This window comes from Nelumbo lutea, chromosome 3, assembly GCF_056320005.1.
Source record: "Nelumbo lutea isolate HS-2025 chromosome 3, American lotus-T2T, whole genome shotgun sequence".
Lineage (NCBI taxonomy): Eukaryota > Viridiplantae > Streptophyta > Magnoliopsida > Proteales > Nelumbonaceae > Nelumbo > Nelumbo lutea.
In genome coordinates, this window is record NC_142686.1 from 40,619,755 (window position 1) to 40,747,150 (window position 127,396).

Genomic DNA, 127,396 nt, shown 5'->3' on the forward strand with positions numbered 1-127,396 from the left:
GCTTCTAAAAGTTTGACGCGTCACCTCGGTAAGTTAGACAATCCCGAGCTACCCGGGCCTCAGTCATTGCCGAGGTACCCGATACAACCGAGGTGGCTTGGCCTACCGAGGTGGTATGTGGTGCTGAGATGGCGGTGAATGCTGAGTCGCTGTCTATTTGGCAAGTCATGTCCACATGTATTAGGTTGGGTCAAATCACCCCTCATCAATCTTCTTTCTATGTTTTGTGTTTTTCTTCTCAAACTTGAAACTAATAATGCCATCTAAAAGGCAGTTTGTTGTTTGCATAACAATTTATTGCGACTAAATGAATCCTATTAAGTTAGAAGTAAATGCATTTAAAATGTTATGTCAGATACCATCAGCTCCTATCTTTAACGTTGACTTGTAATAAATAGACTTCCAACCTATAGTATTTTGAAATATCTTCATTATTGGGCAGCAATGGTGATGGCAACAAGAACAAGGGTTTTTACATATTGATTATCTAATATCATAGTTGTCATTGTTTTGTAGTTGGTTATCTAAACACAATTTCAATTAATTTACACAAGGGTTTTTACATACTGGGGGTAGGGCAATGAGGGGAAGAGACTTTCTAGTTTTTGGATAGAGAATGTGGTGTACCCACACAAGTTTATGAATTAAGTTTTGGAGAAGAATTGAGTATTGAAGGATGTAAATTAGTTGTGCTGCATATATGCATGATTATTTTTCATCAGGGAGGTTTATGGAAAGAATCAAAACTTAATTGTGCTGCATATATGCATGATCATTTATTTCCCCCCATCAAATGTAGACTTTTTACAATACCAAGATCTTTTTTGAGTGGTAAAGACAAATTTAAAAAGTATAATTTATTGGTTAAGGTTGAAGGAGATTAAAACATTGTTAACCCCTCTTCAAGGTTCAAGTCACAACTCGTCACAACTCATGAGATGTGGAGTGTCCCCAAGTCGGTTCAATGTGGATTTGGCAAATTTTTTGTCTGACACATCTCTATATGAATCAGCTAAATTAGCAATTTATCTTGGATTTAAGTAATCAAAATAACAAATCTCATGTTATTCAATCACTTCAAAATTTCCCTTGTTTTACTAACCAAAATTATAATGTTGGGCTTGTAGGACAGAAGCACATAATTATGGATACAACTTTCTATCACGTGATGGAATTAGGGAATCAAATGGCCCAGCTCCCCCTTTTCTCACTTCCACACAAGAAACCTTCTCTTCTTTCTTATTCTCGTTCTCATTTTAAAATAACTAATAATTCATAGGAATTATAGTTTGAATACTCCAACATTCTCCTTCAAGTTGTCACTTTGAAAGAAATACTACAACATTGCATTAAGACACCTAATTGATCTTCCAGAGCTCACAAGCAAGGCAATTTAAAGATTCTAGCATAATAATGGCTGCTAATTCATTTATTTTCAGCAAACAATTTTCCTACCATCACAAAACATGTGATAGAGATAAACTAGAATAGATACACCAGATTGTATGATTTGGGCCAAATCATCCAATGATAGGAAGAGAGAAAATTCTCTCTTAGCCAATGTTGGGCACCAGGCCTCCCACCTCCGAAACAAAGTTCTCTCTCAGTCATTCCTCTAGCTAAATATGGGTAAGATAACACACAAAGTGAGCCAACTTCAGACCTTGAAGCATCAAAACTAGTTTTGATCTAATAAAGTTTCTAAGCTAAATGGGAAAAGATTTCCTTAAGAAAATACTATTTTGGTGATCCAAAATTCTAAAGAAATTTCAAAAACCCAAAAATGCTTTTTAACTTTGTGCTTCTTCAGCCTGTAGAGGATCAACATAATACTTTGGTTTAGTTTAGATGCAATTGCCCCTGACTTGACTTGCTTAGAGTATACCTCTTGTGCTTTAATTCTACCTTGTCCTGTAGTAGAAAGCTAATTCAATTTGATATTTGGCAAACTTGAGATTTTATTTCTGGTGCATATGCATGCATTGAAAAACAATGTACGATATTTTCGATAATTAATTGGTTAAATTGTCCCATGACAACCACTTGGACATCAAAAAGGCCATTACATAATCTTAGTCCCAATTATCTAGGGGTCTGAAAAGGGATAGACTTGGTATAGTTTGTAATTGAACCAATGGTACAGTGTGACTGTTGGTTTAGGGAATTTTTTTCTTCATAAAATTGTGCTCATTCACAGGGACTATAACCGTACATTTTTTATCAGCTAGGGAAGTTTTCTTCAATGCATTGAACAAGACTTCTATCAAGCTTTAATTGATTAGTTGGAGGCATTCACAAATATGATAAACACAAGTACAATTAATTGTCTTGTATTTTTTATAGTTTCAATGTCTTACACTTATGAATTCTTTAAATAATAAATGTATTTTCTGTTATTCAGGGGTGTAATATTTTGCAAGTTGTATTAAAAAAAAAGACTCAAATACTTTGGACAAAATTTGCACCAATTGTTTTTAAATGTGGGTTATTTTTTGACATGTATGTACTTATTTATGAGGGGATTAAAGAATTGATGTTTAATGTAAACATCTCAACTTGGTAATGGTTAACATAGATAGATTCAAACAGTTGATCACAATACTATATCCCTTTTTGTAATAATCCTAATTATATTTAAATTTATTAATCTAAAACTTTATAGTTTTGTCTTTAATGTTATTATATTTGTGTTGTACACTAAGATTTCATCATTTGGAACTTTATAGTTTTCTTATGAAACTTAGACACATTTCTTTCAATATTTTTATTCCCATATATTTTTTCTTCATGCATTTCACTATGATTTTTCACAAAAATAAAAAATAAAATTGGACTTAATTGCTCTAATTTTGAGATATTCTACCTTGTTCGAGGCAAGAATGCCATTATAGGAGGTAACGAAAAAATGTAACCATAGTTTTGAATGATAGTTTTCATATATTAATTGTCGTTTCATTTATTACCAAACAATATTACACGTTTGTGATGGTTTTTTCATGATCTTAAATTTGAAAGTAACTCATTAATCCCATCCTGATAAATATTTATAAAGTTGGCACATATGGTCCTTCAAGGAAACGGTATATACACAATAATCAACATTATTATGCCATTATCCTTTAGTTAATTACGTGAAACATACTATTAAAATGAAGATGGTCATATTCACTCAAATGAATTTAGCCAACACCCCAAACCCAGTTTGGTAAAATCTTATCAAATTAGCAGTTAGGGGATGCATTGCCACTATAGGAGGATAAGGGTACCCTCATTTTGGTTTCATTATTGAAATTTTCAAATTTGATGTATATAACATAATGGTAATGAAAATTATATCATTACTTTTCCATACTGGTCTTTGATAACTAACTTTTAACTTGGTAATAATTTACACAAATGAATCTATAGCTAAGTTCACTTACAAAAACATATCATTTCCATTTAAAGATTGAGGGCATGGTGTTCTCGTTTAGATATCATATAGCATAAAATTGTTCTCATCAACAATGTTAAAATAATGCTAGTTATTTTGTGTTCACCTTCTCCTTACTTTCCATTAGGCAATAAGGGGTTATATTTTCCAACTTGATAAAACTTTACTACATTGGAATTAAGAGGTTAATTAGAAGTGCAATGACATGTGACAGTCATAACAAAAATTTTATTTTGTTTAATAATGTGTTACTTACACTTTGATTGCACTCTCATAATGACCATATATAACTAAATGTCATCTTGATAAAAATTTATTAAGATGGGTCTAAGATATAACTAAGTGTCATCCTAATAAAAATTTATTAAGATGGGTCTGAGATATGTTCGTTAAATTCGTTGGGGATGACATGACCACCATCACTTGGATGGTATGTTTCATGAAAATTAACTCAAGGGCAATGATATAAAAGTGTTGATTATTGTTTTCTCACCTCTCCATAATGGTCATTTTGTAATATGGGGTCATATCAACCAATTGGATAAAACTTTACCAAGATAGAATTAATAAGTCAATTTTAAATTTTAAAATACAAGAAAAACCATCATAAAAATGTAATATTATTTTTTATTGAAAGAAATATATACTAGGTATGGTGGTGTTTTATAGCAACTAACTTAAAGATAGTTGCATAACAGTGCTGATTATTATGTGTTCATCTCTCCTTAATGGCCATTTGTCAGCACAAGGCATATCAATCAACTTAGTGAAAATTTACTAAGATGGAATTAATAGGTTAACTTTAAATTTGAAGATACACGAAAACAATTACAAATATGTAATATTTTGTTAATGAAAGAAATATATTCTAGGTACGATGATATATTTTAGTTATCCTCCTGTAGCGGCATTAAATGCCCTAAATGCTAGTTTGGTAAAATATTATCAAGATGCGTTTGGGGTGTTGCCTAAATCCATTGAATATGAGGTGTTGGTTAATTTCATTAGAAACGACATGACAAATGTCATTTAGATAACTAATAACATGATTTGTTGCCAATTAATCTTATGAAAACTTAATTACGAGAGTCTATTATTATGTCATCATGCTTTCCATAATGGTTATTCAGTAATATAAAATGGTATTAACCAATGTGATAAACATTTACCAAGATAGGATAAGGGAACTAATTTGAAACTTGATGGCTGATAAAATGATAGTATCACAAAAGTTTAATATTGTTTGGTAATGAATAAAAGATATACTATACATGATTTGTAGAGATAATCAAGTAAAAAATTACTCAAAACGATGTAATAACAATCTCTCATTGCCTTCATTAGGATATATTAGCCCTTTATTCCCAACTAAGTAAAGTTTTACCAAGTTGAAAATTAGGGCCCTTTGTAGGCAAATAACCATTTAGAATATAAAATAGATGATTCAATTGACACTATTATGTCATTTTTATGGGTTAATTTGAATATAAAATAGATGATTCAATTGTCGATGATATGTCCTTTGCAATAAGCTTACCCAACACCTCAAAGCTCAAACCCATCTTCGTAAATGTTTATAAAGATAGTAATTAAGGCATATATGATCATTATGAGAGGGATGTCAAAGTGTCCTTGTACTCCAAATAAGGCATATATCTTTGATTCATTATTAAAAAATAAATTAAATATTTACAGTAGTTTTCATGTGTCATTCCACTCCAAATAAGCCCCTTTAATTCTAGCTAGGTAAAGTTTTACCAAGTTGGAAAATAAGGCCCTTTGTTGGCAAATGGCCATTTAGGAGAGGGTAAGTATAGAATAATCGACACTATTATATCATTGTTTATGGGTTAATTCATATATGAAATGGATGATCTAATTGTGGATGGTATGTCCTTCCCAATAAACTTAATCAGCACCTCAAATCCAATTTGGTAAATCTTTACAAAGATAGCAATTCAGGCATATATGGCCATTATGGGAAGAAAATCAAAGTGCAACTAATCGTATTATATTTAATATATCTTTAATTCTTTATTAAAAAAATTAAACACTTGTAATGGTTACCATGTGCCCTTGCACTTCAAATAAGTCCCTAAATCCCAACCTAATAATGTTTTACCAAATTCATAAAATTATACCATGATAGGTCTAAGGTGTGGGTGAAGTTCAATGGGGAGGATATGGCTATATTCATATGGATAGCATGTTTTATATCAATTAATTTAAAGATAGTGACATAATACTATCATTTATTCTCTTTAATAGTCATTTGACAAAACATAGTCATATTATCCAACTTAGTAAGAATTTACCAAGATGGGGTTATGATGTTAATTTTAAAATCAAGTACATCCATCATAAATGTGTAATGTTGTTCGATAAAAAATGAAATGTATATTAGGCATAGGAGTATTAGCTCTTTTTTAGCTATCATCCCATAAGGGCATTGCATGCCCTAATTGTAAACCTAGTAAAATGTTATCAAGATGGACCAAAGGTGTTAGTTAATTTTATTGGGGAGGACATGGCAGACATCATTTGAATAGGATGATTCATCACCAATTGATCTTATGAAAAATCAATCAAAAGGGTTTATTATTATGTCATCATGCTCTACATAATGGAAATATAAAGCAGTATTAACCAATGTGATAAACATTTACTAAAATAGGATAAGAGAATTAATTTGGAACTTGGGGGCATACAGTAGGTATAACAAAAGTTTAATATTGTTTGGTAATGAATGAAAGATATACTATGCATAATTTATAGAAATTTATAGTTTAGGGGCATAAGTCATTTCAAATTAGCCTTTTAATCCAAACTAGGTAGAGTAATACCAAGTTGGCAAATAGGGCCCTTTGTTGGAAAATTGCCATTTAGAAGAGGGTAAGTACAAAATAATCAATACTATTATATTATTTTTTATGAGCTAATTTGCATATGAAATAAATGATCTAATTGTGGTTTATATGTCCTCTCCAATAAATTTAGCCAATATCTCCAACCCATCTTGATAAATCTTTATAAAGGTACATCACAAGAAAAATGACTTAACCCGGTGGTCTTGTGACCGCCGCTATAGAGATGTTTGAGGTGGTCAACTTTTAAAGACCGCCGCTTACATTGGTTTTAAAGGCTGATGCGGCGGTCTATATAAATACCTTTGGCTTTGGTGGATTTTATAATTAAACCGGTCTAAATTCCGGTTCCATAAACCAAATGCGGGGAGGCAAAAATTTCTTTCTCCCGCGCGAAGGTTCCTATTAACAAGGCAGAAGTCTTTCCAGCAGAGAATCTTGCAGAGGAAGAGGAATTTTGAAGAAGAGAGAAAGGTTCAAGAGCAAGATAAATTGCAGAAAGGTTTACGATCAAGCGATTGACTCTTCACATCTTCTCCAAGCCAAGGGTTTCTACTCGTTTCAAAAGAGAGTGAAGGAGCTAAGAGGGAGCCGCACGGTTGAGTGAAAGAGCCAAGGGTTTCTGCTCGTTTCAAAATCTCCGCTCAGGATGTTGAGGAGAACATCTGCACGTTTGTGAAGAAGGGTTTGGATTCAAATTCAGAGTTTGAGGTGAACATCAATGGTTTTGGGGAGAACATCTGGAATTTCCCCAAAACCATCAATGGTTGGGGAGAACATCAGTGTTTGAGGAGAAACAGTACTGTATTATTATTAGTAGTACTAGGCTACCAGCATGCTCCATGCCGAATGCAGATGCAGTACAGTCCACTCCCAACTCCCAAGTCCCACCAGAAGGAAGCCACTTGCGAGAGGCAAATAAATAGAGTGGCCGAAGCTATGAACCGATCATAGACAGGAGTTCCTAGCCTTGGCCGACGGCAGAGCATTCACAGTGAGTCTTTGGCTCTTTCCGTAGAATTCTTTGATATCTCCTCTTTTTCAATGAAATTCTTATATAGGCGTTTGATTATTTCTTGATAATCCTATTACATCGTTGGCTCTTCAATTTGAATCAAATAACCGTTTTCTCCTGTTATTTTCCCCAAAGTGTTATTGTAAATAGTTCATAGAAATTGAGCGTTAAAGCACCAACTGTAGCTTCTCGTTGACTTTGGTGTTTCCAGATCCTCAGATTTTAACCCCTTGCATCTACTCATCTGCTTGTTTAAATGGTCTACGTAGTTTGGTTCATACTCCCATTCTTTGTTCAGTTATGTCCAAATAACTATGCCAGTATTTTTTTGAGGTTCTGCTTACCTATTATCGATTTTTGGTTCCCGGTTTAATTATGTAAATCCTTGGTGTTAGTTGGATGTTGCATTGTTGATTGACTTGATTTTCTCTTATGTCACTCTTATTCCATCCGAATTTTGAATAATAATATCTAATGCCATCTTTGCAATTTGTAGATTGTGAGAAAGATCTAATTCTTATTGAATTAGAATAACTTCTTTTCTCTTTTGCTATTGTTATCCCATATTCCCATCTTAATCAGATTGGTCGGAAGGAAATGATGATAATAAATGGTATTGATATTTGTGTGATCATAGAATAAACTATCCTTGTTTTGAGGTACATAATTATTAAGAAAGATCGAAAGAATCCATGGTTAGCATATTGCAAATGTCGATTGATGTTTTCATTTCATTTCTTTTCCTTTTTTTTTTTTTTAATTTTACTGGATTGTAGAAAACAATTTCCACTTATCTGAATTCATATCCCAGGAAAGTGATATTCTGTATCTGTCACCTGGTAATTCCCCTACTTAGAAATGGAGAAGGAACAAGAACTAGAGTGGCTTGAAGCACAGAAGATTGTCGTAAGTGAAGACCTCATAGGAGCAGCTAAACAACAGCTGCAATTTCTAGCAACTGTTGATAAGAACCGATGTCTCCATGATGGTCCTGTTATGTACTATGCTATTTACAGGTATGTAGATTAACAAGTTGTTTCATCAATACTTTTTGATTCATGGTTTTCATTTGGCATGTATCTTGGTACATCATGGACTTAATTTCCTTTTCTTTTCTTTGTGATGTTTTCAAATTGTTAGGTGTTGGTAATAGGGATGGCAATTTTCCTGTCCCCGTTGGATACCCGGCTTCCTCGACTCAATGGGATCAGATATGGAGATTGCCTTGGCGGGGACGGGGATTGATAGTGATACCCGACTGGGTATGAGGAGTGAATTCACTGCCCCACCCCAAGGGGATTGGGGATGGAGGGTCATTTTTATCCCCAACAGGGATTGGGGTCGGGGGACATGGAGTATGGTTCCCGTCCTGTTGCCATTCCTAGTTGATGACAACCACCTTTGACCTTTGGAGATACGCAGTTTGTATGTGTCCTATTTTAAAGTGTTAGGGACAAGTGGAAAAGGCCATTGCCCAATGCTGGTCCCAGCTATATTTAGGGACTTCAGAGGAAAGGCTTGGGTACAGACCTAACTTCCAGCATTTTTAGCTAGTACATGGCTGGTCATAGATTGGAGCTCTGTTTTCAGGGTTGTTAGCCTGAGATTTTACCCTCACATTAAGCAATGGTCTCTGCTTAAAGAAAACTAAATAAGTTAAATGCTGGTTTATAAGATCTACTATGGGAATATGATGCAATCATGTTATAAGGAATATCAATTGGGCCTTAAAATGTGTCTTAAGCAATTTATAATGATGATGATGACAATACTTACCAGCTATTTGTTGATTAGAGAAGCAGATAAGGTTTTATCCCTGTTACATAGTTGGACTTGGGCAGTACCATTCATGAAACCCTGTAATTGCACCCTGCCTACAAATGTGAAAGAAAAGGAAGAAAGTTCTTCAATAGATGCAGACCTCAACTGTTGAACCTTCAATATAAATATTGGTTATTCTCAATCTCCACTGTTGATCACTATTTTGACTTCATTCTGGGAAGATAGATTATGTGAATACTGCAATTGCATGTTTGACCCCTATGACTGAATTCTGATATGTAAAATTTCAGGTACAAGGCTTGCTGGCTTCCCTTGCTTGCAAAACAATATGAGTCTTGGATTTCAGGTACAAGGCTTGCTGGCTTCCCTTGTGAATGGATCTGGCACTGTCATAGGCTCAACCCGGTATATCTTTGCAAGATAGTTTTTCCTTTTAAAATTTGTGTATAATAAAATTTTCAAATCTGGCTTCATTGGTTTTGTTACTCACGTCCAGTACAAAGAAGATTGTAAGGAATTTATGGGAGGATCCTTGACAATCGTAATGTTGTATCAACCATTCAAGGTGCTTCCACAAAAAAAATTGAAGAAAATTGGAACAGATTGTATCCTGAAGAGCCATACAAGCTTGACTTGGGCATCTCTTTATCAAAAAATATTGATGAAAAGTTTTTAAAGGCTCTTAGATGCACAAAATATGATTTGATTTCAGCTGTTAAAAGGCAGAGCCCTTTCTTTTACCAGGTAATTATGAGGTTTTCATGCATGTTTATTGCACATGCTGATGGACATATTGTATAATTAATTTATTATCCTACAGTACTGAAGATTTAAAACAGTTCTATGGCATTCTTTGTTAGACTTTACCAAGTACACATATTTCCATTGCATTTATTTCTGTGGTAGGCTAATTGATTACCATTCTTAATAAAAAGTGAAATATGAATTTTTTCCACCAAGTCTGTCTTTAAATTATAATGGAAATGGAAATTGAGGACAGAAAAGGATTCTTGAATCCAATACCTTTCATGTTCTGCTGTTCAGATCTGAAAAGGGGAAGCAGAATGTGTGAAGTAGTGGATGTTGTGCTGCATTTTTTGTCAGTTCTTTATATAATAGAATGAATTGGAGGTAGATGTCTTTACATTATTCGTAGAACCATGGAATCCATTCCACTATTTGACTTCTACACCTCAATCCAAACACAATCATAGTTATTCAAAGACCTATACATGATTGTCATGCCATGACATAAACTTCAATCTTAGTCCAATTTTCAAGCCTGATATCTTGTCCACTTGTGTCCAAACATATCCAGGCATCACAGACTTTGATGACTATGAGATAACCTTTAAGTGAAGTTTGAAGGATAAATATGTGAAAGGAAAATGTTGGGTTTAAAATGTGAACTCAAACAATTTGAAAGAAGAAAATAAATCATATGGGCTATGGTTTGTAAACACATGCGTGGAGGGTGGGGTTCCAACTGACTCAGTTTATAAGGTCCCTGGTTGGTTGTAGCAGAGACTTGGAATCCTGCCACCTTCACCGTGGTCAGGAGCTTATGAGGTTTGGGGGATGGGATATCCTCCCTTTTGTGTAGCCCCATTGAATGCAACTGACTAATTAGATTGTTCAAATTTTGTATTTGTTTTGTAGTTTGGCTTGGATACCTTTTCTAATTAGATTTCAGCAACTATTTTCTGAATTAAGAGCAGTAGGGCAATGCGTAGTAGTCATGAATCACTAGTCGTGTGTCAAAGAAATATATGATACTGCCCCCTCCACAGAAACGGTAAAGAAAAAAGAGAAAATAAATTTCCCATAGAAATGACTTAAGAAACCTTTAAAATTTATGGCATTCAGTAATTTGTAGCAAGTAGGAAATGTATCCAGATGGTGAGACTCATTCTTTGCATAAATCACATGATTCACATCTTTTTGCTTGGGTTATATGTAATCTTCTTCCTGACGTTGCCATTTTTTCCAGCACACCCCTGGGTCAGAGAAGGGGGAGATGCCTCAGAGATCCCTGTGGATATATCAGTGCTATCTAATATGCGGCAATTTGTGAAGTACAGTCGGTTGAAGCAGTTTGCACTAAGGGTAAGAAGTGATTTTCTTGGTTGGAAACTTGGAGCCCGTTGTCTCAAGGACCAAATATCTTCACCATGACTTGCATTTAAAGAGCTCAATTATTATTATGTCTGCATTTATTTCATCTTGCAGGCCTTGGCTAGCACACTTGATGAAGAGGAGCTTACTGATCTTAAAGATCAATTCGATGCTATTGATGTGGACAAGAATGGTTCTATTATCTTGAAGAAATGAGACAGGCATGTTTTCTTTCGCATTCTAGAAACTTGATTAGCAGGAATTCAGCTCCTTTTGTTTGTCATAACGTTGCCTGTCTGTATGCAGGCCCTTGCAAAAGATCTTCCTTGGAGACTGAAGGAGCCACGTGTTGTTGAGATTCTTCAAGCGGTAAGCTAAAGAGAAGCATTGGCTAGCCAACAATATATTGGGATTAGCATTCTGCATTCAGGTCTACTTCAAAGATATCAACACTTGTGTTCTTCTTAGTTTTAACACCCCCCCCCCCTTCAAATGCTTATTTGATTTTGTTCCCTTTCATTTCAGGTCCTCCAACACTTGTCTTACTGCACATGGACATGGCTATTCACACCCATTAAGCGCCTTAACACTCAATATCAACATAACTTAAGAGAGTTTGAGCTTGCAAGCCGTATAATCACTTCCTACATGGAAACCTCCTCTTCTATGATTACATGGAAAATGGGCATTATATTGTTGAGATTTTTTTTTTAATCTTTTCTATTTGAACAATTTATTTTGGATATTATAATAATCAGTTGTGAAATTAATAAATTTTGTTTTAAATTGCATTTTTCTACATGTTTAAGTTTTATGTATAATTGTTATGGAATTTGCATTAAGCAAGTATTAAAGTAATAAATCAATAAAATTGCACGTACAAAAGGTATATAAAAAAAGAAAAATAGGATCTAAGCCGATGGTCATAAAGATCTAAGGTGGCGGTTTTGACAATCGCCTAAAATGTGGGAAGAATGTTTGGCGGACTCAAAGGTGGCGGTCATAATAATCTAAGGCGGCGATTCTGAACACTGTCTAAGAGGGGCATGGGCCTGAGTGGCGAAATCTAAGGCGGTGGTCCAGACCGCCGCTTTTAACATATCTAAGTCAGCGGTCTTGATAAACCGTCGCTTTAGATATACTCAAACTGTTTTCAGACCGGCCACCAAAGGTGGCGGTCTTTCTTATCTAAGCCAGTGGTCCTGACTTAAGGCGGCACCCACTTAGATGGCAGATGGCTCTGGTTCGCCAGCTTTGACCGTTTTTCTTGTAGTGGTAGCAGTTAAAGCATATATGGCCACTATAAGAGGGAAATCAAAGTGTAACTAGCACTATTATATTTCATATATCTTTGATTGTTTCTTCTTAATTTGCTAGTTATTTTTATTGAAATGGGGGAGTTGCCTGGGGATTCTTGAAGTGCTCATTCATTTGCTTCGGTGGTTGCTTCATCTACGAATCCTTTTCCTGTTGTTCTTGATCCACTGGCAGTGGATATTCCATTGAAGGTTCCTTCGATCAAGTGGGGAGAACCTATTGTTCTGTTCTCCGAGGAAGATATCGAGAAATCTCTCTCCCCTCTTCAATTCGCATTGGTTGGAAAATGTTCTTATGGTCGTCCTTCTCTGGCAGAAATCAAGGAATTTTTGGTAGATAGATTTAGGCTTCAAGGAGCTCTTGTCGTCACTGCCCTGGATTCTAGACACGTGCTTCTAATATTTGAAAGTGAAGAGGAATACCTTATGGTTTGGCTGTGAGATGTGGTTTTTGTCAAGGACTACCTGCTCAGATTCTTGAAATGGACACCAGGTTTGGAGTTAGGGTGGGAACCTTCGGTTGTGCCACTTTGGATATCTTTGCCAAAGCTGTTGATCAATCTATACAATGATAGGCACATGCTCTCGATTATGCAGGTAGCAGGACGAGTTCTGAAGGTGGATCCAACAATTGCTCATTTGACTAGAACTACAGTGGCTCGGGTTTGCGTGGAAGTGGATCTATTGAAGGAAAACATTAGTCGTGTTTGGGTTGGGCTTGACAAAGAGGGTTTCTAGTAGAGAATAAATTATGAGAACATTCCCAAGTATTACACTTTTTGCTTGAAACATGGCCATGGCGAAGGGGATTGCAAATTGAAAATTAAAAGATCATCGAAAGCAGAGAGAGAAGTTGCCAAGACCAATGCTACTTCATCTTCAAAGCCAGTAGAACAAGCACCAACTCCCAAAAGGAAATAGATTGTAAAGCAAATTTATCAAGAAGTGAGCAGGTTCCATGACTTGTAGTTACTGAGACGATGGAGATCCTTGTCGAGGGGGTACAAAAATCCTTTGCCTCCAAAGATGATATTGGTGTGAAGCCTGTTCGGCCATACCTGCTGAAGACAGCTAGTCCACTCTCTTCTAAGAAGCCAAATAGGCTCTAGAATTTGGAGGATCTAAGAAATTCCAAATTGGAATTGGATGAAAGGTTTAATCGGTGATGACACAACAATGCCAACAAATCTGACGTTGAGTTGCTTGAAAAAATTACTGAAAGAATGGAAGGTCCTTGTTGTGCTCTTTCTGATGACAAAGCTGGTTTAGATGTGAAGGCAAACTGGACATAGGTGGTTTGCAAGAAAAGGCCTAGAAAGAAATATGTGCAGAGTGAGAACATGCCAGTAATTAGATCGTAGACATGCCAATGTAAGCCTACTTCTAGTTGTTCTCAATGAATGGTATTTTTTGAAATATCCAAGGGATTGTAAATGATCCCTCTATTACTTGTTTAAAAAAACTCTGCAGGTTACATAAATTAGGTGTGGTGGTTGTGGTTGAACCCATGATTTGGGATTATAGACTCTCTTTGATTACTATGAGACTTAACATGACTGGTTTCCTTGTTAATATTAGTTGCAAAATTGTTTTGTTTTGGAATAGTTTTTTGTCTGTACAATTGATAGAGGACTACGATCAGATTTTAACTATGAGAATTATTACTTCTGTCGATGAGGCTTTATTCTTTTTGTGGTTTATTCCAAATGTGACCAGTTGGAAAGAACATTTCTCCGATACATAATACAAAATTTAGCTTCTGGGATCTCAGAACCTTGGTTGATAGCTGGTGATTTTAATGTGATTTCGTTTAGAAAGGAAAAGGTTGGAGGGAGAAGTCCTGATGTCTCTACAATGGAGGATTTTGTTGATATGATTAATGCAGCAGGTTTGGTGGATTTGGGTTTCTCTGGAAGTAGATTCACTTGGTGCAATAATAGGGAAGGTTTGGACTGTGTTTGGGCTCGACTTGATCGGGTTCTAGTAAACTCTAGCTAGGCTCAACCGTTTCCCTTGAAACTGGTAAGTCATCTCAATCATACTTGTTCAGATCATTGTCCCTTGGTTTTTTCCATTGAGGAGGAAATGCAGACGGGTCCCAAGCCATTCAGATTTCAGCAGATATGGCTTTCTCACTATACTTTTCACATTGTAGTTAGGGATTGCTGGAATGAAGATGTGCATGCTACTCCATTGATAAATTTATTTATCAAATTACATAAATTAAGGAGTAAACTCAAACAATGAAACTAGGCGGCTTTTGGGAATACTCATCAGGCAGTAAAAGAGGTAGAAGACAGAGTTCAAGGTGCAAAAATGAACCATTTACAGGTGAACTCAGCTGCCAGTCTCACTAAACTTAGGGAGGAGCGGAAGAAGCTTAATAAGATTCACAGATTGGAGGAAATTTCTAATGACAAAAATCTAGAATCAAGTGACTAAAATAGGGTGATAGAAATTCCAAAATTTTCCATCTCTTTGTAAAACTGAATAGAATGAGAAGTAGAATTTGCAAAATCAAAGATTCGACAGGAGACTAGATTATAGACCCAGAGGAAATGAAATAGAGTGCAGCGAACTACTTTTGCAGTATTCTGTCAGAGGAAAGGGCGGATTGCGATGATGATCTGTTGGAGGTTATTTCGTGTGTGGCAAATCAAGAAGATAATGATATCTTATTGGCCACTCCTTCAGAGACAAAAATCCATGAGGTGGTCCACACCATGGATAGAGATAGTGCTCCAGGTCCGGATTTCTTTATGGGACATTTCTTTGTCTCATGTTGGGATATTATTGGGGCGGATGTGGTAGGGGTTGTCCAATACTTTTTTAACAGTGACCAACTCCCAGTGAATTGCACTTCCTCTTTTATTACTCTCATTCATAAATGTAAAGTTCCTGAAAGTTTTACAGATTTTCATCTCATAAGCCTAGGTAATTTTTGCTACAAAATTATTACAAAGGTTGTTACTAAGAGGCTAGCAAACATTTTACCTAAGCTGATTTCACAAGAACATGTTGCTTTCATACAGGGACGAAATATCATGGATAATGTGTCTTTGGTGCAAGAAATGATTAATGCTATTGAAAGAAAGGCGGTGGGGGGGAATGTTGTGCTAAAACTGGATATGGCCAAAGCCTATGATCGACTAAATTGGGCGTTTCTCTTTGATGTTTTGAAAATGTTTGGTTTTAATGAGTCTTGGATTGAGTTGGTTAGAAAAATGGTTGATAACTGTTGGTTTTCAGTTCTATGAAATGGAGGAGTGGCAGGATACTTTCAGTCCACAAGAGGGTTGTGTCAAGGAGACCCTCTGTCGCGTTACCTGTTTATCATTGCAGAGGAAGTCCTAAGCAGAAATTTATCTAAGTTGGATGAGAGCATCCTACAAGTGTTTATATTACTCATAGGGGTTGTCTGGTTATCACTCATAGTCTTTATGCCGATGACACCATTATCTTCACTAGGGGATCCAAGCAAGTGTTAGAGAAAGTCATGGAAGTCATTCAGAGATATGAGAAGTGTTCAGGTCAATTAGTGAATAAGACAAAGAGTTGTTTCTTCACTTCAACAAAAGTATTTCATAGCAGAATCCTGATTATCACCTCAGCTACAGGTTATCTGCATAAGAAACTTCCTTTTATTTATCTTGGTATTCTAATTGGTAATGGTCGAGTGGAAGCGGAAACCTTTGATGGTGTAGTGTAGAAAGTGGTGGCCAAAATCTCAGGTTGGAAAGGGAAATTGATTTCAGCAGGAGGTAAGGTTGTTTTAATCAGACATGTCCTGAACAGTATCCCTATATATTTGATGTCGGCAGTGGCAACACCAAAAAGTGTTACTAGGCATCTGGAACAGTTGATGACAGGCTTCTTATGGACTACTTCTAACTCCGCCAATCACAACCATTGGGTTGCTTGAAAAAAAAAATCGTGAGACCTCTCTCTGAAGGAGGCCTCCAAATTAAGAGTTTATATGATGTGCATAAAGTTCTTAGGATGAAGGCTCTATGGCGAGTACTCTTTCACGATTCTTTATGGAATGATTTCTTTAGAGCTAAGGTATTGAAACATGGTCAGTTTTATACAACCCTCCCTCCTTGCTACACTTCTCGTACTTGGAAGGTTAACATGGAATTAAGAGGTGATTTAGTTCATCTTTCAAGGTGGATGGTGAGGAGGGGAGAAATCAACTTTTAGTGTGATAAGTGGACTATGGATGGCCCCTTGGTTGATAAAGTCTTTCAACACGAATGGCTAAATTTACAGTTGAGGGTTTGTGATGTCCTTAATGAAGAAGGGGTTTGGTGCCTAGATCAAGTCCATGGTTTTCTAGAGGAGGAAGTCCTAAATAGCATTCAGGGTTCTAGTATGAGGCTCTCTAACTGTCATGACAAAATAGTTTGGCTAATTGAGGCGAAGGGGAAATTTTCTATAAAATCAGCTTGGTCTTTTTATAGGATTGCTCATCCTCTTGTGAACTGGTCCAAGGTAATTTGGAATGCTCTTGTGCCAACCAAGATAAGTTTCTTTGTCTAGAAACTTATGGTCGGGAAGGTCAGAGCAGATGCTGATATTAAGGATTTGGGAGTTCCTTTGGTTTCCAGATGTGTATGTTGTGACCCTTCAGAAGAAGACATCAATCATTTGTTGGTGCATGGTTGTTTTACTCAAAAAGTGTGGTTCTTCTTTAGCAAAATTCTAGGGTTGCCTTTCAGGGGGAATGGGAGTATTAAGAAGCTTCTGTATAGTTGGTTTTTAGCAGCATCGGCTAGGAATCAATGGGAAGTTGTGGTAGGGCTGATTGGTTGCTTTGCGGTTTGGGAGATTTGGAAAGAGAGAAATAGGCACAGAATGGAAAATAAATTCAGATTCTCCAAGCTGGTGATTTGGGTGGTAGTGCAGTGGCTTCATGAGGTTTCTTCCTCTTTAACTCTAACTCACAAGGTGAACTACAATCAGTAGCTATCCTTATAGGGTTTGGGGCTGCAGATCCAATTGATCAAAGGAAGGAACATCAAAGTGCTGCATTTGATGGAGGTCCCAAATGGTTATCTAAAACCAAATGTTGATGGTGCTTTTAGAGGAAACCTGGCCCCTATGGTGGAGGGGGTATTATTAGAGATGGAAGGAACAATTTTGTTTGTTCTTTCTCTAACACTTATGGCACCGAAACTAATTTAGTTGCAGAGGCTATGGCATTGATGGATGGTTTAAACCTTGCTATTGCCTTAGATTTAAATAAGATTATGGTGGAGTCGAACTCCAAAATCTTGATTGATATTTTTAACGGTGATTGTACAACCTCGTGGAAGCTTTGGTTTTGGTTGTTTCAAGTACAGGAGCTTAGGAGTAGATTGGATTTCTTTTGTGCACATATTTATAGATAAGCTAACCAACCGATGGATGTTCTTACAAAGCTTGATTGCTTAACTTCTCAGAAAATTATTTATGACTGCATAGATACTCTTCCGCCCCACACATCCAGAACTTGGTTTTACCAGATGGTCTAGGCCTTCCTTTTTTTGTGAATTCGTTGATTATAGGTTTTTCGGACCCTTAATGTTTATTTGAGTCGGGTTTCTTCTATATAATTTTGAGGGATAAGGCCTCATGTCCACCCTCCATGCATAATGAATAAATTTGCGGTGGCCACCCCTCCCCCTCCCCAAGTATGATGTCACCACCACAACCACAACCTAATAAAGTCAAATCACTCCCCACAATGACCTACATCACATCCCCGCCGTCCACAATGATTCACAGCATATCCCCACCTTGTATTAGAAACATCTTTCAATAATAATATCTGAAATAATAGTCATCATCGGAAAATGTTCCTAATACAGTGCGGGGATGTGCTTTGGGACGTTGTGAGGGCTGATTCGGTTTCTAAAATTTGAAGTTGCTGAGACCTGCCCCTCGTAAATAATACAATGTATATGCCAGTTGTTTGATATTTTTTAGGTAATTAATACAAAAATTTATAAGTTTAATTAGAAAAATGTATAATTATAAATTCAAATTGTTTTGGGTTTTGACAAGGTTTTAGGTAGCTCACAAATTTGTATTAATCAACCCTAAACGTAAGTACGACCCAAAGCCTGATAAGGGTGACCTGACCCTACCAAACGAATGGTTAATGCGGATTTACCGTTTCACCCTACCCAACCCACACCATAACCTATCAAAAGTTAACCTGATCGGAGCCACGCAGCGCCTCTGCACATCTGCGGTCTTTTTTTAATCGAAGGTACATACATAATCATGACCATGATGGATAAATCTGTTCAGGGTGTCGAATAATTTATTCCCAACCTAAGCAATAGGAAAGGCAAATCAATCAAACGGTGCAGAAGGAGGGGGACCTACCCTTCCCACAACATGGATAACAGAATTATCTTCTACTTTAACAATCCCAGGCTCCCACTCCCAGCCCCATGTTCGTTGCTCAAAAGACACTCCATGCTCCCGGAATAAAGGCTCCTCCTCCTTTTCATTTCTAGCCGTGCAGGTGCAGCAGAGCAGGATGATGTGGCCTGTGGCCCCACCCTGATCTAAGTGACCAGTGTCCAATGCTGAGACCAGATACCACACATGGCGCCTAACATCGATCTTACAGTCACATCCAAGGCTTAGGCTCCAAATCCTATATGGGCTCGAAGTCCGGATCTGCTCTCCACAGAGTGCCCCTCACACCAATTTTACATACCTTGACCGCACATCAAGAACAATCTCTTATACTTCTATTTATTATTATTTATTATTGATGAGAGATGTTACCACTACAGGGTGGGAAGTGGCTGTGATGTCGGTGTGAGAAGCAAATCCAATTTCCAATTGGATTGAAACATGCCAGGTAGAAGGTTCTATGCTAGGACATAAATGGACACCTGTCAGATAAGGAGTTGGGGTTGTATACATTCATTTGCTACGTGTACGCGCTCCTTCTGCATATCCTCTCCGTTTAATTCTACTGATGGGTGATGATGATGTCTGATACTATTCGTCTATTTGTTTGTCAGAACTCGGGACTCGCGGGGAAATATTCTATCTTCATAATTTCCGAGTTGAAATACTTGAATCTAGGCTCCACACGTAGGATTTGTACGCACGCTCTCTCTACATACGATACATCAATTGTATCTTTACTTTATACTTTTTTGAAGTCTCTCTCTCTCTTTTCTCTTCTCTCTCTCTCGCACACACCTGGAAATACTGAAATCCGTTTGATTTGGATCAATGCTGCATTTTCGACGGTAAACCTTTCATTTCTCATCTTCTGTCTCACAACCCGGCAAAAGCACCTCCTTCGAGAGGCAATTGGTGATTCCGTTCCGATCGAGCCCTCTCCTCTTTTTTGTTTTAGTTTTTTTTTTCTCCCTCTTGCTGTCTGGTTTTCTTTCTATTCTTTTGTTCTTCCTTTTTTTTCTTTTCTTTGTTCGTCTTCAATGATCGAAGACGACGTGAGATAGAGGGGGAAGGATCGAAAGAAAAGAAGAAAACCCAAAACAAGAGCAATAATATCTTTTACCCACTTCATTTCCGGGTATTCTTGTTGTTGTATATGAATAATGGAATTGGATAGCGTTGAATGCGTCTCATCCTCGGACGGGATCGATGAGGAAGAGATCCATCACCATCAGTTCTCCTCCAAGCCCCACAACAACGTCGTTCCATCCGCGATTTCTCCGGCCACCAGCGTCCATGAGCTGCTCGAATGTCCCGTCTGCACCAATTCAATGTACCCACCTATCCACCAGGCCTGTGTTCTTTACTCTCTCTTTCTCTCTCGCTATCTCTCTCTTTCTCTCTCTCTCTCTCTCTCTCTCTCTCTGTTAATTTGGAGAACTTGTGGGGTTCGGTACTGGGTTTGATGTTCCTGAAGGCTCTTTTGGGAATGTGGATTTCAAACGATTTCTTGATCCATGGTCTTTCTTGCTTGACTTTGGTCCCAAGAATATGTACTTTTGCCTGGTTTGGTTCGAATTTGGATGTCGTGTCTGGGTTGTTGGATTTGATGACTTGGGGTCGAATCAAGGGGAAATACGACATGGATTTCGAAGGGACTCTAACACTGATCCTGTCTTATTTGGGTCTTGGAACTTTTGGTTGGTTCTCTGGGCTTTGATTATTAGGGGGTTTAGTTGCCAAAGCTGGACGCATTCGAGAAGGAATGGAGGGGTATTGTCATCTTAAAAGGAATCCCGAATTATGTTCTTGGTGACTTCTGAATTTTCTGACATTATATTATCGACTTTCATATGGGATTGGGGATTGAAGGAGAATTGAGTGTTGGTGTCGGAAAAATATAACCATTCTGGGATTGGATCTTCCGGTTCCAGGATTTTCGTATTGGCTTCCTACCTGTTTTGTTTTTTTGGTAGGGTATGACTTTTTCTTTTGGTTTTAATGGAAGGGTTTCAGTGATGTATTTTCTATTGGGGCATCGTTGGTTGTAGCAAATTGTTCCTGGAGTTATTCATAAAGAAAAAGAAAGGGCCAGATAAGGTGAAAATGAAGATCACTCTGATGACAAGGATTGCTGAAATGGGCTATAGGGAATTTTTTTAACAGCTTTAGGAAAATTGGGTCGAAAAATGTACTGGCACATTCATTATTGTGAATATGAATATGGAAACCTATCCGGTCTAAATATAAATCTTTAGTTTTTCTGCATTGTTTCCAATCTTATGACCTTCTGGATCATCCAACATCCATGTTAGAATACTCCTTTGAGGAATTTCCTTTGTATTTCTCTTCTTTAGTTTTCTATCTTGTATGTGCAGATGTCAATCATTTTCTAATGGGAAATAGATTCTTTTGGAACTTTATGTTTTAATAACATGAATGCCATTTGAGATTCTTTTTTCTTATTTAGTGTACAGTGTTCTTATCGAACTTTTGATTATGGTGTTCTAAAATGACCAGTAAAGTTACACCTATTAACAATAGAATAATGGTCTTTTAAAGTTATTGGAATTTGGAACTGTTTACCTATCATTGCAAATATAACACTTAGGAGTGAGCTAATGGATAAGTTCTACCTGGAACTGAATGGAACTGACCTCAAACCAGCCTTGAACTAACCCTATCCAATCTGTTACCAGGTTGGGTCTGGTTTCATATTATTGGAATTTGGAACCAACCAGGAGAACTGGTTTTGGTTGGCCTTGGTGGAACTAGCCTTGGTTGACCTTGGGGGAACTGACCTTAGAACCAAACTTGCCTTGAAATTAAAAAAAAAAAAAAAAAAACTTAGAGGATGTGAAGATTTGAACTCAAAAACTCGTGGTTTCAAAGACCATGGTCTCACTTGACCATTGAGTCACTTAAGTGATTTGATTACTTTTCTTAAGTTTAATATCTGAAATCTGAATGTCTATAATAAGTAATGTCAAAGGCGATATTTACAAATTTAAATCATAATATAAGTTATGTACTATATATTAATATATTATGATGATCCACAAATTAAATTATCCAATTTAATCAATAAAGGTAATATAAGTTTCTAAGTATATGTTATTGTTATTATTATCGAAAATCAAGTTTTAAAGAACAGGTTCCCTTTTTTGGGGGGGAGGGGTAAAGAAAGAACAGGTTCCCTTTTTTGGGGGGGAGGGGTAAAGAAAGAACAGGTTCTAGGAGTAGACCTTGGAACCGATCCTGGAATCGTCAAGGCCAGAACTGACCCCTACAGGGTAGGTTCCAGCTTTTGCCTTGGAACCGAACCAAACCCGACCCATGCTCACCCCTAAATAACAGGACTAAATTACTTCAACAGTTAAACATGTGGCCTTTTGTTGGGTCTTCACTTTTATTTCAACCTGAATTTTTTATGATCATTGTATTTATGATATTATTTTATTTTATTTTTGTATTGCAAAATTAGTGCTCCTTTTTCCTTTACATATATTTGTTCTTTAAATGGTTACTCTACATTGTCGTGGTGATATGGATTTATGTGGATTCAACTCTTATTCTTTTATCTTTGCATTTTTTTTTTTTTTTGATAAATATCTTTTATCTTTGTATATGACTTAGTGGCTGTTCAATAACAGCAGAAATGACTGAACCGAATGACTTATTGCATTGTTTTTTAATGAATAAGTTATTAAGGAGGTTGTGAACTCCTTAATGTCTAAAGTTGAGGTTTGGTTGATTACTATACTCTTGAGTTTTGACTGTTTAATTATTTTACTCACTAAAAGACAAAGTAATAAGTCATTCAGTTCAGCCACTTCAGCTGTTATCAAATGACCCCTTACTCTTTGTAGTTTTTGTCCAATTCACTCTCAGTTAAGTATTGCCTTTTAATCTTTTTAATTATGTAGGGTCAGATTCTACTCCATTCCGTCATGTATATGGCTAGATCCTTTGTTATATCCCCATCTAATGTTTTTCATTTCTTTGATCCACATCACTTCATTTTGCTCTAGATTGCCCCTTTTCACTAGTGCAGCCAATTGGTATTTGGTGCACATGATTGGATCATGTCAGTTGGATTACCATCATTTTTCTACTCCATTCCGTCATGTATATGGCTAGATCCTTTGTTATACCCCCATCTAATGTTTTTCATTTCTTTGATCCACATCACTTCATTTTGCTCTAGATTGCCCCTTTTCACTAGTGCAGCCAATTGGTATTTGGTGCACATGATCGGATCATGTCAGTTGGATTACCATCATTTTTCTACCTATTAGGGCTATCCTTGGGTTCCCATTTATTATTTGGTTGTAGTTTGATTTTTTTTTCTAGCCTTGCTATTCATCTTTTGTAATGTAAGGAAAACGATAGAAAATCTAAAAGAAACAACACAAGAGGAGAGACCAAGTTTCTTCTAGTTTCCAACACAAGTTTCTTCTCACAAAATAACACAAGCATAGTTTGGGGTTTTAGAAATGTTTAAACATACCTATTTAGTATAGAGGAGTCTTTGTTGCAAAACAAAGTTTGGGCAGCTAAGAGTCATGACCCCATACCATTAGTAGAGGGTGGCATTCTGTAATTTACCCTATTTAATAAAGATGCTTTTTTTAAGAGATTTTACCTTACCAGAAGAAGGTTTCAAGTTTAGCTTATGACATTTGAAAACATTTTATTCACTAGATTTCTTCTTATACATAGTTTGGGATAGTTTCTTTCAAATAGGAATTTTATTGAAAGTGTTGACATGCTTAAAGATGAGTATTTAATTATTTGGCTTGCTTTAAAAAATTCCAACATAGCTAAAAGTACAAAAGAATTCCTATGATTGAAGTTCTGACTGCAATCATAGTATATTTTCCAACATTCTATGAAAATTTTCCCCCTTTTTTCTTTACTCAATTGTTGCCAATAACACTTTCTAGTCCTTGTTGTATTGGACTCTTGAAAAATTACTATGCCCTAATCAGTTGTGAGGCATGGACTATGAACATGGATAATAAACTTGGGAACTATTGATTTGGTGGATGTGGATTTAAAATCGGGTAAAATCATTTTTCTATAACCTATTTATTTAAAGTCTTACTTACTACACATTCTTAAATTCTTACAAGGAATTTTTGACAAGTTTCTAGAAAACAATAGTAGTGTTCTGTTTTAAACATGATACACGATCTGATTTGGTTTAACCTTTTATATGGTTTAAGTTATAATTACAACTTCAGAATATTGACCTGGATTTTGAATTGATTTCTAAGTTAATCTTTAGTTTTTATTTATTTTTTTCTAGGTGCTTATCTCCTTAGACTTTAGAATGTTGTCTTCGGGTATCTAGAAGTTATAGCCTTTTAGAAAGTGCTATTAATTGTTAAGTAGGGTGTACAAGGCTGTATTGGATCTTACGTCATTGTGTCTTAAGTTTTCTATTTTCTTATGATTCCTTTTTAAAAAGTTCTAGGAGGAAGAAAAGCTTTCCAAGATGCCAACACAAATAAAATTTCATTAATGTAAACAGAAATTATGTACAAGTTCAGCGTCCCAAGGAGAGGTAGATCTTCCTCCCTCACCCCATTACAATTCAGTACAAATGATTATAATTGAGCCCAATATAACTGGTCTCTATTTACCCCTTGCTTAGCTAGAGAATCAGCCAAGCCATTTGCAACCTTTGGTACCCAATGTGTACTTGTCACCATTTCCCTCGTTAACCACTTAATCTTCTTTATAATCTCTCTATGAGTCCAAAGCACCTTCTTTATAATCATCTTTTTCTTTATAATCTCTCTATGAGTCACAGGTCTAGCAGTCCAGCTGTTTAGTTAACCACTTAACTGTTTGACTTACTCAAATTAAAATGCAACAAAGGAAAAAAAAAAAAAGAAAATAAGTCCAGATTATCGTTGAAATCTATTTAATGTTAAAAACTTAAAATAAGCTTAAAACAAAAAATATTATAGGTTATAATAGGTATTAACATATGTATTTGCAGTAGGCTTGACCAAGCCAACATTTCTAAGAACCAAGCAGCAGCCCAAAATCCATTTTGTCTGCCAATTGATGGTCCAATTTTCTGGTCCTCTCTGACTCTGACAAAACTGATTTGTAGGACACTATACATTCAGTGCTAGAAGTATTGTATGACCATGCAAAAAACATGGTGAATTTACAGAGAATAAATTTACAACCCCACACAACTGTAAGCTATACAATCCAGAAAAGGATTTGTCCCAAAAAAAACCATAATGAGTCCAACCATAAGCCCAGTAAGACATCCAAAGAAATACACCCCTGAAGGGGGGTATTATGGAAATATCCAGCTACAGCTAGCCATTGTAAGCAGTGACAATGACATTTTTAATTACTTCATCTTTCTTTGCTTTCAAATGTTTTAAGATTTCTTTCATTCCACACAGTCCATATGATCATTTCGGGTATGGTTCTCCAAATTCTCCTCCCTTTCCTAGACAAACCCCCTAAGCCCTAACTACCCGCTTTCAAAAACCTTGAACATTCTGAGGGAACACCCAGCAAACCTTCAGTGCTATAAGTAGAACAGACAAGTTTCCTGAGTGAGAGGACAATGTATGAATAGAATCAATAGATGGCCAGCCAAATCAAGGGGGTGATTACAATGAACACACTCAATGGAGGGAATAGACACACCTCTTTGGGTTTTGAGTTGAACTTTCATTCATGAGATATTTATTGAGTGCGGTTGTCCAATCCATGAAAGCCACCCTTGAGCAAATCACTGGGCTCCACACCAAACTTGAAGGAAAAGAATTATCTCTACATCAGCAACAATTGCCTTGTACTTATTGAGGCTGACAAAGGGGTGTGGGGTGAGACCCCTCTGGTTGCCTTTTGGTAAAGTTTCAGTAGCACTGAAGCAACCCCCTTGGCCAATTTGGCATCCAGACCACATGATTGTTGGTGATTTCAATTTTTTTTGATAATTTATTGTTGGTGATTTCATTACAATCCTTCACACTTTTTTTTTTCTTTTGAATTGGATTCACACTTACCTCCTTAGAATCCACCACTGGAAAGATATTTTTTAGAGGCCTCGCTGTCACACGACAAATCAAGGCAGAAGATAATTCTGGTACCATTCATTCATCAAAAATAAAAATAAAAAAATCTGGTACCATTTCCCACCTTGTAAGGATTACCTGCAGCATACACCTCAGAACAGCCTTCTATGTCTTGTCATATGGAGCATCCATAAGGAGAAAAGGCTAAACCAGGGTTTCATCCCCCGTTTCTCAAGCCATATTTGTTTACAATCAGAGATCTCCACCAACTTATCAGCTTAGGAATGAAATCTCTAGTGCCTTTTGCATAACAGAGCTTTGTTCTTCACCCTGAGCGTCCTAATTCCCGGTACACTTTGATTTTGGCTTCCAAACAGCATCCCAATCTACAAGATGTATTTTATCCTTTTCCTTCCATCCTTTCCAGAAGAAGTCCTGTTGTAATTTCTCAACTCTCTTTACCAATACCACCTTAGCTGGGATGGGGAAGAGAGACATCTAATAAGAGAGGAGGTTTTCCGATGCATGCTTGGTGAGAGTCAGTTTACCTTCCTTTGAGAGATAGTTTGCCTTTCAAGGGGCCATCCTTTTTCAACCTGTTCTATCACTGTATCCTAGATTGACATGGCATTGCACTTCAACGGTTCAGCCCTAGAGGTATGTCAAGGTATGACATTGCACTTCCAAGGGGCCATCCAATACTTTATATTGGACTTGATACTTACAGGATATGATACCAGATAATGCATGGACTCTTCTATATACTCTGTAGCATTAACACTTGCAAAATATGTAAGATGGTATACTTTTAACAAATTATTTTATAAAAATATCTATACATGTTAGAAATCTAATTAAATTTGGCAGGACATAAGTATTGAGGAATGACACTTAGATTAAAAAATTAGATATAGAAGCATGATATAAGCATATTATATGGGATATCCATACCTGTATCCATGTCTGGGATTTTAGGAAATGGAGAGTCATATCCCTGTTTCCCACATGTGAATCTGTGTTTGCATCTGTGTCTGGGCATCATAGTCTACAACACTGGTGAGAACTGAGAAGTGGTCTTTTGCAAGTTGGAAGGATCTAGAAGAGATATAGATTGAAGCAGCAAGAAATAATTCGATGCAACATAATTCAACAATAGATATGGCACTCGACATAGTTGAATGGTGGAACAAGATTCTTGTAACCAACCCCATATAATAAGGACAAGGATTACTTGAATTGAGTTGAGATGTTATTAGAAGTTAGAACATTGTAAGCAAGGCTCCTTATTGTTGAGTGGAAGTTTTCCTTTTGGCCTTTTAGTTCCTCTAAGAGCTCTTCTGATTTCTTGATTTAGTACCACATAGAATGTTCTCTTTGGTTTTCCTCCTTAGCCTTTGGAGGTGATTGAAGTAATTTTCTGGCTAGAAATGTTTTAAATTGTATGGCTTTCGTGAAAATTTATTGTTGATACATCTAGGCCCAAAGAAAAGGGAGTAGGTTAGGTATACAGGTGGTTCTCTTTGCCAAAAAACAAGTTGATGCATGGGAGATTTTTCCTCTATTTTTCTTTTGATCAAACCCCTCCCCTTGCTCGCTCCATCTTTGTGCTTGGTAAACCACCAGAACAGATCAGATCAAATAGGTCGGAGAAAACTCAGGTGCATGTGATCAAGGTGGATCACTGGATCTAGCTTCCAAAAAGCAAAGTTGAAGTTGAGGATGTGATTCAGAGGATTATTGTCAGGAAATTGGCACTGGGTTGGTTGCCGTTATCTCTAGTTCATTTTATTGGGTTTCACTGCTAAAATGGCTTCCACACACAATCTTGAACCACTCGGAGTTGATCCTCAAACACATAACCCCTAAAGGAGTAAACAACGATTCTTCTGACTTTTAAAGACATTCGTTTTGAAGGAAAACAAATAAGTCGAACTGATGGAAGAGCTCCACTGATTTACTGTACTGGCTGTCCCCCATTCTGCTTCTCTAGTTTCAAGAAAAAGAAAAACAAATAGGTGTGACTGATGGAAGAGCTCCATTGATCAACTGTACCTGCTCTCCCCATTCTGCTTCTTTGGTTTCAAGAAAAACAAATAAGCGGGATGGGACTGATACAAGAGGACATGTTCTCCCCTGTTCTGCTTCTTCCTAAGTTCCAACTCCCTCCCCTCTTGCTTTGATCCCTAGAAGGGCTCCATTCCTCTGATTTTTCCTGATACTTTCTTCCTTGCTCTAATCCCTAGAGCAGCTCTTAAATGAAAATGAAACCGGAGGAAATTGGAGGATGAATGAAGAAAGAGAGTAGGAAGAGAAAGAGAGTGAGGAAAATGAAGGGTGGTTCTCTTTTATTGCAGGGGTAAGTTGGTGCATAAAATTTTTAAACTTGATCATTTTTTGTTGGTGGGGTTTCTTCTGTGAATCCCTTGTTTTATCTTCCAAGTAATTTCAGCAGTTGTTTGCTTGTTGGACTCTTTTGAGGTCTTGTCCTTGGGGCATGACAATTGTTTGTTTTCAAAAATTTATTTTTCAGTTACTAGTTGTAAAGGAGAACTAAAACAATTGCTAATTCTAACAAACAAGCATTCTTGCAGTGCCATAATGGGCACACGCTATGTTCTACCTGTAAAACAAGGGTGCACAATCGATGCCCTACTTGTAGACAGGAGCTAGGAGATATCAGGTGTCTAGCCTTGGAGAAAGTGGCCGAGTCACTTGAACTGCCCTGCAAGTACTGCTCATTGGGCTGCCCAGAGATCTTCCCCTATTATAGCAAGCTCAAACACGAGGCACAATGTAACTTCCGACCATACAACTGCCCATATGCTGGATCAGAATGCTCAGTTGTTGGAGATATTCCTTTTCTGGTGGCCCATCTGAGGGATGATCACAAAGTGGACATGCACACAGGATGCACATTCAACCATCGTTATGTCAAGTCTAATCCCCGTGAAGTTGAAAATGCCACTTGGATGCTTACAGTATGTCAAGTTTAATATGTTTTCATGTATCGTGAAAGTTTTGTTAACTACTTATAATGAGAGTGTTTACCTCAGACATTGCTGAAAGCTGAATTTTTTTCCATGTTGATTTTTTCTTTTTCTTTTTTTTTTTCTGGCAGGTCTTCAATTGTTTTGGTCAGTACTTCTGTCTGCATTTTGAAGCCTTCCAGCTTGGCATGGCTCCTGTTTACATGGCATTCCTCCGCTTCATGGGTGATGAGACCGAGGCTCGCAACTACAGCTACAGCCTAGAGGTTGGGGCAAATGGGCGTAAACTCATATGGGAGGGCACCCCACGGAGTATCCGTGACAGCCACCGAAAAGTCAGGGATAGCCATGATGGACTAATCATACAGCGTAACATGGCACTTTTCTTCTCTGGTGGGGATAGGAAGGAATTGAAACTGCGAGTTACAGGGCGGATATGGAAGGAGCAACAGAATCCGGATGCTGGGGTGTGCATACCCAATCTATGCAGCTGAGAGGAGATGCATTGTATGGGTCCGTCCGTCCGTCATACACGCAACTTGGTTGTCCGTGTTTGACGAATCACTCTTCTTGTCTCTGTGTATTGTACGTACCGTACGTGTGCCAACTGCCAACTTGTCTTGTGGTAAAATTGCTACAAATGAAGATGTTGGGGAGTCTGAAAGATGTATGGACACGCTGGAAGATTGAGCTTCTGCACACTTGCTAATAAGCAATCATTTTTTTTTCTTACTGTAGACGGTAATGAGATATGTTGTGGGATTTTGTTTATGTTGAACTTTGTATTATTATGATTTAAGGGCTCGGAGGTCAACAGAAAAAGAAGAATTCTCTCTCTGGTGGTGTTTTCTGATTAATTATGAAAGAACAACAATTGCAGAGCCGAGGTGCCTCCATTGCTCAAGAATTGAGATGTATACGAGGAACCTCCCTCGCTGCAGACGGGAGTCCCATGTTCAAAATTCAAACCCATGAAAAAGGCATTCAATGATTGGAACGGGTCTCGCCGAGGTTTGCCAAAAAAATCGATGAATATGCTTAAGACTCCCCTAGGAGGCTAACCTACCATTCTCATCCCATTATTAACCTTTTTGTTTTGATAGATCCATATATTGTGGTGCAACCAAGGATCAAATTTTCAATCTGACACACCCCGTACCCAAATTGGGACATGGGACCCCTCCTTTTTATAATAATATATATACCCAAAAACTAAATTTTGAAAAAAAAACTAAAAAAATATAAAAATGGATGGTTTTTAACTTTTAAGTACCCATACACTTCTGCCAATACACGGGCGTTTCATACTATGAACCATGGGTGCAACCAAATTGCTGCTCCATTGTTTTTAATTGAAGCATCAAATTTTACTCTGATCATTTCAAGATGTGGATTCATGCATGGCATTCATTTTATGATGGTTCTTATTTTTTTAGATGTTTACCTCCTAAACTTCCGTTAATTTTCTTTTGGCAATCTTTACAAATCTAGCCGGGTTTGGGTCTTCAAATATGAATATCTTTGTATCCATATCTTCAGAGTAGAAATGCTTTTTTCTTGTTTTTTCAATTCACCTTTTTCTGCTTCATTTTCTAACAAACAATTAACTTACATGGGGCAGGCAAATCTTATATCCTGCGGATTGCATATGCTTCAAGTTCAATATTGGGCCATCAATATCTTTCCGCCGATTCAATTACTGCCCTTCAAGTTTTTCAAACTGAACTATTTCAGCTATTATTTCAGTCCCTTCTGCCGCAAAAACTTTGTTTGCCCCCATTTCAATTTGTTTTGCTATAAATAGATTGGGAAACAAAGCTTTGCCACAAAAGGAGCATACATAACAGCTGAAATGTTCCATTGTGAAAACTTTCTTGTTTCTTCGTCCCTTTTAGATCTAAATAAAATGGAGCCTGGCTCAGTTTGGGAAGAGTGCAAATACAAATGTGCAGTGCAAAGGCAAGATCTAGAGATACCGTGTATAAGGCTTTGCACTGTACATAAAATGGAGCCTGGCTCAGTTTTGGAAGAGTGCAAATACAAATGTGCAGTGCAAATGCAAGATTTAGAAATACCGTGTATAAGGCTTTGCACTGTACATATTTGCATTTACACTCTTCCCAAACTGAGCCTAAAAGATCAAAATTTATATTTCACATGAATATCTGACAAAAGGGAAGTTTAGATCTGCTTTCAGCCTTTGACAAAATGGTATTGGATCTTTTAGGCCGGCAAAAACAAGCAAGGTCCTGATACTTTTTGCCAAATGCCACATACCACTGTTTTAAGAGCATACAAACGGCTTTTCATCTTTTTAAGCTTAAGCAGGGTTTTTTAATATCAGCAGGGAACAAAACCTTGATTGGATCATCAATTACTGGTTTAACCAGCATACTTGTGTCAATTCCAAGATTCAATTTTAACCAGAGATGAAAAGAACATATGGCAAACTGATTTACTAATAGAATTAAGAGGGTTCAATATTCTAATAATACAATGCTAAATCTCTCATATTGAGGGAAGTAAAACAGGCAAAACAGTAACAAAAATGGTGGAATTCAGTCATCAAAACAGATATAAGTATAAACACCCTTCAGTGCCTTCTAACATTGTTGGACTTTGGAGTTCAATACATACTCAACTACAAATGGGTAGAGCACGAGGTAGTCGCCTAATTTAATAAGTCTAAGTCATATACCCAATAACCCTTAAAATAGCATAATTGATCTTTAAAGAACTCCTAGCTACATTCATGGGAAAGAAAAGTATCTATCTCCAAAGAATCATCAAATGCACCATAGTTTTGTTAAACTGTTACCTGTTCTGCTGAAACATCATCGTTTTTAACCTTCAAATCTTCAGTTGTACTCACTTGTACAACACCAGCTTCTGCAGAATCACTCTCAACAGCAGTAGCGTCTTGGTTATTCTGTTGGTCGCCAACAGTCAAATCCGCTGCATTCACAAGTGCGGGGTTGATAGTAGCTTCACCGAAATTAGCCGTCTCCACCTTGGCTTCGTTACTTAGGATTGCAGAAGATCCGGCAGTCAGCGCAGCAGACGTTTCACTGGCATTTGCTGCTTCTGCCTCCTTAAAAAGAGCTTCAGCCTTCTCTCTTTCCTTCTCCTCCAACAACTTAACCAATTCCTCCTCTCTTCCCTCTTTCTTCAATGCAGCAGTCACAAACTCCTGCATTTCTGAACTCAAACTCAGACTATCATCTTTCAACATGTCTGCAACCAACTTAAGCACCTCATCCAACTTACCTGCTTCAGACAACACCTTCAACATCTCCTCATAGCTTGTGACCTCTACCTTTAACTTCTCCACCATCTGGTCGAAGAAAACCATTGCCTGATCAATCTTCCCAAATTTAACCAAACCATCAATCACCTTATTATATGCAACGGCATTCGGTCTGAGTCCTGATTCCACCATCTTCCCAAAGTACCCAGCAGCTTCGTCAGCCCGGTTGTCCGCAAAGCAAGCATCCATCATCAAAACGTATGTAAACTCATCCGGGTTAACCCCCTTCTCGCTCATTTCCCTGTAAAGATCCTCCGCCTCTGCCACCATCCCATTGCTACATAACTGTTGGATCAAATTATTGAAAGATAAAGTGTCTGGACTGCATCTCTTCTCGCCCATCTTCCTGAAAACCTCAATCGCATCCTTAAACCTCCCTTGTGCACAAAATCCGTCTGCCATAACATTAAAACTACCAAGATTCACGGTGAGCCGCCTCGGCGGACTGTGCTCTTCCATCATTTGATCAAACAACCGCATTGCCTCGTCGAACTTCCCATTCTTGCTCAGAGCATCCAAAACCGAATTATATGCAACTGCCGACATTCTAACCCTAGAATCCTCTCTAACGGCCTCAGCATAGCATTCCATGGCCTCTTTCTCCATTCCTTTCAAGAAGTACCCCTTCATCAAGCTTCCATACACAACCCCATCCGAAACAGGTCCTAGCTTCTCCTTCAATTCATCATACAGTGCGAGAACTCCATCAGCGTCCGGCTTCTTCACAAGACCCAACATGAGATAATTATAAACAATTGGGTCTGGAGCAAAACCCTTCGTGAGCATCTCGTCCTTGAGTTGTAAAGCTCGATCGATTTTGTTGTTATCCACAAGGCCCTTTACGAGAATCCGGTAAGTAGTCGGGGAAGGATTGAAAGGGGCATCATTAATAAGCTGCTTGTAATGTTCTAGCGCAGTATCGGTTTTCCTGCAATCGCAGTAGGCGTTGATGAGGAGGTTGTGAGTGACGACGTTGGGGACAACGCCAGCCTGGGTGATGAAACGGTGGAGCGAGAGAAGATCGGCGTATCGGGATTGGCGAAGGAGGGCGGCCATGACAGAGTTACAGGTGAAGACGGTGGGTCTGCAGTTGGAGTAGATGGAATGGCGAGTGAGAAGAGCTGCTTCATCGAGGTCATTTTCGCGGATTAGCTTGAGGATTCGATTGTGGAGGTTCAGGCGGTTACCGGTGAGGACGGAGACGTGTTCGGGGAGTTTGGGGGCGTTAGGGTTGGGGGTGGGGTTTATGGGGCGTTGTTGGGGCTGGGTGTGGCGGAGGGAGTTGAGAGGGGGTTCGATGCGGAGACGACGCTTGCGGCGACGCCTCTCGGCAGCGGCCTCTTCAGGGGTAGCGAAGGAAAGGAGACGGAGAGACAGGTAGAGTGGTGAGGGATGGTGGTGAGGTTTGCTCAGGGTTTTGAGGTGGGGAAAGAAAACGGGTTTCGAGAGAGCCATGGGTTCGGGAGAGATGTGGTAAGCCAAAGATGAACAGAGCTCGATTTAAGATTTAATAAAGGGATTTTTATAGGGTTTTGGTTTTAGGTTTGTCGTTCGAGAGTATTATTTCTCTGTACACAAGCACGTGCAAGGAGAGAAAGAGAAGGAGAGAGAGAGGGTAAATGTCTAATAAAATTTAGGAATGGAAGTCTTGACGTGAGGCCAAGGCTCGATTTGGTGGTTGCACTTCTAATTTCATTTCTACTTTTGAAAACATAAATCGAATTGATTGAGTGGTGATCCTGATTTATTTTTGGGACAATGATCGATACCTCTAGTGTAAGAATTAGTAAGTTTAATCTACGGTCGGGGTAGGTGCTGGATCGGAATTGATGTAATTTATAGACTAGCGTGGGTGAATATGGGTATCGATTCATTTGAATGTTTATAAAGACCCTTCAGTAATTTGTTTTACGATGAAGACCCTCCTTATTATAACCGTGAGACAGACTCGTTTTCGTTAATTTTCTGTTAAAATTCATCATTTTAATTTCCGTACTATCCTCTTAATAAATATTCAAATAATTGGAAAAAAAAGCACTGTTCATCTTCCCCAACTCCACCATACACGAACAGCAGTAGCGGTGATCTCTTCTCCCTTTTTTCCCTTCCCCTTTCTTTTCTCCACTTTCCTCTATTTTTTGTTCCTCTCAGTCACAGCCGCCTCAACTCATTGTCCAGATGCTCAGTTGACAAGCAATTTCTAGGTTTCAATAAACAACAGTTACGAGTAGTGAGTGAAAACGGTAAAATTTACGGCCTTCGATTGACTTAAACAGTTCTGAGGCGATGCTTTCTCCTCTCCTGAGTTCATCGTCATTTTTAAAGGTATTAATCCCTCTTTGAACCAAAGCGCTGTAGAGATGATCAGTGAAGTTTTTACGAGTGTCTTCGCCTCTGAAACTCAAGAGTCAAGAAGACATAATAATTCCAACGAGTAGTACTACTAGGGGAAGGAGACCATGGAAAAGCTACCCGTGTTCTCTGCACCATGGAAGCACGAAAGTAGCTCCTGGAGATCAAGCAACGTCTTCAGACCCAAATCCACTGGATGGTGGATGCTTCTCGATTCTGAAATTTGATCCAAGTAGGGATGCAGTGGATTGGGTTAAGTGGTGAGTCCGCCTTGCTCCAATCGGATGTCAGGTTGGTTTAATCAAATCAATCTTCGGTAAATCCATCTTGATTTCCCAATTCCTATGTAACTCTAGGAATTCAGAGCAACCAAAAGTTACGGATAGTAATCTTCTCTTCAAAAGGAAAGAGCTTCTCTAGCTGGTGTTCACCTGAGCTTAAACAGCTTACCCTGCTTGATCTGTGGCCGTTAGCAGAAGCCGCCTTTTTCTGCTTCTTAGGATCTGTTTTCAGCTGCTTTTAACGACTAACAGCCGGCTGACGTTGCAAGAGTCAACCACCATTCAGCAAGATCAAATTCACCATAACCACCAAAACCGACAATGCCCCTTTTTTGTCGCTGTTTGTATCGTGAGTTAGGGGAAGATGAACATTGTTTTTCTTCCAATTGTTTGAATATTTATTAGAATGGTAGTATGGGAATTAAAACCGCAAATTTTAACGGAAAACTAATAGAAAGGGTTTTTGTCTCACCGTCATAGTAAAAAGGAGGTATTTATTGCAAAACAAAGTACAGGGGGTATTTGTCACAGTATGGGGGGTATTTGTTATTTACCCTTTATTTTGTTTATATAAAAAGTAAAATGACGTGGCCTTCATCTATATATATAAAAGATAAATGAAGCGGAAGTTAATGTTCAAAAGTAACCTTACGATTTTTAATCCTTTTTAATATGAATAATATATATAATATAATTGAAATTTGAAAAAAAAAAACTAGAAATGGGATCACATCATCTCGTGGACAGTCATGTTCACGGGATAAACACCCGTTCGATTTGTTGTGTACAGGATCGGTCTATGCTATATCGTGGACCAATTTAGTCCATACCTCAATTTTTCATTCATGGTAAAAACTCGTGGTTAGGGCCCATCCACACTATTTTTGTCCCCTGTTTCACACTCTTCCCGAAAGGCTAAAACCCTATTATCTATTTCATATTTTAATATTTTTGTTAATAAAATATTAACTATTTTACTTAATTTTTAATTTTTTTATATTTTTATCAATAAAATAATATTTTCAAATATTTAAAATATATATATTTTAAATTTTAATTATTTTACTATTGTTTTTATAAAAAATTAATATTTATTGATTAATATTAATTCATCGATGCATTTTTCAATATATTTATCATATAAAATGCAAAAATTAGATATTTATGATTAACTGTGTAGATCAATGTTTTCGAACTACCATTGATCCGGACGGTCGGACCGTTCGACCAAGGAACCATCCAGGCAAGCGGTTCCGTTTTACCCCAAACTCGATTTTTGGCGAAAAACCATTGAAAAAGTCAACAACCCGTTGACTCGGGTAGTCGAACCGTCAACCCATTTAACAGTTTTTTACCTTTTTTATTTTTAATTATTTTTTTAATTTGTTTGTCATAACAAGTCATTCGTTTGAACTAAACGATCGGACTGTCGACCCGAATACTAGTGGCCAAAACGGTTCTGTTTCTGAGTCGTTTCTTAAACGTTGGTGTAGATCATTCATAAATGTATATGAGATATATGAAATCAAAAAGTGTCATGTAGACACTGTGGGTGTGGACTGGTCCAATCCACACAGTTTGTCCATAGTTCAGAACAGTTATAGACTATTGTGTGGTGTGGATCGATCCCTGCCATGGAGTGTAATGTGGATCAGTACACACTCACGAATTTCTCACCCACACTACAAAACACCTTTAAATGGTGCAAATTTTATATTAAATTTTACATACAAAATTTGCATTGGGACAATTATTAGAGAAGAGGAGGATGGCGATATATTAATAATGATATAATAGCATGAATATAATATCCTAATTTTATTGGATTGCATATTTATCAACCATGATTTATTATTTACGGTGATAAAATGTTACGAGATTTATACAGATCTAGGGCCAGCTTATCATTGAAGAAGGGGCGGGTAATTTGGTAGCTTCCATGTTCGTTCAATATTAATGGATCTTAAGGAAAAAAATGATTCTCATGCGACTCATTTATATGGGGAAGTTTATCTCTTAAGATTTGAGTAAATTGTTTGTCCATGCTGTCGAAAATTGTTAATACTTGATTGGATAATATTATCCTTTTAATAATGTCATTTTTTTTATATATCGGTCATTGTATCTATACTTAGGGAATAAAAGAACATTGGTAAATGCGTTTATTTGGGTATGTATTTTTTAGGAAAAACTTTCCCAAATAAGTGTATTTATCCAAATAAATCATTTACTAGACAAGGACAAGGCTATAAGCCATAACTAGTAGAACATTGGAGTGCTTTGATTGTATGATGAACATGAGGTTCCATTTGATGCTCCAAATCCAAATGTGGTATTACAGTAAATAATACATTAAGGTCCCATTTACTTTTCGGTAAGTTACTTACTTGGGTAAATGTAGTTATTTGAGTAAGTTTTTCCTTGGAAACACTTTCCCGGGTAAGTGCATTTACCCATGTTCTTTTATTTCTCATGTAAATAAGGCAATGACCATTTTATCCATAAAATCCATTATTAAAAAGGGCATTATTGTCCCATTCGAGTGTTGACAACTTTCCCTTTAGGTGGGTATTACCCACCTAGGAGATGGGTATACTCAAGAAAATAAACTATCCCTAGTCCCCACATAAATCTGAAAAAAAGAACATGGGATTTTTGGTCAATGGGAAACCAAAATCCCATTGACCAACTCCCCCCCCCCCCCCCCCTCAAAATCCAAAAAACGAACGCCCCCTAATATGTAACTATGTAAAGATCATTTGGTGAACCACTTTGGGGTTGTTCTTTTGTTTGGATTTGGAGAGGGGGAAACCAAGAAACCCATGTTCTTTTTTCAGATTTATGTGGAGACCAAGGAAAGTTTATTTTCAAGGGTATCACCTACCCAGGAAAGTGATACCCATCTCCTAGGTGGGTAAACAATTTTCCCACATAGGTGAAAAGTTGCCAACACTTGAATGGGACAAAAATGCCCCTTTTAATAATGAATTTCTATGGCTAAATTGGTCATTGCCTTATTTACTCGACAAAAATGCCTTATTTACTTGGGTAAGTGTTTCTCAGGAAAAACTTACCCAAGTAATTGCATTTACCTGGATAAGTAACTTACTGAAAAGCGAACGGGGCCTTTATGTTACCAATACATCACTCCCAAGTCCCAATAGGCCACTACAACCACACATCTCTCCCTTGTATGGGGAGGAGTCTAGATCTAACTCCTCATAGAGCTCTCCTCATACCAACCTCATACCACATCTCAACCACACATCAGAAACATCTATGTACTTTGTGTTGTAATTTCCTGTTGGGATAGTGTTGGAAGTGTTAGTTGTAGTAGATAACCAAACTAATAAATGAAAACTAGCTAGTAAGACATGGCAATTAGAGTTGGGTCAAGACACTTTTGGGTGATTTTGGGTTGAGTTGGATTTTAGGTTGGGTCAAGTGGGAGTGTGTGGAATGTATCTTGTTGGCAATGAACCAAACTCTGTTTTGGGTGCTGTGACACATTGTTTTTAAAACCGAACTGGTCAGGGGTCTGATTATTGGGTCGAACGGTCCGACCGTTTGATCTAAACGCTCGGCCCATTTTGACAAAAAAATAAAAATGATAAAAATAATTCAAAAAAATAAAAAACGGTCAAAACTATTCAAACGATTAACTGCCCAGTTTAGTAGTTTGCTGACCAAAATCAACGGTTTTAGGGGGAAATCCGACTTTTGGGGTTCTCGGTCTGACCGTCTAGTCTAGTCCGATTTTGAAAACCATGTTGTGACACCTAACATAATAATGTTCTTATCAAAAAATAAAATAAAATAACAATAATGTTCTTGAATCCATTATACACAATTATGCATTAAGGGGGTGTTTGGGCCCCTTTATTGAGTTTCGGGTTCGTAGGAACTATTGCACTTTGCCCTTTTGCACATCTTACTACCTATCAGAACATGGCATACCAGCATTACACGTTTTCAACAACTTACTGGTGCGAACAAAATGGATGTGTAAGAGACCTCTTTTTTTTCTCATTTTTTAATTTTAATTAAAAAAAGTAAAAGAAAAGGGAGAACGAAATTTTCAAACAAAAAACCACAACTTTTGCTTTGCTCTGCTCCAGCCCTAAAGCTATGTAATTCATCCTCCAATCCAATCTTCTTTCTCTTGTTTTCTCCAACTTAGAGTTTAGGACCTCCAATTGTATGGTTTCTTTTCCTCTAGCCCTCCAAGACCAAATCTATGAATTTGAAGGTTTAACTTTGTCTACATGTATTGTTTTAAGGCATGGTTTTCAAAATTGGACCGGACCGGAAAAATTGGGAATCAGTCACCGATTAGTTCTACTTCCCCCAAAAATCGGACTTTCCCCCAAAACCGTTGATTTTGGTCAATAAATCGTTGAACTAGGCAGTTAACCATTCGAACAGTTTTGATCGTTTTTTATTTTTTTGAAATTTTTTTATTTTTCTACCAGAACGGGCCAAGCGTTTGGTTCGAACGGTTGGACCGTTTGATCGATAAGCAGACCCCTGACCGGTTCAGTTTTAAAAACCATGTTTTAAGGAATTCAATTTTGGAATAAACACAAAAAGAAGGTAGAGACGTTCCCTACTTTTTCTTTCAAATTTAATTCCAACTCATCCATTGAGAAGATATAATCCTCCTTCCAACTTCCCAAACCAAATGCAACTAAAGATGTGCCTTTTACCATGGTTTTAAAAAATACCCTGAAATTGAACTATTCTGGTCATTGGTTTCCGGGTTGATGGTTCGACCATCTGGTTTGCTCTAACAAAAAAATAAAAAAAAAAATGGTCAAAATCGTTGAATGGGTCGATGATTCGGTCACCTGGGTCAATAGATTGTTGATTGATTCAACGAATTTTGGCCAAACACCAGGTTTGAGTTAAAACGGAACTGGTTGCTTGGACGGTTTGACAATCCGGGTCAACCACGACTCAAAAACCATGCCTTTTACCTTCTTCATTTGAAAGATCAATATCGAATGATTGGGTACTAGAAGAAAAAAAGGAGAAATCAAACCCATGTGATTTCTCTCGACCTTTAGAAATTTAAAACGTGAAAAACAAACAAAAAGTGGTCTTTTGCAAATCAATTAAGTTGGTTGCACAAGCAAGTTGTTGACCCTTGTGATGTTCATGGGTAGGAGTGGCAACGAGCCGAGTTGCTCGAGCTCGCCTCGCAAGCCAGCTCGAATATATATATAGTATAATCATTAATTATTATAATTCTTAAATATAAAATAAAAAAATTATATATAATTTTTATTTTTATAAAATATAAAACAAACCAAGCTCGAGCTTATGAACTCTTGACTCGAGCCGAGCTCGAGCTCAAGGTTCTGGCTCGAACCGAGCTCGAGCTCGAGCTTGAGCCTTATAGAATAGTCTCAAGCCGAGCTCGAGCCTGGTATTATTCAGCTCGACTTGGCTTGAATCTATCCCTATTCATGGGTCATACTCATAGCTAGTAGGATAAGGTGTAAGATGTAGATTCATTGCATAGAGGTATTGGAAAAACCTTTAAAAAGTTTTTCTCCCAATGGAGGAATATTTTCACTTTGGAATGAGATCTAACAGTCCACATGTCTTTAATAAGATAACTTATAGGATAAATTAGAGATATTATCTATATTTATACCATTATTAAAAATGTAAGTATAATGTGGAACTTTTGTTTGATTAAAATGTACCAGTTTTTTTGAATTTGATCATTCTCTAATTGTAAGAACATAAATATAATTTGAATAACTACTTTTCTTCTCATTAAACCCCTCTTGTTAAATATTATACTTAAGGTATCAATTCCCGTTAATAGTCATGGAATCCTATTATTAACTTCCGATCTTTATTGAAATTTATATTAATCAACCATATAAAAGAAAAATAAATGAGACAATGAATGATTGTTTTCTTCCTTTTCATCCACTATCCCCTTAAATCCCCGACCTTGGTGTCAATGGTATTTGTGACAACGAATAAATGTTTTTATAGAATAGAAATAAAATAAAATTTCAAAACCAACCCAAAAAAGGAGTTATTTTCCTATTTGGTGGCAACTCAAACAATTTAACCATTTAGATCAAATGTATCAACCATACATCATAATTAAATAATAATAATAATAATAAATAATTATAATAAGTATAATAATTATAATAATTATTAAAAAAAGACAAAAACACACAAAAGTACAAAACATACAAAAAATATGGAAAATAATTGGGCAGATCTCTAATATCATATATTCATTATGTTAAACAAAAATAAGTATGACAAATAAGAATAATTTTTATAAACATAAAAATATAATAAAATTATAACAAACTTTAAAAAACATATTATTTACTATCATCATCATCATAAAAAAAAATTGTCACATGCAAAACACATGCACACTTACTAGTATGCCAACATCTTAACTTATCCAAATATAATGCAAAAAACCAAACATAAATACCAACACTTAAAAACACTACTTTTCCAATTTCAAGGGCATAAATTGACACTTCAACTCACCACAGTATCAAATACATTGGGAGTTTGGATCTATTGACCACAACACATTGATGACCACATTTGCCCAGCTACACATTATGAACATCTCTTGTAGTTTATATCACCAAAATTCCCAACGTGGGGCTGGTGAATGTAACTAATAATGTGTTTCTTCAGATCCTGATTTATACACAGGTGGGGTTCATCATTGAATGATTAAGGTGACATTTGATAACACTTTTCAGACCTTTGAAGTTTGAAAATGTTGCTTTTCAGACACTACCTATGTTTGGGTTGAGTCTAAAAAGAGGATTTGAAATGCATTTTCATATCTAAATTTGTAAGAGGTGGGTCAGTGACTTAATGCTCTCAGACGTCTTTTAAACCATATTAAAAGACAAAAATGCCCATTCTTGTTATGCCCCTCATCATCATCACCTTTTTCTTTTTCTTCTTCTTCTTCTCCACTAACAGCAAACCAATGGCATAAGCTTCTCCCTCCGCCCTTCTCTCTCTCCCCTCCTCTCTCTTCTTCTTCTTCTTCTTCTTCTCCATTGACAACGAACCAATGGCACAAGCTTCTGCCTCTGCCCTTCTCTCTCTCTCTCTCTCTCTCTCTCTCTCTTAGTGGTGGCCCCATCTCAACAGTGGCGTTCAATTTTATAATTTTTATTTTTATTAATTATTAATTATTTGTATTTTTATTAATTATTAAATATTTTAATAGTTTTAATTTAATAATTATTAAATATTTTTTTCATTGCTTTGTGGATTTTATTACTATTTTTATTAATATTTTAACTTTTAATAATTCATTTTTAAATTATAAATTTATATGTATTTTCAATTTTATTCTTATTTTATTTTTTTAATTTGTTTATAATTTATTCATATTTTTAAATATTATTTTAAATTTAATAAATTATATTTTATGAAATAATACAAGATTGAATTCAAAATTACCATATAGTTTGTTCTAGGGGTAAAATAGTAAAATTAAAAAATTTCAGATGCTAAAGGTTTGATCCAACACAAACAATATTCTCTTCACAATCTCTAAAAAATTGAAACACTTTTAATATCTTTTTAACTTTTCAAATTTCATACTTATAAAACGCCACCTAGGACTACATTTTGTTTGAAAGAAAGGGTAGGGAAACGTTGTATTTTTAAGCATCATATCTTTTCTTTCAAAACAAACACAGCCTTAAATCATATCCGGAACAAGTTGATAGGCGACATTATGACACAAAGCCAAATTAAAGGTACGCAATTGATTATAGGGTAGCATGGGTTTTCAGGTAATAATGTCCCAAATGGAAAAACGTCCAACTGCCTCTATTCCACGTGACGGGACAAGTTGAAGTTACCTTTACTTCTCGTCGCTCTGTCTGACTGTCTCCCTATGAATCTGATATGCTGATAGCAGAGAAGAGAAGATTCTCTAATGGACTCCATGGCAATAAGTCCCTTATTTAGGGCTTCCATTTATAAGAAACCGAACCCTGAGTTTGGATTTCTTAACAGCAAGAACAATTGCTTCTCATTTTTCAAATTCAACTGTTTTACGAAACGCAGAAACTTTGCTGCAATTCCTGTTTCATATCGACCTCCTTCGTACTTGAACTTCCCGAGGAACAGATGCAATCACCGTATACCCACCGATTTATTTTATGCTCTAATGCCACTTATACAGAGCATTAAAGACTTCGTGGTCGTGGCTTCGGGAATCAGAACGGGTAATGTTCTGTTGAAAGATTTGGCGGAGAAATGGGTTTCTTCTTTGAGAGGATGCGACCTGTGGGAAGGAGTATCAGATGACTTGAGTGGAGAGTATTTTCACAGTGGAGGAATTGGGGTGTCTCTTCTGAGCGTGACGTCCACGGCGAAGGTTCGAATCAGTCCGGTGGTGGCAACACTCGCTGCAAATCCGACTTTCGTGTCTGGATTGATAGCTTGGGTGATAGCTCAGTTGATTAAGATATTCTTGAATTTCTTCATGGAGAGGAAATGGGACTTCAGGATCCTGTTCGCTTCTGGAGGGATGCCCTCGTCGCACTCGGCCCTGTGCACGGCTCTAACGACTTCCGTGGCACTGTGTCATGGAGTGGCGGACTCTCTGTTTCCTGTGTGTTTGGGTTTTAGTCTCGTTGTCATGTATGATGCAATTGGAGTTCGGCGCCATGCTGGGATGCAAGCAGAGGTAAAGTGTGCTGGCTTTTCTGCTTGTTTTGGTTCAAAATTTTGTTCTTTTTTAAGTTCTGCATTTATTTGTTAGAGGTTTTGGGTTTCATTATTTATGTATTTTGCATCTGCTGTTTGTCTGTCAAGACTAAACTAGATGATCTGACTACTGGGTCAGTCGTGTTATCAAGGTTATCTAGTGGTTTATTCTTTGCAACCTTCAGTTATCATCATACTATTGCTGCTACCATTACCAATACCATTGGTCCGCTGCCACTTCTTTATTATATGAAGTTGTTCGTAGTGTTTACTGAGGTATTACATATCATATAAGCTTTGGTTGAAATTGGGCCTCCTAGGTGCCCAAGTGCCAGTCATCTGCCAGGTACCTTTGAGAACTAGGAAATAGAATGTGAATTTTTTCTTTTGTGGGCAGAACAGATGATTGACGACGCCAAAGGCCTTTAGAGATTTAAAATTACACAAATAACTAGTGGTCCTATTTATAGAGTCATTAATATTTTTAGGATTGACTGCCAAAGTGCCAAGTATATAAAATTGATGCTGTTACAGATAAGTATTGGAGAGTGAAATAACAAGTAAATATAAATGAAAAGTTAAATATTGCACTTACACTAATTCAGGATTGACTGCCAAAGTGCCTATTAGAGATTTAGGATTACACAAATAGCTAGTGGTCCTATTTATAGAGTCCTTAATATTTTTAGGATTGACTGCCAAAGTGCCAAGTATATAAAATTGATGCTGTTACAGATAAGTATTGGAGAGTGAAATAACAAGCAAATATAAATGATAAGTTAAATATTGCACTTACACTAATTCAGCAGTGATAACTGCAAGAAATTGATACTCAGCCTCAAGGTTAGGACATGAGACTGTTGGTTCCTTCTTGTCACCCTATTGTGACATTAAGTTAGAGCCCTAATGGCACCATTTGACGTGGAGTGTCTATAATCTGAAAACCTAGCTCATTGTGCATTGTAACATGCCAATAATTAAAGAAATGAAGATGCATGAAAGACAAAGTCAAATCCTGAGTTACCTCTAACTGCTGCTAAATAAACAGATGTTGTGGCATGAAGAAACTAGCAGACTGGATTCACAAAGCAAGGAATATTGGCTGAAGGTATTGAAGAGCTTAAAGATGCTATTGGCAAGTGGTAACATCAAAGAGTGGTTTGCCATCACAAATAGCTTTTTAGGACCAACAATCATAGGATTTTGAGAGGAACTTGACATTAAGCATATTAGATTGCTAAGGGGATTCAAAGGATATTTCATTTGCATTAGGAATTGAGGAATTAAAACAGGCAGAAATCTGCATATTGATGAAGAAGTCATTCATATGAAAGCAGAGTGTAAACAAGGAATGAGACAATAAGCTGCTGAATATTGTCAACAATAATTCTATTGAGGGTAATGCTTTTGCATTACAGGAGAAGATACATGACCCCACAGGTTGCATGAAAAACAATTATTTAAGAATCAACTAGATTGTAGATAAACCAAATCTCAAGTGGTAAGGAGCTGAAATCCATGATTCCATAAGCTGCATGAAAAACAATCATTGAAAAATCAGTTTGATTGTAGATAAACCAAAGCTCAAGTGAAAAGGAGCTAAAACTATGAAAATACACAAGGAGTTCCTTTAAGGCCATAAGGCCCATAATAGCATTGTGAAGATTACATGTGTGACATGAACACAGTGGATTGATGAATCTTGGAGGCTAGCACATATGAATTTCCACCTGAAGATTTCTTTATGCATTTTATATGTTCAGTTGTTTACTACAAGAGGGGCAGTTACAATGGTGCAGTACTAAAATTCTATAGTGATAATCATGAATATGAAATTTCAGGTCTGAGAGTTATCACTTTGTGCTAATTTGCCTAATATTAGGTTGCATCCAATCCCCCCTTCCAACACCTCAGATAGCTGGAACCTGCACTAGTTGTTTGTAACAAAAGCAAGGACAAATAGTTATCGCTTTGTAGGTTTTACAACAAGACTAAAGGTTCTGTTAAAGTCATGTTTGTTGTAGTACCACAACTTTGCTAGCTTTGTAGAAGTGTAGGAACAACAACTAATTATCCATTGATTGTAAAACAAGAACGTTGGTTCTCCAAGCCTAGTTTGAAAGCTCAGTCAAATCAGTGCTATTGAAGTGTCAGGCAGTCAACAACTATTTGAGTTGTAGGCTGTAACAGCTTCATCATTGACTAGTAGATTGATACCTATCATATCTAGTTGGCTGACATGACTAACCATCAACTAGGTTGACTAAAAGGTGTAAAAAAAAGGTCTTGGGATGGGTGGACTGGATATGGAGATAACTTTTGTTTTTTTTTTAATTTTTATTTTTACAAAGTGGCCACTCTCAAACAACCAGGTTGACTAACAACTAGTCCACCTAGTTGACCCTGATTTTAATTTTGTTTATTTGTATCTTTTTTTTGATATGTATTTTATTTGTATCTCCAACTCTGAAAGTTAGTATTGCATGTGTCTTTATATTGTTATTGCACATAAATTACTTTATCCACCATGGAATATGGCTAGTGAGGAGGGAGGGTATATAAAATAGAAATAAAACCTAAAATAAAAGAGAAATAGTGGCAGAGGAGCTCTTTTGGATGTTATTCCAATTAGTGATATGCTAGCATGGAGGACTTGGAGTTGCCATAAACAAAGTCGTCATATAATCAAGGTATCACTTCTTTCTCCGAGAAACAAAGATTACTCCCTGTCTCAGCACATCCTGCCATAACTTTTATGCTTGCAATGTAAAGAACGTACATAAATTCTCTAGTAGATGAGGTAGCTTTAGGAGGAAACTTGGAAGTGATTTGTTTGGGTAGTCGTACAAGACTACAGATATTCTTTATATTTTGAACAGAAAATAAAAGAAAGGAAGAGAAGAGGAGAAGAGAAGAAGAGAGATAGAGAGGGAGAACTCGTGGAAGGACTTTTGAGAGAAGAGAGTGGTTGGTGTGATAAAACAGCTGCCCCACCCTTTGAATTTATATACATAGTTTCCTAATTGTAAAAGAAATTAATGCTTACATGGCAAGATAAGATAATTAAAAACTAATCCTAGATAAGATAGAATAAGATTAAAACTAGTCCTACTAGGAAAGTTGATCCTAATCAATGACTTAATTAAATCTAAGTACAACTCAAGCTGTCACACGAGTACACTAATGTGGGTTCCCAGTTTCCTACACTCCCCGTCAAGTTGGGAGTAGATGTTTGTCATTCCCAACTTGCATAGGTCTTCTTCTAACTTCTTTCTTGAACAACCTTGGTGAGAAGGTCTGCAAGCTGCATGTCAGAGGTGATGTAGGGGAGGCATACTTCTTGAGATGTAACATTTTCTCTAATAAAATGCCGGTCCACTTCAATATGCTTAGTTCTGTCATGCTGTACTGGATTATGGTCTATATTAATGGCAGCCTGATTATCGCAATACAACATTAGGGGTTTTTCATAAACAATACCCAATTCCTCAAGTAATGATCTTAACCATAGAATCTCAGCCACACCATTTTCCATGGACCTATATTCAGCTTCAACACTGGAACGAGAGACCACTTTTTTTCTTACTCTTCCAGGAGACCGGATTATCTCCTACAAATGCACAATATCCAGAGGTAGATCTTCGATCATCAACACACCCAGCCCAATCAACATCTGTGTAAACTTATATCTTTATGTGGTCATTTTTCTTGAACAAAATGCCTTTGCCTGGGGACCTCTTCAAATATGCTAATATCCTCTCAACCGCAAGGAGGTGAGTAGTTCTAGGAGAGTGCATATACTGACTACATAATTGATGTCAGGTCGTGTAAGGCAAAGATAGAGAAGTTTTCCAACTAACCGTTGGAACATAGCTTTATCTTCAAGAGGCTCTCCACCCTCTGCACTAATCCTGTGATTCTGTTCAATAGGTGTGTCCGTAGGCTTAACTCCCAACTTTCTTGCTTTTTCTAGCAGATAAAGGACATACTTTCGTTGAGAGACAAAAATCCCATGCTTGGATCTAGCTATCTTAATGCCCAAGAAGTATCGTAGTTCCCCCAGATCTTTCACCTCAAACTCTTGATGAAGAAGTTGCTTAAGAGACTCAATTTCATTAGTATCGCTCTTTGTTACTACAATATCATCCATATACACAGCAAGCAAAGTTACGAAAGAATCCACTCTCTTAATAAACAAGGTGTGGTCTAACTGGGCTTGCACATATCCGAACCTATCAAGGGCTCGTCTGAATCTGTCAAACCAAGCTCTAGGGGATTGTTTTAGTCCATATAAAGCTTTGTTCAACCGACAAACCTTTTTTCTTGTCTTTGTACCATAAAATCTAGGAAGCAACTGCATGTAAACTTCTTCCTACAAGTCTACATTGAGAAAGGCGTTTTTAACATCCATCTGATACAACGACCAAGAGTAATTAGCTGCAACAGATAATAGGACTCTGATAATGGTCATCTTTGCTACTAGTGCAAAAGTTTCTAACTAGTCAATAGCATATGTTTGAGTAAATCCTTTTGCAACTAATCGGGCCTTATACCTTTCAATAGAACCATCAACATTATGTTTCACAGTGAATATCCATCTACATCCAACCGATTTCTTTCCTTTAGGCTGATTAATTATCTCCCATGTATTGTTTTTGATGAGGGCATCCATTTCTACTTTTATTGCATCTTTCCATTCTGGTACTTCCAATGCTTCCTGTATTGTTCTGTGAATGGGAATATCAGTAATGGATGCGAGAAAAGACTTATAGGAGGGATACAAATGATCATAGGACAAGAAAGAAATATTGTGAGTTGTGGATGTGGTGCAATGACGCTTGCCCTTACAAACTGCTATGGGAAGGTCAAGATCATCTAATGAAGGTGAATGCTCCATGGTGGGATGTCTCTCATTTGTAGTATTTGTTGTACCTGGATCTGGATCTGCAGATGGAACTAGGGCTATTGTGGTACCAGGATCTGGATTTGTAGAGGGGACTGGGACTAGCCTGCACTACTGATGTCCGAAATCAACTTATCTCCATTGTCTATGATAGACTCTCACATCCCTACACCTTTGACAACCTTCCCCATTACACCCTTCTTCACTTAATGGGATTGGTAAAGGAACTTCTGATGAGCTACTCTCAAAGAAGGTGACATCCATTGAGACAAATCTTTTTCCAAAAGTGGGTTCATAACAACAATATCCCTTTTGAGTTTGGGCATAACCAAGGAAAATACATTTGGAGGCCTTAGGATCAAATTTGGAACGATGAGGGCCAAGGATTTGAACGAAGCAAGTGCACCCAAAGGTTTTGAGTGGAATGGTAAACAATTCTTTATTAGGGTATAAAAGGATAAATGGAGGTTTCATGTCAAGAATCTGTGAGGGAATCCGATTGATGAGATAAATTGCTATAAGAACAACATCCCCCCAGAAACGTATAGACACATTTGAGGTAAACATAATGCCTCTGGCTACCTCTAATATGTGTCTATTCTTTCTTTCAACAACCCCATTCTGTTGTGGTGTATGTAGGTAGGTACTCTGATGAATAATCCCATGATCAAGCATGTAGGAGGCTAATGGGTTTGCAAAATATTCTTTTGCATTATCGGATCTAAAAATTTTAATTTTAACCCCAAATTGGGTTAAAATCATTTGATGAAAGATCTGGGTTAATGCAAGAACCTCATCTCGAGAGCACATAAGGTAAACCCAAAAAAACCGAGTATAATCATCAACAAATATAGGGTCCCCAAACATCAGTATGTACAATTTTAAAAGGAATATTGCTTTTGTTATTACTTAATGAATAGGTTGTCCTGCAATGTTTTGCAAGCTCACAACTTTTACACTTCAAACTAGACATCTGAACAGATTCAAATAAACTAGGAAACAAACTCTTCAAAGCATGAGAGGATAAATGACCCATCCTATTATGTCAAAGCATCACCTGATCAACAGACTAAGAAACAAAGGATTTCTTAGATTCACTATCTTCTTGATGAGCACTCCCTCCAAGTAGGTAGATTCCATTTGTCTCACAGCCAATACCAATCACCTTCCTTGTCTCTAGATCCTAAAAAACACATCGATTCGGAAAAAAAAGTTACTAAACAATTATGTTTTTTTGTAATGCTACTAACTGAGAGCAAGTTAGTATTAAGCTTAGGAACATGCATGACGGAGGATAGGGAAATGGCATCAGACAATTTGATGTCTCCTTTGCCAGAAATCGGAAAAAAGGTTACTGAACAATTCTGTTTTTTTGTAATGCTACTAACTGAGAGCAAGTTAGTATTAAGCTTAGGAACATGTAGGACGGAGGATAGGGAAATGGCATCAGACAACTTGATGTCTCCTTTGCCAGAAATAAGAACAAGGGATCCATCAACAATAGACACTTTGTCTTTACCAGAAGATAAATGATAGGTAGAGAAAAGTGATGGCAAGCCAACCATATGGTCAGATGCTCTTGAGTCTGTTATTCAAGAATGCTTTGTATTACTTGGAGCTGAAGCATGATAAGCTGAGGCCTGATTACCTGATTGAGCAAAGGATGAGGTTGAAGGAGCTGATGGTGACTGAGGAGTTGAGACTGAGTTACTAACTTCACTTTCCAATTATGTCATGGCAACTCGGACAACAACTAGGGTGTGTAGAGGAGTGCCTCTTGAGGCTGTTGAGGCTGCACTATCAGTGTTGACAGCCATATTGGCATTCCCCTTTTTGTTTCTGAGTTTTGCTGGAGCTAGATGTGGATGCAACTTCCAACAAGTGTCTTTAGTGTGTTTAGGTTTTTTGCAATGTTCACAAACTAGGTCCTTTTTAGCCTCTTTCTTCATATCCCTTTCCTTATCATCAGATTTGGGTTTAATTGCTGCCAGGGCAGACTCGAAAGGCTGCTGTTGTAACATAACTTTTCTCGTAGTCTCTTCACTATGCACTAGGGAATATGCTTGAGATAGAGTCACACTTTCTCTTGTCAATAGCTATTGTCTTACAATATGATACTTAGAATTTAGACCAGCTAGGAACTCAAATACTCTGTTAGTTTCAACTTGCCTTCTGTAAGCCTGTGCATCTTTCTGACTTTCCCATTCAATTGACTCAAGGTGGTCAATCTCATGCCACAGAGATTTTAGGGTTGAAAAATAAACAGAGACCTGTTTCTCTCATTGTCTGAGATTTTTAACCTCACATTTCAGCTCATAATCCCTAGCAACATTAAGGGGCTGAGAGTAGGTTTCTTTCACAACTTCCCATATTTCTTTAGCTATTTTTGCCCATAAATAATTTCGGCTGATGTGTGGCTGCATAGAGTTGCACAGCCATGTCATCACCAAATAATTTTCTTGAATCCACTTAGCATAACTGGGATCCTCCTTGGTTGGTTCCTTCACATCTCCCAACAAATAGTTTAGCTTTCCTCTTCCCCCAATGGCCATCATGGCTGATTGGGCCCACTCTAAGTAGTTTGAACCATCAAACTTTACGGTTGTAATCTGGAAGATGTTTTCAGCCATGCTACCTGAACCAGCCCCAAAAACACCCTCCCCTTGGCTTTTAAACTCCATTATTAATCAGAATACTTCCTAATTGTTGTACCAATCGGCCTACTGGGTCTGTAACAGGTAATAGTGGGTCTAGATGGAGGGTTCTGATTCAAAAACCCTAGTTGGCCTATTGAGACTGATAGCAGTAAACAACTGTAACAGTCCTAGCTCTACTGGATCTTCCAAAGAGCAAAGAAATTGAGGGAGACAAATCTGATTACCTCCCTGAAGCAATACCAGCCCTAAAACTTGAGGGTTTTCTTTTAAACCCTAAAAGGAATACAAAAATGAGGGATTTTTTCTTAATCATACCTCTTATATCAAGGTATCATTGCTGCCGATTTCAAGAAAAGCTTGAAAACTTACCAGAAAATTCTGAGAAACTCTGATCTTGATAATCGACTTCAGTCTTGAAGAGAAAAACTGATCTTGAACCAGAAATCTTCTGAAATTTAGATTGATGCCTCTTGTCTTGATCAAGGACTGATCTTGATCCTCTAGTCTTGAAAGAAAAAACTGATCTTGAACAGAAATCCTCTGAAATTCTGATCGCCACCTCTAGTACTGATCAAGGACTGATCTTGATCCTTTTCTCTTCCTCTGACTCTTCCTAGTTATCAAAGATTCAATCCAATTTTTGGACTGCTGCTGTAGATAACCTCTAAGAATCAGCCGAAGAGAGATTTTTCTCTATTCTACCAGCCCTAGGCAATTCTCATGTGGTTGGCTGGATCAAACTCGCATGAGAAGCCCTAATCTTGGCTCTGATATCAAGTAGTCGTACAAGACTACATATTTTCTTTAGATTTTGAACAGAAAATAGAAGAAAGGAAGAGAGAGGAGACGAGAAGAAGAGAGATAGAGAGGGAGAACTCATGGAAGGACTTTTGAGAGAAGAGAGTGGTTGGTGTGATAAAACAGCCGCCCCACCCTTTGAATTTATATACTTAGTTTCTGTTGGAATAATGTTAGAATAACTTAGTTGCAGTTGGTAGGGCCTGTTTGTCTAATTAAAGTATTTTTTTTTATTTCATTTTTTATTTCTGTTATGTCTGTTATTATGCTCAGGGGTGTCTTTTCCCTTGTTATTTCTGTCGCCCTATATATATTAAATAAACACTTGCGCCGTCAGCATTGTTGCATTGCAAACTCTCTCTTTTCTTTTCTCTTCTCTTCTCTTCTCTTCTCTTCTCTTCTCTTCTCTCCTCTTTCACCTATCTCTAGCCGGCTACACTGCCAAGATGGTATCAGAGCAGGAATATTGATTAAAAGAGAGCAGACCGATCAACCCTACTGTCAAGAGAAGATCGATCAACCCTACTGGTGGGACCAAATCTGATTCTGGACTACAAGATAGCTACGACTAGTACAGTTCTTCATCTATTTTTCTCCTCTTTACTCTCCTTGATCATGGGCCGAGTGAAAACCCTATGAATCTGGGGTGGCTGAATGCTATCGAACCTGTGTAACCCTAGTTGTCTTGGATCTTGTGATCCTGTTGATGTGTTAAGACAACTGTAGGCCAATGCTGACCTGTCCTCTCAATGGTTTGAGTTGACTATAAGCAAGAAGGATCTCTCCTGCTGATTAGTGGCTGTTAGCCATTCTAGAATTCTGATAGGCAGGTCTGAAATTGCCGAATATTACCTCAGTTTTGTCCAGAATTTGGTACTATTTGTGCACAATCTGGTTGGTAAACCCTAGTGTGTGGGTGTGAACTGAGTGGAGCATTGCTTTGTGGAGTAAGGAGGGGTCCTAAATCCGGTGTGTGGGACTGAGTAACTGCTTGATCATGTCGACTGAGAATTCTGCTACTTCAGAAATCTCAGGGAGCCACAATGGAGTGAGTGGGGGAATGGATATGAGCTTTCCCATGGCTGTCATTCCCTTTGATGGTCTGAATTACCATGAGTGGTCTAGGGGGATAAAACTCTACATCACTGCTAGGGGGCGAATAGGATACATCAATGGGAGAGTAAAGGAACCGAAGTATGGAAGTGCTGAGCATGATAGGTGGGACCAAGAGAACAGTATGGTGATGTCTTGGCTCTTGGTTTCAATGCTGCCACAAGTAAGGAAGACCTTTATGTGGGCTGAAACTGCTTGTGAGATATGGGAACAAGCGAAGTCCACTTATTCAGAATAGAGACACTATGCCAAGATATATCAACTACAAGCAGAATCTTCTACTTGCAAGCAGGGGGAGAGGAGTCTCTCGATGTATTATTCTGATTTGACATCAATATGGAAAGAACTTGATCACTATCAGAATGTGAATTGGAAGTGTGATGAAGATGCAAAAGCCTATAAGTCACTTGTACCACAACAACGCGTGTTTGCCTTTCTCCTAGGGCTGAATCAGTCATATGAGTCCATTAGGGTACAGATCTTGGGTAGTAAAGACTTGCCATCAGTCCAGGAGGTGTATGCCTTGGTGCAGTCAGAAGAAAGCAGAAGAAGTGTGATGAATGGTGTAGAAGGGGAGTCAGTTGCCCTAGCGGTCCGGGGAAATTCAGATACAAATGTCGGAGGTGGTTTTAAAAGGGGTGACACTCAGAAAAAAAACAGAAGATAAAAACAAGCTTTGGTGCACTCACTGCCAGAAGACACAACACACTAAAGATACATGCTGGGATCTCCATGGAAAACCTAAATGGGCACAGGATTTGGGTAAGAAGTCAGCACCGGATCAGGGCAAGAAACCAGGCCAACAGAATCAAAGAAGGTATAACTCAGCTAATCTGGCATCGACAGAGATTAGTCCTTCCGTAACTCAGGAGAGACATCCCTGTTCTGACCCTAAGGAAGATATTATCAATTCCTTCCGTGAACATTTGGAATTGTATGGTAGGACTCTCCGCCAGGTGGATTCTAGGCCTACTCCTTCTACCTCATTTGCGTCTACATCAGGTAATGCCACAGCCTTCCATGTGTCATCTCATACTACTGATTCACCTTGGATTATTGACTCCAGAGCCTCAAATCACATGACCGGTAAGTCAAATTTGTTCCAGACATATAACCTTCTCTCTAGGAGAGATAAGGTAAGACTGACTGATGGTTCTTTTTCTACCATAGCTGGCCGAGGCACCATATCTCTCCCACTTGGCCTTACTCTTCCAAATATCCTGCATGTTCCGAAATTACCTATTAATTTGTTGTCCATTAGTAGTATCACTCACTCTTTGAACTGCTCAGTCACTTTTTTTCCGTCTTCATGTGTGTTTCAGGATTTGACATCGGGGAAGACGATTGGTAGAGGAAGCATGGTGGATGGTCTCTACGTGTTGGAGAATAATGCTGGTCTAGTGGCGACTGAGTCCACAAGTTCGGCGAGTGAGAGTCAGACCTATTTATGGCATAGTCGTTTAGGTCATCTTTCTTTTGAGTCGTTAAAAGTTATGTTCCCAAAGATTTTTGAGTCCTTGTCAGTGAGTCAGTTACAGTGTCAAACTTGTCAGTTGAGTAAGCATTGTAGAAGCTCTTTACCTTTAAGAAATAAAAGATCTGAATTTCCATTTCATATTGTTTATTTTGATGTTTGGGGCCCTGTTACTCTACCTACTGCGGCTGGTTATAAGTATTTTGTTACGTTGATTGATGATTATTCTCGATACACTTGGGTTTATCCTATGCGATCTCGAGATGAAGTGCCACAAATTGTGAAAGATTTCCAACGCATGGTGTTCACTCAGTTCCAAACGGAAATTCATATTTTCCAGTCGGACAATGCAAAGGAATATTTCCATAGTGATCTCACGAAGTTCTTTGCTTCGAGTGGGTCACTTCAGCGAAGCTCTTGTGCCAGGACACCCCAACAAAATGGTGTGGCTGAACGAAAAAATTGTCATCTACTCGAAGTTGCTCGTGGCTTGCTGATTCATATGAATGTGCCGAAACAGTTCTGGATGGATGCAGTATTGTGTGCGACATATATCATCAATCGCATGCCCTCTCGACTACTAGAGCATAAGGCCCCACATCAACTCTTGTTCCCTACAGCCCCGTTGTCCACCATTCCGATGCGTGTCTTTGGGTGTCGTTGTTTTGTCCACAACCTATCACCTACTCGTGGTAAACTTGACCCCCGGGCTATTCCTTGTGTTTTTCTTGGTTACCCCTCATCTCAAAAGGGGTATCGTTGCTATGATCCCATTGCCCGTAAGTACTATGTTTCCATTGATGTCTCATTCTTTGAGAGTCAACCGTTCTTCTTGGTTTCTCCTCAGGGGGAGAGTAGGGTTGAGGAGAAACAGGCAATGACTCAGATTCAACTACCTCCTTTACTCGATCCTCCTTCGTTCCGGGTTTTCCATCATCGTCATAAGAGCCAACAGAGTTCAAGAGCCGTGGAGCCGGACACTATGCAACCAACATCATCGGATTCACCCGAGGCAGATCCGTCTCATCAGCCAAGTACACTTGCTCCCATTGCTCCTTTACATGTTGATTCACATGTCCCCAATGATCTTAATATTCCTATTGCTAAGAGCAAGGGTGTTAGATCTTGTACCACTAATCATCCTATCTCTTACTTTGTGTCCTATGAGCATGTTTCACCCTCGTACCGTGCCTTCCTCTCCTCTGTAGACGGTGTTTCCATCCCTAAGACCGTGGCAGAAGCTTTGTCAAAACCTGAATGGACAGATGCAATGCAGGAAGAAATTGATGCCTTACATAAAAATGGTACGTGGGAGTTGGTAGATCTTCCTGAGGGGAAGGAACCAGTGGGGTGCAAGTGGGTGTTCACAGTGAAACACAAAGCTGATGGAACTATTGAAAGGTACAAGGCTAGACTGGTAGCAAGAGGCTTCACACAGGTATATGGAGTGGACTATGCAGAGACTTTTGCCCCTGTAGCGAAGATGAACTCCATCTGGATTCTCCTTTCCTTGGCAGCAAATCTTGACTGGGATCTTCACCAATTGGACAACAAGAATGCCTTCTTGAATGGTGACTTGGAAGAGGAGGTGTACATGACCCAACCCCCAGGGTTCTGTGTCAGAGGCAGTGAACAAAAGGTGTGCAGGTTGAAAAAGTCCCTATATGGATTTAAACAATCACCTCGGGCTTGGTTTAGTAAGTTCCATGTAGCAGTCCAACAAATGGGATTCAAACAATGCCAATCAGATCATACCTTGTTTGTAAAAGTAGGTGAAGGTAAAATTGCAGCACTTATTGTGTATGTGGATGACATAGTGATCACAGGAGATTGGGAGGCTAAAATCCAGAGACTAAAAAAATTCTTAGCCACTAAATTTGAGGTGAAGGATCTAGGCCCCTTACGATACTTCCTTGGAATTGAAGTTGCCCGCTCTCACAAGGGCATCTTTATTTCCCAATGGAAGTATGTACTAGATCTACTAGAAGATACAGGCAAGTTGGGGGTAAAACCATCTGAATCACCTATTGAACCTAATCACCACCTGGGAGACAGTTAGGGAGAGTTTTTGAAAGATGTAAAGATGTTCCAGAGACTGGTGGGGAGACTTCTGTATTTGTCTATGACCAGGCCTGATATTGCCTATGCAGTGGGTGTCCTTAGTCAATTCATGCATAGCCCGATGACAACTCACTTTGAGGCTGCAGAGAGGATCTTGAGATATCTCAAGAAGTTTCCTGGGGCTGGTTTGTTGTTCCAGAAACACAGTCACTTAAAAGTGGAAGTATATACTGATGCAGATTGGGCAAAAGCAGTCAATGACCGAAAGTCCGCTAGTGGTTATTGTGCCTTTGTAGGAGGAAACCTTGTCACATGGAGAAGCAAAAAACAAAGTGTGGTGGCTAGATCCAGTGCTGAAGCAGAATATAGAGCGATGGCTCATGGGGTTGCGGAAATCATGTGGATAAGAAATCTGTTAGGTGAACTGGGTTTTGCAGCAAACAATCCTACTTCACTCTATTGTGACAATAAAGCAGCCATCAATATTGCTGCTAATCCAGTTTTGCATGATAGGACAAAACACATTGAAGTGGACAAACATTTTATCAGAGAGAAACTTGAAAGTGGAGAAGTGTGCACACCATATGTCAACTCGGAAGAGCAACTTGCAGATATCTTCACCAAAGGTCTTCATCATGTGCGGCACAAAGATTTGTGTGACAAGTTGGGCATGATTGACATCTATGCTCCAACTTGAGGGGGATGTTGGAATAATGTTAGAATAACTTAGTTGCAGTTGGTAGGGCCTGTTTGTCTAATTAAAGTGTTTTTTTTTTTATTTCGTTTTTTATTTCTGTTATGTCTGTTATTGTACTTAGGGGCACAAGGGTTTTTTCCCTTGTTATTTCTGTCGCCCTATATATATTAAATAAACACCGGCACCGCCAACACTGTTGCATTGCAAACTCTCTCTTTTCTTTTCTCTTCTCTTCTCTTCTCTTCTCTTCTCTTCTCTTCTCTCCTCTTTCACCTATCTCTGGCCGGCTACACCGCCAAGAGTTTCCTAATTGTAAAAGAACTTAATGCTTACATGGCAAGATAAGATAATTACAAACTAATCCTAGATAAGATAGAATAAGATTAAAACTAATCCTACTAGGAAAGCTGATCCTAATCAATGACTTAATTAAATATAAGTACAACTCAGGCTGTCACACGAGTACACTAATGCGGGTTCCACAGTTTCCTACAGGCCCTACCCTACAGTGGTAGGTTGGGGAAAACATGTCCTAATGGGTCAAGCAAAAACCTGTTTTGTTCCTTGTATTCTTAATGGTCTTGGGGCATATATATGTAATCTCTCTTGTTTATTCCTTTCATTGATTTTAATAGAAGTTTTATAATTTATTAGTTATTAAAAACTTAAATTTAGAAAATGCATTTTATGGCATAGCCTATGAAGGTCAAAACAACTAGTCATTGCTTCATTTCATTGACACAATAGGTTCCAATTCGATGGCTCAAAGCAAAGGCAATGGTATAAACAACTTTGGATAAAGGATTTGTGAGAGGGAGAAGATGTTAAGCACCATATTACTTGTTTTCATGATAAAGCAAGCCATGTTCAAGGGAATCAAAAGATATAGTGAAAGCCCTGTGGTCTTAAAATAGTTTTCTGCTGCATTTTTTGACATGCACTATCACAAAATACTGCATAATACTATTTTTAAACTGCAATTCCACAGTTGTTTCAGACAGTCAAGGTCAGAAAATAGTGGGTGGAAAAATTATGAAAGGAGGAGGCATAAGAAGAGGAGGATAATCACAGATAAGATTGATTCAAAGTGTTTTTTAAACACTTCCAGAACACAATTCAAGTTGAAATTAGGTTGTGAAGTTGAAAAATCTACCTTAGTTTCTCTACCATGTATTTCGTCATTTCATGGTTTTGGAAGAACAATGAGTAGCTAGGCAGTGGCTATTCCAATAATGCCTTTTTAGAACCTGGAAGTACTTTGTTAGTGACACAAACTCATTTGATATCAAAGCAAAGTAATACCCAGGAAAGATGGCACAAGCAACTATAGCAAGCTAATGTTCTAAAGGACTAAGCTATGATCTAATAAACCAAGCTTGCAATAAGTTAGAGGTCCAATTTGGCTGCAACCCTATCTGGGCCTGGAAGATTTAGTTCTTGATATGTTCAAGATTCTTTGAAGGCTTTAATGGAGTGTACAGGATTAAGTAGCACACCTTTTCTTTTTCAATTTTCTCCTCCTATTCCCTCTCTGTCTCTCTTATTTTTCTAATAAATGACTTGGCTATTTATACTCAACTTAATAAAGCCTTTTCCCAACTATGTGTGGCTGATTATGTGAATCTTGTTCCAATATTTTACTTTATTTGTTGCCAGTCCTTTGTCAAATTATGGGCCCTCAAGTCATTTTTAACTACTACTGTTAGAAACTAGACCTTATTTTATGTGTTAACAGTTTAGGTGGCAAGGGCATAAGAGTCTTTTCTTTCTTTCTTTTTATTGGTTAAGTGTATTGTAAGTTGTAACTTAAGTAGGGGCATAAGAATAATTTTGTCCACTTGTTTATCAATAAAATAAGGGGTGGCAGTTAAAGAGGTTGATTCTCTTCTCTCTAAGCCACAGCCCTAGTTCTTTTATTCTATTCATTCTCCTCTTTCTCCTCTCTTTTCTCTTTCTCTCTTCTTACATTGTTACCTTCAGCTTCTCTTTTACTTTTCCTTTGTTTTAGGATTGTTCACTACTTCAATCTATTTCCTTTTTTGTTTGCCTTTATCTCTTCTAGATCCTTAAGCTTATAATAGATTACTTCCTTTTACTGCTGCCATAGATGGCCTTCTATGCAAATGACTAGACCATCTTGGTTTACTTTTCCTCATTTTGTCACCTTTTGGGGCTATTCCTAGATTCATAGTAGTATGGTCATTTCTAATCTTATATTTTCCAGTTTTTTCACTTATCCGTCTCAATATTCGCATCATTACCACAATTATTGTTTGGACAAGTTATTTCCTTGACTGTTTAACACTCTACTTCATATAATATTGCTGGTTTTATAGTTGTCATTATAAAACTTTCCTTCTAGCCTAAGTGGTATTCTTTGATACATTATTCTCTAGGTAAATTTTTGGATGCATCTCTTCGTTTTTCCCATCTCTCTTCTCTTCTCTCCTCTCTTCTCTCTTCCCTTCTTTTCTTCTTCCACATCCTATTGCTGAAACTTCTTTCTTCTTCTTTCTTTCTCTCTTCTCTTCTTTTCTTGCATTATCTGAATTACTGTAGGTGTAATTTTCAACTTGGTATCAGAGCGGGTTCTCACTTTCAACTTTTTTCTCCTTTCTTGCCTATACATAGTGTGTATGGAGAACTGATCGGTTGATCAATCAGCTACTTATGCAGCCCAGTTAGGAAGGTTTTTGGAGAGTTTTGTGGAGGTTTGTCATCCTTAGTTGAAGCCCAGGGCAGGTTCTTGGAGATTTTTCCCAAAAACCCTAGATAATTGGAGAAACCTTGTTATAGGTCGTAGAGACAGTTTGAACCGGACGCTTGGGGATCAGAGGTAAGCCTTTTAATTTCTATTAGGGGCAGTTTTTGTTGGATTTATTAACAGCTGAACAGAGGAGAAGAGAGGTAGGAGAAGAGAAGAGGAAGAGAGGAGAGAAGAGAGGAGAGAAGAGGAGAGAGAGATTTGGAGTCTGCTACAGTACTGGCGGCGCCAGCTTATATTAATATATATAGGGCAACCATAATTAGAAGGGAAAGGACCCTTATGCCCCTACTTAAGTTACAACATAAAAAACCAAAGAAAAAACTGCCTTAATTTGTCCAAACGGACCCTAACTCAGCAGAATACAAACATGATAAATAAAGCTAACATTCCAACACTCCCCCTCAAGTTGGGATATGGATGTCAATCATGGCCAACTTGTCACACAGATTATTATGCTACACATGTTGAAGGCCCTTGGTGAAGATGTCTACAAGTTGTTCCTTTAAACTAACATAAGGAGTGTACACTTCTCCGCTCACAAGTTTTTCTCTAATAAAATGCTTGTTCGCTTCAATATGTTTTGCTCTATCATGGAGGACTGGGTTAGCAGCAATGTTGATAGCAGCCTTGTTGTCACGGTAGAGTGACATAGGTTTGTTAACTTTAAAACCCAACTCTCCTAACAAATTTTTTATCCACATCATTTCAGCAATTCCATGAGACATGGCTTTGTATTCTGCCTCAGCACTGGATATAACCACCATACTTTGCTTCTTACTTCTCCAGGTGATTAGGTTTCCTCCCACAAAGGTACAATACCCACTAGTAGATTTTCTATCATTGATTGCCCCTGCCCAATCAACATCTGTATACATCTCTACTTTCAAATGCTCATGTTTCTAGAAAAGCAAATCAGCTCCTGGGAACTTTTGAGGTATCTAAGGATTCTTTCTGTAGCTTCAAAGTGAGTTGTCTTAGGATTATGCATGAACTAACTAGGAACACCCATTGCATAGGCAATATCAGGTCTGGTCATAGACAAATATAAGAGTTTTCCTACAAGTCTCTGGAACTTCTTTACATCTTTCAAACACTCCCTCTGACTATCTCCTAGCTGATGGTTGGGTTCAATGGGTGAATCAATTGGTTTCACTCCCAACTTGCTTGTATCCTCTAATAGATCTAGTACATATTTTCTTTGGGAAATAAAGATGCCCATTTTTGAGCGAGCAACTTCAATTCCAAGAAAATAACGTAAGGGGCCTAGATCTTTCACCTCAAATTGAGTGGCTAGGAATTTCTTCAGCTTTTGTATTTCAGCCTTCCAATCTTCTATGATTACTATGTCATCAACATAGACAATTAAAGCTGCAATTTTCCCTTCACCTTTTTTCACAAATAAAGTATGATCTGACTGACATTGTTTGAATCCCATTTGTTGCACTGCTGAATGAAACCTACTAAACCAGGCCCGAGGTGATTGCTTCAACCTATATAAAGATTTTTTTTAACTTTTGCACACTTTCTGTTCACTACCTTTGGCACAAAAACCTGGAGGTTGAGTCATGTAAGCCTCTTCCTCTAGGTCACCATTTAAGAATGCATTATTGATATCCAATTGATGAACTTCCCAATCAATGTTAGCTGCCAGTGAGGGGAGGATTCTGATTGAATTCATCTTGGCTAGTGGAGCAAAGGTCTCTGCATAGTCTACTCCATACACTTGTGTAAACCCTTTGGCCACCAATCTAGCTTTGTATCTTTCTACTGAATCATCAGCTCTATGCTTTACTGTGAATACCCACTTGCAACCCAATGGTTCCTTCCCTTCAGGAAGGTCTGTTAACTCCTAGGTGTCATTTTTGTGTAAGGCATTAATTTCTTCCTTCATTGCATTTGTCCATTCAGGTTTGGATAAAGCTTCTGCCACATTCTTAGGAACAGAGACACTGCCAATAGAGGAAAGGAATGCACGGTATGAAGGTGAAATATGATCATAGAACACAAAGTGAGAGATAGGATGATTAGTAGTACAAGACCTAACACCCTTTCTCTTAGCAATAGGAACATCAAGATCATTAGCAACAGGAGGATCAATGTTAAGAGATTCACTCATGTCAATGGGAACAAGTGTACCTGGCTGGTGAGGAGGACCTACCTCTGGAGAGTCCGATGATATTGGTTGCATAGTTTCAGGTTCCATGGCTCTTGAACTCTGCTAGCTCTTATGGCGGCAAAGAAAGACCCGAAATGGAGAAGGGTCGAGAAGAGGAGGTAGTGGAACCTGAGTGTGTTTCTCCTCAATACTCTCCCCCTGAGGAGAAATCGAGAAGAAATGTTGACTCTCAAAGAATGATACATCCATGGAGACATAGTACTTGCGTGAAATAGGATCATAGCAGCAGTAACCCTTTTGAGATAACAGATAACCAAGAAAAACACAAGGAGTGGCATGGGGATCGAGTTTACCGCGAGTAGGAGACAAGTCATGAACAAAGCAACAACACCCAAAGACACGCATTGGAATGGGGGACAACGGAGCTGTAGGAAACAAGAGTTGATATGGGGCCTTATACTCTAGTAACCGAGATGGCATACAGTTGACGATATATGCAACACACATAACAACATCCATCCAAAAACATTTCAGAACATTCATATGAAGTAATAAACCACGAGCTACCTCAAGTAGATAACGATTTTTCCTTTCAGCAACACCGTTTTGTTGAGGTGTCCTGGCACAAGAGCTTCGATGAAGAGATCCACACGAAGCAAAGAACTCCATGAGATCACTATGGAACTACTCTTTTGCATTGTTCGACTAGAAAATGTGAATTTTAGTTTGAAATTGAGTGAAAACCATTCGTTGAAAGTCTTTCACAATCTTTGGCACTTCATCTCTAGATTGCATAGGATACACCCAAGTATATCTAGAGTAGTCATCGATCAAAGTAATGAAATATTTATATCTAGTCTCAATAGGTAGAGAAATAGGGCCCCAAACATCAGAATGGACAATATGAAAAGGAAATTCAGATCTTTTATTTCTTAAAGGAAATGAATTTCTATAATGTTTGCTCAATTGACACGTATGACACTGCAATTTACTAATTAACAAAGACTTACACAACTCAGGAAACATAAGTTTTAAAGACTTAAACGAAAGGTGGCCAAGACGATTATGCCACAAGTAGGCATGACTCTCACTAGAACTTAAAGACTCTATAGCCACAAGACCAGCTTTATTCTCCAACATGTAGAGGCCATCCACCATGCTTCCTCTACCTCCCCCGAGGTCAAATCCTGAAACACACACGAAGAAGGAAAGAAAGTCACTGAACAATTCAAGGAATGAGTAATACTGCTAATGGAAAGTAAATTGATAGGTAAATTAGGAACATGCAACACATTAGAGAGGGTAAGACCAAGAGGAAGGGAGATGGTTCCTTGACCGGCTATGGTGGAATAAGACCCATCAGCCAGTCTCACCTTATCTCTCCTAGAGAGGAGATTATATGCCTGAAATAAATTTGACTTACTAGTCATGTGGCTTGGGGCTCCAGAGTCAATTATCCAAGGGGAATCAGATGTATGAGATGACACATGGAAGGCAGTGGCAGTGTTACCTGATGTAGATGCAAAGGAGGTAGGAGTAGGGCTAGAATCCATCTGGCGAAGTGTCCTACCATATAATTCCAAGTGGTCACGAAAGGAGTTGATGATCTCTTCCTTGGGGTCAGAACTAGAGTGTCGCTCTTGGGGTACCATGGGACTAGTCTCTTGAGATGCCACATTTGTTGAGTTATATTACTTCTGACATTCCTGGTTTGGCTTCTTACTCATATCAGACTTCTTACTCAATTCCTGAGCCCATTTCGACTTGCCATGAGGATCCCAACATGTGTCTCTAGTGTGCCTGGACTTTTGACAGTGAGTGCACCAAATTTGGTCTTTGTCATCCACTATCTTTTGTGAATCTCCATTTTTAAAAGAACCTCCAACATTTGAACTTGTACCCCCTCGGACATCTAGTGCAATCGGTCCCCCTTCTGTACAATTCATCACACTTTTGCTCTCTTCAGACTGAACTAGGGCATAAACTTCTTGGACTGAAGGTAGGTTCTTACTTCCTAAGATTTGTATCCTCATGGATTCATATGTAGGATTCAGCCCCAAAAGAAAGGCAAATACCTATTGTTGGGAAACAAGTGATTTGTAGGCCTTTGCATCCTCATCGCACTTCCAATTCACATTTTGATAATGATCCAGTTCCTTCTGTAAGAAAACCCTATTCGATTCTAGGTTAAAGTAGAGAAGAAGAGAAGAAAGAAGAAGAAGAAGAAGAAGAGAAGAAAGAAGAAGAAGAAGAAGAAGAGAAGAAGGGTTCGGCCAGATTAGGAAGAAGAACAATCAGTCCTACCTAGCCGACCCACTTGTATTTATTTCAAGTAATAGAGTTACAGGAAAGACCATATTGTCCCCCATGAAAGATGGGACACATAACTTAAACTTAAATAAAATAGACCTTTCACTCTCAAACAGATAAACCAAAATAACCAAAATACCCTTGATTTGTGTATTCTAACACTCCCCCTCAAGCTGGAGAGTATATGTCATATAGTCCTAGCTTGTCACAAATATAATCTACTCTGCCCCAAGACAATCCCTTTGTAAAGAGATCTGGCCACTGATTTACTGAGCTCACATGAGATGTGGTTATCACTCCACTTATCACTTTCTCTCTTACAAAGTGACAATCAACCTCAATATGCTTAGTTCTCTCATGGAAGACTGGGTTGGAAGAGATGTGAACAATAGTTGGTTATCACAGTATAGTTTCATGGGTTTATCAACTGAGAACCCCATCTCTTGTAGCAAGTTCTTCAACCATACTATTTCACATGTGGTATGAGCCATAGCCCTGTACTCAGCCTCTGCACTACTCCTTGCCACCACTGTTTGTTTCTTGCTCTTCCAAGTTACAAGATTGCCATCAAGGAATGTACAATACCCTATAGTTGATCTCTTGTTTGGTATAGAACCAGCCCAATCAGCATCTGTGTACCCTACAATCTCAAGGGTCCCTCCACTTCAGTATAGCAAACCACAACCTAGAGCACCCTTCAGGTACCTAACAATCCTTAGAACTGCTTCCCAATGAGGAATCCGAGGATGTTGCATAAACTGACTCACCATACTCACAACAAATGATATATCTGGTCGGGTAATGGTCAAGTAGTTCAACTTTCCCACCAACCTCCTGTATCTTCCAGGATCATCAAACTCTTCACCTACATCAACACTCAACTTGGCATTGAGTTCCATAGGAGTCTCTGCTGGTTTAGCACCTAATAACCCTATTTCTTCAAGTAGGTCAAGAACATATTTTCTCTGACATAAGTTAATTCCATGTAGGAAAGCATTTTTTATGTCAAGTTGTACAAGAGGCCAATCATACATAGCAGCTAAAGAAATCAACACCCGAACTGAACTAATCTTAGCCACAGGAGAAAATGACTCTATATAGTCCACACCATACAACTGAGAATAGCCCTTGGCCACTAACCTGGCCTTCAATCGCTCCACACTGCCATCTGGAAGATACTTCACTGTGTAGAGTAGAGAATTCCTCTTCCATGGCTTGCCGCCACCCTGGGGAGGTAAGGGCTTCCTAGACAGTCTTGGGAATGGAAACAGATGAGAGCAATGATATAAAGTTGCAATGAGAAGTAGAAAGGTGAGCAACTGAAACATAGTGTGAAATAGGATGAGAAGTACAAGTACGTTTACCTTTCCGCAGAGCAATAGGAAGATCAAGATCTGAGGGAGAAGAAGCAATAGCAGGATCTGCCGACGATGGCTGAATTGGAGGAGGGGCCGATACTCTTCTGTAGGTATACACTTGTGTGATTGGCGACCTCTCAGTAGTAACTAGCATGAGATGCGAATCTGCAGCAGGAATGGGAGCCACGGGAAGGGGATCCACAATAGGGATGGGAAGAGGAACTACGGAGGAAGGAGAAAAAACCACTACATCTGAGAAAAAAGGAACTGATTCAAAGAAGGTGACATCAGAGCACACAAATGACTTATGGAATTTAGGGTTATAGCACTTATACCCTTTCTGAGTCCTCGAGTAGCCAAGGAAGATACACTTAGTAGCTCGTGCATCTAACTTGTCTAAACCAGGCCCCAAGTGTTGAACAAAACAAACACATCCAAAAACTCTTGGGTGAGAGGAAATGGAGACAAGGTGGGGAACAACACGGAGAAGGGGGATTGACTTCCAAGGATGGACATGGGCATCCGATTGATTAGAAAACAGGATGTGAGGATGGCATCACTCCAAAAATGCTTTGGGACATTCATATTAAGCATCAAGGACCGAGCAGTTTCAAGGAGATGTTGATTTTCCGTTCAGCTACACCGTTCTGTTGTGGGGTGTAGGTACAAGAAGTTTGATGAATTATCCCATGGTGCTCTAAGTATTGCTGAAATGGTGATGAGCTGTACTCTTTGGCATTATCGGAGCGAAGAATTTTAATATGAACACCAAATTGGGTGCATATTTCAGTATAAAATTTTTGAAAAATAGAAAACAATTCACTGCGATCTTTCATAAGATAAATCCATGTCATCCTTGAAAAGTCATCAACAAAAATTACAAAATACTTATAGCCATTGTATGACATCACTTTGATTGGACCCCAGACATCAGAATGAACTAAAGAAAAAGGACTCGAGACACGACTATCAACTCTTGGACTAAAAGAGACTCTATGATGTTTCCCTAGTTGACATGACTCACAATCCAAAAATGAAAGATGACTCAAGGAAGGGACCAGCAACTTCAGAGCCTTGAGAGAAGGATGACCAAATCTGCAATGCCATTGAAGAGGAGTAAGAGACGACTGAAAAGCTACTGGAGGGCCACCACCATCAAGGTAATACAATCCACCTACCTCATGCCCTCCACCAATCTTCATCCCCGTCTTGAGATCCTGAAACACACAAGAAGAGGGATAAAAGGTTATAGAACAATTAAGAGATTTGGTTAATCTACTAACAGACATAAGGTTAAAGGGGAACTTGGGAACATATAAAACATATGATAAAGACAAGGAGGAGAGATCAACATCACCAACACCACAGATGGGAGATGTAGAACCATTAGCAAGTGTAACTGTTTGAGATGTGGAGGGCCGAGAAAGGGAAGAAAATACATTAGGAGTCCCAAACATATGGTCCGAGGCTTCGGAGTCAATGATCCAGTGTGGGGGCTTGGAAGAAAGCAAGTTATACCTGAATGGGCAAGGGTAGCGGTGTTCTGCTGAGATGTCTGAAGGAACTGCTCATATACTGCACAGGGTACACTCACCATATCCTTCCCAGAAGCACCAGTAGATGTGGAGGGAATCGGGTCAGTTTGCTGGCTTTCAGTAATTGTACCACTACCCTTAGTTATAGCATGGTTAGCCCAAGTGTTGGGTGGACCACGTAAATCATAGCAGAAATTAACTGCGTGCCCCTCTAAGCCACAGTGTGTACACTTCCTAGGGGCATTACTTCTTCCTTTACCATGGCCTCCCCCTGAGTCTCGACCTCCACTCCGGCCACCAGCACGGTTAAACATGGGACCACCACGGTTGCCTGGAAGTCCACTACTACCACCACCACCCCTATTTCCACGGCCACCCCTTTTAGTCACCACGAAACCAGATCTGTCCAAGAGAGAGGAATGCTCTACAGACTCAATAGATGTCCTCTTAAGACGGACAAAAACTTTTTCAAGTGAGGGAAGAGCAGACCCCCCCCCCCCCCAAACATTTGTGCTCAATTAGGCTTATACTCAGCCTTCAAACCCACCAGAAACCTTGTCACATCAAGTTGTTCATGCTACTGTTGTTGAATCTGAACATCCGATGTCAGAGAATGATACACATTGAGCTCATTTCGGATATTCCTTAGACTTGCATAGTATTCCTCCAAGCTTTGACTGCCTTGCTTCAGATTAAAGTACTCTTGGTACAACTGATACACCCTAGTTGTATTGTCTTGTCTGGAGTATAGCTTCTTAGCATTATCCAAGATTTCTTTAGCTGTATCTAGGAATATAAAGTTCACACTAATTTTTGGTTTCATGTTGTTCCATAGCCATGTCATTATTTGTGCATCTTCCTGTTCCCAGTCACTGAACCTCGGAGAATTAGAGGAAGGTTTCTCCTCTCTCACATGTTTTGCCTATCTCTTGGCCTTTAAGAACACTTCCACAGATTTTGCCCACGGCACATAATTCTCACCATTCAGCTTAATAGATGCCATTTGAACACTTAGTCTAGAGAAAGCATGACGCCTGTTTTATTGTCATTCCCATCTCCAATCGATGCCATCTTAACTAATTCACCTTCAAATATGCAACATAACCTCACACACTTCTACAAAACTTATCTCACTTACGACACCGCCAACTTCTTCAAATACACATTGCACATCAAATACTAAAGCTGAAATCACTCAGTCATTACATCAAACACCTGTACTGCACACTGCAGAACCATTCACCCACCAAAATACAAGGGCTGAAGTCACTCAGTCATTAAATCAAACACTTGTACTACACACTGCAGAACTGTTCACACACCAGATCCAAGGGTTCACTTTTAAGTATTCAGAATCATCAATACACCATTCAACACAATACAACTACCACCACACCATTGCTGTCGTGAACTTCAGCAGTCGAAAAACCCTACTTTCAGCACACATATGAGGTAAAACAGAGAAGAGCAAGATTGATATGCATACTAGTCACTCCAAACCTCCACAACAAAAAAATTTGAACCAAAACACAGCATTCACAATCCACTATTTCGGCAAAAAACAGTACTGTTCATACCTGTCCACAAACAACCCTCTTCGTATCACTGAATAGAGGGCGTCTAGTACACAACTTCAACGACCACCACCACAGTAATTGGAGGCATTCTCACCTCCAGAACCACAAAACGACGACTCCTTTTTGGCCCCTTGTCGAGCTTCCACTCAAGCTAGCAGAAATTTGAGGAAAGCTGAAATGGTTGGCGGCGAACCCAGGAAGAAGACAGCAGCAAGGAAGAACGAAAGGAGAACAAGGTTTTACCGCTCTGATACCATGTAAGAAAACCCTATTCGATTCTAGGTTAAAGTAGAGAAGAAAGAAGAAGAAGAAGAAGAAGAAGAAGAAGAAGAAGAAGAAGAGAAGAAGGGTTCGGCTAGATAGGAAGAAGAAAAATCAGTCCTACCTAGCCGACCCACTTGTATTTATTTCAAGTAATAGAGTTGTAAGAAAGACCATATTGTCCCTCATGAAAGATGGGACACGTAACTTAAACTTAAATAAAATAGACCTTTCACTCTCAAACAGATAAACCAAAATGACCAAAATACCCCTGATTCGTGTATTCTAACACCTTCCAAATTGATGTCAAGTCTGAATAGTACATCGAGAGACTCCGCTCCCTTGCTTGCAAGTGGAGGATTCTACTTGTAATTGATATATCTTTGCATAGTCTCTGTTCTGAATAGGTAATTTTGCTTGTTCCCATATTTCACAAGTTGTTTCAGCCCACATAAAGGTCTTCCTTACTTGTGGCAGCATGGAAACCAAGAGCCATGACATCACCATGCTATTTTTTTGGTCCCATCTGTTATGTTCAGCACTACCAATCTTTGGTTCCTTGATTTTACCATTAATATACCCAATTTTTCCTCTAGCAGTGATATAAAGTTTAGTTCCCCTAGACCATTCATTCAAGATAGTTCAGTCCATCAAAGGGGATTACAGCCATGGGGAAATTCTTATCCATCCCCCCACTCATTCCATTTTGACTTCTTGAAATTCTCGAAGTTGCAGAATTCTCAGAGGACATGATTCAAACACCTTTCAGACCTTACACACACCCTATGATCCCTCCTATCACCAAACAAACAGTCCTAGAAACACCAAGGATGAAGCCCACATGCACACACTGCAATCTGGACACAATCTGACCACAAACCAGCCTAGATTGTCCAAAAAAGGCAAGATTTTAGGGTGATCTCAGAGCTGATATGACCTATCAGTCACACTCCACCAACTTCCAGACACCCCAAACACATCGACTGCTAGGAGGGGTCATAAACCAGTATGGTTACACAAGGGTTAAAAGATCAGGTCATTCACGACCTACAGATCTGAATTCTCAGACATGGGATCACACGATCCATAAAAAAAAGAGGTTCGAACCTCAGCTTCTCAAAAAACATTCAGCAGTTTGGAGTCATATAGTTTCTTCTTGGTACACAACCAAGGAAAAGGAAAAAAACACTAAAAAAAATCTGTACCAGTCATAGGTCTGCACTTTTTTTTATCTCAGTTGAAGAAGACAGCAGGTTGAAGCTTGTTCAATCTGCTCACAGGCCTAGCAGAACCGCTCTAATACCATATTAACAGCTGAATAGAGGAGAAGAGAGGTAGGAGAAGAGAAGAGGAAGAGAGAAGAGAAGAGAGAAGAGAAGAGGAAGAGAGAAGAGGAAGAGAGAAGAGAAGAGAGAGATTTGGAGTCTGCTACAGTGCTGGCGGTGCCAGCTTATATTAATATATATAGGGCAACCATAATTAGAAGGGAAATGACCCTTATGCCCCTACTTAAGTTACATCATAAAAAACAAAAGAAAAACTGCCTTGATTTGTCCAAACAGACCCTAACTCAGCAACAAACATAATAAATAAAGCTGACATTCCAACAGGATTGAATTCTGGAACCTCTGGAAAGGGGTGGTTGAAGTTTCTCTCTTTCTCCCCATCCCGTAAGACCCTGTGAAACCCTAATTTTGGGGGGTTGAAAGGTTGTTCTTTGCTTAGAACAGTAAATCTAGCCTAGTAAAGCCCTAATTTGATTTTCGTTTGCATCCGTTTACTCAATGGAGCAAACTAGAGGAGAGACCAAATATTCTATAGATTCCAGGTTTGGACATGGGGGGTTAGTAGAGAATCTTTTTGGGAATGTGACTATTGTGAAGCTAGATGGGACTAATTATTTAGCTTGGTCTCAATCTATTAAGATACATGTGTGTAGTAGAGGAAAATGGGGTTATATTACCGGGAGCAAGAAGAAACTAGAGGAGGATGATCTTACCTATTAAAGGTGGATGCAGGAAAACTACACAGTAGTGGGTTGGTTAGTGAATTCTATGCAACCACACATTAGTCAGCATTACCCATGGATGAAAATTGCAAAAGAAGTGTGGGATAGTGTCACAGAGACCTATTCCCAAAAGCTTAATTTTGCTCGGGCCTAAAAATTGAAGCTTGGTGTGAATAATCTTAGATAGGGGGAGTAGCCCTTAGCAGTCTACTTCTCTATGTTGAAATCTCTTTGGCAAGAGATTGATTTGATGGAGACTATTGTTTGGGGTTGCACAAAGGATGCATAAACATATAGGAGGTTGGTGGAGAGAAATCGGGTCTTTGAGTTCCTCACCAGACTCGACTCGGAGTATGATATTGCGAGGCAGAATGTTTTAGCAAAGGATGAGGTGACTTTGTCTCAGGCATATGCTATGGTGAGCAATGAGGAGAGTAGAAGACAGGTTCAACTTGTTGAGCCACAGATTGATCACTATGCTAACACTGGGATGAAACCGAAGGTTAGCATTGGGAAGAAAGATGTTATCTGTGAATACTGCAAGAAGCCTAAACACACTAAAGACATATGCTGGAAGCTACATCCAGAACTTGTTCCTACTAGGTTCAAGAAAGAAAATGGTGGAAAAAGGATTGAAACTAGAAAAGGTGGAAATGCAAATGTAGCCACCTCTTCACAAGGTGAACAAGGACAAGGCGGAGAGAAGTCAGTGAGAGAACAACTTGTAGCTGCCAGGGCTGAATATGAGAAGTACGGCCGAATTATCAGTCACTTGGAGTCCACTGCTACAGCTTCTTCAGAGACTGTTCCTTCCTCTGCATATGCTCACTCAGGTATTCATGCCACTGCACATCATGCTTCTGTCTCAGGTACTCATAAAACCCCCTGGATAATTGATTCTGGTGCTTCTAACCATATGGTCAGTGTTTCACAATTATTCACCTCTTACCAACTTTTTTTTGGTTGGGACAAGATATCCCTTGCTGATAGCTCCTTAGCCCCTATCATGGGAAAGGGAGACATTAAGACCTCTAATGCCCTGACCATATCATCTGTTCTTCATGTACCTAAGCTTAATACCAATTTGCTTTCAGTTAGTATTTGACTAAATCCTTGAATTGTAGTGTGACCTTTTTTCGTTCATATTGTGTTTTTCAAAACATGGAATCTCAGAAGGTGATTGGGAGTGGCCATGAGGCAAATGGGATCTATCTGTTAGACATGCTTGAGTAGAGCCAATTACAACCCAAGAGAGTTGCATTTGTTTCAGAATCCACTAGTCGTATCATGTTATGTCATAGTTGTTTGGGTCATTTGTCCTTTCCTTAATTGAGTCAGTTGTTTCCAGAGTTATTTAAAGGAATTAGTCTATTGAGTCTTCTTTGTGAGTCTTGTGAGTTCTCAAAGCATTGTAAGAGCATTTATCATTCAAGTAATAAAAGATCAACTATTTATTTTAATATTGTTCACTTTGATGTGTGCCCCGCCTTACCATTTACCATGTATGGGTGGGTATAAATATTTCATCCTGTTTATTGATGATTTTTCACGATCTACTTAGATTTACCTTATGCGCTCTCGGGATGAAGTGCCTAAACTTGTGCAACAGTTCCATGAACACATACTCACTCAGTTTAATATCCACATCAAAATATTCCGGTCAGACAATGCTAAGGAATATTTTGACAACCTTACCTCCTATCTTGAGAAGTTTGGGGTTATTCATCAGAGTTCTTGTGCCTGCACTCCACAACAAAATGGTAGTGGAGAGGAAAAACAAACACATTGTGGAAGTTGCAAGGAACATTCTTTTTGCTACCCATGTTCCTGTGAAGTTTTGGGGTGATGCAGTTTTAACAACTACCTACCTTATTAACCGCATGGCTTCTCGAGTTTTGGGGTTAAAATCTCCTTTTGGAGTCCTCTTTCTTGATGTTGAGATTTTCTCTATTCCTCTAAGGGTCTTTGGTTGCATTTGTTATGTCCACATTCCCAGTTCCAAAAGACACAAGTTTGACCCCAAGGCTTAGAAGTGTATCTTCCTTGGTTATGCCACTACACAAAAAGGGTACTATTGTCTTGATCACATTAGTGGCACTCGGTTTGTTTCCATGGATGTTACCTTTGCAGAGTCGGTTCCTTTTCATAGCCATCCTTCTGAGGGGGAGAGATCTCTTGAGTTGTTTTCTTCATCCCTTCCTTTGTCAACTCCAATTGAGTTTTGTGTCGAGCCCTCCACATTTACCCCCATTCCCGTGGAGGGATCCTCTCCTTTGAGGTCTTCCACTCCTCCTCCTCCCCCTCCTCTTGCTAGTCCTCCAGTTGTTTCCACTCATCCTATTCTCTAGAGGTGGTACCGGCGGCAAAGGCTAAGGCAAACACAGGTTGATACCACACTTCTAGTTGAGTCTCAGGCACTCCCAATTACTGAGGAGAGGACATGTCCATCACCTCCTCCACTAGCAACCTTGTTTCCAGACCTTGACCTACCCATTGCTTTGAGAAAGGTAAGAGGAAATGTTCAACTCATTGTATTTCCAAACACCTTTCCTACAGCTTGTTGTCCCCATCCTACTATGCCTTTCTAGCCTCCATTTCCTCTCAATCCATCCCAAAGTTTGTTTTAGAAGCCTTAGTCACACCAGATTGGGGGGATGCTATGAGTACTGAAATAGAAGCCCTTCATAAAAGCAATACCTGGGATATTGTTGACTTTCCAATTGGGAAGGAACCTGTTGGGTGCAAGTGGGTTTTCATTATCAAGTATCGTGCAAATGGGTCAATTGAGAGGTATAAGGCTTGGCTTGTTGCCAAGGGATATACCTAGGTATATGGGATAGATTACATTGAGACCTTTTCTCTAGTTGCTAAAATGACTTCGGTGAGAGTTCTTTTATCCTTAGCAGTGAGCTATGATTGGCCTCTGTATCAATTTGATGTTAAGAATGCATTCCTGAATGGTGATCTCACTGAAGAGGTATATATGTCCCTTCCTCCTAGTATATATGGCAAGGAAATGTAGGGTAAGGTGTATAGATTGAATAAATCACTTTATGGCCTGAAACACTCTCCTCGTGCTTGGTTTGATAAGTTTAGGGATGCTCTTGTTCAATTCGGCTATACTCAGACTCAATCAGATCATACCCTCTTTGTTAAGATAAAAGGCACTCTAGTGAGATTTCTTATAGTTTATGTAGATGATATTGTGGTTACTGGTAGTGATACAGAATAAGTTAGTGCTCTTAAGAAGTTTCTCAATCCTGAATTTGAAATTAAAGATTTAGGGGAGTTGCGGTATTTTCTGTGCATTGAGGTTGCTAGGTCCAAGGAAGGTATCTTTATTTCTCAACGGAAGTATGTGCTAGACCTTTTTACTGAGACTGGAAAACTTGGTGCTAAACCAGCCTCTACCCCTATTGATGTGAATCATAAACTTAGCTAATGATGGAGAACTTTTAGTTGACAGGGGAGTGTTTCAGAGATTACTGGGGAAACTTTTTTTGTTTCAGAGATTACTGGGGAAACTTTTTTATCTATGTATGACTCGTCCAGACATTTCATATGCTGTGAGTGTCATCAGCCAATTCATGCATGCTCCTAGAAACACACATATGACTGCTGTAGAAAAGGTGTTATGCTACCTTAAGGGAACCCTTGGGAAGGGTATATTATTTGCTAAACATGGACACATGAAGGTAGAAGCATATACAGATGCTGATTGGGTAGGGAATGCGAATGACAGGAGATCCACATCAAGATCTTGTACTATGGTAGCTGGAAATATTGTTTCCTGGAGAAGCAAAAAGCAATCAATGGTTGCTAGATTTTCAACTGAGGCAGAGTATAAAGCTATGGCCCATGGTGTTTCTGAGTTGTTATGTCTTAGATCTCTCTTTAATGAGATGGGTGTTTCATGTGACGAGTCATTGATGTTGTATTGTGATAACCAAGCTGCTATTAACATTGCTCACAACCTAATTCAACATGATAAAACTAAGCACATTGAGATAGACAAACACTTTATACAGGAGAGAGTGGCTTCAGGAGAGGTGTGCCTACCTTTCATTGCATCAGAAGAGCAACTAACAGATTTTCTAACTAAGGGAGTCCCAAAGGCAAAGCTTCAACATTATGTAAGCAAGCTGGGCATGATTGACATCTATGCTCAGCTTGAGGGGGAGTGTAGTGAGAATGGGCCAAACGGGCCTTAGTATTCTTTATTTCTTTTAAGTAGTATTTAAAAGTTATGTTTCTTAGTTATGTGCCTTCTTTTAATATTTAGTGTTGGCCGCCCCATTAAGGGCATCCAAGTAATTGTACTCAGGCTTAGAATTATTAATAAAAGTGATGAAAGGGGGCTAGAGAGAGAGGTTCGAATTCTTCTTTTCTTCTTCCACAACCTATTGCTGAAACTTCTTTCTTCTTTCTCTTTCTATCTTTTCTTCTTTTCTTGCATGATCTGAACTACTGTAGGTGTAATTTTCAAGTACCAAAACTGAATTTTTCAGTTATTCCAGTTAAAACTGAATTTTATTAATATTATACTAATACATATTATATATTATATATATTAATATATTTATGTATATTATAATATATGTATATGTTAATGTATATTATATATAATATATATTATATACATATTATAATATATTATGTTTTACATATTAATAATATATTATATTATATATTAATAAGTTTTGGTTAATTTGGTTTTTTCGGTTAACCAAATTTCTAATCCTGAAAACCGAAACCGAAATTTTTTAAAACCGAATTAACCGAACCAAACAAATCGAAACCGAAAATTTTGGTTCGGTTTGTCGGTTTAAACTGAACAACGCTCACCCCTATGATCCCCTAAAAGACCTATACAGCTCGAATATACAAAATGTTAAAACAATTACACCCTCTCCAAAAAAGATTTCCCCAAACAAAAAGCACCATTGTACACAGTTCTTGATGCTAAAACCAACCCTTTAAAGCCCAGTCCACATACTAAGAGAATCCACACCAACACCAGTAATCAACACAAATAAACAAACCCTTCTTGCAAAACAACCAAGAAAAATCTTTCGTCTCTACCCGCCATTGACAAAATAAACACAAATAAATTGAAAAATTGGAATCCTACCCCTCCCTTAAAAGTGAATTTTCTGGTTTGGGCTATGGCTTTAGATAAATGTCTCACTAGAACAATTCTGGAGAGAAGGGGCCTGCAACACTTGGATTTGTCTTGTGGCCTCTGTGGTCTAGTGCCTGAAACTACAGATCACCTGAGTATACACTGTTCTGTCACTTCCAAGGTGTGGGATCACTTTCTTAATGCTGTTGGGATCAGTTGGGTAATGCCGAGCTCAGTCAAAGACTTACTGTGCTGCTGGAAAGTCCAAGAACTGAAGAAAAAAAGGAAAGCTTGTCTGGAAGTCTGTTCCTGCAGCTGTTCTTTGGTTCATTTGGACTGAAACAAACAATAGAATCTTATGTAACAAAGTGAAGAGTTCAGAGGACCTAATACATTCTGCTGTCAGTAAACTGATATCTTGGGTCTCTGTAAATCTGAGTTCAAAAACTTGGATGTTCCTGAGTTGTTAAGATACCATTCCCTTTGGAGTCTGAAATATGATCTGCTTTCCTGCCTAATCTCAGTGTGGCAAGGGAGCTGTTGTACTATTTACTTGTTGTTTCTAATAAAATTTATCTTATCTTTCAAAAAAAAAAAAAAAAAGAAAGCAACTTAAATCCACACCAGCACCAGTAATCAACACAAACAAACAAGCCCTTCTTCCAGCCATTGTCTGAATAAAACCCCTAAAGGAAGACTACCAAGTACTGGAATATGTTAGTCTTCGGAAATACCCACCAACAAAAAGCACTCTTGGCACAAATTAGGGAGTAAGTGTTAGGAACTGCCTAACTCAGGGACTCTTTCGAGGGAGCCTACCTCTCCAGAATGAGAGAGAGAGAGAGAGAGAGAGAGAGAGAGAGAGAGAGAGAGAGAGGTTGTATTCCCAATTCAATAATCCCTTCTGTTATAACACTGCTGTTATTTATACACAGCTGTTACACTGCTGTTACAATTCTGTTATACCAGCCTCTCCACTTGTCCAGTCCACTTGTCTAGTTTGTTATTTAGTTTGTTCTAGTGGTTGGCTGTTAATTCTGTTGTACCAGCCTCTCCACTTGTCCAGTCCATTTGTCTAGTTTGTTATTTAGTTTGTCCTAGTGGTTGGCTGTTAGTTATATTCTTTAAAGGCTGATGTGGCCTTTTCTTGTACACTTATATTCCCTTTATTTGTGTCTCAACAGTCCCTCCTCCCTTGAAAGCGACTTGCCCTCAAGGTCTAGATGTGGAAATCTATTCTGTAAATCCAAGGTTCCCAAGTTGCATCCTCAATTGGGAGACCTGACCATACCACCGATGCCTCTGGTTCGATGTGATTCCCTTTGCGTATCCACCTGAAATCTGTTCCTTAGGTTCTTGGAAGATCCCTGAGAATTTCTGAAGTAGCTGCTGTAGTTGTTTGCGGCCTTCTTCGGATCTGCTTTCTTGGTTTAGAATGGGGCCGTTCTTGTGGGAGTCTATCTGCATTAAAACGATGTGGGCTGGGTCTGCTGCTTGTTTCCTTAGGGAGGCGAGGCTAATAGGTCCTAGACCCTTGGACAGCTGCCCTTGAATATGCACCTGTGAGATGCCCATTTGGAAATCCATGGTGAGGCGGGTCCAATCACACATCACCGGCCCTAGTTGCCTTAACCATTGGACTCCGAGAACTACATCTGCTCCACTGATTTCTAGGGGGCGAAGATCCACCTCGAACTCATGTCCTTGTATCCTTATCTTTAATTCTGTGCACATACTGTCACATACCAGGTTGCTCCCATTAGCTACGTGCACCCGAAAGGTTGCACATGGTTGGACTGGAACCCCTAGTTGCCTGACCAAGGTTTGGGTGATGAAATTGAGGGTGCTGCCACTGTCTATCAGAACCGATACATGGCGCCCCTGTATCAGTCTGGTTACTCGCATCGTTTGAGAAGAAGCAAGACCGGTCAAGGCTTGCAGGGATACTTCCGGGTATTCCTTTGTCCCTGGTACCCATTCTTGGTCATCCCTTGGCTCCTCAATGTCGGCTGATTGCTCGACATATTCAGTTTCAGGTTGCAGGAAGAAAACTTGTGGGACCTTACAGCGATGGCCCGGCCCGAACTTGTCTCCACATGTGTAGCAAAGGCCCTTTTCTCGTCGGGCTTGCATCTCAGCCCGGGTTAACCTCTTGGCTGAGCCGGGGCTTGAACCAGAGCTGGCATCCTTGCCTGTGATTCCTACTCCTGATCTGGGCTCTGGTTTACCCAAGATTCCAGGTTCTTGGTTGGTTACACCAGGTCTGATCGCAGCTCCCAGGAGTCGGCTAATCCTTCTTGCCCGGTTTATTTTGTCTTCATGTAATCGGGCTATTGCTGCTGCTTCAAGAACGGTGGTGGGCTGCATGGCTTTTACCTCCAGCCGCAATTCCTCCTTAAGTCCAACAAAACTGCCGACAAGCGTGTTTTCTGGCCAGCCTTGCACGCACACTGCCAATCTTTCAAACGCCATCTGATAATCTTGGACGGAGCCAGTCTGTTGTAGCTTAGCGAGGCTTTCGTCATAATTCTCAAAGGCTGAGACCCCAAATCGCATGGTTAAGGCGTCGGTGAAGTCGGCCCATGTGGCCCTTGGGTGTCGTCGCTGGTACCATTGGTACCAGACGATCGCCTCTCCTTCCAGGTGTGCAGAGGCTAGTGGAACACGATCAGGGCCTTGTGTGTCATGGTAATCGAAGTATCTTTCTGTTAGCAGAAGCCAGGAAGTGGGATCTCCTCCTGTGAAGATGGGAGATTTGATTCTTGCAGTTCTTGATCCACTTCGATGATTGGTGTCACTGCGTTCTTCCTGAATTTGCACAGGTGGTGCCTGTGCCAGTCTTTCCAGCAAGGATGCAAAGCTTTCTTTGATTTCTTTGACATTGGCTGATATTCTTTGCATTTCTCCTTCCATGTAATCGACTTTGTTCTCCATTGCTGATGATCTTGTGCTTGGCATCTTGGCTCTGAATTGGCTGTGATACCAACTTGTTAGGAACTGCCTAACTCAGGGACTCTTTTGAGGGAGTCTACCTCCAGAATGAGAGAGAGAGAGAGAGAGAGAGAGAGAGAGAGAGAGAGAGAGAGAGAGAGAGAGTTGTATTCCCAATTCAATAATCCCTTTGTTATAACACTGCTGTTACAATTCTGTTATACCAGCCTCTCCACTTGTCCAGTCCACTTGTCTAGTTTGTTATTTAGTTTGTTCTAGTGGTTGGCTGTTAATTCTGTTGTACCAGCCTCTCCACTTGTCCAGTCCACTTGTCTAGTTTGTTATTTAGTTTGTTCTAGTGGTTGGCTGTTAGTTATATTCTTTAAAGGTTGATGTGGCCTTTTCTTGTACACTTATATTCCCTTTATTTGTGTCTCAACAGTAAGACAACCGTGAAGAGAATAGATCTTTGATTAACAAGGAAAGGGAAAGAAAATGGTAATTGAAGGCTAATTAATGTGATCTTGGAAAGGGAAGAGATTTATTGGAGGAAAAAGTCAAGGTTCTGATGGATCAATGAAGGGGGAAAAACCAATTAAAGTCTAATACCAAGTTCTTTTACTCATTAGCAAACAAGAAAAAAAGAGGAAAAACAAAATAACCCAATTAGAGGTGAATAGTATAGTGGTAACATCCTTACTTGAAATTGAAAGGACCTTCGTAAACAATTTTAAATCCATCTTAGGAATTTTTCCTCCAGATCTAGGTTGCAGGTTGAAGAGTTAAGGTGGCCTAGAACTTCCCAACAATTGGTATCACAATTAGAAAACTGTTCAAGGAACAAATGACAAGGGTCATTTTTGGACTCAGACCTGATGGATTCACATTGGGATTTTGTTTAGAGTGTCGGGATATGCTGAAAGAGGATCTAAATGTGACTTTTAATGAGTTCCATTTTAAGGGTGTTATCAATGTTGGGGCTAATGCTACCTTCACCACATTAATCCCCAAAAAAAAGGAAGCTACCTATCCTAAAGGTTTCAGCCCAATGATCTAAGAGACAATTTCTAATAGATCATCTCAAAAGGCCTAACTAGAAGGCTAAAAGTGGTCCTGAATTCCATTGTTTCTCCTTAGCAAGCAGCCTTTGTCAAGAATAGACAAATTCTAGGTCAAATTTTGTTTGCTAATGAGAGTGTCCAAAAAAATGTTGAGATTGGGGGCAGACAGTTTATTATGTAAACTGGACCTAGAGAAGGCTTATGACTTGGTCGATTGGGTCATGAGAGAGTTTGGGTTTGGAGAAAAATGGAGAATGTCGATAGAGGGTAGCATTTCAATAAAGCATTGTAGCGGAAATGGATTTTGAGATTTGGGAGGAAGAGGGAAGCTCTTTGGAGAAGGGTTGTGGCTTGTAAATATAGGATGGTTAATTTTGGGTGGGATGTGAGGGAGGTGCGATCTTCTTATGGGGTGTGTGTGGAAGGGGATCATGAGATTAACTCTTTTTCTTCAGCCATTATGTCTTGGAGAGTGGGGACTGGTTCTAGTGTGAGGTTTTGAGAAGACGAATGGTTAGAAGTTGAAAGCTTTGTGAACTGTGTCCAACGCTATATAGTTTGAGCAAGAAGGGGGTGACAATTTCTCAATGTTATGGGGTTAGAAATGGTGCAGTGGTGTGGTGTCCTACCTTCAGAAGACCATTATTGGATTGGGAAATGGAGGGATGTTGGGGATGCTTTTGAAGCTGTAAAAGGCTGTGGTTGATCTTTCACTGACAGATGCAAAGTGGTGGAAGGAATGCAAGAATGGGGGAGGTTCACAGTCAAATATCTGTATAATGCTTTGGTTAGGAATCAGGTGGAAGATGATTCAGTCAAAGGTGTTTGGGGGAAACCAGTTCCTCCAATAATGGAAGGTTTTGCTTGGTTGGTATCAATGGACAGCATTCTCACACAAGACAAGTTGAGAAAAGAGAGGATTCCACTTTCCAAACAGATGTGTTTTTATGTCTTTCTGTGGAAGAGAATATTCTTAATTTGTTGGTTCAGTGCACTTATGTGAGAGGAATTTGGGCCTACTTCAAACTATTCAGAATAGTCGGATGATTGCCTAATGGGTATGTTGAGATCTTTGGAAGCTGGCCAAGAGTACATGGGAAAACTAAAGCCAAAATCCTTTGAAGTTGCATTTCATTTGCTGTTTGTTGAGAGGTCTGGAAGGAGGAAGTGAGAAACAAAAGAATATTCGAAGGGAAGATGAAGTGCAATGAAGAGTTAGAGTTAGGGGGGATCGTCAGTTCAAAGATAATTGGCTGGGTTGTAATCCTTCTGGAATTTGAAGGCTTTAGAAAAGAAGACTTTGGTTTGGAATTCTGGTGTACTTTGAATGTTTAATCATTGTATTTTGGTTAACCATTTCCTCCAAGAGTGGAAAGTTTTGCATGGTTGGTATCAATGGGCAGCATTCTCACTCAAGACAAGTTGAAAAAAGAGAGGATTCAACTTTCCAAACAGATGTGTTGTCTTTCTGAGGAAGACAATATTCTTAATTTGCTGGTTCAGTGACTTATGTGAGAGGAATTTGGCCCTACTTCTTCAAGCTATTCAGAATGGTCGGATGGCCACCTAATGGGTATGCTGGGATCTTTGGAAGCTGGCCAAGAGTACATGGGAACACTAAAGCCAAAATCCTTTGGAGCTGCGTTCCATTTGCTGTTTGTTGAGAGGTATGGAAGGAGAAAAACAAAAGAATATTCTAAGGGAAGATGAAGAGCAATGAAGAGTTAGGGGCAATCATCAGTTCAAAGACAATTGGTTGGGGTTTTAATCCTTCCAGAATTTGGAGGCTTCAGAAAAGAAGACTTTGGTTTGGAATTCTGGTGTACTTTGAATGTTTGATCACTGTTGGATTAGTGGTTTTTGTCTTTTTTGGATCCAGTTTTGTATGTTGGTTGGTGACACCTTGTCACCAAAGACTTTGTACCTTGTTTTTTTTTTTCATCAATGAATTTTCCTTTTTATTTATCTTCAAAATAATTATATCAAGTGCTAGAATTGGCCCCTTTTCAGCCTCTTCCTTTTTTCTCTAGATGCATAGCTTCTTTCTCACATGGAGATGATGTTTCATTTATCCTTTCAAAGAAAGTAAGCATCTGGTCCACATCCCTAACATGCATGTTGTTTCTCGTGCAAGAGCACTATACAAACCACTACTGTCCCTACATAATAGAAGTCACCAATGTTCCTCTCTCCAGGGCCACTCTGTATAGTAAAAGAAAATGCAATGAAAGGGGTTCTAACACACAATTTGATTTCTCAACAATGCCCTCTATATCCCTACTCACCTTAAAAGATATCTGCATGTTAAAGGCAACTCTACCTTCAAATACATCCCCAAAAAATACTGTGTTTGTGTCAGTTAACCTTTTATGACCATAATTCCTATATCTATACTTGCAAACAATTTCCCCATTAACCTATTATTTGGACAGCTCACCATTGCGCAATGTTGATCCACAATTCCCACTGGATGGGTACTACTAATAACAAGGTTGTACCTTTTACCTGTTGAAGGCTGCTATCTGATGGCTTCATCCAAGGACGTCCAGACAAAAATTGTCATCCCTTTATTAAGTTGAACTTAATTTTGGGAATATTTTCTGAGTGCCCAAAGGTTGTGATAAGTATTATGCTTACAGTTATCCCAGTAGTGATTAAACCATTTTTGCTTTAGGAGATTATGGCCCAAGTCCATGTTTGGTGAAATATGTTTGTGTGGTGTACTGGTATTGGCCTGACTTACTATTTTAGTAATCAAAATTCACAATTCCTCTTCTGTTCTATTACTCAAAAAATGCTGATCTTTGCAGGTCCTTAATATGATCATTCAGGACTTGTTTCAAGGGCATCCTATCAGTCAAAGAAAGCTTAAGGAATTTCTTGGTCACACCCCATCACAGGTCATTGCTGGAGCTCTCCTTGGTATCTTGATTGCCTGCATGTGTTGTCAAAGTTGTTTTGTTGCAACCTAGGTATTTTTGAAGGCAGTTGCAACTGATTTATGTGTCATTGTTATGACACTTGAATTAACCATCCTGTCTCATTTGGCAATTCTGATGGGCTTCTTCATTCTATATTTCTGGGAATCAAAATTCTTTTGGTTTGTGCCTTTCAAGTTCTTTTTGCACAGAACAAATGATCTTTCTCTGATGTTGGTCCTAGTATTCGTTCTTTTTTCTGCATATACATGGTACTTTGCTGGGGTTATACATTACCATTTGGTAATTTCTTCAGGATCTTCTTGGCTGATGACCCACCAGTTTGATTCCCTTAAACAGCAGGTCCATCAGATTGTTTGGATTGTCTGGAATACGTATTGGTTGATATGTAAAAGCTTGCACTGGTGTCTGAGTTGTAGGGTGTGTGCTGCATTCTTACTTTTCTTTAGCTTTTTTATACATCTCTTTATTATGTTGCCATGATCCTACTTTATGAATTCTCCTTTAATGTATCAAGTGTGGGGGTGGATGGGGTGGACATTAAACCAGTTAGAGCTTGCAGTGTCTTGTTTCAGAATACCAAACAAGTTCAACCTAGGGCATTAAAGAAGAAAAGTAATCATATGCGGAGTTCATTTTAGTAAAAAAAGAAACTACCTTTTTTATGCTTGTGCCTGAACTTTTTATGATCATCGATATTTTCAACATTTGCATTTACCCCCTACTGTCAAATTGCACATGACTAAGATAACCTTAATATGGAATCCAGACTTTTGATTATATAGTATATTTTGACCATTTGGATTGACAAAGCAACGACTTGTTTTTTCTTGGATAACAATATTTCCACATTGTTTCTTTTCTTGTAGTGCAAGTCGAAAGTTTTGTTTTGGAAGATGCAGAAGTTCGTCTAGTATAATCAAAATGGACTCTTCCACCGGCAATACCTAAACATATCCCTAATAATAACATCTGTATTAAAAGTACAAATGCAAATAAGCCAATAATATACAAGGGACTGAAGGATAAAGATTTTAATTGCCAAATCACATTGGCAAATGAAGAAAGGCTAATATCAAATTACACCCTTGAGTTATTAGTTGTTGTGTTTGTTTGAAGAGAGAGAGACATGGATGATGGAACAAGTTGGTTGAACCACCATATACAATGTCTTATGACCAAGTAACTTGGAATGGCAAACCATAATAATAATAATAATAATAATAATAATAATAATAATAATAATAATAATAATAATAGAGTCGGTGGTGTATCTTTTTTCTCATTTGAAAATTTTCTCCAACGTTATTCTTATAGAAGTGTTTAAGTTTTTTATCGAATATTATATGATCATATGAATTTAGAAGGAAAGGTGGTTAACAGATAACGTTAATAATAATGATAAAATATATAAAAATAAAGAGTCTCCTGTCCAAGATTTTCTCTACCCAATCAGCTGCTTGGTTAATTTTTCAATCATAGCTTCAATTGTCTCCTGTTCAAGGTTCAAAACATCTATATTTAGCATGGCGTATCATATAATAAAGAAAAATAAACCATATTATATGTATTCATTTTCAGGGTTACTGATACTTATTAATGATGAGATAGACATAATCTTAATCGTTTTAAATATCAAGGGATATTATTTAAAATTCATCATGATTTTTTTCTCACAGTTCTTTAAAATACATCGTGACTTTTCAAAACCTCAAAATATTAATAACTGAGTTATTTTACATAATATCTATCTCTGTTTTTTTCAGTAAACAAGTGTGTTATAATAAAATTAAATGTACTCTCTCTCTCTCTCTGTGTTCTTTTTGTCCTAACCTTGTCCTTTTAACTTACCCAACAAACAAAGAGAATGCAATCAAGAGGAGCAAGTGGAAAACCCATGCTGAATTAGACCTCCATTTCCTGATTTTCTCCACTATACTGAACGTCTTTCTCTCGATTGGGCGGTTAAAATCATCCCTTTTTTGCTTTTAATGTAATTTTAAATTGGATAAAAGACTTAAACTTTCCTTAGATTTCTTCTAAATACTGAATCCTCCACTTTCTTTTCAAATTGGAGGACTAAGAGCTCCCCTATCTGATCACACGTCATTGGACACAGACTTTCCCTCCATTACCAATCTGTCCAATATCCATATTAGATGACATTAATTTTTGAGTAAAAGACTTTTCAGAAATTGACTTAACCTCAAGTTTTAAAATGAATTTAATATACCTTATGACTTTTTGACCCTTCATTTTTTTTTTAAATTTTTAAAAAGAACCAAAGATATAAAAAACGTGGATTATCAAATAGATAAATAAACATTATTATCAATGGGTATTTATTTATTAATAACTTCTAAAATAAATAAATTATCAGCCTGGCCATTATTTATTAGTAATTTCTAAAAAAATACTAATAAATAAATTACCATTATCATAAATTTGTAGAAAATGTCCAAAAATAGAAAAAAGCGTTGGTTATCAAATAAAATGGTAAACTTAATTAAAATCATAGATTATTAATTATCTAACTATTACTAATTAATTTACTAAATTAATAATTTACCAAAAATCTATCTATACTATATTATATAATAATAAAATTAGTAGTGAAAAAGGTATTATATATTATAGTATGTAGAATAATATAATATATAATTAATATAATATAAAATATTTGTTTAGATCAGGCTTCAGGCTTAGGCTCAAGATCTAGACCTTATGGATGGGTAGGGCTTGGGCTCAGGCCTAGTCATCTTCTGTTTATAAAGAGGAAAATCCCGACCCAACCCTACCCGTGTACATATATCTACTCGAAACTGACCGACCATTAGTAAAAATCAGCCAAATCGGGTTGTATCAATTTGGTCGATCGGTTCGAAAGATTTAAACCTAAAAATTAAATTTAAATTAAAAAATTATAGCATTATTATTAAAAAGTTAATAAATTATTTAAATTTATAATATAAAATATTTTAGACTAAGAAATATGGGAATTTTCCACTTTCCCATATTAAAATGATATATCATGTCAGTTTCATTTTGGTCGGTTTACAAATTGCCAAATCGAAACTGACCAGAAAATTGTGAGCCGAAGCTGACCGGAAAAATACTAGAAAACCGCCCAACTCAAGTTGAGTTAGGTCGGGTTGGTCCGTTTCATCAATTTCATGACCATCCTAGCTGAAATTAATTATTGCTATTTTTGTATTGCAAAAAATATTAAAAGTAGTATATAAAATATAAATAATTTTTACTTATTTAAAAAAATTAAAATATAAAACAATTATATACTCTTTTGTATTTCTATTGTTTAGCTTTCGCTTAGCAAAGCTTGTACATCATACGGGTTCTCGCTAGTAATATATACATTGGCATCCTCTTGTTGTACAACTAGATCCCATATATCTATAATGCTTATAAAAGTGCCAATGAGGAGATATTGGCTTTTGGAAAATTTCTTTACTGAAATACCCCTCCTCTTGAATTTAGTTCATCTCCATTGAAAGGGTAGAAAATGTAATTAAAAGAATACCATTAAGTACATTCAATTACCTATTATTAAGTCTCACATTTAAGTCATTAAATAAATCACATTCTCTCTCTTTGAATCCAATATTTATACTTTTATTTATCATCATTAAATTCCACTAATAAATCCATACACAGTAATTATTAATAGAATGGAATTTTATATTTTTAAAATAAATATAGAAATGAAATCATATTTTTCATTTAGGTCGTGGGTATGTATTTCAAACATTTGAGTCAAATGGATAATTTCATGATATCATAAATAAATAAATAATACAAATTTAGAAATATAAAAAATATAGAAAAAATTGGACATGTTTCTATTATTATATATTTGTCATATTAAAAAATAATTATGATAAAATAGACATAATTTTATTAATGATGGACATCAAATATACAACTTAAAATCGATTAAAAATTAAACTGTTTTCCTATCTAGGGGGTGGGTTAGTGGTTCAACCTTTTAGGTCAAATAGGTTAACCCATGATGTATAATTAAAAATATTTTTTTAAATAAAATAATACAAAAAATATGAAACAATTTTGGGCACATCTATAATATTATATACCAATAATATATAATAAATAATAATTATTTTATCAATGATATAAATGAAATGCAAAATTTAAAACCAGTTTGAAAATGAAACCATTTCTAGATCTAGATGGCAGGTAAGTCAATGATCTAACATTTTGGGTCAAATGGGTCAATATATGATGTCATAACTAAGTAATGAATATTAAATAATACATATATACATACATACATACATATGTATATATATAAACTCAAAGAAAAATATAAGCTTTGTATAAGCATTTCAATACAATTCTATTGTTATATATTCATCATATTAGACAAAAATAAATGTGAAAATAAGAATTACTTTTATCGATGATGAAAATGGAATACATGATTTAAAATCAATCGAAAAAGCAAAATGATTTTTCCATCCAAGTGGTGGGTTAGTGATTAAATTATCCATATCGTATTATTAAATAATAAAATACATAAAATTCTAGAAAATGTAGAAATTTGTTGATAGTTTTGGGTACATTCTATAATATTATATTATTCATCATACAAAAAAGTATGATGAATGAGAATTATTTTCATTAATGATAGAAGTGGTATAAAAATTAAGATAAAAAATTAAAGAATATTAATGTCTAACATATGACCCGACTAACAATGTCAAATGATTCAATAATTTAATTAGTTAGGTTATCGTAGGCAAATGGTTTGGTAAGGATGCAAACAGATCATATCGGATTTGAATTAGGGTATACTCTTTACTTAAAGTCCTAAAATCATAAATCCAATGCCTTAATATATTATCCTGCTAATGATTTGTTTACAATTTTGTGACAGTTGCATTTAGATTATACGATCTAAGGAACACCGGCTACATTGAGCGGGAAGAGGTAATTCTTTGATTGTTTTCGAATTCATTTATATGCTTTAATGTATTGAAGGGCAACACTACTCAAAAGACACTATACCCGTACATCGAGAACATCTCATTTGTCCTTCTTGAGGAGATGTTTCCAATGCACGGTTGTGATATCGGTACGTGGTGGTAGCAACTCCGAACTCGATTTCACTTAAATTGTTGGGAGCTCCTACTTCAATATCATCGAGGAAGTCATCAACACTCAACCATAGTTAATAATCATCTTTTGAAAATTACAGTGTCTCCTATTTGTTAGCCTGCTGAGAGAGCTTCACAGAAAGGTGCATTGTGATGCAAATAGACATGTGTGCCCCAAGCATGTACTGCAGGCCCAAGTTTATAATTTCTCTGGCTTTCTCTAGAATGGACCATGGCCCAGCCTACAACTACAAGCCTTTTCTAATTCAACCGGCAGCCTAACTAAAATAATCTTAAAGCCCACTTCTATAAGCCCAACTTGGAAGAGTGTATCTTTTATTTATTTATTTATTTTTTTAAGGACGAACTTAGATGTTTATAGGCATTTGTCATGCAAGGTTTTGCTACCAAAGGGAATCTTTGAAATGTAGGAAGACATATGTGATGTCTGAATTGAAGCGGACGAGTAGTAGAAGAAGTGTCCTAATGAACTAGACAAATTGAGTTGGATTTGACGATTTGACGATTTGTGCAAACCAAAGTGAGTGCTTTTTCAGGAAAAGCACTCCGATGTTCAAGTGAAGAGAATGAAGAAGTTGATTAGGCTGAACTAGTTAAGACGATGACAAAGGTGGTTAGAACTGGGAAGAAGACCACTCTGTGCAAATTGGGGCTTTTTCACGATGCTATGTGTATTTTGTAGCACATTTACTGAAATACCCTCTCTCTCATGTGGCTTCCGGTCTCTCGTGTTCATGGCGAGAATTGGGTAGAGTGAGAATCACGTTTCTAAGAAGTGAACTTTTTTCACTTCTCAAAATCTCGTGTCTGAAGTAGAGGTGTAAAATGGGCTGTGACAGGCTAGGTCTTGGGCATGGGTCAACCGGGCCAGACTAGTTTTTTGTTTTTTTTTTTTGATTTTTTTTTTATTTCTTTGTTAAGTAAAACTAAAATATTTAATTTTATTTTGAGAACTATTTGAAAAAAATAAGAAATCTAACAAAGAAATGAAAAAATAACTAACTAAATAAGAAGTCAAAGAGACAAAGATTCAAAGTGAATAACAAATTGGAAGAAAAATAGGAATTTATTTCATTTAAATTTGAATGATACAAAGTATATAATGGTTTGATGAATGAAATATGAAAATTGGAAAATGGAATAAATTAATAAAATATAAAAAATACATATAGTTTCAAATTGAGAATAAAAATGATGTTATTATAAAATATCAAATAAATTAAATAAAATTAAAACAAAATTTACAATAATTTGAAAAAAAATGCCATACAACTATTAAGTATTAAAAAAAAAACTGGCTTCGTCATTTTCTCTTATTGTTCTTGACTTTGATCATCTATTTTAGGTGAAATATCAGGTGTAGTGTCATGCCCTCCTTTGTCTTGTAATCTATCTTCAACATCCAACCAATCTTTAAAAAAAATTCATATCTATAGACTTTTATCATTCATACAGCTTTTCTTGTTGTTCAACACCTTGGTGCCTACACCAAAACAAGACTCCGATGGAACTGTAGACATCGGAGGGGGTAGTATATCACATGCCATGGCGGTGAGAATTGGATAATTTTTTTCATGTTTATTCTACCAAGTTAAAATATCAAAATTATTTATTTTTCCGAGGTGAAGGAAGAATTACCTAAAGTAGGAAAAAATTGCTTGTAAATAAAAATTAAGTTCAGTAAATGAACTTATTTTCAAGGTAGTGGATTTCTGCCTCTTACTTGTTAAATAAAAAAGTTTCTCTTCCACTACTTGACTCAAGTTCAAAAGTGGAAGATGCATGTGTACAAGTTATAGAATTTTTATTATTCCTTGTTACTTTAAATTCATATAAGCTATACATTTCAAATAATAAATTATTAATTTTTTCTTTTTTTTTTAATTTCAATATTCATATTTTCACAATATGTTTAAAGTAAAATATATAAACCATCTTTCCTAATCCTAAGATCTAAAATTGTAACTAAGCAATAAAGAGGAGACACGTTCTCTCAATATTTTTTAAATTTATTTTCCATTATTTCAACAATACTTTTAAATTGTGGATTCTTTCTATATTTTGCACAACAATCACTAATCACCATTAATTGATAAGCTATATTATAACTAATTGGATAATAAATACCCGATAATTCATTAGTTTCATTATAAAAATGTTTTTAAAAATCTCTTATACAAATTGCCATTTCCCAATCTTTCTTAAATATAATATCAATAGGAATTTTTTCATTATAAAAATCACTAAGAATTTGTTTGTAAGAAATACAATTTTCTAACATAGCATAGGTAGAATTCCATCTATGTTTAATATCTAATATAAAATGTTTATATTTTAAACCATAATTTTGACATAAATATTTAAATTCTTGATTTCTTGTTCAAGAGTAAAAATAATATTTAAATCATCTTGAATACATAAATTTAAGATATGACATGCACATGTGATATAAAATAATTAACCATTTAAACATGGTTTTAATTGATATTTTAAAACATTTATCATTGATTCACTATAACTAGCATTATCAAAACTAATAGAAAATAATTTATTGTCAATTTCATAACTATGTAAAGTATTTAAAATACTTGCAGCAATAGATGGGCCGGTATGTGGCAATTCAAGCCCAATAAAGCTTAAATTCTTTTATTTAAAAGTCAAATTTCATCAATAAAATGATCATTAGCACAAATATAACTTATGTTAAATTTAGAAGTCTTAATTGCAACTTTAGAAGTAAGATTTAATAACATACAAATTAAATTTTGTTTATATGAATAAATTTTTTTTAAAGTATCTGATCTAATAGTATTCCTAAAAGCTTTTTTAAATTGTGGATTTATAGAATTACATAACCATTTTTCAAGTTTAATATCTTCATCTAACAAAAATTATTGTTAAGCCGACATGTATAATGTATTTTGCTAATTCTTGCCTCATTTTTTCTTGAGAATATTTAAAAATACCAAACCCCCCGCCCTATTTGTGTTTGTGTTATTTATCTCCCTTCTTTTTCTTCTTTCTAATGGGTGAGTAAATGTTTGCCCAAATGGCTAGTACCACCCTTTACTGCAGTTAAAGTCCTTCCTACATTTTTGACAAACAATTTAGTGGCTTTTTTTTTTTCTTTCCCTTAGTATCAGTACTAGGGGTTGGAAGTTCCGTCAATATCAATAGCATCCATATTAGTGCTAATACTACTATGATGTGATTAAATATCGTTAATATTGAACATGTTGGGAATTTGTTTTGTAAGGAGCCGACTATTTTTTTAATTCTAAAAAAAAATTAATTTAATTGCACTTGGATTGTTGGTTCAGAATCCCAACTTGATTTCAACGATTGGAGCCTTTCAAATCCAAAAGTCCAAGTCTTCTTCTTATTGAAACTAAAATAAAACTAAGAATTAGAGAACCAAGGAATGACTGGGAGAATGAGAGAAATTTGGATAATCAGGAAAAGATTTTTTTCATCCCGTTTCGAATGAGAATATCATTAGATTACATCAAATCTGATTCTCATTCTAAGAATCACTAGAATCGGTAGAATCACTCCCAAGGAGTGATGCCAAACAGGGCCTAATTAAAGCGCCAACCTTGATGGTTGACTAAGATCAACTAGTGTTGGCTACGTGTCCCTTTCTGTCTGGGGACTAGCATTAACTCATCAGTGATGCAGCCATATGGGTGGGTTCCACGTCGTTGATCCTTACCTTGCCTAGGCTCTAGGATAAGTGGTAGTCCTCGACTTAGCTACTTATAGCCTTCCTGTTGATCCACGTGGACATGCTTTATGACCACATAAACATGCATTATATTGTTCCACTCCGATGATGGTATTATCAATGTTTATATGGTTTAGGTTGACGTTCATGAGACCAACCTTGTTGCAATTAAGTGTGGAGATCCACATTATTACAAGGGGCTGACGAGTTCCAAACCAGCAATGTCGAGATGTTGTTGAAATGTGAACTTGGATTGAAAAAAAGCACCTGTATGGCCTCTATGAAGGGTCCGGATGTAGTAGGCACGTTAGTGCGAGACATGTTCTAGTTAATGTGTTTTTTATTTAAATGTTTTTATTCTGTTAGATAGAAATTATCTATAATTTTATTATCTTCGTTAAAATAATTAAAAAAAAATTAAGATGGAAAATGTAAATGAATCTCAATTCCTAATATGTTTAGGTTTTTCTTTTTTATTGTTTTTATTTTTAATTATTTTGACAAAGATAATAAAATAATAAATAATTTTTATTTAACGGAATAAAAACGTTTGAATGAAAGACACATTAATTAGAATATGTATCACACAGCTATTGTGGACTCACTCATTATGCTTACCTAATGTGCCTACTACATCCGGACCCATCTATAGATAGAAAGATGATAACAAGATGTGAGCATTTGATAAATTAAAAGAGAGGTAGTGCTAACAACATTAAACGAGCTGGCAAATAATCCATCAGCTGAAGTAGAAATACAATTGAAGATACCAGCTGGCACAGGAACGGTGTTTGAGAACTTACGAGATGGAAGAAAAATGAAAGAAATGAAGAGAAAGAGAGGGGGGACTGGTAACGACGTTTTTTACTGTCATGCTGTTGTGTGATCGACATTCGACACTGAGGGCCAAAGGGAGTTCGGAAGAGGAAACAAGAGGAGGGTGGAGAGGAAAATCGGATTATTGGGATCTGCATCTCGTAGAGCTCTCCTAATTATTTACCATGTATTGAGAACATTTCCCATTACGGGAGATGTTCCTGATGTAAGGATGGAATACGTTGTGTGAGATGGGTGTGAGAAGTTCTCAGAAAATTTAGAATCAGAAGATCGAGGGTTGGAGGTTGGAGAAAAAATAAACATTCAAAAAGAAAAATAAAAAACAATTAAAACATTAATTTTGAAGGCATGGTTGATGGTACTCTCCCATTAGTAAGAGTGTCAATGGACCTGTTTTGGATTGGACCCGTTCAGTCCAAAATCAAATTGAACAGATTGGACGAACCAACAAGATATATTGGATTGGATCAATCTGGTCCAAAGCATTTATTGGATTAGATTGGACTTGGTCCTGTAACATATTTATATTAGATTGGGTTGGATTAAGCCAATATCTGGTCCATTGATATAAGATAAGAATATATATGTCAATGGACCAGGTTTGGGTTGAAACCAATCTAAATCGAAATGAATTTGAACAGATTAGACAATCCAGACATTGAATTGGACTGGTCCAAAACATTCATTGGATTGGATTGGACCTGGTCCAATCAGGTGAATTTAAATCAAAGGCACTTTTATAGTCCACTCCACCACAGAATTCATTTATTAATTCCTATTTATCCGGTCCCAACCCTCCTATAAACAGCATCCCTCTATGAATTGAGAATGGAACTCAAATTACCCTTGTATCAAAATTCACCGGGGTCAAAGTCTTTTCAATGTCATGTCTTTCTTGGCATCATAGATTTTTATTTTTTTAGGGTTGATAAATGATAAAAAATGCTTTTTAGGGTTTTAGTCCCCCCTTCACACTGATTCGAACTGCGTGATTGCATTAGGAATTCTGAGGTGGAGTGAACTCAAATTACCCTTAAAAGGAAAGGTTAAGCATCAAGCTTTACCTTGTCAAGCATTTATTGGATTATAATTTCATATTCTCTAGATAAATCTGTATTATTTTTCGTATCTTAATGTTAATTTTTTATTATTCTTAAAATATTATGGTTTGTAATATTTTTTGCATTATTTTTAGGTAAAAATATATATTTTTTGTTTTGTAATAATTTCTGAATAAAGTTGGTTAAGGGTAAATTTGGTATTTAAAGAAAATTAGTGAGTTACATCAACATTTTCTATTTCGAATTCTAATAGAAGGAAAATATCTACACCTTTTTTCAAAACAATATGGGAGGTTTTTGTTAAGGTCAAAACATATATAGGGGAGGTTCATAGGATTGTTCGAAAAATCAAGGAGGTTCTTATAATTTTTCCTATTTTTAAATATAATTTAAGTTGATTTTAAATTAATTAAATGATATTTAAGGTTAATATTTTTTTTATTTTTAAATTTAATTAATTATATTATATTTTTATTTTTCAATGGAATTTAAGTTTGTTAGTAAAAATTACGTATAAAACTAATAATTATTAGATAATCTTGTATTGGTTTTGTATTAATTTTAAACGAATATTACTTTTTAATTTATCTTATTACATTTATTAACTAATTTATTTTTATTATATTAATTAAATTAATAATAATAATTGATTTTTTATTTTATTTAAGTAATTTAATGAATTACTTTTACTATGGTTAATTCATTTTTATTATTTCAATTGGAATATAAATGGATTATAATTTTTATGAGATTTTATTCAATATTTTCAACTCATTATTGACTCAAACCATTAAACCATTCGAAACATCACTCTGCCCTATTTCTAATTTTGGGTTTCCTATGACCTACTATTTTGTTAAAAACCATTGATTTGGCCAAACCGTTCAACCACCTAGGTTGAACCATTGATCCTTTTGATCTAGTCATTGGGTCATGGGTTACAATATACAATGCATTGAAAACTTTTAAGACTCAATTTTGTGCTCAATTGTTTGATTGTGGTGACCTTTTTTATTTTAGGCAACTTTTCACAACCTATGTAATGCCCACCATACAAAAAAGAAAGAAAAAAAGCTCATTTTGTGGTCACAAATTCCATTTTCTTGCTCTTTTATTTATCAAAAATTAAAAACTAAAATAAAAACTACAAATTGAACATAAAATAGCATATACACACACAAAATGTAATTATATTATATCATATTATACATATACAAATGGATGATGCGTCATGGTTTGATCTGTCCAACCTAAATAGTTGAACCATTGACTCATGACATAGAGGCAAAAACTATTCAGCCCTTAAGCCAAATTTTAAAACACTGGTTTTATTTGTAGAGTGAATTAAATAATATTTATTTTGAAATAAGAATTACTTAATTAATTAACTTAAAAATCAATTATCTTTTAAATTGAAGTAGATTATTTAGCCTAATAATATATCATTAAATATCTCAATTTTTAATATAATTATTTTTTATAGATACTTATAATTTAATATAAATATCCATTAATGGAGTAATGAAGAAAAGAGAATTAATGACATGAGTTATTGAAGGAGAGAGTTAATGACATAATTAATGAGAAGAGAAAATTAAAGGAGTTACTGAAAAAGAGAGGGAGTTAATGGCAAGTTAACAAGAGGAGATAAAAGTCTTAAAGTTTGGCCACTTGAGTTATTTTTTCAATTTTAAAATGAAAAAAATTCAAAAAAAAAAAAACTAGAAAAAAGATAAAACTTCTAAAAAATAACCAAAAAGCAGGAAAGTGCCAGCTTGGTGCATTCCACTTTAATATATAGATATAGATTTTTGAATGAGCAAGTTTAATAACACTATCATGCAACATGGCAAGTTTAATCGTATGTGTCATACATTTGGGGGTGCAAATTGTCATAAGATTAATTACATGCATTTTTATAGTTGAGCATGATTTTTCTCCTATAAATTTTCTTGCAAAACAAACACTGGAAAGTGAATTTTTTCACTAAAATTTTATCAGCAAACAAACACATTGGAAAATAATTTATCTTCTTCTCATCCCATCCTTTCTCAGTCCAATTTTCCCAGCAATCAAATGGACCCTTAGACAACATGTAAGATGACCAAAATGCCCTAATGTAAAAAATATATACAAAAATCAAATTCCATGTCCGACCACTACTTGGCTCTTTATCAATGCACTGAAACTATTGGCACCACAATAAGGATAAAGCTATGAAAACGAACTCATGTTTATGATTTGTTTTTCCTTTATTTCTGCACTGTTATTCATATTGTACCAAAATGTCTAATTTCAAGCAGTCAAGCATTTGGAAAAACGCATATTGAAATGTTTATAGCACACCGTACATCATATTTAAGATATCTTTGGGATAAGTTTTTATTATGTGTATGATTATGGTAAGCCTATAATAAGAATGGTTTGAATTGTTCTTTGTGTTCCTTTTGCCTTTTTTTTTTTTTTTCCTCTTTCTGACTATTGTTTATATTGTTCTGAAGTTTGAATATGCAGATTCAAGCTCAGTTTAGAAATTTTTATGGTTCTGCATATCAATTAAGACTTTATTCTTGTATTTGTATTGATGCTTTTCTCTTGATAACTTTTCCACTTTCTCACAGTATAACTTAAATAGCCCTCCAATTAATGCAATTTCCAGGTAGTTCTCACCAGGAAATATGTTGCTTTGTCTCCATGGCTGTATCATATGTAGCTGTTTAATATTAATTCCAAAGTTATGGATGCATGGATCTAATTCTGCAATTGGTTCTTACTGATGCAGATGAAGGAATGGTACTGGCTCTCTTAAATGAATTTGATATAACTCTTTCAGATGATGTTATTGAAACAATTGTAGATAAGGTGTGTATAAGAAAAAGCTGATTAATTAATCCTGTTAATTACCCACCCCATGCAGCTGGCTAGTGCATTTTAATTTGTTCTGCCTGTTCATTTTAAATTCTTGTTGTCTCTCTATCCAGACATTCATCGATGCTGATTCAAAAGGTGATGGAAAGATTGATATAGAAGAGTGGAAGGAATTTGTAGCACGGAATCCGGCCGTCTCTGGTGAAGAATATGACTTCCATATTTGAAGTATGTCTCAATAATTATATATATTTCTGTATCTTGGCTTGGAAAATATATAATTTGGTCTGCATGCTACATTAATTCCACCTTACTACCTACACTTTAAGTTTGAGTGATCATTCTTTCTTCTGCAGGGACATAACGCTAGCATTTCCCAGCTTTGTGGTGAATTCGGAAATCGAAGATTCAGAAAAGATGGTGGTCTAAATACTCAACTAAGATTAAGCAAAAAGATGACAAGAAAGATTGTATTGACAGGTGAAAACCAGAAAGGTTAATTTCACCCCATGCAACCACCTCTTTTGTCTTCAACTCTTACAATCGATGAGCGTTCTCTTGTGAATGGAGCACGTATTAAATACAAACTTAGGGACTGCGTTTGAATGGTTCAAATCAGTTTCGCACATGTACATTTGGGTGGCTGGAAAATGTAAAATGAGGAGTATATAGCTAACAGGACAATTTGCAGAAACCAATTTAATTGTATATATATATTTTGCTGTGTTGTTGCAAGTTTTTAATCCTTTTGTTTCTTTCTTTCTATTCTTCTTGTGGATCTAGCTATGATCTGAAACTGATTATGACATTCTGAGCATGTTAAAACTCGGCTCAAATTAAACAGTACCTGATTCATCGATTCAGGTGGTGTTCGTGGTGTGGATTGGCAACAATATATTCAGTGTCAATCCACACCACCTTTTTGCCATGTGTTTGGTTGGCTGTAGTATAGATTGATCAATACTGTCTTGTGGATTGATTCACACCACAGCCCATTTTCTCATTCATGGGTTTATCTCGTGGAAGCATCTACACCACATTGTTTTGCATATGGAATAACGATCCCATACTTCACATAGATGTTTAATCCTAGTATAAAACCTCTTTTCTTTTTACCGTTGCAATACTTCGTTGTGAGCTCGTTGTTGTTATTCTTTTCTATTCATCATTGTTATTCTTCTTTATTTGAACTATGGTTGTAATCGGATCAGACTTAGATTGGATGCAACAAAGCCCACATTCAATCCGATTATTGATAACTTACATCTGAATCCAATTGGCTTGGATTCGAATTCAAATCCTAATGGACTTGGATTGGATCTGGATTTAATTCGACTTTGCTATAAATTTTCTAAAATATCAGAAAAATAAAATTTATTTATTTTATATAATAAATTAATATAAATATGACATACTAAATTGCTATATATAAATTCATATATAATATAATATATAGAACATATTTTTATAATTTTAAATATAATTATATAAAATTTATATATTAAAATTAATACATATTATAATAATTGGTTTCATATTTTAATCGGATCGAATGGGGTCAAATTTGAATCCAATTCGATTATTAATCGGATGTAGATTGTAACATCCAAATCCGATCTGATTACATAAATACATCATTTGAATATGAGATAACCGGATTGGATATTAGATCAGGCCTTGGATTTTTGGGTATTACTGACAAACCTAGTTTGAACCATTCACCACTCCTCCACCGGTCACTACTGCATCGGATCGTCGATGGTAACTAATAAGTATTCATCATTTGTTTATTCTCATGCTATATTACTCTTCTCTATTTGAACCATTTTCCACTGCTACTCATGTTTATTAATTAATATTAGTATTATTTTATTAATTATTAAGCTTCAAATATTACTTTTATTAATATTAATTGTTATTGATATTATTAATTATTATTAAATATTATTAAAATTGTTGTTAATACTATCAATTATAATTAATATTGCTATTCATTTGTAATTAATATTAATAACATTATTTGTTATTTAATATTATTTTTATTAACTATTAAAATCCTTAGCAATTTACTAATATTTTTCTATTGTGTATATTATCAAAAATAATATATTGTTTTTTAATGATTAATGACATAGATTATGTCAAATGTTATAGTTGAGATGCATGGAATAAAATACAATGTACATACTGAAATATGCCACACCTTGTAGAATGCCCATGGAGGTGTGGTGTGGATCAATCTACACATTTTTGTCTACGGTGTAGAACAACTACCTTGTTGGAGTGTGGTTTGTTTTCATCCATACCGCACCCATGGTGTGGATGAAAATATACTACCCAATTTCTCATCTATGCTATAGAATACCCTCAGTCTTTCTATTTTGGACCTGCACAATGCACGGACTTTGCTATGTCAAATTGAAGAGGAAGGAGCCTGTCATATTTTCAATCAGTCCAAGTCTAATTCAAGCATTATTTTTTGAGTTATGTCTCCAATCGGTTATCATACCAATTGAACTTTTTGATTTTTTCTCAAATATAAACTTTCTTGGGGTTTTAAAGGAAATTTATACATGAACTCCTATTCTCTCCATCTATTTCAGTTTCCTATAAATAAATAAAAAAAGTAGTATACCATTTTCTTTGGTCTTAAAATGCTAAAACTATTTTTTACTATTTTTATTTTTTAAATGAGTTTTAAAAATTAAAATTTGACAACTTGTATAGAAAATGGTTTAGCCTCCCCCATTTACTGAAATGCATGATACCATGCACCATAAACCGTGGCTGTCCTAGACCCAAACCTTAAATATTGGACCTAAAGCCTAAGGGCAAATTTGGCCTAATAAGGTCAAGCCCAATCTTTCCGACCCAAGTCTCGTTTGAACTGAAAATTGACATACTTGGGTTGAGCCCAAGACTGAGTCAAACTTCGGTTGGTCAATCGAGCACTAATTTAAAGCTTTACATAAGAATTTTGTGTGTGCCTGCGTATGTATTTATGTTGGATTTTAAGTCGAGCTATCACTAAAAAGTTGCATGTGTGGGCTGGGCAAGGCATGGGACAAGCTAAGGAAGTTGGGTTTATGCTGGGGCTAAAGCTACCTAGTTTTGAGGCGGCCATAAAAAAAAAAAAAAAAAGAAAGAAAAGCGTAGGATTTTGGGCCCAACCCTAGATATTGGACCTAAGGCTTGGGCCCTAATTAGGCATCTGGTCAAGCACAATCTTTCCAACCCAACCCTAATTAGGCATGTGGATCCAAGCTCGAGCTGAGTTTGGATTGGTCAATTGGGTTCAAGTGAGCCTGTTAGGCTCAATGTATAATATATATAAAAGTGTGGATGCAGAGTGGAAGTTTTTTTTAACTAAAATTATCCTCTATTTATTTGTTTGAAAAATGGTATAAAGGTTATTTTATTACAACTTTAATGTCAATTTTTATGGCTACTAAGATGCTCATTTTGTCTTTAGTCCGTCTCTAATTGTAAATGTTGAAAATGTAACTTCAATTATTATTTTCCACCTCATCCTCTCTCATTAAGTCTTATACTTAAGGTATTAACTTCCATTTTCTCTTATTAAATCCTATATTTAAGTTCTTTTTCAAAATATTACTAATTAGATCTATGCTAATATTTTTAACAATATAAACTCATATATTTTAAAACTGACTCGACTCAAAAGTAAAACCATTCTTTATTCAAGTGGTGGCTAAGCAATTTAACCATTCGAATTAAATTGAAAAACCCATGGAGCCATAGTTAGGTAATAAAATTTTCAAAATAGAAATAAATATAGAAAATTACAAAATTGTAGAAAAAAAATAGACACATTTATGATATTTTTATAAGTCAAATTAAAAAAATAAGTGTAATAAACAAGAATTATTTTTATTGATAATGAAAATGAAATACATAATTTAAAACTAACCAAAAATGAAATTATTTTATTATTTGTCAAAGATAAATTGTTCAACTTTTGGGTCAAATGTGTTAACATCTAATTTCATAAATAAATAATAAAAATTAATAAAATAAAAATACATAAACATTGAAAAAAAAATTTAAGCACACTACATGTATAATATCATATTAAACAAAAATTAAGTGACATATTAGAATTATTTTTACACATAGAAATACAAAAAAAAAACTATAGAAAAAATTGAACACATATATAATTCTATATTTACACTACTATTAAAAATATGAATAAAATTGTGGAACTTTCTCTTGACTAAAATACTCAATTTTGAATTTAGTCCATATTTAACTATAAATTGAACTACTGCTTTTCACCTTATTCAATTCCCTCTATTTAAATCTTACACTTCTTTAATAAATGAAGAAAAAAAAGATACACCAAAAAGATAAAACATTACAAAAAAAAAAAAAGAATCTAGCTAAACAGATAAGCCTATCAATGATACTTGAAACTTCATAACTCAATCTGATCATCACATATTTGGATGAAGTGTTTATGTAATCAAATTTGGATTTTGTAATTTGCATCCGGTTAATAACGAAAAACAAAAAAAAAATAAATATAAACACAAAAAATAAAAATACATATTTATAGAAAATTTCGGATACATAATTACTATCATAATCATCACCTAAAATTGCCACGTGCAAAGTACATGCATGCTTACTAGTACACTAAAAAATTGCATGAGCTTATTTATTATTACTAATTTATTGCTTTAAATAGGATTTTTGTGTATGTATCATGCATGCATATTAGGTTTAAGTCGAACTGAGGTCACTAAAAATTTGCTTATGCATAAGTCGAACTAAGGTCACTAAAAAATTGCTTATATATAGTTGGGTTAGGTTCAAATTACAATAAGGTCAAGTTGGGTTTAAGTTGAGCTAGAGCTACCTAAAGGTTAATGCAAAGCCGAACACCAAAATAGAAAAGCCTAGGGTTTTAGTCAAAAGATTGAAAATCAAAGCCCAACCCATGCAAGTTAAAAATGTGGTTTGGGTCAGTTCAAACTTGGGTTGGGCTTGCCCAAGTTGTACTTCTAGTCCCTTGCATTTTAACTATACAGTACTATACATGTCTTGTATCATGCTATGTGCTATGTGGATAATTTGAAATTGAACTACAACAATTGCAAGGAGCCTTAAGATATTCCCATTTAAGTGGAGTTGGTCCACGTCCAACCCAAGTTTTTTATGGAATCTAAATTAGAATTATTAATTTTAATAATATTATAAATTAATTTAAAATGCATTAATACAAAATTATCTAATAAAATAAAAAACAAAACATAATACAATGTTAGAGTATGGGTTCTATGTGCAATTTATCAAACCCATGTTTATTATGTCCAATGGATTTTAAATCATAATATTTTTAAAACTATCAATTAATATTTTTTATTGTATTAGTGTTATTAAGTTTGACTTTTAAGTTGAAATGTTTTTAATGAACAATTTAAGAAAACCTAACTTCTAATTTTTTATTAACTATTCTAAGATAAATGTGTTTTAATTTTTACTAAGCTTTATTAATAGTTATTATTTTGAAGTGGAAATTTAGTGGATTTTTAATTAATAATTTTTTAGGATAATATTTTATTTGTGTTGTTTCGTGTTTTATTGCTTAACCTCAACTTATTTGGTTTATTTGATTTATTAATATTTTGTTGTATTATGTTGTATAATGTTGTATACTTGTATTAATATTCCCTCCCCCTCTTTCTTAAATACGTACCTACTTAATCTTGATAATAGTTTATTAATTTTTTTTTTAATGACATGATATAATTTGTCCAATCGAAATAGACAATGATTCATTTTTTTATATTTTTTAAAGGAAAAGAAAATAAGAAGAATACAAAATAGGAGAAAATAGATGGATTTGTTTTAGATGAAAATTTGGGATATTGATAAATTTTGGTATATACCCTATCCCTTTTAGCCTCTTCCAACTTGTAACTGATTGGTTTTTTTTTTTTAGGTTTCTAGGTTCTAGAAGTGGTCTTCTATGCATGTAATTGAACCATCTAAGTCTAGTTTCTCTCATTTTATCAATATCACCTATTAGAGCTACTCTTAAGTTCCTGTGAGTAACTTCAATCATATCTCATCACTCACATTTCTATCACTCATTGTTTTATAGAATATCACATTTCTATTAGAGCTACTCTTAAGTGGTATTCACTTCTCACATAAGACTCAGAATGCACCTCTTCTTTTTGCCTATTCTGATCTAATTCTATAGGTGATATTTTCCTTAATCTCTCCCCTGTTATAAAATATCAAACTAAGGCATATAAAATGGAAATACTGACTTATCTCTTGATCTCCAATCTCAAGTATATTATTATTATTATTATTTTTTTTAATTTTAATGACAAATTTCTTTTGAAATACCCAAAATGTTTGAAATTTTAGAGATTTAAAACTTTGAATCCAACTATTTTGATAGACTTTTCAAGTAAGCATGACTTCATGCTTGTTTGATCTTCCTTATAAATACTTGGTAATGCTTAAAACGTGTGCATCAAATGCACTTGTAGTATTTAAACCCCACCACATGACTATATATATATATTTGGATATCACATGGCACTTAGTAGCATATATATGGATACCACGTGATGCCTAAATTATGTTCATTGACACGTGTACCAAGTGTCAACAAATTTAGATATCGTGTAGCATTAGAATGCATTTAATGACATGAATGTGTCATATGGTACATGATGAAGGGTGATTTGGCCCGATATAGTAAAAATGGGACACGTGGATACGACCTGACCAAGAGATGACAACTTAGCCCGACATGCCTAGTTCGCAACAGTTGAGCTCGGACACCCAACCACTTCGGCATTAAGTCACCTGGGGACAAGGCAACCTCGATCCCAAGGCACTTCTGTATTTAGTCCAGTTTGGAACTAAAAAGTATCATCTCGGGGATACCGACACAGAACACTATGTGACGACCCTATAAATCTCTCCAATAGACCCCGAATCTCACAAGAGCACGTCACATAATGGCAAGCCTTATCTCCTCCCCACCCGATTTGGGAGGAACTGATAAGCCTTATCAGATGGTAACATTATCCTCCAATTAAAGTGGAAACAGATCCTATCGTGATGAAGATCCTAGAACCGATCCGCAAAACCTGCGAGGACTCAACTATATAAAGACTCCAACCCTGAGGGCACAAGGTACTGATTTCTCTACTCTCTAGCTCCCTCACTCTCTACATTCAAAGCTATTTCAACTCGTAAACAACTTACTAACTTAAGCATCGGAGCGACCTTGCCGGGCTAGCCACCCGAGTTCTCGTCTCATTTTGTAGATTTACCTAGCTCGTTGTTCGATTGGAAGCCAGATCATCCTCCAGCAGGGAGCAGTCAGATCGCGCAACATCAATTGGTGTCGTCTATGGGAACGCTACAAAAAGCCTTCTTCACAATCAATAGCTCATCTGAAATCAATAACATCCTCCAGTCATGCCAGACAGAGCACATCACTCTACCTGCTTCGCAAGACAACCTCGGAAACAGGTCTGGAGACACTCAGCCCGCCAGAGCCCTTCTTCCTCGATGTTTGCATCAAGAAGGTGGTTCGCTCGCAGGTAACTGGTTCGGAGTTCTGGCCGTGAACTCAAGGCAAGGCCCTTCCATCCATGGTAGTTAGCCTCAACATCCAGGGTACCAGACCACACAAAGGTTAGCAGCACCAATGCAAAGCCGATGAAGAAGCAGCAACGAAGGTGTCGCAAGGCACGCCAAACTTCATCTCAGAACAACCAACTCGCGAAGCCAAACCAGCAAGAACAAATTAAAGGTAAAGAAGAGGTGAGCTCAGCAGCCACAAAGACTGCTCCTCTCCTCTCCGGGTCATCCCCTTTGTCCTTTGAGCTGTTGGTGACCCCGATGCCCAAAGACTTCAAAATGCCTTCCCTCGACAAGTACGACGGATCTTTTGATCCTAATGACCATGTAGACTCCTTTCAATTTCAGATGCACCTAGCTGAGGCTGACGAGTCCTGCATGTGTGTGGCTTTCTCCACCACATTCAAAGGAGTAGCTCACACATGGTATCAGAACCTTACGCTAAGAACAATCAAGAATTGGGCGCAGTTCATGGAGTTGTTCACCTCGCATTTCATCACCAGCAAGAAGTGCCCAAGGTCCCAAGAAAGCCTCCTCAATGTAGTTCAAAGAGAAGGGGAGTCCATAAGAAGCTACATCAAGCGCTTCAATGACACCTGCCTGTAGATCCCCAACCTAGACCTAGCGGTGAGGCTCACCGCAGTAGAGGACATAACTCACAGGGAGTTCAAACGGCATGTGGTGGCCAACAATTTGAAAGACATCACATAATTCTTCAAGCTCACTGATCAGTTCATCGGGACCAAGGGAGAGATGAATCAAAGGACTGATAACCCAACAAAAAAGAGAAAAAGAGAAGGTGACAACATAGGTAATGACGAGAATAAACGAAGGGAGAGCAAGTCTCCGACTAGGGGGGAAACAAGTCCGAGAGTCGATCTCCTTCGTGATCTCGCAATTCAGGTCAGTGTTCCAGAACTCCGCCTGTTGAAAGGACAAGCTATGCACCCCTCAACGTGAAGCGAGGAGAAATCCTGATGGCAATCAAAGACTCCTCCTATGTCAAGTGGCCACCTTGGTTGAGGGGAGATCCCGCCACCAGAAACAGGAATGTTTACTATCACTTTTACAAAGACCATGGACACAGTATAGAGAACTATAGGAACCTCTGCGATGAGATCGAGGAGCTCATCCGTCGTGGGTATCTTAAAAATTTTATACAAAGAGAAGAAAAAAACCAAGCAGATCGGCAAACAGACTGGCAGGGGGACCAGAGAAGAAATGCTCCTGAGTCCAGTAGTAGACAGAGTGAGCAGCCGCCATGGCAGTTGCCTGAAGAAAGGCCAATCTGCAGAGTAATCAATATGATTACTGGTGGGTCCATCATCGAGGGCTGCACTTCGGTAGTAGGTCGAACTTTAGTTCGTGAATTAGAAAACGAGGAGCAGAACCCGCCGAAGAGACCTAGACCTGAAGACCCTATCTACTTCACAGAGGATGATGCGTGCGGGATCCAATATCCTCACGATGATGCCCTGGTGATAAAGTTGAGGATATACGATTTCGAAGTCAAGCGCGTCCTATTGGACTCGGGTAGCTCGGACGACATTTTGTTCAAGGACGTCTTCGACAAGCTCCAGCTCCAGAAAAGCGACCTTAAGCCAACAAATACGCCCCTGGTAGACTTCAGTGGCGAGGAAGTCAAACCTCTAGGGCGAGTCTCAGTACCCGTAGAGGTCGGCACGTGGCCAAATATTGTAAGGTTTGAGCACACGTTCTTAGTGGTCGCAACTCCCTCCTCGTACAATGCCATAGTAGGTCGACCCATTACGCACGCACTACGTGCGGTAGTATCCACCTACTACTTGGTAATGAAGTTCCCTACGGACTATGGACTAGGGGTGTGCGAGGCAACCAACTCGAAACTCACAAATGCAACATTGCCACCCTCAAGGGGAAAGCCAAGCTAGCGGTTGACATCAAGCTCGAGCGACCTACGGAGTATGCCGAGGAGCGAGCTACACCAACAGAGGAGACGGTTCATATCCCGGTCTCAACAAATGATCTAGCTAAGACCCTCTAGATCGGCATTTCGATTGAGGAACCACTTTGCTCTCAACTGATAAACTTTACTTAAAAATTTAGATGTATTTGCATGGTCTGCGTTAGAAATGCCCGGAATAGATTCTAAAGTTATAACTCACAAACTAAATATTGATCCCTTAGTCAGGGCCGTTAGACAGAAAAAGCGCAACCTTGCCCCGGAGCGTTGGAGGATAGTCGATGAAGAGGTTGGGAATCTCTTAGCAGCAAATTTCATCAAGGAGGTCCATTACCCGAGCTAGGTAGCTAACCCAGTTCTGGTAAAAAAGACCAACGGTAAATGGCGCATGTGCGTTGATTATACCGACCTGAATAGAGCATGCCCAAAAGATTGTTTCCCGCTGCCCAAGATCGACCGCCTAGTGGATGCGACCTCAGGGCATGAGTTGTTGAGCTTTCTGGATGCATACTCGGGTTACAACCAAATCAGGATGGACCCCACTGATGAAGAAAAGACGACATTCATAACCGAGCTCGGACTGTACTGCTATAAGGTTATGCCCTTTGGACTAAAAAATGCTGGGGCAACCTTTTAAAGACTTGTAAATAGGATTTTTGAGCTGTTAATCGGCAACAAAGTTGAATGCTATGTAGATGATATGGTCGTTAAGACCCAATTTTCAAAATTTTTATTAAATGATTTGCAAAATGTTTTTGAAATTTTACGAAAGTACAACATGAAGTTAAATCCTAACAAATGTATCTTCGGCATCACCTCGGGTAAATTCTTAGGCTACATAGTCAACCAACGTGACATTGAAGCCAACTCGGAAAAGATAAAGGTCATCTTAGAGATGAGACCACCTCGTAAACTAAAAGAGGTTCAGAGGTTGAATGACCGCATAGCCGCTCTGAGCCATTTTATGTCAAAGTCGGCAGATCGCTACCTACCTTTCTTTAAGGCCATAAAGAAAAGTAAAGACTTTGAATGGACCGTAGAGTGTCAGATTGCCTTCGACGAGCTAAAAAGATACTTAACTAGTATCCCGATTTTGACCCGACCTGAGGAAGGGGATATTTTAAAGATGCACCTCTCCTCGAGTGACGAAGTGGTAAGCTCGGTACTGATAAAAGAGGTAGATCGGGTCCAATGACCCATCTACTATGTTAGCAACATTTTGCAAGATGCTGAAACAAGGTATATGGAGATCGAGAAGTTGGCGTACGCACTAGTCATAGCAGCTCGGAAGCTTCGTCCATACTTCCAAGACCACACCGTCGTCGTCCTCACCAACAAGCCTCTGAGACAGATTCTACTCAAGCCCAAGGTGTCTAGTAGATTGATAAAATGGGCCATCGAACTCAGCGAGTATGATATCTGGTACAAACCACAGACAGTGATTAAAGCCCAAGCTTTGGTCGATTTCATGGTAAAATGTATGTTAAACACCGCAATCCCCGAGCTGGACGAGCTCGAGCACACAGAGGAGACTTCAACCAGTGCGGCACCAATCCTGGTTAGAGCAATTCCGACCTGGGACAAGGAGCCCTGGATCCTCCATGTTGATGGCTCATCCAACCAACAAAGAAGCGGTGCAGGGATAATTTTGTACGGTCCAATTGGGGTGAACCTAGAATACGCACTCCGGTTCAGGTTTGCAACATCCAACAATGAAGTAGAGTATGAGGCATTAGTAGCTAAGCTCGCTCTCGCAAAGGAAGTGAAGGCTAAGCACATCATCATATGTAGCGACTCCCAGCTCGTGGTCAATCAAGTCAGCGGCGAGTATGAAGCCCGTGACCCCACCATGGCTACTTATTTGGCCAAGGTCTGAGAGATTCTGCACGGCTTCACATCTTATTTCATCAGGAAGATCCCTAGATCCGAGAACACTGAAGCCGACACCTTGTCCCGGTTAGCTAGCACAAGCAGCAACACCATGCAGACCGTGTACATAGAGGACTTACCTCGGTCTAGCATTCTCAGGGGGGGCAGGAGAGGTCGCCCTTTTAGAACAAGTAGAGCCAAGCTGGATTGACCCACTCGTGAGCTATTTGCTTCATGGGACCCTCCCTGCAAAATGCAATGCGGCCTAAAGGGTAGAGCACCAGTTGACTAAGTACGTCATTATAAACGGACGACTGTACGGGAGATCTTTCACGCTCCCCTACTTGCGTTGCTTGTGCGGCAGATATTTGGGGGGCAGAGCACTTGCCCAGAAGGCACTATGACAAGGTTATTATTGGCCCATGGTGAAGGCAGACGCACTCGAGCTTGTCAAGAAGTGCGAGAAGTGTCAGAGGCACGCCAACATCCACCACCGACCTGCTGCCGACCTCAAATACCTCACCAGCCCATGGCCCTTCGCATAGTGGGGAATCGACATAGTTGGCCCATTCCCACCTGTGACAAGACATAGGAGGTTTCTGGTGGTAGATGTGGATTATTTCACGAAGTGGGTGGAAGCAGAACCCCTCACGACGATCACGACCCGCAACATACAAAATTTCTTCTGAAGAAATATAGTATGTCACTTCGGGCTACCTTGGGTACTCATCTCCAACAACGGAAAGCAATTCAAGGACATCAAGTTTCAGAACTGGTGTGCCGAGATGAGAATACAACAAAACTTCACCTCGGTGGCACACCCTCATGCAAATGGGCAAACGAAAGTCACCAACAGAGTCATACTCCGTGGACTAAAAGCTCGCTTAACTCGAGCAAAAGGAATGTGGGTGGACGAACTACCCAGTGTGCTAGGGGCCTACCGAACCACTATCAAGACTGCCACGGGTGAGACTCCCTTCAATCTCACTTACAGCATGGAAGCGGTGATCCCAACAGAGATCAAGGTGCCTACGTTACGCTTGGAGGCCTACGATGAGGAGACAAACAATGACGAGCTCTATACCAACCTAGACCCGGTAGAAGAAGTACGAGATCTGACATACATCCGGACTGTAGCTTACCAGTAGAAAGTAGCTCGGTACTATAATGCCTGGGTCAAGAAGCGATACTTCCGTGTCGGCAACCTGGTTCTTCGAAAGATTATGGTACCTGAGCCTGGCGTTGGACTGATAGACCAACGAATGAATGGTGGAGTTCACCTAGCAAAGGAAACAGAGGTAAGTACATTTAAAGAGCAGACAATGAAATGAAGTGTAAAGAAAGAATACTCACCACCATGCAATAGCTGGCAGCCCGGCCTCCAAGATGACTCGTAGGCATGTCATCCCACTCCATGACCTCGACAGGAAAAACCGTGTCCTTACTCTTGAGTAGCCCGAGCCGAGGGGTCATTATACTTTCCTTCGGGAACTAGGGCACGGATGCGGGAGTGCTCTCCAGTTCATGAGGCAAAATGCCTTCGTTCAGGTCCACAATGGGAGGCTGAGGACGGAACTCCTCCTCCGGGAGCTCGGCAAAGATTGGCTCCGGCGCAACGACCACGGATGGAACAGGCGCAGAAGGACCGGCTCCTGACGAGACTTCTTTGAAGCCTTCCTCTTCTTCCCTCTCTGGAAGCTCTTGAGAAGGTTCTCGACGTGGACCTCTGGCATGGCTACTGCAAGAAGAAAAGAAAAGATTAGTTATGAACTAAAGAAAATTTAAAGTAAATAAGTACCGAGGTGAAGACCTACCAGGAGGGCTCAGCCCAGCTCGCACAAGCTTCTCCTCGGCCAAGAAATCTCTCATCTCTAGGCTGAGGTCCCTCCAGGAGTTAATAACCACCCTAGTCTCCTCGTCTAAGCTTACTCTGGGATCTTTGATAGCCACCCTCCAGTGAGTCGGGAAGGGCCATCCCTCAAGATTTTGAACAAAAAAGAATCTTCTCTTCCAGGTCGATACTTTGTTCGGGCTACCAAATAGGATTCTAAACCCGGACCGACGAGAGATGTAGTAACTTTGTCAGACGTCCCCACACAGACAAGCGGAGTTCTTTTTGATCGAGCATATTGAACTAAAGACATCTAAGGACAGAGGTCGGTTGTATTTGTGGAACATGGAAATAGTACCTACTATGGTCCAGAGAGAGTTCGGGTGTAGTTGGTCGATGGTGATGTCAAAAAACTTGATTATTTCTATAATAAATGGGTGGAGCGGGAAGCACAACCCGACTACGAGCTGCTCTTCGAAAACTGCGAGCTCATGGTGATCGTGAGCCCAAGGGTACTGACCTAAAGGAACACTAAAAACTAGGTTATCGGGAAGACAATAACAAGCTACCAAAGCAGCCTATCCAAGGTCATTGTAGAAGGACCGAAGTCATCCGAATCCCAAACCCAAGAAGAAGATGGGACCTCCTCTCTGGAGGTCGGTCCTTCCTCCCGAGCTTCAGGCTCCTCAGGTCGAGATGGCCCAACTTCAGGTAAAGAGGTTTTCTCTAAGGGGCAAAGGGGGAAGCTACCTAGCGAGGAGCTGACCTTGCCAACGGGAGCAGAGGACTGCACCTCGGCACCCTCGAGCTCACTAGAATCGCCAAGGAGCCTATCTACGCTAGCACTAGACATGTTAAAACAAGAACAAGAAAGGAGAACAAACTAAGAAAAGACAAACTCACCAAAAGGAAAACGACCTCGGAATACAAAGAAGGAAGTAACGAGCTGAAGGACTCCGATGCAACCTCGGGAGAGCTCAATCACAGGATTTTTGGCGAGGAAGGGTCCCTCAACCCCCTATTTATAGTTCACCGCAAGGCGATCAACGGCTGAGACCTACTCGATCCAACGACTCATGAAAACCGATTGCACGACGCTCGAGGACGAAATCAGTTGAACGCATTTTTTACATCCGCGGAGTCCATAAATAGCGCAACGTCTGCGCATACACCTGACGCAACCTGGGTTGTTGCTGGTTAAACCGAAAGTTCGAACAGGTCCGACCAACTGATCCGCTCGGAAAACCACCTAGACCTCGTGCCAAATTCACTTGGACTCGTCATGAACTCCCTGCATCAGGTCGAAACCCCTGGCTCGGGGAGTGGGGGCAATTGATGAAGGGTGATTTGGCCTAACATAGTAAAAAGGGGACACATAGACACGACCTAACCAAGAGATGATAGATCAGCCCAACATGCCTAGTTTGCAATAGTTGATCTCGAACACCCAACCACTTCGGCATTAAGTCACCTTGGGACAAGGCCACCTCGGTCCTAAGGCACTTCGGTATTTAGTCCAATTTGGAACTAAAAAGTATCAGCTCGGGGATACCGACCCAGACCACTACATGACGGCCCTAGAAATCTTTCCAACAGACCCCGAACCTCACGGGAGCACACCGCCTAACGACAAGCCTTATCTCCTCCCCGCCCGGTTCGAGAGGAATTGATAAACCTTATCAAATGGTAACATTATCCTCCAATGAAAGCGAAAATGGATCCCATCGTGATGAAGATCCTGTAACCAATCCGCAAAACCCACGATGACTCAACTATATAAAGGCTCAAACCCCGAGGGCACAAGGTACGCGTGATTTTTCTGCTCTCTAGCTCTCTAACTCTCTACATTCAAAGCTATTTCAGCTCGCAAACAACTTATTAACTTAAGCATCGGAGCGACTTCGCCAAACTAACCACCCTGGATTCTCGTCTCATTTTACAGATTCACCTAGCTCGTTATCGGACTGAAAGCCAAATCATCGTTTATCAAAGAACAGTCAGATCACGCAACATCAGTACATATATGAGATGGAAAATTACACCTTATCAAATATGAATTTATTATATTATCCTACTTCGGTATTGTGTTGCTTTTATCCACAATATTTATTGACTTAAATTTGGGAATATGAGTACTCGTCCACTTCCACTAATGAAGTAACGCACATTCTGTACGTTATAGAATGGAATGACTTTATTCTTCTTGTTTTAAATTAGAAAGGATTTCCGAGTGGCTTTGTCTTTGAAACCGTTTCATTAATTGTTCCGTGACAGTTTAAAAGCAACCCTGCGCGTCAGGCACCTGAACCTGATTCCGGTTCTAGTTCTAGATTATTATTGAAAAATTCCTAACATCGAATGGGGGGTTGGGGGAATCAATCCCAATTCCCACGTCCCTACGAACTACGACTACCTTACGTTATTCTTGTTTCAACTTTCACTATTCCAGTTGGATTAATTGGATCTCACCAGCTGGCTGGCACCTCCGACATTTTTTTTTATTTTTATTTTTATGAGCCATTGCTTTATGATCTGAATCAATATTCTCTGTTTTTCAGTTTTTCTTTTGGTAGAAAAGACTGATCAGTAATCAGTTATCAGTCATGTTATCCTCGGATGGTCATTGGTCTGCCTGCCGATCCGGTTACTGGACAACTGACCCCACATTGACATTGGTGGCTGGCTTTTTGTCATGTTAAAACTTATAAAAAATGAAGGCAAGTGCAAGATCTTAACTCAAGCTTTGTATTTTGGGTTTGGTGCCAATGCGATACTAAATTTTCTGGTTTGCTTAGGGAAAAATAAAAAAGAAAACAGATAAGAAAAACCATACCAACTAACTAAATATTTTTCTATCCAATGGGATGTGCCTGGGTGAAGAGAAGGTACAGATATGAAGATCTTACAGCCCTTGCAGCTCAAACTTGTTGTAAGCCTCAGTTTCATAATATAGTAAATTTCAGGCTTTGTTTTTCTTTCTGCCTTCACTTCTAAAATATTAATTTTAACTCAGTTTCATACAAGTTTCTGTTACTAATACCTACTTTTGGTCTTACATTTGGATTCATCTTGCTCTGCAGTTAGTGTGAAGGAAATCAAAATGTTGTATGAGCTATTCAGGAAACTAAGCAGATCCTTAATTGATGATGAGTTCATTAGTAAAGTAAATTTCACATCTTTATTTAGTCCATGTAAATCAGTTTATGGCTTAAAACCATCCATATTGATGAATAACTTGCTGCTAATGGTCATCTAATGGATAATTAATGGTTTCAAGTGACGACGATTCTGACTCATGGTCAATGGGGTTCACTTAAAAAGTGTGATGCATGTTGGTCGTAGTATTTCTGCTATTTGTTTTGAACTGTGTTTTTTCTTTGCAGGAAGAGTTTCGTCTTGGATTATTCAGGGACAGCAAGAAGCAATGTCTCATTGCAGACAGGGTTAGGCTCCAGTTACTTAAAAATTTAGTTTGCCTTTCTTCTTCTCTTGGGATTGAAATGCTGGTTAGGAGCAATATTTTCTCATTGTTATAGTTCTTTTTTTTTGTGGAATAATTGTATCATGATTTATTTCTGCTGTAACAGATTTTCAATTTGTTCGACTTTAAGCATGATGGAATCATAGAATTTGAGGAGTTTGTCCGGTCATTGAGTGTATTCCACCCAAACTCACCAGAAGCAGGCAAAATCGCATGTAGGAATTTTCCTTCAATTTTTGACATATACACACAGCATGTAGATGCAATTATACATGTAAATTCCACAGTTAAAACATGTGTTGTGGTATGAGAAACATGAATGCACTGTAGATAGTAAATGTTACACAGCCAGGCTGTATGCTCTTGGGTGCAACATCTATAGCCACAACATTTACAGTTCAACAGTGTTTTCGTGTTATCACCACCACAAAACACAACAGGTTTCTGTACCATAGAAACATGTGTCTATAGTTTTCCTTTGGATTTAATTAGAACTACAAATCTCATATGGCAGTTATGTTCCAGTTGTATGATATATGGCAAACTGGCTTCATTGAACGTGAGGAGGTAAGATCAAGATTTTTTTTTTTTTTTATTGTTAGTAAAGATCAAGAACAATGTTTTAAAAACTGACCTGGAGGCCAAACCATATTTGCCTCCGGGTCGTGGGTCACAGGTTCAACCATCTGGGTCAAACAGGTCAGATCGCCCCACATGTATTTAAGGTACATATATATATATATATATATATATATATATATATATATATATATATATTGTATGTATGTGCATGTGTGTATAAATATATATTTTATCAATAAATAATGTATAATTATGTTTTAGATATGTTATATGTATTTTTATATTTAATTTATGTTTTTTTGCAAAAATAGCGGAATAGGCGCCTTGGGATGCATAGATCTTGAAAAGTTATCCAAATTCCCCCAAAAAAAAAGTTCACCTCAATCGAACATCGAAGTGCAAAGTTATGGCCTTTGAAAGTTTGTATGCATTGAGTGTGCAACCCATGACCCAGTGACCGGGTCGAATGGGTCAATGGTTGAACCAGCCGGGTCAGATAGTTCTTGACAAAGTCAACGTTTTTTACCACCTGATGGGTTTTGACTGAACCGGACCCAAAATCCTGGCTAGGTGACGATTCGAACGGTTCATCCAGTTGAACCGGGTCAATGACAGATTGAAAACACTGATCAAGAAAACTACTTTTGTAAAGCCAAATGATACAGTAGAAAAAGTGGCTCAAAGGTGGTAAAAGATGAATAGATATTAAATTATTACAACAGAGTAATAACAAAATAAAAATTATAGATTAAAAAAAAAAATTGCTACTAGACTTAGTCATGTGCACAAAATACAATGATAGCTTGGCGGTGTCTGATGCTGCCTGCATAATGATGTTTAGAACATTCACGTTTCTAAAAGACTAAATCCTACAGAATTGGGTGTTGACAAGGAATTCAGTGACAGAATTTCTTGAGTTTAATATTTTAAGCACCCAGTCAAGTTTCTAAGAACTTGATTCTTCTTTCCCTCAAAGCTTTAAGTAGTCTCTGTAAATATGAACAACCAACATATATTCAGAATCCTTTTAATCACTAAATTGTGTTTCTAGAAATAAAATTGGAAGTCCTTATTCTTTTAAACATGCATGGAGGAAGGTCAAGGAAATGGTTTTGGCACTTCTGGATGAATCTGAACTGATCCTTTCAGATGACATTGTTGAAGCAATTGTTGATAAGGTAAGGATTGATTATTTTTAACAATAGTTAGAGGATTTTTCACAAAAAAATATGATCTTGTTATGTTTTAAGCTATCTTTCCCTTTACATTTATGAAAGACATTTAAAGAAGTGGACTCAAAAGCCGATGGAAAGATTGATCAGGAAGAGTGGAAAGAATTTGTGGCCCAGAATCCATCGTTGCTGAAGAATATGACCATTCCGTATCTGAAGTAACATTCTTTTCCTGTTTACCTGTTTCTATTAATATGGTTTATAGAAACTTCAAATTGTGTTTTCAATCTGAATATACCTGGATCTAATCTTCAGCTTAAGTCCATCCTATAGAGTTTGTTAATATTAGTTCTTATATGTCAGTAACACAGCAATGAAATTTAATTATTATTTTCTTTTGTAAGCCCATCATACATACAACATAAAACTTATTGCCATATACTAACATTTAACAATGTTCCAGGCCATTATGATTGGCCCTAGCCTAAATTACCATTATATACCGGTCAGAAAATTACTTGCATATCAAAGGCTCTAACATAAAACTGTAATACTAGTTTGACTTAGTGAAGATATAAAGTGTGGCATGTGTAATGATAATTAAAACAATGAAATCTTTAGGGGTTCAGTGGAGTGTTGACTTCATGTCTTAATTGTTTTTGAAACACAAAACTTGTTTAGGTGTTCAATTCATCATGGTTCATAAACACAAATATTGCAATTTCTGAAATTCCAAAATCTCATGTTCTAAATCACAAAACCATTTTTTGGCTGGCACAATCATAATGTCTCATATTTGCTAATATAAGCATGACATCATCGGTATGGTTGTAAGAATATAATCATTATTCGCATGGTTTTCTGCAACCATATAACCATGTAGAGAACACTCTTTTGGGTTGCATGGTTCAAAAGTTTTCACTTTAAGAACAATTGGGCCCAGTGTTCTCAACTACAGCACAAGTATTTTCAACATTCTACCGAACCCATCTTAATTCCTAAGATAAGTGGCAACTCCTAAACAAGCATTATGTAAAATGCATTGCATTAGATAACCATAAAATTGAAAACATTAAAAACTAAAAGCTATGCCCAATTCAAAGGACTTACACAGTTGGAATAATTGATTTAAAGTAAAATCTGCTATCTTAACTCATTTGACTTCCTGATCAAATTAAATAACTCAGCATGTCTTATACTTGATTGAGTATGCTGCTAGTTTGATAATATCATATGTAAGTTTAAATTTGATAGAGGGTTAAATACTTGATCAAGCTGATAAGCATAAAGCAAATTCAAAAACCTGACAAAGCATTAAGTAATCAATCCTATGGAATTTTATGACATTGAGAATTGACAAAGCAGAAAAAAGGCAATAAATTGCAAGTATTTGACCCATTTTCTTCGATTTTAATGACTATAATTTATTCCTTTTTTCTTAAACAACTTGCTTTTGTATGAAATTGAATGGTTTTTGGACACTTATGATCATTTTATATGATGCCACTAAGATCCAATTTTCTCCTGGTTTAGGGACATCAAAATTGCATTCCCTAGCTTCTCATTGAGATCGGAAGATAAAGATGAAACTTAACCTCGCCTAGAAGATTTTAAGGCTGTTTTATGATCCCATGAGAGTTCAAGCCACAGTGATCTTAACTAATTCACACATATTCCCAGCTTTGCAATTAAGCTCTAAACTGATGCAAGGAAAAAACAATAAAAATATTGGAAGTTTCCTATTGTAGTCCTGTTTCCAGATGAGAAGTGTACATGTGAAGCTCAGTTTTATGCACTGGGTATTCCTAATCACAATGAAATGCTAAAAATGCAATAAAAGGACACGAGGAAGAAAGTTTTACATTGCTAATATACAAGGTCAGATAGCTTCAAGAGTTAACATAAAAGCATTCTTTAAAGAAATCCAATTCCACGTAAGTACTACACTTTTGAATGATTGACAAGAAAAAAGAAACTAAAAAGAAGAAACCATTTTGTTAATACCAGACAATCTTATAGTCTTCACAAAAATGCAACATCATAATCAGGTCCAGTCATATGTAAGTAGTTGACATTACCATCACTGGCAATCATACAGGACCCAAGCATCATCGAGATATATCAAATAATTGGGTACTTGTCACAATGCATTTAGGAGATGGACATTTCAGAAGCCCCTCAATCAAGTTTTTTGGCCTTTGGCACTACAATATCCTGCAAATTCATGGGATAGCACATGTTTGTATGCAGGTTAGACCACACATTGTCTGCTAGGATAGCATTCACAGCATCTGTTGGATGAAACTGGTCCCACCAGATATGATTGGATGCATTATAGCAAGCCATTTCTGGTGATATGCACATGATCCAACCCTTATACTGGCCCAACCCACAGCACGCATCAGTAGTGACCTCAAAACCTGCATAGAGTAGAGCACAGGGCTGTAAGCTGCACAGAATCCTATTGGACCTCCAGTAAAGTAATGATAAACACATTTAGATGATCTCACCATAGTGATTGTGGTTCTTCATTATATCCATAGAACCTTCAAATGCATCACAGAAAATGATACTGGCATCAAGAAGCTCTAGACGAAGTTCCTCGACCATATATCTAATGGCAAAATTGAACTCCACTATCATGTCGTTTATTTCCTTTACACACTCTCCATTCTTACTGTTGTACTGCCACAAGTAGTGAGGAGCACAACCGATTGGAGCCAGTCCCATCACCACCACCCTCCTTACGCTAGCATTGTACAAGTTCTGCATAAAATGTTATTACAAATTAGATAAAGACTTCTCTTAAAGCGTGCAGAGATTTAGGAAGTAATTCTACAACTTCACCCTCCAAGAGGTTGTGTATGACTATTTCATTCCTAGGTAACAGTCCATACTGGTTAAAAAAGAAGGTTCATCACAAAGTTTTCTAAAACACTATCATCAGGCTTTAATTTTAGGAAATACTACAGATACACTTCCCAAATAAAATGGTCCTCAACTATTACAGTGAAAGCGAAAATACAAAAAAAGTAATGGAATTCACCTTCAGAGCTCGCTTTACTATTGTTGCCAAGAGCTGGTTGAAATCCCATGGCAGATAGAGAGACTGCACTCTTGATACATTACGCAGGTAGTAATGTATATAGTCGTTGCTTCCAATTGATAGATAGAAGACCGACTTTGAGATGATATCATTTGCTTCCATCTCTCCCATACTTAATATGAACTGTTGGAAGGTATCTGTAGCCTGCTGAATCTGCTGCACTAAGGAGATGTGTTGACCCTGAAGATGTTAAAACTGAGGCATAATTATTGTCCAAGTATTGAATGGCATGGTCAAGTGCATGATACAATAGTTACCGTAGTAGGATATCTCTTGGATTGAAAGCTTATCCTGTCAAGTGCATCACTTCGTAAATTAGGCTAGCCTTGGTCTAGTTTCCAAATAATCTTGTATATTCTAATCATTACTTGATACCAGTGTCCATGAAGTGGGAAAGTCGCTTTGGAACTGAATGGAGCTTATCCCGTTTTTTGTCAGCCAAACTTCTAATAGCCAAGAAATTGATAATCCTAGTTAGATCCTTTTGTATATGCCAATTCCATGTAGTCGTTTAGATCAGATTGTACCATTCAGTTTTTCTAACTTGTTGAACCTCACAAAGAAATAATCTCGCAGAAGGAGCACTTAGAATATGCATGCACAGAGCCATGTATGCATTGCCAGCACCTAAAGTGGAATTAAGATTCATACAGTGCAGGCACCACCATGCAAAATATCTATACCACTTATAACTAGAGATTAATGGGCCACAGATTGAATGGACCAAATCTCTGAAATACCATTGGCTAAATGATCATATCTGAAAGAAGGCTATATGTGATAGATCAAAAAGTTAGTAACACCATGCCCTAAATGAGCAGCCCTTTGCACTGAAGGGAGGGATCGCATCATATGGCGATTAACTTACAAACCATACTTCAGTGTATAACCGACTGAAGATCACCACTAATCAAGATTTAACCCAATTTGCTTTTTCAGTAGGATTTGGAAAAGCAGTGGACATTACCAGTTCTGACCCGCTCGAGAAAATAATTCCAGAACCAGCAGAAGCGAAATTTACTCCACGGATCATGTCTTCAACTGTTCCGTCCTGCCCAAGGAACGCGGGTACAAAGGGAAGGCCCAGGCGTAATGCTAATAAAAATTAACAAAACCAACATCAATTTGAGAGAAATTTTCACAAAACTTCATCGAGTTTAGCCAAGACTAACAAATAGATCCCGAAAATAAAATTTCAAGATCCCCAAAGCCCATGACACTGTCTAAAACTCTAAATGAAATTCAAAGCCGGTACAGAAATCAAGACAAAGATCAAGACTCTCAGAGATTAAATTCCAGTAAATTCCCCAAAAAAGAAACACATATAATGTTAAAAGAAAAGAAAGTGAAACGATGAAGCTAGAAATTACCGAGATAATCAACGGGGATCCTCCCATTGCAGAACCTCCCAGTCGGCCTGTGCGTATCAAAGTCCCTTCCATACGGCAAAAAATCAGCACGGGCAAACGTGCCAAGGTAATTGTTGGTGCCGCAATCAACTGACGAATCTCCAAGAACAAATAATGCCGGAACCAGAGGAGAATTTGATATCGTGTCATTAGACGATTGCATGGAAGTCGAATTCGAAGGTATCGTGGTGCTCTCCGCCTTGGAGAGACGAAGTGAAAGAATTTCGATTTCTTGAGGAGATCGTAGAGATCTAGGTTGCATAGTCATGGAAGAGAGAATACAGAGCACAATAAGGGAATTAAGCGACATGGAGAGAGAGAGAGAGGTGCAGTGGATTTTGGCGCCAATTTGGCGGGTGCTATGATGCTATGATGCTATCATGCTATGGGCGGTTGAATTTGACGAACTCGGCTTCAATCAGTGGAAGTACCGTTGGAACACCATTGGGAATATCTCCGTACATATGCACCGGGACACGCTTCAGAGCCTTTTTCAGCCTTTTCATGGGGAGATATTCCCAACCGTGAATCATGATAGGTAGTTCAGCCGGGTGTGTATAATTTTGTCTTCGGTTCATTGGGACATGGTTCAGAGTGGGATTTTTGAGCCTCTCTCCCATTAATACTGTAGAGGATTGGGCTGCTTTTGAAGCCCATGACTTGAGAAGGGAGTACTCTCGTGGTAGATGCCTTGATAGATAGTTCTGGTGTCACGCTTGGGTGATCCATCACATTGTTGGTGATGGCAGATGACTCTTGGGTTGATGCTCTGAATCATTTGCAGTGTTCAGAGGAGAGGGTGTTGACTGTTGATGTTAACAGCAGAGGAATTTCAACAAATTGATCAGGGTGGGAAATGGGCTCGATGTTTGGCGCGCGAGAAGTCTGCTAATCCAATTGCAGTGCAGAGTATTTATCCTAAGTCCTGGAATCTAGCTACGACGACCAGTGGAGTATACACCTGATCGAGGGTTATTTCTTGTTTTTCTTCAGCCATATATGAAGTTGACATCCGATCAGTTTTGGATGGTGGACCATGGGCTGTGGCTGGACAGATTTTGGTGTTGCAACGTCGTTGGACTCTTGGTATTTTGTTTGATGAAACGGACTTCACAAAGACTGCTTTAATTTCACGACCCAAATTCATGGATTTCCGTATAATTAAAGTCTATTAATTGGGGATCGAGAAGATTGCTGGAAGATTTGGACGAATACTGTCGGATAATTCTTTAATTTAGACTTGCAGAAGTGCTAACTGGACAAGTCATATTCCAGCCCGTGTGGATCGAGATTGATCTGACTTTACCTCTCAAGGTTAAGGTTCCTCTAAATCGGCCTAATCAATCTCAACAATTATGAGAGGTTGCCTCTCTTTTCTTACTATTGTGGATGCACTGGGCATGACGAACATCATTGTTTGGTGAAAATTGACAAGGACAAACTAGAAGGCGTTGTGCTGAAGGATTTCGTGCTGAACCACCAACTGCCTTTGGACGTCGTCCATGGAGAAATAAGAATTTTTGTACTGGACATATGGATGCGTCGTCGTCGATGGGGAAGATGATCGGAAATCCGGCGAAGGGGGTGGTGCTGCAAACAGTTACTTCGTTACAAACGGTTACAAAGCAGGTTGGTGATAAAGAAAAAACTGTATTACCTGAGGTTGTTTCCGGTTCAGTTACCATAAGTAGTGGTCCAAGTGGCCATATCTATTATTGTAAGAATGTTGGCTGCAATAAAAAGAAAAAGGAAATTAGCTGATGAATCTGAGTGGACCCATGAAAGTTATTGCTTGGAATTATTCCCATTCCAAAGTATGTTAAAAAGTAAAGAACTTATCAAAAAAAAAAAAAACCGTCAAAGTTCAAATCCTAATATTAATAAAATAATAAAATATTATTAAATTAATAATAAGATAATAGTAATATGTTAATAATAAAATAATAAATTATTAACAAAGTATTAATAAAATAATAATAATAATGAAAATATCATTTATTAAATAATAATAATTAAGTAAAACAAAATACTAATATATTAATTATTAAATAATAACAAATTAATTTAAAAATAATAAAACAAAAATGAGAGAGTATTAATAAACTGATGTTGTAATAGTTCAACACCTTGGGGATCAGTGGATGAAGGGGGAATCAAAGACCCACTTTCAAGGCCTCCTCGAAGACAACGATTTCATCGTCCCTGTGTTCCCATGGTACCCCTCGAGAGGAAGAGAGTATTTGAACTCATTCTGAATCCTATACTAGGCAATGAGCTCATAGATGTTATAAACAGAGAGCTTTGGAAGGACCAAACTGGTCTGATGCTTTAACCCTATGTGAAGACGAGGCCCTCTTATGAGAACCACACCAGTCGTGAGCCGAGGTCCCTTCCTCCGCCCGCCAGGATGGACCCCTCTCTTCCCTAGACTCACTACCACACATTATGAATGAAATGGAGCTAAGAGAAATGATCACCTAAGAACAATAGACTAACCTTGCGAACAACACCGAGCACTCCAATAATGTCAAGCTCTATGATCTCACCAAGAACTCCAAAGATAGGGACAAGAAAAAATGGGCTCCCAAGGGTCCTATTTATAGATGGATGGACCGAACAATGGATGGTTGAGATCGGTTGGATCCAATAGTTCGCAAGGGGTGCAACGGTTTGTATTCCGAGGTGAAATCAATTTAGTGCATTTTTGATGTCTGCGCGATCTAATAGTTGCATGGCATCCGCACATCCCCAATACACTACCTTGTGCCTAGGCCGGATTGACTAGACCGCCCCAATCTCGAACCATTGATTGGACCACGAACAAGGATAGAGAACAAACCAAATCACCTCAAGTTATAACTACTCCCTCGTCGGGGTAATTTGGTCCCCAAATGACATCACATCACGTGGCATCGAAGAACAAATTGGGTGACACCACAACACTATGCAAACAAATCACCTTAGACACTTCACAATTGCATTAGTGACCTCGGGGCCACCCTGGTAGAATGAACTACAAATAGCTAGATGGGACCTTAGGTCGGTGTAAGAGGCGACTATCTTCCACTAGACTACCTTGGCCCCGACAAGATGTCAGGTCGACATGAGAGGCGACTTGCTTTTGCCGACTTGACCTAAGTTTAGCTAGTGACCTACTAGGTGACCTCCTTCGTAAGCGGGTTATCATCTCCGACTTCCCTGGGATCACGATGCCACATCGAAAGAGCTGGTTATCAACCCACCCGCTCTGGGTGCAGCTGAATAAGCCCTATCCGCTTACACAGAGTCCATCTTCAAGCATGAAACCACCTCCAAATCAAACAAGCCGTAGATCCCGAATGTGTTTCATGAGGCTCACGACAACCCGCCTATATAAGGCTCACCTCCAACCTCATAAGGTACACATGATTTAACTCTCTAAGCACTCTAGCTCTCTTTCTTTATTGGACATTGTTATATTTCTTATAGCTCGATTAGACAACCTACTTAATCTAATGTTTAAGCTATCCGCCAACAAGGAGCACTAGATCGCGCATCATCACTAAGATACTATATAACATACACTAGGCTTTGAACTATGAACTTTATAATAGGTTGGGCTTAGGCTAAAAAATAGACTCGATAATCAGGCTAGGGTTTGTAGGCCTATAAACGGAGTGAACTTGAATCGAATATGACTTGATTCAAATTCGATTGACTAAATTGCTCATTACCTTTGCACTAAAAAACACTCCTCCAAGGGGGAATCATCGACTAGTAAAGTAATAATCTATTATCTTGCCAAACTGATTCAGGTGCAACGTGCAAACATCATATTTTCATTCGTTGTCTTTAAGAATCCAGTTGAAAAATCCAATTTATTGAAGTCGGCTTGGTAAAAATCGCTCATAATGTCTGGCATGCCTGGTTTTCTTCTTTTATGAATAGCCCGTTACTGATAGTTGTGTCAATATGTGGCTTGCCGACTACCTTTTATCACCTGAGTAGGGGTGAGCATTTGATTTATTCGGTTAAAACTGAACCGAATCAACTGAAATTTTAAAAACCAAAATAAAAAATGAAAATTGGAAATAATCAAAACCGAAATTTTTGATTTGGTTTTCGGTTATTTTGGTTAAAAATAGATTTTAATTAATATATATATATATATATATATATATAAATATTATGTATTATAACCTATAATATATATTATGAAATTGAATTTTATTATAATACATTATATATAATATATTAATATATAAATATAAATCATATTATATATTAAATGTTATATATTGTTATATAATAAATTTCAATTAATTCATTTTTTTGATTAATCGAATTTCTAACTTTGAAAACCAAAATCGAAAACCGAAATAACTGAACCAAATTACCCAAAAATCAAAAAAACCGAAACCGGAATTTTTGATTTGGTATTTTGGTTTTAACCAAATAATGCTCACCCCTACGCCTGTGAGAGAGAGATAGGGAGGTATTTCAATGTAATGAAAAAGTTAAGACAAAAGATAGGTGGGCTTCCCTGGAAAAATATTAAAAAAAAGGAATTATTTATTTCAATATAATGATAGCTTCTATCGTAAACATCAAAACTGAATTTTTTAACAATTTTTTTTTTTTTTTGTATGGATTGGATTAACTCTAGTTTCAATCAAAAAACAAATAGCAGGCCTATGAGATTCAATTAAATTAACAACATGTCTTTGCAAACAGGGCCTACCACCCCCCTTACATTCCAATTAATAATATTCATTTGGGAACTAAACCATTTCCAAGACCCATACTGTCCAAATCTTCTATCAGTTTTTCCTTGCAGCTGCTGTCATGGGTTTTTTTTTTTTTTTTTTTTTTTATAACATTTTCTTCAACATTCAATATCTCAATATTGGCTTGAACATTTTCTTCCTATTCTTCATCCATTAGATCATCATCAGCATCTTCATCAGCTTCATTTCCCTCTCCTTCAAAGTCTTTCTCAGATCCCCATCTTGGGATTCATAATTTTTGTGGTCGTCCTCATTTACATCTTTATTGACTTTGTAATTTGAGGGATATCTGGGGTATTGGAAACCATTGCTGGTGTAATTTGTTCTTTTACCTTTTTTTGGGATCCAACGCTGGATTGGTTGAAAACTATTCCAAGGCTCAATCTTAGCTGAACCATGATTAGAAAATCTTGTTCTGGAATGGATTCTAGAACGAACAGCCCTTTGAAATTTTGCTTGCCGATCCAGTTGCTTGTTTTTGAGTGTTCAAAACCTGAAATTTTTTTATCTTAGGGGGAGGGAGGGGGGTGTTCTTGAGAACATTTGAAACTTACGCTGTTTAATGCCTTATGCCCTCACCTGAAAGAGGAATATCAAGGACAAAAGATCCATTGAGATTGAACTTAACACAAACCCTTGAAAAAACAGTCCGGGACATTTCAAGATTTTCCCTATTCCAGCACTCCAGTGGCAGACCTGGCAATCTAATCCAAAGGTCAACAGTTTCAATCTATGCTTTGAGAGGATTAAAGCCAGGTCTCCACAGGAAGGTGACCAGATATTTCCCATTGACCATCCACGGGCCATTCTTAATAACCTTATTATAGTCAGCAAGAGATGAAAAAGACAACAGGTAGAAACCATTACCAATTGATTGAATCTTTGTTTTGTTGTCAACTTTCCAAGCTTTAGCTTTCTCAAGTATAGCACTGAAAGGTTCAGCTTCACCCAATATCTTGGCATAGTGACATAACGCCCAGCGCTCTTCCACTTTCTTTTCTTTCCTAAGCTCATCCATGTTGATGGCACGAGCAGTTTTGAGTAAAGAGGAGCCTGCGGTTCTGCCTTATTCGTCTTCTCTCCATGGCCAGCCTCCAAACGGAAAACCTTGTTCAATGATCTTCTAGCCTTGCTAGACTCCACTTGTGCTAGTAATTCTATTTCCGATAGGCCTGAACAGGAGAAAGCTTTTGAGTTCGTTAAAGACTTATGACTGCTTCCTATCTCAGGGGTAACACTTATGACTGTTTCCAATGAGATTCAACCATGCACAACTGATGCGGGTTCCTAAGGAGAGCATCACGATAACTGATTGCATGAGTGCAATTTTTGGAAACTTCTCCTTCAAATTTCTGAGAAATAATTTTAGCCGGCATGTCATACCTGCTCTCATAGGAGAGCTGAGATTTGCAAGGCCGAAAACTTATCCTACTGTTTGAAAAGTTACCTACATACTTAAAAAAGTATCCTATGATTTAGCAAATAACAAAATCTTATCCTCCTGTTTGAAAAATTACCTAAAGGTATCCTCTCTTACTATCAGCGTGCCATTAAAATCCGTTCGCATGTAATGTTACGTTGTTTATTTAATTTTTTTTAATTCTAAAACTACCCTTTTGTGATCGATTTTGCCTTCACTATTTTTAAAATTTTTAAAATAAAACCCAACAGCAATATTTTCTCAGAACCTTAAGTTAAATTGGGATTAGAAATCCCATGCCATCACATGTGTCTGAAATTTCCAATCCCCTACAGCGTGTTAACTTGTATGAATTTACTGAGGTTTGTATTTTCAACCTACTTAAATTTAAAATTTCCTCTTCTTCCGTCGAGTAGTCTGAGCAGTTTCAAAGAACCACTATTGTTTCATTTTATCCAAGGAGTTGCCTCTTTGCTTCTTCCAAGACCACTTCAGATTGGGAAGAATTTCGTTGAAGGCCCAATTGAGTCTCCAGAATTGAAGGTGAGCTGAATCAATAGCTAGCCTCGTAGTGCTGGAACAGGGGGGGTAAGGATTGTGAAGAGCTTGGTCTTTAAACTGGATTTGGTAATCTATATAGGAAAAAGATCAGAGTGACTTGTGGGAGCAATCCCATGTCAAATATAGGTTGAAGTTGTGGCTCCAGTTGAGTACGGGGTTTTACCAAACACATGGTGCTCAACCGGGTGTTTGTGTTCGTATAGAAACTCTTTACTCTTGTTGCATATCAGAGAAAGGGATTCGTGAGTATGCTGATGTTGCATATCTAGTAAAAGGTTTTCCAACTTCAGATTCAAAGGAATCACTTTCAAGTTTAGCCATAAACTGTAAAACGAGTAATATCCAAACGCAGAGAAACTGGTTTTCTGGTATGTAAATTTTGAGTTGAATCGGATCAAACTCTCATCTATATCTCATTTCCTACTATATTCACTCCACCAATGCCTCTTTCACCCCACCACCCCGCATTACCATACTTTGTTACATCTCTGTAGCAACTAAATAGAGAGATAAACAAAGCCACCAGTATCAGAGAGAACACAATATATATTAACAAAGCTTGAATAGAGATGGCTACGCCATTACTGCTCAAATGTAATGTGTTCTCAGAAATAACAAATAAATACAGCCA

General features: G+C 37.6%; 7 protein-coding genes across 11 annotated transcripts; 5 read left to right on the forward strand and 2 right to left on the reverse strand.

Moving 5' to 3' along the window:
- Positions 1–7,358: 7,358 nt before the first annotated feature.
- On the forward strand, positions 7,359–12,010 carry LOC148864436 (glycine-rich domain-containing protein 1-like). Of its 2 annotated transcripts, none has more exons than XM_088975499.1 (7): positions 7,359–8,328; positions 9,385–9,499; positions 9,591–9,838; positions 11,085–11,200; positions 11,324–11,430; positions 11,516–11,639; positions 11,735–12,010. In XM_088975499.1, the coding sequence occupies exons 1-3, from the start codon at positions 8,171–8,173 to the stop codon at positions 9,768–9,770; spliced, it is 453 nt and encodes a 150-aa protein (XP_088831625.1). In that variant the 5' UTR covers positions 7,359–8,170; the 3' UTR covers positions 9,771–9,838; positions 11,085–11,200; positions 11,324–11,430; positions 11,516–11,639; positions 11,735–12,010. The 2 variants fall into 2 exon arrangements, 1 of the variants encoding a protein (XP_088831625.1); XR_016109339.1 differs by having other exon boundaries at positions 8,182–9,264.
- Positions 12,011–19,663: 7,653 nt separating this feature from the next.
- Positions 19,664–29,813, forward strand: LOC148864437 (E3 ubiquitin-protein ligase SINAT5). The gene is made up of 3 exons (XM_088976547.1): positions 19,664–20,288; positions 28,583–28,969; positions 29,110–29,813. The coding sequence occupies exons 1-3, from the start codon at positions 20,100–20,102 to the stop codon at positions 29,470–29,472; spliced, it is 939 nt and encodes a 312-aa protein (XP_088832673.1). The 5' UTR covers positions 19,664–20,099; the 3' UTR covers positions 29,473–29,813.
- Positions 29,814–31,419: 1,606 nt separating this feature from the next.
- EMB1796 (Pentatricopeptide repeat (PPR) superfamily protein) lies at positions 31,420–33,883 on the reverse strand. The gene has a single exon (XM_088980003.1). The coding sequence runs from the start codon at positions 33,738–33,740 to the stop codon at positions 31,785–31,787; it is 1,956 nt and encodes a 651-aa protein (XP_088836129.1). The 5' UTR covers positions 33,741–33,883; the 3' UTR covers positions 31,420–31,784.
- An 8,837-nt stretch (positions 33,884–42,720) lies between these two features.
- On the forward strand, positions 42,721–88,785 carry LOC148864439 (uncharacterized). 3 transcript variants are annotated; one of them, XM_088974356.1, is made up of 3 exons: positions 42,739–43,637; positions 83,217–83,306; positions 88,258–88,785. In XM_088974356.1, exons 1-3 carry the CDS (start codon positions 42,882–42,884, stop codon positions 88,279–88,281), a joined length of 870 nt encoding a protein of 289 aa, XP_088830482.1. In that variant the 5' UTR covers positions 42,739–42,881; the 3' UTR covers positions 88,282–88,785. The 3 variants fall into 3 exon arrangements, with proteins under 3 accessions (XP_088830481.1, XP_088830482.1, XP_088830483.1); XM_088974357.1 differs by lacking the exon at positions 88,258–88,785 and adding an exon at positions 83,641–83,895 and having other exon boundaries at positions 42,740–43,637; XM_088974355.1 differs by lacking the exon at positions 88,258–88,785 and having other exon boundaries at positions 42,721–43,637; positions 83,217–83,895.
- Positions 88,786–96,849: 8,064 nt separating this feature from the next.
- Positions 96,850–97,455, forward strand: LOC148864440 (calcineurin B-like protein 4). Its single transcript, XM_088977231.1, has 3 exons — positions 96,850–96,982; positions 97,102–97,216; positions 97,345–97,455. Exons 1-2 carry the CDS (start codon positions 96,866–96,868, stop codon positions 97,213–97,215), a joined length of 231 nt encoding a protein of 76 aa, XP_088833357.1. The 5' UTR covers positions 96,850–96,865; the 3' UTR covers position 97,216; positions 97,345–97,455.
- Positions 97,456–113,006: 15,551 nt separating this feature from the next.
- LOC148864441 (calcineurin B-like protein 7) lies at positions 113,007–117,345 on the forward strand. Its single transcript, XM_088974311.1, has 8 exons — positions 113,007–113,197; positions 113,349–113,431; positions 113,652–113,711; positions 113,856–113,964; positions 114,264–114,316; positions 115,429–115,509; positions 115,609–115,721; positions 117,037–117,345. Exons 1-8 carry the CDS (start codon positions 113,128–113,130, stop codon positions 117,095–117,097), a joined length of 630 nt encoding a protein of 209 aa, XP_088830437.1. The 5' UTR covers positions 113,007–113,127; the 3' UTR covers positions 117,098–117,345.
- LOC148864442 (GDSL esterase/lipase At5g08460-like) lies at positions 115,017–121,642 on the reverse strand. Of its 2 annotated transcripts, XR_016108915.1 has the most exons (6): positions 119,980–120,459; positions 119,577–119,704; positions 118,550–118,789; positions 118,014–118,269; positions 117,582–117,923; positions 115,017–115,320 (listed from the first exon to the last, which is right to left on the reverse strand). XR_016108915.1 is itself a non-coding variant. In XM_088974310.1 (5 exons), exons 1-5 carry the CDS (start codon positions 120,326–120,328, stop codon positions 117,682–117,684), a joined length of 1,215 nt encoding a protein of 404 aa, XP_088830436.1. In that variant the 5' UTR covers positions 120,329–121,642; the 3' UTR covers positions 117,475–117,681. The 2 variants fall into 2 exon arrangements, 1 of the variants encoding a protein (XP_088830436.1); XM_088974310.1 differs by lacking the exon at positions 115,017–115,320 and having other exon boundaries at positions 117,475–117,923; positions 119,980–121,642.
- Positions 121,643–127,396: the final 5,754 nt, after the last annotated feature.

Bases quoted from the DNA above. Each gene is read 5' to 3' on its own strand.
- LOC148864436 (XM_088975499.1), top strand. From the start codon at position 8,171: ATGGAGAAGGAACAAGAACTAGAGTGGCTTGAAGCACAGAAGATTGTC. The intron at 8,329-9,384 runs GTATGTAGATTA...GTAAAATTTCAG, and splicing joins ATGTACTATGCTATTTACAG to GTACAAGGCTTGCTGGCTTC. The intron at 9,500-9,590 runs GTATATCTTTGC...ACTCACGTCCAG, and splicing joins ACTGTCATAGGCTCAACCCG to TACAAAGAAGATTGTAAGGA.
- LOC148864440 (XM_088977231.1), top strand. From the start codon at position 96,866: ATGGATCTAATTCTGCAATTGGTTCTTACTGATGCAGATGAAGGAATG. The intron at 96,983-97,101 runs GTGTGTATAAGA...CTCTCTATCCAG, and splicing joins TTGAAACAATTGTAGATAAG to ACATTCATCGATGCTGATTC.
- LOC148864437 (XM_088976547.1), top strand. From the start codon at position 20,100: ATGGAATTGGATAGCGTTGAATGCGTCTCATCCTCGGACGGGATCGAT. The intron at 20,289-28,582 runs GCCTGTGTTCTT...GCATTCTTGCAG, and splicing joins TGTACCCACCTATCCACCAG to TGCCATAATGGGCACACGCT. The intron at 28,970-29,109 runs GTATGTCAAGTT...TTTTTCTGGCAG, and splicing joins ATGCCACTTGGATGCTTACA to GTCTTCAATTGTTTTGGTCA.
- LOC148864439 (XM_088974355.1), top strand. From the start codon at position 42,882: ATGGACTCCATGGCAATAAGTCCCTTATTTAGGGCTTCCATTTATAAG. The intron at 43,638-83,216 runs GTAAAGTGTGCT...TGATCTTTGCAG, and splicing joins ATGCTGGGATGCAAGCAGAG to GTCCTTAATATGATCATTCA.
- LOC148864442 (XM_088974310.1), bottom strand. From the start codon at position 120,328: ATGTCGCTTAATTCCCTTATTGTGCTCTGTATTCTCTCTTCCATGACT. The intron at 119,705-119,979 runs GTAATTTCTAGC...AATTTTTATTAG, and splicing joins GATCCCCGTTGATTATCTCG to CATTACGCCTGGGCCTTCCC. The intron at 118,790-119,576 runs GTAATGTCCACT...TAACATCTTCAG, and splicing joins TCTCGAGCGGGTCAGAACTG to GGTCAACACATCTCCTTAGT.
- EMB1796 (XM_088980003.1), bottom strand. From the start codon at position 33,740: ATGGCTCTCTCGAAACCCGTTTTCTTTCCCCACCTCAAAACCCTGAGC.
- LOC148864441 (XM_088974311.1), top strand. From the start codon at position 113,128: ATGGGATGTGCCTGGGTGAAGAGAAGGTACAGATATGAAGATCTTACA. The intron at 113,198-113,348 runs GTAAGCCTCAGT...CTTGCTCTGCAG, and splicing joins CCTTGCAGCTCAAACTTGTT to TTAGTGTGAAGGAAATCAAA. The intron at 113,432-113,651 runs GTAAATTTCACA...TTTTCTTTGCAG, and splicing joins ATGATGAGTTCATTAGTAAA to GAAGAGTTTCGTCTTGGATT.